Here is a 144,179-nt window from a genome sequence, read left to right as displayed (position 1 = left end):
TCCCATCTCAGACAACATGTCAGGCAGTGGAGGTCTGAAAATGGTGGTGACCATCACATCCATCCTGGTGGTTGCTGTGCTGGTTTTTATCATGCTATTGGTGCTAAAGAGGAGAAGGAGGGAACAGAGGCTCAAGAGACTCCGAGGTATGCATCAAGTTAAACAGTTTTCTTCTTTTACTTTCTACGAGCTTGTTCTTGTTATATGAGCCAATAAATCAGACTATACGTGCACAGGTCTTTATTAGGTACACAAGGTGTTACTGGGTTGGAATGACATTTGCATTCAGAGCCACCTTAAATCTTTATGTCAATGATTTATTAAGGTGATGAAAACGTTCCTCAGAGGTTGATAAAAGACTTGACTGGACTGAGATTTGGCAACTGGAGTTGGTTGGAGGACTCGTGGTTCTAGAAACCAGTCAGAGATGAGCTTTGAGATATGGTGCATTATCCTGTTGGAAGTAGACATCAGAAGATAGGTCCACCCATAAAGGGATGGACATGGCTAGCACCAATACTCAGGTAAGATGTGGTGTTAAAACCAGGCTCAGGTGGTATTTCTGGCACATTTATAATTTGGTTAGCTCTACAAGGGGCAGGTGGGGCAGCCCCCCCCCGGCAATCAGGGGCTTCCATTAGGTAGGTGTGACAGTGACATAACTTCAGGCGGCTAATCAGTGCACATGTAGGTGGGTGTGGTTGGCTCAGGATGAAAACAGAGAAGTAGGGCCAAAAAAGCTTTGGGCTCCGCATGCAAATGACCCTACCAAGGCCAGTCAGCCCTGACCGTAGTTTAAATGCTGCTTAAATGGCAGATGGTGAGTAATAATGACCATTACATCATTACACCGCCAAGCTGGACCGTGGCAGGATGGATCCATGCTGTCATCTTGGTGACAGCAGATTCTGACCAGACAATCTGAATGTTGCAGCTGAAATCCAGACTCATCAGACCAGGAAAGATGTCCAGTTCTGGTGGTCCTGTTGGAGTTGTAGCCTCAGTTTCCTGTTCATAGCTGACAGGAGAGACACCTGGTGTGGTCTTCTGCTGCTGGAGTCCATCTGCCTCAAGGTTCAGAGAGGCTGCTCTGCAGACCTTAGTACACCACAGCTAGATGACTAAATGTTTTGAGCTGCTACCATGTGACTGACTGAGCAGGTGTACCTGAAGTGGCTGTGAGTGTATGTCTGCATGATTATTTAGTGTCATATTGTTATATCTTCCTGCCGGAGTGTTTCTCCACCAGCTAACCTGAGTAAAGTTATGCAAAAGGGAGGTTTTTTTATTATTATTAAGAAAACGTGTCTGTGTGTTTTGCAATGCTCCAGTGCATTCAGAGTACTTTTAAAGAAGATTTATTAGTGCTTATTGCGAGGGCTTTTCCTTAGTAACACAGGACAGAATTGTAATAGTATTAACCACCGCTTTGCTGACTTCACAGATGCCAAAAGCCTGGCAGAAATGCTGATGAGGTATGTATTTTAAATTTTAATTTGTGCACACTCCTTTACGTTTGCATAAATGGTGTTGTGGGCTACAGCTCCAGCACCTTTCAGTAAAACTCAAATGTTCTTTTTACCTTCCGAGTAAAGTCACACAGCTGAGCAGTAAAGTACCCCCCCCCCTCTCTCTCTCCCTCTCTCTCCCTCTCTCTCTCTCTCTCCCCCTCTCTCTCTCTCTCTGCAGTAAGAACACACGGACACCGGACACAGTGAACAAGCAGCAGCAGACACTGAGAATGCACATCGACATCCCCAGAGCTCAGCTCCTCATCGAGGAGCGGGACACCATGGAAACAATCGGTACGACGTTCAGAGTGAGGATTAGGGGTCACCACTGCTGTACGCGCACAGTCTTACCTGCTCTTTTGTCTTTTAGATGACAGGTCCACTGTGCTGTTGACAGACAATGACTTTGGGGAGACAAACAAGCAGAAGTCTTCCACAGTGACCCACACAGTCCACTACCAGTCTCTGTCCCAGGCCACTGGGCCTCTGGTGGACGTGTCCGATGCCAGGCCTGGAACCAGTGAGTCCCACCACCGTCAGTGCCCAACATTTATTTCCTTTATTACTAACAGTGATGCTGTTGTGAGTCCTGTGTTGGTAATAATAACACAACTGTCTTGTGGTCTTGGTTTGTGTGGTTGTGCAGCTGTGAGTCTTACAGAGGTTGAGAGCAACCGTCCTGTTGTAGGTAGCTCTTTGTAAGTCTGCACAAATTAATTTGTTAGATTGATGAGCTAAAGGCTAGTCCAGGTGAGCAGATTACCGTTGCCTTAAAAAATACATTTTAATTTCAAACACCATTTTGGTCCAAACCCATCCCTGCTTTTTTAAAGTGTGATCGGTCAAAGAGCTATCTCCAACAGGTAGGATGTGAACTGTTTATACCTCAAGAATTCATGTGCAAAAAACTGATAACTCAGCTTTTATACATTTTCTTTTTAATATTTACTTACAAGCTGATATCAAAGTGTGCCGATTTTGATTTGAAAAATAATTTTTTTACTTTTTAATCTAAAGAAACCCACTTTAAAACGGTCTTGTTTAAGGAAACCCTCACACAGGGAAAAACAACTACTTTCATCTGAACGGGAACTGCCTTTCCTTTGTGTTTGAAGTGAACCTGACCTGGTCCTGTGACGGTGAGCCAGCTCTCGCAGCAGCCACAAGGTTTCTGGTGTTTAAGCTCCACTGAAGCCAAACTGATGTGGAGCAGTGATCTCTCCACCTCTTCATGGCTCATTCTCATCCAATGACCAGTTCTGAGTGGGCGCTCGGGCCTGACTGCATGCACACCCACAGCTAGGGATGTCCTCAAACCATTTTTCTGGGGAGGCTCATTCCTATTGATTATTTTAATAATCTGCAAATTAATATTAGAAAAATATATTTCTTCATGAATAGAATGGTAAATAGTAAATTACTTGTATTTGTATTGCGCCTTCTTAGGGTTCTACAACCCCCAAGGCGCTTCACAAAACAGTCAGTCATTCACCCATTCACACACACACACACACACACACACACACACACACACACACACACACACACACACACACACACACACACACACACACACACACACACACACACACACACACACACACACACACACACACACACAGGTGATGATGAGCTACGATGTAAATACATAAACATGTAGCCACAGCTGCCCTGGGGCGCACTGACAGGGGCGAGGCATGCCAAACACGGGCACCACCGGTCCCTCCGACCACCACCAAGCAGGCAAGGTGGGTAAAGTGTCTTGCCCAAGGACACAACAGTAGCATTATCTTGTCAGAGCCAGGATCGAACCTGCAACCTTCCAACTGGACAAACGGCTCTACCTCCTGAGCTACTGCTGTCCCACTAGAACCACACCTAAATAGACCAACATGAAATAAAACATAACAGTCACAGAACAATATCAGATATCTGTACAGATACACACAAGCGTACACTGACCCTGCCTTCACAGTTCAACACACACGTCCCATGACTGGTTCATGAAACCAGACCAGCGTGATGTGAACTCTGATGACTCAGGCCTTTCGTCTCTTTGTGACCGACAACCTCCATCATTTCATCTCTCCATGATGGCAAGACAGTCGACTACAGTTTCCAGCATCATTCTTCTCTGCATGGTTCCAGTCTGGGACTTTCCTAAAGAGGATTTTTCATCATGTCCAGCAAAGAAAAGAGCACCAGCCGCCTGCCCGGAGCAGATGTAATACTAGTTCTGTAGATTTAGAGAAAACAGCCATAAACAAATTGTCTAACATAAAGTCTGGCTACAAACAATTTAAGGTGGAAATACAGTTTTCATGTAATGGTTTTGTTCGTTGATAAGAACCCACAGTGGTTGTGACACTGATAACGAGTCTCTCGCATCACCGTGAAGGAATTCTGTCCCACTTTTCTTTACTGGGTTGTTTTAATTCAGCAACATTGGAAAGTTTTCCAGCATGAACGGCATTTTTAAGGTCAAAGGTCAGACATCTTCCTAGGTTTTTCTGGTAGAGAGTTGCTGGTGGCCCTGGTCCTAAAGCAGCAAAGCAGTAATTCATTTTTTATTCAATTCAGTCCTTGAATACGGCTCAATTCATTAAACCAATTGGTAAAAGGTTTCATATATAAGGAATCCAACAGATAGCATCAAATCACTGACTTGTGTCAGAGTCTTTACAGCAATCCTCATACTATGCAAGCATGTAGCGACAGTGGAGAGGAAAACCCTCCTTTAACAGGAAGAAAGCTCCAGAGGATCCTGGCTCAGGATGAGCAGCCATCTTATCAACTCGACCATCACACCACCTGTTGGTATGAATGTTTGCCTGAAATGCAGATGTTTGTTTTGACTCCAGATGCAACTAGACACTTCAAAGGTCTGAGAATCAAGATATTTTTGGATCAGATGTTTTTACCTCAAAACTCGGATTCCCCTCAAATGTTTTACCCTCCTGTTTTCATTTTTGTTTTTGGAGATAACTGAATGACTAGAGTAATAAAATACTTTGAAGAGAAAATTAAACCGTTTTTTTCCCCGTTGATTCGTGCTAGATCCCACTGCCAGACGCACTGCCAAAGCTGGCCCTGCCGCAGCACGGAGCCGCTACGCCAGCCAGTGGACTCTGAACCGGCCTCACCCCACCAGTTCCTCACACACCCTGACCACCGACTGGAGACTCCCCACACCACGAGCCACCGGGTCTGTGGACAAAGAGAGTGACAGCTACAGCGTCAGCCCCTCACAGGACACAGGTAGGAAAAAGACAGGTGGGAAAGCAGAACAGCATTTTATAACTCTTTTAATAAATATCTATCACACCTTGTGATTATCAGATCGTGCACGGAGCAGCATGGTTTCAACAGAGAGCGCATCCTCCACCTACGAGGAACTGGCCAGAGCCTACGAGCACGCCAAGATGGAGGAGCAGCTCCGCCATGCCAAGTTCACCATTACCGAGTGCTTCATCTCCGACACCTCATCCGAACAGATGACAGCAGGGACCAACGACTACACCGACAGCATGACCTCCAGCACGCCATCTGAGTCGGGCATCTGCCGCTTTACTGCTTCCCCGCCCAAACCTCAGGATGTCAGCAGGGTCATGAACATGGCCGTGCCTAAAGCGCACAGACCAGGTGAGGAACGAGCGCTACAGCTGCACACGGATCACTAGTCAGTCCATTAAATGCCTTTTTCTTTCAAATGTGTAAAACATTCTAACTTAACTTTTTTTTTCTTGAAAAGCAGCACTGATTGAGTATTTTGTAACCTCAGAAGAAAGACCATTCCTTTTTTTATTTGTTAGTTAATAGCCTGTCTGTAAAAGCCCCTCGATTAGCTTTTGTCCGGCCTTTGTTTTAATTAAACTTCCTTCAGTTTCGTGTTCATCTGTGCTTCCCATTAGTCTTCAGAGTTTTGCAGCACACAGTGTGCTGGTGAGTGAGATGGAGGTGAGGATCCACACGCAGGTGAAGAAGGAGGCAGGCAGACAGGAACATTAAAACAGGGATTTTAATCGGGAACACGCTGACACAGAAACAATGAGCCAACACGAGACGCAGAACTGAAGGGGTTTAAATAGAAGAGGACTGGGAGCTTGGGTGATTGGAAAACGAGAGGCAGGTGGGAGCAATTAACAGAGACACATGGCTGAACCAAACAGGCAGACAGGACAGGGTGTGACACCGTGAGACCGAGTCTAATTAAACTCACACACAGTTAATTAGGAAGCTTTTTGTGGGAGAAACTTTGTTTTCCTGCAGCTTTTGTAACATTAATAAGGTAACTTCTCTCACCAGAATTCATAAAACCATAAATAAAGTTTGTCTTCAGCACACAAGAACAAAATTACAATATTCAGCTACAATTAATGTACAACTTAATTCATAGATTTTATTTCTGGACATGTGCTGCAATGTTGGAGATTCACCTTACACAACCTTTTGCTCGTCCAGGTAACAGCAGATCAGTTACAGGCAGCCATTGACCACACACAATGCACAGACGTCCAAACAGACAGACACGCTCCCCTCAGACACATGTAGACAGCTCGTCCACCGTCCCCGCTGCCCTGGTGTTACAATGTGTAACTGCTGGTAATTAGCCATGTTGGAGGTCTCCTTTAGGTCTGTGTGGACGGATCAAGCCTCTCAGTTTGACCAGACCAGAGTTGAAGACATCAGATCTCCTTCTTAAGTTTCAGACCTCATTATGTTATAAACTTTGGAGCTTAGGACAGCGGGCAGGGAGAGGGCAACTGAAGGCTATCTGTCCACCTGATCTGAGACTATTGTTGGTGAGCACAAAGCAGCACTTTGCTGGTGCGCAGGAGACCTTTCAGTGTAATAACACACTCTTAGTCCACCAGGTCAGAGTGTCGGTTACATCGGCTGCTGCCGATATCAAGCTGCAGTTGTAAATTCACTTTCCTGGTTAGTTTCTCACTAATGAATTCCTTTCGAGCATCGGACAGAAGCAGTGTAGCTTGGAAGTTAGTGAATCCCACAAAAATCAGTTCCATTTGAACATTTCTGACATCTTAAACACTGGTTGTAAAAGATTTTTTTTTTGTGTGCAGTGTTTGTAGATCTCCTTCAGGCATACTGACATCTCCACAATTAGCCAGAAACAACAAGGGACATTTTTGTTAGTTCATCATTTCAAACAGAGGCTAAAGAAACCCAAGTCCTAACTGATTCAGAACTCATGATTAAAGGTTTAAACATCCCTAAAACGAGGGAGAAACGAGGATTAGTTCTTATCAGATTGATAAGTATGTCTGAAAAGATGAATTTTGACATCTTTCACATCTTAGATTCATACTGACCTTTACATTGCTGTCAATCATTGATTTAATAATTGTAAATTAGGCCCTGTTTATGTGGTGTTTTTTTTATTTCTGACTGCGCGCATGGGATTTAAAAAAATCATAGATCTACAGTTTTAGTCCTAGTGTGTGTGCTCTGCGGTAACATGGCAAAAACTACACACAAGCCAATTATGCACAAACATTCCCCAGTCAGACGAGACACCTCACAAGTCCAAATGTGACTTTGCAGTAGACAAACATAGTGAAGGAGGAAAGTGCTGCTAGCTTCTGTCACCTCACTTTCTGATTGGCTACCTGTTACATGCAACAGGCAGCAGGCTTGTTTGTCCTCAAAAATCCAACATGTTTGATAGCTCTGATTTATGATCAAAGCTGTCCTGACATCTTTTTGAGCCAATTAGAGAAATCATGAAACACCACACATGGTAGGACTATCTGCTAAGATCCTTTTTAGAGCTGTTACGGTACTCGTTGGAAGGAGAAGATCAGGTGAAAATTTGTTAGGATTTTTATGTTGAATGAACCGCGCCCAGTGAAGTATTACCATGAATCCTCTAATATTGGCCTGTATTCAACTAACGGCCGGGTATCACATTTTGGCCGGTGTCGGAGTCGGCGGAGGTGAATAATGGCCGGTTTTTTATTGTGGCCGGGTGGAATGTGGTAACAAGCAAGTACCACAGGGGGGCGATTGTGTCATCCATCTCACTTTTGATTTGCCAGTGATAGACCGCGAGGGTAACTTTAACCGTGCGGAGACGAAGAGGAGGCGAAAATTTGATATCAAGTTCAAAGAGAACGTGCTGATTATGCTGCAGAACACTCTGGGGAGCAGTAGGGGTTGTATGAACTAGTCACTAGTTGACTTCACCGCTCTATAGTGACTTTTTATGCCTGTCATCGACTAGTCGCTGTCACGTGATAATGACCGGCAAGATGCAGTCCTCGGAAAAGACAGCAGCCTGCTGTCAGCAGGTGACAAGCTCCTGCGCGTCGGGAGGCAACACGCTGTGCCAGAGCGTCGGTACCAACACCCGCCGTAAAACGGACATTTAACCAAATTGTGATGTTTACCCTCTTGCAATTTAACCTTCCCCTCACCCCCATCCTAACCTTAACCAGCCTGCGCATGCAAAGCTCTGATTGTTGACGCGCTCCAGACATCTGCGTCCTGAGCACGGCCACAGTAACATTATCAAATCAGGTGTCGCCACCTCAAAAACTAATTTAACACGCGATCGTTCATGTCGGCTCATTTCCTTTTATGTTTGCTGTCTTTTATTCTTTTATTTGTGCCTGATGCGTTTCGCTGCAGTGGAGCGGGACGCATCACCTTGTCCTCTGGTGACGCACCTCACCGGTGCGACGGGGCGCAGCGCGCACCCCGCTGTTTTTGCGGTCGGTAGATCTTTTAGAACTGCAGTTCAAAGGTAACTCATAAGGTGAATATATATGAACCCAGGTAGCAGTTTTTCTTTAGGATTGAGAGGAGATGCAGGAAGATAATAAACAGACAGGACAGAAAAATAGTCAAATAAAAACAAGTTAGTTTTTGTACCTGGTGGTTGCAACAAACAGACACCATTGAAGGTAATCAGAAGTGAGGAACAGAAAATGAAATAATTATTTTAATGTTTAGAGCAGCAGGAACTCTGAGAGGCTGCAGGCGCATCAGTGAGTTTGCGGCCGCTGCACAGGGGGAGGGGGGAGATGGCTGAAGCAGAAACTACCGTTGTTAAAAGAAATGTGTTTAACTTTCAAAATGTGGGCGCAATTTTAATTGTCAAAAACTCCAGCGAACCATTAGTTCATTTTGCTCAAATAGAAATTGAGGCCTGCCTCTAATTCTGGCCCTCCTTCCAATAAAGGCCTGGAGCTTGATGAGCTTGAGTCAAATACAGGCCCGGGCCTGTATTAGAGGATTTACGGTATTTTAAAATTGTACCTTGAATGTGTTGAAGCAGAGTTCTCATGGTTAGCTCATATATACATATTTAAATTTTTTGTTTGTTTTGTTTGCTTTTTCAAATACCAAACGAACATCATAGAACAACAATGTCTTATATAGAGGTTTGTGCACACCGCTACAATACCTAAGCTGTTTTAAGACAGCAGTGGTCTTTGTTCCTCCAAACAAAGTGATATCTAGAACAGGTAAGATATTAGGTGTTCTTAACCTTTCTACATAAACCCTGCATTCAAAAATAAAAGTTTTTTTTGTTTTAGTTAGAGTCGTGTTGCTTTTAGCCAATCAGAGGAGAGATGTCCAAATATTAAGAAATACAACTCTAAACTCTGCCATGTTCTGCCCCTCTCTCCTGTGGCTAAATTCTACTTCCTGAAACAAGAGCGCCAGAGCATGATCCCCACAGAGCTTTACTCACAAGAGAAGGATCCTTGCAAATGTATTAAAAAAACTTGAAACTATTAACTTTTCATTCATTCTTCTGCAAGGACCAGTTCTCCTTCATGTTTGTGCTTTTGTGAAAAAATAGCAACCAAATATTTCTGTTATTTGGTGACCAGTTGTACAGTTTTACTTGAAAGAAAAGTGGCAACATTTTTTATACATCACTCAGCTGCTTGTCTTTTGAAACTTGAGTAAAATTTGGAAGAGGTTTTACTCTTAAAGACTCCCTGAATCTTTGGTTTGAGGTGAAGTTTTGACACTTTGGACAAAATTTCTATTTGTTGCCTATTATAAATATATATATATGTAATGAAATAGATTACAGTTATTTAATGGGCCATAAGGCATGGGATTCCATAGGAAATATGAAATCCACCTTACGGATCGTGGGTTATTTAAACCAGAAGATTGGATCTTTTTAATGCAGGGATTCGATAACCGCTTTGCATTAACTCAGAGACAACAGAAGAGAGAGAGTCAAGTTTAAAAGTTAAGAATTTTATTGCTAACAAGTTAAACTAGACTGACTTCAAAACTAAATGTATGGTGTCACTAAAATGGATGAGACGGTGGATGGATGACGTGTGATGTTAAATCAGAACCAACAAATCTGAAGAAGCGATTGTTCTGACGGGAACTGAAGGTGTTGTTTTCACATTAAGCTTTGGTTAGCTTCAGAAACACGAGACACCATCATGTCGGTCTACCTACCCTTCATGGAAGTCCCTTGTAGATCAGGAATATCAAGGTCCAATGGACCCTCTCTGGAACCGAGCCGGTAGGAAAAGCTGCGGTTCCAATCAGATCCATCTTTGAGTTACTTCCAGGTAGTTGTTAGCGTCTGGTGAGACCCAAGCCCTGTGTCTGGATGGTTCAGCTTTTATTCTGAAGGGAACTGTTGCCGCTGGTTGATATAGCGACGAATTTTTCAGCTTGTCGTTGGTTCTTTCGGTTAAAGAGTTTAGATCAGTATTGGCCCCATTGTCACTTTCTCTGGAACGCTTTGAACAGGCGTTAGAGATGACGTGGCATAGTTTTATACTTCGGATGTTATGGTTTATTGTCGAATGAAAAATGACCAAACACCATCAAAACCACGCCTCCGTCAGATCTGTAAGATTCTGATTGGATCAGTGAAAGTAATGTGTTATGTCCTTTTAACGCTACGTGAAATGAGTCCTGTTGGAACACTTAAAGTCATATTACTTATTATATTCTATAGGATCATAATAAAGTAATTAATATTTTGATTTCACAGATCAGTCACATCTTATTTTTTGACTAACACTTTGATGGATTAGCTTTATTAAAATATAGTTCTTTGATTAATTAAAAGCAGAGAGTTCATTCTTCGTTCTTCTGTTGAGCTGAAAATAAGCAGGTTAGAAGGAATGCATGAGACCTTGAGACTATATCTCTCATGCAGACTGGTCTTGAGCTAAGAAGGGGGGAAAAAAACGTCATTACGTTCCGTTACATATAAATATTTATTCTATTACATAAAAACATTTATACAATTTTCAATAAAAAAAGAGAAAATCCAAATATTAAATGAATCAAATCCTACTAAAACTATTGAAACTATAAATAAAATATCTAAAAAAATAAATTTAAATTTAAACCTTCATTTAATCGTACATTTGTTTTAAAATTTCCTATGAAGTTTGATGAGTTGAAGCTGAACGATCAATATTTTTACTGATATAATGAACATAAATAAAATAAAAACTCACTTTCTTTGGCAGCTCCACAGAGGAGTGTTTCTCACTTCTGCTTCAGTTTATGGAAAATGCACCAAAGAAACTGATTAAACGGTGTCAAAGTAAATGTCAGAGTTACACTCATGCCAACAGAAAACCCAGTTGGGTCTGTTCTGATTCAGTCCTGTAGCTATGGGGTAATGTGAAAATTATTGGGTTTGTTTTTGGGTGAAAAAGATACATGAACATATGAAGACGAATCAGAACCAAAAACTCATCCGCAATGTTTATTTATTGCTGTGAAAAAGTAGATTTACTGATTTGGAGCATTTCAATCAGCCTCATTTAATTATGTGTAATCTACCACCTGGTTCTCCTCTGTGTGTTGCCGCCCAGGAGGAGAGCTAGTCCATTTGCCACCCTACCTCCGAATGGACTTCCTGTTGAACCGCGGAGTGCCTCTGCCAGCCCGAGGAGGGGCGGTCAGCAGCAGTAGTGGCAGCAGCAGCAGTGGAGGTGGAGGAGGTGGTGGAGCTGCAGGAACAAGCGGAGGAGCTGCTGGTGCTACAGGGGAAACGAGAGGAGGCGGAGGAGCTATGGGCCAGGCCTGCCTTGAACCCCAGAGAAGCCGCACCCTTAAGAGGCCACCTCCAATGGAGCCCACCCCCATGGAAGTGCCCTCTCCCAGGGAGGTGCAGCAGTGGCAGCCAGGAACTTCCTCCACCCTCCCTCACAGAGAGGTCCGAGAGAGGGGGGAGGCCAGGGGGGAGGTCCGTGGAGAGGTCCCTTCCTCAGGAGATTTAGCTCAAGCACAGGCTGCCAAGCTCAGCACCTCCCAGGAGTCTCTGCTGGACTCCAGAGGACACCTGAAACAGAGCAACAACCCTTATGCCAAGTCGTACACTCTGGTATAACACTGGGACACACAGGACAGCGTCAGACATCAGGACTGCTGCAGAGACAACGTAGGAGGAAGGACAAGAGACAGACCACCGATACGGGATGGACAGTTTGCCACAACAGAAACTGTTGTACATAAAGTCAATTCTGACATGCATCTGATATGGATGCTTCTATTTGAGTCTGTCTGTCTTTCTTTTACTCTTTTCTTTCTGTCCTCTCTCTCTCTCTCTCTCTCTCTCTCTCTCTCTCTCTCTCTCTCTCTCTCTCTTTCTCTTTCTCTCTCTCTCTCTTTCTCTCTCTCTCTCTCTCTCTCTCTCTCTCTCTCTCTCTCTCTCTCTCCACTGTTGCATTCACACGTTTCTTTCTCTCACATCTCGTTCCTCATCTGAAGAGTTTTCTCTCACAGTTTTTATTTTCTACTTGAGTATTATTTTATGCTAAAGTGACAAAATAGGAGGATTGCCAAAATGATTTATTTAAAATTTGAAAAAGAGAAAAAAGTCATATTGAATTTATATCGAGGACAATTATAGTCATAATTATTATTATCATCATCATTATTATTATTGTAAAAAAACAGAAAATATCTAAAAGATAATAAGGGAAGAGGATGACTCTGCAGGAGCAGATTGCTTTCCTGATTTAATTTCTTTTTTAATGTGTAATGAAATCTGTGATTTGGAAATCAAGGAAGTTTCCACTCTTTGAGGAGCCAATAGAGAGAAGAAGAAGAGAGATGCCAGACACAGCCGCCAATGCAGACCAAGCGTAATGTCTTTCAAACTTCCTGACAACTGCATGGCGACTGAACAAATGACAATTAACAGGAATGGCTGGAAATCCAAAAGATAAAAAGAGAATTTTTGTCACAATAAGAAAGTATACAGTGTGAATATATATAAAGAGATCACTTTTATTTGTCAATATTATGGGGAAAATGATTTGGTTAATAAAGTCCTTAGTCATGTTTGCACACATCTGAGTTTGATTCGTGATGTTCCAGATGGTTTACAAAGGATATTTTAGCTTGGCCCGTAGCCCTCCGCGCCTACCTCACCTTTGTTTACGTTCTCGGCGCCGTCTGCATGAACTTCTGCCCGGCCGGGAGGGGGGCAGCCTCCAGTGTTCTGTAGATCTCTGGGATGAGTCGGAGATCGGCGATAAAACTGTTGGAGTTATAAGTCCAGATGTCCAGAATCTCTTGTCTGCTGTAGGTCAGCAATGCACAGCAATTCTGGATGAATAATCCGGTTAAAAGTAGATAAAAAACAGCTAAATAGCAGATTCTGGAGAGACACTGAGCCTCGCGTTGTTCATGCGCCGCCATCTTGGTCTGAGCTTGTTGACTCCCACGTTAAAAATGTCAACTACACAGCAGGAATAAAATGTTTACAGCCTGGTTCAAAAAAACATTTTGGGCTTAATAAGTCTAATTATCAGTCATGATAGCTGAGGGGGTGTGGATTTTCTTTGTAACTCTTCCATTTAGGTGTAATTAAATGCTTGAAATTATGAATTATTAGATTTGATTGATAGGTGGCATGAGCTTCAGAGCTAGCACTAGTGGTTAGCTCTGGGAAAGCCCTCAGCCTGGGCCTCATGTTAATATATGTTCAGCTATTTCAACTCTGAACTTTAGCTGTGTCCTCTGTGTGTTTGTGTTTGGATCGTGGAATTATTTGGACCAAAAGGGCAAGCTGTGATCAAGAGATCATCCATGAAGTCTCTGTTTTCTTTTTATCAGTAAGTAAAATTATATGTATGTACTTTGTTTCGCTGGTTGAATGGAGAAAATGCTGTGCATTTAACATAACACTTGTAGCGATTAATATAGGTTTGACATTTCAAATGTGGTGTGGATTCAGCTTGTTTAGTTGTTTATAATCTTGTATTAGTTAATCGGGGCACCACCAAGTTTTTGTTAGTGTTAACTTGGAACACTTGAATTGATATTCAGATTTGTTCAATGTAATCAGTCTCAAATTTAACACCACAAATCAATCTAAAGAATGAATTCTTGCCAGAATGCGCTGACTATTCTCGAGATCGAGAAAAACTTTGTGTGAAATAGTTGTTGTCCTTCTTGAGTTAGTGAGAGACATGAGATAGCCGTTAGTGAATCATGTTAATTGGTTATTTCATTCAGTCACAAAGTCATGCTATTGTAACGCAGGGTAACCAGCTCATTCTCTGTGAATGTTATGACAGTTATTTTGGTTTCTTTTACCAATTCGATCTGCGTGGTATCCTGTTTAAGGTTTATTGAAGTCTGCTTATAACCTTTTAGCTGATTTAAGCTAGCTGTTTGTTTACTTCATCTAGTCTCCTTTTATTCTTTTTCCTGATTAGCTGTTTCATCGAACCTAGTGAGAGCTGATTGGGTGGTGGAGCTCGTTGTGCAGGGTTTGCTGGTTGAAGTGGGCAGCAAACCAGGCATCCTCGGATGTAATTCTGTACATCTCCGCTCATTCCTGGCCAATATGCAACTTGTCGTAATGCAATGAATGTTGCTTCCTCACCCTTGTGCCCTGTATACGGAAGATCATGGGCATGTACAAGCATCATCCCCCCCGTTGGTCCGAGGCACAATGGAAGTAGGTAAAGGGGATGCATCAGAAACATGCACCAAGATACCGTTGCTCATCTTCAAGAAAGAATGTTTCTTGAAAAGCGCATTAAGTCCTGGTATTCTCACACCCAAAGCGTCAATATGTGACACGCGTGACCAAGTGTCAATATATGACGATTCGGGATGCCCCATCACGTCAGGAGACGACGGTCAGGGACACACTGATGACGCACCATCCCAGAGCGTCGGTATCCGATGCCGGTGGTGAGACGGACATTAGAACGACTTGTGAACAATTTAACCTTCCCCTCACCCCAATCCTAACCTTAAGGTCAGTGACCTTAAGGTTAGGATTGGGGTGAGGGGAAGGTTAAATAGTTGAATCATGTCCGTGTGACCGCGGGCGTCAAACACTGACGCCAGCGGATCCACGTGTCCCTGCGTGTCCCTGATCATCATCTCCTAACGAGCTGGGGCATTCCGAATCATCATATATTGACGCTTGGTCACACGCATCATTTTTGATGCTTTGGGTGTGAGAATGTGTTGGTCCTTAAGCTCATCGTCTGATGGGGCAGCGTGATTAGGGCTGGATAGGTAGCCAGTCATTCTGCTAATGGCTGGATCCATGGACTATAGGTCTATTAGATCCTTGTCTGACAGACAGGGCTCCACTGAAACAGTGTCAGCTGTTTGCTGTGGAGGATCTAAGTCTTGGGTAGAGACTCGTGCCCGAGTTACCACCAGAAAGTTTTTAATGGCAGCTTGCACGGTATAATGTTGATTGACAGCAACCTGTCCTGCCTCTATCCCAAGTGACAACATGAGATCAGTCACCTGAGTTTTGTGGATTGTCACCCCATTCTTCACATGAGACAGACAACACTGTTCAGGTGTTGATGGTTCCAAACTACAGAGGTAGTTTTCCTTTTGGTTGAGCAAGGTCGAAACAGGTTCAATGCTCTCAGCGGGTTCAGGTGAGTCCTCACTCTGAATTGCTGAATCTGATTGGTTGGTGATTTCAACCGTCAAGGTGGTTATCACACCCTTGTGACATTCAGGATTCTGGTGTGGAAGGAGTGGAAGAGGTCTGTGTACCTGTGCCCATAATGTCAGGTGTTTAAAGTCCACTAAAGGCTCAGACGGGTTCAATAGGTCTTTTCCTATCAGAAGAGGAATGGACTCCCAGGTTTGAGATCTAAATGGGATGAATCACCGTCATAGGACCTAAAGACAATTCGGTCAAAGATATTGAGGAGAAAATAGTGTCCTGGGAGAAGTATGATCTCACTTCCAAGGAACATGGTTGGAGCTTTAATTCCCTGCCAGCTCGGTGGGCTTCCAAGCACAAAGTATTAAATAGCAGGAAGGACATAATTGTAATATCCGAAGCGGTGTCCAATAACGCTTCATGCATTACCGCATTCTCGAGGTTTAAGGGCACGTAGAGTAGAGGTTGCTGAGAAACTTTGGAACAGGGGGCTCAACATGACTCATTACCTTCACGTTCTCAGATGCTCTGTGATCTGACTCCAGCTGCAACGCCAGGGTGGCGTTAGAGGTGTCTTCTTCTGAGGGATGCGTAACAGGAGGTGGAGATACTGAGACTGAGATGCTTCTGAAAGCCCAACATGTTCACTCTCTTAATTTTCGAATGGGCACTCTCTGCGGGTTAGCAAACATTCCCAAATGATGGCTAGTGGTTGGATGAAGATTCTGGAGAAAGAGGGCTTTAAAATTGGAGTCTTCCTCCATGTCCTGGTCATTTCTTGATCCAAAGAAAGCATCCAAGAGTCGGTAATAGTATTCTTGGGGATGTTCATTCTTAGCCTGTTTGATGTTTAGAGCTAAGGATAATCCCACTTGTGAGACAAAACCAGAGAACTCCCTTACAATCTCCTATAGAGAGAGCACGGCTGCTAAGCTGCTGATGGTTTTAACAGCTGATTTGTCTCCAGTACAGTCAGCATTTTGCTCTTTTTTCTGATTGGTTATTTTTGAGCTGCCTAGTCCTGCCCCTCATGTGCCTCTCTGCCTGTGAGTTACCAGACTCTTTCTCTGTGCAAAATTAAACAGAACGAGTCTGGCAGGCCAGGCTAGAGATTTAGCCCATTTAACAAAAGCTACAGCAACACTACACCGAACAAGAAGATGACTCTGTCTTCACAAGGAGCATAAAGGAGCACATTTGGAAAGATCTTTCCAAATTATACCAGACTGAATATTTATTAATAATAAGCCACACAGAAAGCTATGGGTGAGGTTTGTCCAATATTTCTACAGTCACTGGTAGAGCTGGTGCTTCACGTCAAGAAGGTGGCAAATTCCTAGTGCATGAAGTTAGCATGGTCTCCCGTCATATGTGGGTTTTCTTCTACAGACCAAAAACATGCATGTTAGGTTAACTGGTACCTTCAAGTTGTCTCTAGGGAGGATTGAGTTTGTCCCTGTGATGATTCGAAGACCTGTCCAACTGGTCCATCGTCTGCCGCCTAATGGCTGCTCATGTTATGCCAGGATCACACACTGCGATTTTTGGCCATCTTTGCCAAATCCCTTGTCCTGAGTAGAATCATGACATAAAATGGTCAACATCAGGGGTATTTGCATATATGTACACCATGCTGTGAACATACAGTGTGACTGGCTCTGCGACAGCTTTCTGAGCCATCCCATGACCAAATCAGCCTCAAAAAGTCTTCAAGCACTGCTTGAAAACCTATGATTCTTGTCTGCAATCAACCAATGAAAACACACTTTTGGAAAGCCGCAGCAGGAAGACTCCGTCTTTCTGAGCTTTGGTTTCAATTCATGTTGTTAATAGCCCAAGTTAAACAGGAGTTATTCTAAAACAATTTAACTACCTTTTTTAGACCATCAGGTAAATTGTGAAAACTGTGATTCTGTGATCTGTGAGAGCTGAGAGGATATGAGCTTACGAACATAAAAAATAAAACACAAAAACATGAGATCCTTTAGTGGTTGGTGGAAATCTCACATATTCAATGGATAAAGATGGTTCAATAGCGTTTTGCTGCAGAGGGACAGAGGAAGCTCCGCAACAGTGGGTGTGAGCTGTCACACGGAGCAGAGCTGCGAAGCAGTGAGACAGAATTCATGGTAAAAGTTTAAATATAGAGCTCCGGGAGTTGACGTCACTTCTCCCAGCATGCAACAGTTCAAATTGAAACAGCGCCATCTTGGCAGGCAGAAGCCCGCAGCTGGGCTATTTGTTATTGTCAGAAAACTCAGTCAAACGGGAAATATGGTAGATTCCTGTTGTGCCCCAGGATACAGAACAGACGCGGACGACATAAGGAATGAGCCATCTACAGGATTCCCCAAGATCCGGAGCGCCGCAAATGTTGGATCATTGTAATAAAACGAGCTAGTGACCGGGCTAAAATGAAACTGTGGGATCCCGAGAGTAAAGATTTTCGCTTATGCAGCGACCACTTCATATCTTAAACCAACGTTTCCTCAACTGTGTATGGTATTTATTTTAAATGCTTTTATTACGATTCTTAGTGAGCTTCCTAAACTTATTTTGGCGTGGCTTTTTCTGTTTTATTACTCATAGCAACGAGTAGACGTCACGTAAAATGTTGCCTCGTGAGTTCTGCGTTACGTGTTTTATGATCACAGCAATTAACCGGCTAAGCTGTATTTAATTTTTAAGCAATGGTTGATCAATTGTCAGATCATACATAAAAAGCACTTTGGATTGCTATTATCTGTCTCACCGAGACAGATCTCAGACAGATCCTGAGACGCTCCTGCCTGACATTTCTATTTTAGTCACGGAAAACAATCAAACTAGTGATTTCTCTTGGCGTTCAGTTTATACATTTCAAACAGCACAGCACTCTATTTAAACTACTTACAAGTAAATCTATGTTATTTGTCCATCCATCCATTTTCATCCACTTATCCGGAGTCAGATTGCAGGGGCAGTAGCCTAAAGCTTGGTTTATGCTTGACGCATTCACTTTCCGCGCGGTGATGCGGCTCGCGGATGGAACGCGCTTCACAACTCGCAGCTTTTATGGTTCGTGCGGCTCGTCTCTGCGGTGAGCCAATATTCTCCCAAACTGAACGGGGCAGCATGGAGCTCTATGGCATGCATCCAAACCTACACCATAGTAGAAGTAGAAATTACTGTTTACAACACGGCATTTCAGCATTTTTAACAGCGTTCTCGTCTTTTCCGGCAGTGCGAGCTATTTCTTTCCAAGAATTATTAACAACATGTTGATCACGGTGATCTCTGAGAGCTGAATCATACAAATGTCTGTATTTACGAACCTCTGCCATACTAGTTCTTGCCGGTCCGCCATGTTTTTCCGCGTCCGTCCGTCCGCGTGGTTAGAAATTTTCCAAGGTGCGCGTTGCGGAAATTCTGGGCCGTGCGGAGGCGCGGTGGAGGGGCGTGGTTATTAAAATGACGCAAAATGACGCAACTTTTCCACGCGGAGCCGTGCAGACCACGCGGATGCGTCAAGCATAAACCAACCTTAAGTCGAGAGGCCCAGACTTCCCTCTCCCAAGCCACTTGGGCCAACTCTTCCGGGGGAATCCCAAGGCGTTCCCTGGCCAAGTCCGCTCCGACAGCTTCTGGCGTTTTTAAAAAGTATCCCAGGGGCACGGTAAGGGTCGGAGATGTTTAGTCTATTTAATTTCTGACTATATAAAACGATTTCTTCGGTTTTAAAGTGTGAAGTAAACTCCGACGGAGTAAAACCAAGCCAATCCCGTTCATTTTGTTTACCTTTGTTGCCTGCCAACATGGCGTCTACTCTCTGAGAGTCACGTGACGTCTGGAGCTCTGTAGGAAGCCTAAGTCTCCTCCCTTTCTGGTCAGCTCATGGGTCCCCAAAAGAACAAAAAATGAATGCAAGTCAACGGGGCTAAAAACGCCATTTTCTAATCTGCTTTGCCTTAGGCCCTGTATTGCACATATGTTGTACTGCAATTTAAATGAAAAGTAATGATGGGTGTTTCGATGCACTTTGAGATTTATCAGCTTGTAAAAGTTCGTAATGAGCATGACTACAAACTAGAAATCGGCACGTTGCATATGTGACGTCACCACATAATCTCCTTCAGGGGCGGCGTTAGGTCCGGCTACTTGGGCTGAAGCCCCGGATCTTTCATGATAAGCCCCGGATCTAAAACGCTGAAGTAACATGCAGTACCAAAGTCCAACAGAGAGGGCGCAGCTGGCAGTAGTTTGTATACAGCCTGCCTGAGCCTCCACCACTGAAGAAGAAGCCCTTCAGCAGCCGGCTTCTTCTACACTCTCTGCCTGAAACGCATGAGTGAAGATGGACATAAGGACGTTTTTTAGACCAAAAGTACAACGACAGAACCCCAGCTTTGATGAGACTGGTGTTGACTCAGGTTTGTGAGTCTTATTTGAAAATATTTGTTGTGCTGCTGGTTTGCCTAAAGTTAGCTGATTATCAGTTGTTGGAGAAAGAAAGGGAATATTTACTATCATCTCACACTAAACACTAACAGGAACAATACTCTGCCCTGAATATGCTTAATATGTAGCTTCAGATTAAAAATTATGTGGTACAAGACATATATATATATGATGTTGACTAGTGTGTGTCACGTGTGCGCGCGCGTGCGCGCATGTGTTAAGCCCCGGATCTTCTTCAGTCCTAAATCCGCCCCTGATCTCCTCTGCCCCTAATAGTGCTGCTACTTACCAAATGACCAGATTTATGGTGGTTCTTTCCTCCTGTGGGAAGTTTGCTGAACTTAAAGCCCTTTCCCCTCAGTTTTCTCCATGTCTGGTTTGATAACGTCACTTTCGTGAAGTGCATTTGTAGTCCTGGACTTATTTTCACACAAAACCTAAAATACTGTTTCCCCCGTTCGAAAATAAGCGCGTTCTTGGTATCTAAATGCGTCTTTAAAATTCACAGATATCATACGTGAAATACACGTCACAAAACAAGCGGAATTAGAAAATAGTGTTTTTAGCCCCATTGACTTGCATTCATTTTTTTGTTCTTCCGGGGACCCGTGGTCCGGAAGTAGATGGGTGTGACTTAGACTCCCTATTGCAGTGATGTGTGACAGATTGTTACGTCTCAGTAGTTTAGTGGGTTCTTGTGTATAAAGGAGGAGAAGAATGAATGACCAGCAAACAGCTGTTTGCTGGAAGACAGGAAATGGAGACCTGCAGCTGGAGTCTGACGCCAAAGTGAGGGTTTTAAAAACAAAGCTTCATCTTTGAAGCAGATGAGTTGGGTCATGAACTAACACTAAAAAGAAGTGTTTTTATTTTTTCAGGTTTGTTTTGGTTAGTGGTCTGCTTAGTGACGTATGCTTTGGGAGGTGCATTCATGACAAACATGTCCTTCTGGAGAGAGACGTCATGCAGTCTGCCACCTCTCTGGAATTCTCACAGTGTGACATGAACTATCCTGTGCGACCACCAAAAATCGCAGTGTGATCCGGACATGACACCTTCTCCCAGTGTTGATCCCATGGAAAAGCAGTTCAGAAAAAAAGTGAATGAGAACATTTGGATCCTATAATTGTGTAAATCTTGAAATAATAGGTCAACTTGTAAAAAAATTCCAAGATTCGTAGTAATTCCAAGATTATTTTTATTATTTTATGTTAACAAACAGACATATCTTTACTTTAGAAAGTAGTAAATTTGCAAAAAGGTCTAGTTTTTCATAACTAAATACCACTTTGTATTTCAATAATAGATTTTTTTATATATATATTTTTTTTATTCATTAACCTTAAAAAAATAAATTGTCTAGTTTTGATCTGACTGATGTTCAGGGAAATGGTGGGTGTGGCCAGCAGCAGCTTGTTAGATCCCTAAAACGTCTCATTCTGGAAGGTACTGAAACTGTGAAAAGGAAAAACCGTCCTCTCCCCAGCAGCCTCCACCAGCTCCACTCGGAACTTAGTGTGTTCTTTGGACAATGTGGAGATATGATCCCTCTAATGCAGGGGTGTCAAACTCAAACTCACACTGGGCCGAAATGAAACTCTGGGACGGAGTTGAGGGCCAAACTTAATATTTTTTGAAAAAGTGACGGCAAATTTGCACATTTTCTTTATCAACATATATGCAATTTTGAACCTTTAAATTTGGAAACAAACTTATTTCTGCATTAACACTGAATGTGGAATAACCAAATTACACACGAGCAAGTCAGTTTTAAATAAAAGGCATCAGTGGTATTCATTACTTGTGGTATAATCAGCATTTTTAAAATCTTTTAAAGCTTTTCTCACGGGCCAACAACAAAATAAAAATATCATTTTATCTTAAATGAAAATGCAACATCTCACCTGTTAACTTTCATGTTTTGGAGCAGAAAAAGAGCATAAAACCAACATATTTAAAGCTCAGTTTGCTCCACTGGTTTACTGTGATGCTCACCTGTTCCAGCCAGATACCTGCATCATGGGGTTGATCTGAGCTGAGGAGGAGACTCCTGTTGTTTTGTTCATCTTCATCATCATAATGACAACATTAGATGACAACAGGTGCTCACATAGGTTTGTGCTGATGAACATGTCTGAGCAGCTTGACCACGTTGTTGTGTGTCGGGGAGGAAACACGACAGCAGCCAGAGAGTCATGCTGGTTTGAGCGTGTCGCTGCTCGCTGGAGTTATATCAGCTCTGTCTGGACGTTATTTGGAAAACTTTCTCTTTCAGTCGTGAACACATTACTGAGCGGCTAGAATCTCCGTTTCTGGGCTTCAACGTCAGAAAACAGCTGAGTGAACTCGGCGCTGAGTGAGAGGAGTGTTTAGTTTGTCCGAGACAGCGGAGCTGCAGACACCAGCAGCAGGCGCTGGAAAAAACACAAAGGAGGGGGCGCGTCGGCTCCGCGCTGACGCCACAAAGCATCATGGGAGTTGAAGTCTTTGCGGTAAAATCGGCCAGCGGGCCAGTTTTAATATATTTTTGATATTTATCTCGCGGGCCACATAAAAATGCTCCGTGGGCCGGATCTGGCCCGCGGGCCTTGTGTCTGACATATGTGCTCTAATGTGTCTTCCTGGGTCAACCTGCGGGCTTCTTGCTAGCAGGACATGCTTCAAACTAGGGGTGGGAATTTAGTTTTTATCAACATCAGTGCCACTGTCGATTCTGTCTATCAATTCTATTCCTTATCAATTCCCGAGCAGTTCAATAGATGGCAAAAAATTCATTGCACACGGTCTCCTGCATTATAACTGTCAGTTTATTAATGATAAATAATCAGTCTGGTATAATTTGGAAAGATCTTTCCAAATGTTCTCCTTTATGCTCCGTGTGAAGACTGAGTCATCTTCTTGTTCGGTGTGGTGTTGCTGTAGCTTTTGCGAAACGGGCAAAATCTCACCACAGGACAGACTTTTGTCGCTGGAGTTGGAGTATGGAGGTGCGTACATAAGGCAAATGTCACCATCGAGATAGGCAGTGTTAGTTAATTTGTTACCTGCAGTATTAACAGAAAAAGATGTGCAAAGGTCACGGCCGATGCTGAGTTGAAATTCACTAGTCCGAAGTGGGTCAAAAAAGTGACATTAACTTTAAGTTATTGCGTGTTTTGTGCGCAACTGTGTTTGCATATTTGTAGTGTTCCTCCCTTTGATGAAATATCTACTTTTCAAGTATTGCTAGTTGTCCTGTTGTCATCCTGTTTCATAAAGTACAACCAAACTATTGAGCATTTGTGCCGCTTAGGTGCCATTTTTCCTGCTGAGTTAACACGAAAGCTAAGCAATGTAGCTTGCTTAAGTTACGCAACGTGTGTGGTGACGTCATTTGTGCTGACTGGAATTGATAAGGAAATCGTATGCAAAAATAGCAAACGATTCCTGAGATTTGAAACTGACCAAATGCCCAAACCAGCTCAGCTGGCTCATCTCAATGTGGAAGAGCAGAGGATATCCAAACTTCTCATCCAATCACTAAGCCTAGTGGCCAGGTCAAGACCCAAGGTGATCCAATCCCAGACCATACAGTATTAATCTAAAACATCACAGTCAGCAACAGTTAGACATGGTGGCATTAGTGTGGTGGTCTGGGACTGCTTTGATGCTTCAGGACCTAAAAGACCCATTGTTACTGATGGAGTCGCAAATTCTGCTCTCTACCAGAAAATAAGGAAAGAAAATGTGTGACCTTTGATCTTAAACAGGCTGGCTTATTTAATCTGGAAAATCCTCTTTTATCACAAAGTCAAAGTATTTTGCAGAAGAGTGGAACAAAAAGGATCAGAGTTATTGCTTTCAAGGGCACCATGACCAGTTGCAGGTCATTTTCATTTCACACTGACTCAGGTCGGTTGGGATGGATTTTTCTCCCCTCTGTAAATGAAATCATCACAAAAACTTGTAGCTTTGATCTTATTTATGTTCAGGGGCTGCAGTGAGCCAATTCTTAGATGTTCTTCAGTAATTAAGCGCTACATGTAGAATAGTAGGTAACACTTGGAGAATTGACCATTAGAGCCATAAAACAAATCTGATTCAATATTTTCTGCCCTATCCTGCCTTTCATCAACAGATGGCACTGTGCAGTCACCAAATTAAGTCGCTTCCTAAGTAGTGTTGACTTTGAAGAGGTGGAAAAAGGTGATTCAGCACCAAAATTGTTTGTGACAACCTGGATAGAAGCATCAAGAGGGGCCCGGCAGTCTATTCCTGCACGTGTCTGCCGTGCAGCAGCACACTGTCACCACACAATCAATTATTCATGCAGGGGTAACACACACACATAGCAAAATAAAACAGATTTCTTTTTGGGAAATGGGTCCACTGATGGTGCATAAAGTTCAAGGATAAAAACAAAAAGCATGTTTTATTCAGCTGTAGGTGAAGTGAGCATGCAATGAAACAAGTATTTTCTTCTGCATGTTCAGAAATGATCTGTCAGCTCTCTGATCCAGCTGAAACACTTCCTGCTCTTTCATAAATAATTCTAGGAGGACGGTGGCAGGAGAAAAACAACCTATCGGCTGAAATAATTGCTGTTTTTGTTTTAATCTATGGACTCCCCTCACTTGAGTGGGATGCTTTAATGAAGACAGATTGCCCACTTGGACTCTGACAATACTTTTTTGCCATTCACTTGCCCGCATTCATGAGGAGACGGGATCGGAGTGTTAATGTGTGACTGGCCTCTTGGCTGGGGACCATAATAACATCGCCCACTCCAACCAGACTCCTCAGAAGGAAGAACGGAAAAACTAAACATCTGCAGCAAACATTCCAAATCCCTGCATCTTTTAATAATACAGTAAAACTTCTGATGAGACAGATTTATTTTTAAAAGCTTTTTTTAAAAGGTTAACGTTAAACAATAATTTTCATTTTCTTTCAGCAGTTTTATTCATTTGGAGCCTAAATGGTTATAAGGACATGACAAAAAGAACATTTTATGTAGTTATTTAACATTATGTCTTTTAAATTAGTAAGCCTATAGCATACAGATGGACAGGTCTTATGGAAAATAAAATGAGCTAATATTATATTCAGGGTTAATACTGTCTGGGTTTATGTTGGGCAGCTCTAACATAAATACGTTATCTATTGGAAGCTTACAAAAGCTTTATTGTGAATGAGAGGGATTTGGAAATGTGCTTTTGGCTTTCTCGTTATCTGCTAAAGCTATCTTAAAACTTGTAGTAATGTTAAGTGTTATGTTTTAATCCTAGTGAATCTACAGGAAGTGCTGATTAGTTATGTCTTGTTTAGCTTTACGAATGCTGCCTGTTTTTGTCCACTAGATGTTTCCATCCAGTTGCCTTAAATACCGTAAATCCTCTAATATTAGCCTGTATTTAATTAACTGCCGGGTATCACATTTTGGCCGGTGCCGGAGTCGGCGGAGGTGAATAATGGCCGTTTTTTTATTGTGGCCGGGTGGAATGTGGTAACAAGCAAGTACGGGGGGGCAGTTGTGTCATCCGTCTTACTTTTGATTTGCCAGTGATAGACCGCGAGGGTAACTTTAACCGTGGGGAGACGAAGAGGAGGCGAAAATTTGATATCAAGTTCAAAGAGAACGTGCTGATTATGCTGCAGAACACTATGGGGAGCAGTAGCAGGGGTTGTATGAACTAGTCAGTAGTCAACTTCACCGCTCTATAGTGACTTTTTAGGCCTGTCATCGACTAGTCGCTGTCACGTGATAATGACCGGCAAGATGCAGTCCACGGAAAAGACAGCAGCCTGCTGTCAGCAGGTGACAAGCTCCTGCGCGTCGGGAGGCAACACGCTGTGCCAGAGTGTCGGTACTGACACCCGCAGTAAAACGGACATTTAACCAAATTGTGATGTTTACCCTCTTGCAATTTAACCTTCCCCTCACCCCCATCCTAACCTTAACCAGCTTGCACATGCAAAGCTCTGATTGTTGACGCGCTCCAGACATCTGCGTCCTGAGCACGGCCACAGTAACATTATCAAATCAGGTGTCGCCACCTCAAAAACTAATTTATCACGCGATCGTTCATGTCGGCTCATTTCCTTTTATGTTTTCTGTCTTTTATTCTTTTATTTGTGCCTGATGCGTTTCGCTGCTGTGGATCGGGGGCATCACCTGTTTTGTCCTCGGTGACGCACCTAACTGATGTGGCCGGTGAGCAGCGCGCACTCCGCTGTTTTTGTGGTCGGTAGATCTTTTAGAACTGCAGTTCAAAGGTAACTCATAAGGTGAATATATATATGAACCCAGATAGCAGTTTCTCTTTAGGATTGAGAGGAGATGAAGGAAGATAATAAACAGGCAGGACAGAAAAATAGCTAAATAAAAACAAGTTAGTTTTTGTACCTGGTGGTTGCAACAAACAGACACCATTGAAGGTAATCAGAAGTGAGGAACAGAAAATGAAATAATTATTTTAATGTTTAGAGCAGCAGGAACTCTGAGAGGCTGCAGGCGCATCAGTGAGTTTGCAGCCGCTGTGCAGGGGGAGGGGGGAGAGGGCTGAAGCAGAAACTACCGTTGTTAAAAGAAATGTGTTTAACTTGGATAATGTGGGCGCAATTTTAATTGTCAAAAACTCCAGCGAACCATTAGTTCATTTTGCTCAAATAGAAATTGAGGCCTGCCTCTAATTCTGGTCCTCCTTCCAATAAAGGCCTGGAGCTTGATGAGCTTGAGTCAAATACAGGCCCGGGCCTGTATTAGAGGATTTACGGTATTCATGCTGTGGTCACACGTGATCTGCGGTTGTGAGGCCGGTTGGATGTACTGCCAAATTCTCTAAAACACTTTTAGAGAGGGCTTAGGGTAGAGAAATGAACATTCATTCATTCATTCATTCATTCAACAGCTCTGGTAGACATTCCTGCAGTCAGCATGCCAACTGCACGCTCCCTCAAAGGTTGCAACATCAATGGCATTGTGCTGTTTGATCAAACTGCACATTTTAGGGTGTCCTTTTATTGTGGGCAGTCTAAGGCACACCTGTACATTATTCATGCTGTCTAATCAGCCCCTTGATATGCCACACCTGTGAGGTGTGATGGATTATCTTGGTAAAGGAAAAGTGCTCACTAACACACATGTAGACAGATTTCAGAACAGATATCATTTGACGGTCATGGGTGTCTTGTGCTTGTAGAAAAAATTTCAGATTTTTGAGTTCAGCTCGTGAAAAATTGGAGCAAAAACAATAATGGTGCTATGGCTTTTTGTTCAGTGTAGTTTGTTCTGATCAGAAAGTGTTCTTTAAGCATCACCGGGAATGAATAACCTCATGTTGTGATCTGATAGTGAGTTCTTGTCTAACCTGTCTGGATCTAAAACAACCTGCTGCGGTTCTGAAGCAACTAAAAGTTACTTCAAATGAACGATCTGTTCAGAGTTAAATGCAAAGACAACATTTCATACAAGATCATTTCCATCCCTTTTCAGATATTTGAATGAATTCCTGTGATTAATTGCTTCTTGTGTTTGTGTTGCTTATTTTTCTATATTATTATTATTATTATTATTACTATTATTATTATTATTATTATTATTATTATTATTATTATTATTGTTATTATTTATTATTATTATCATCATCATCATCATCATTATCATCATCTACATCATCACCATTCTTATGATTATGGTTGCGGTTGGTGGTGGTGGTGTTTGGATTACGAAGGACTGAATATTTCACTTGAGTCACTAATCTAATGTAGTTATTTACAACCAGCAAATATACTTTTTAGTTATAATTATGTGATGTTGGGTCTTCACAGCAGGAAAATAACCCCACCAAACCTAAATACTGAGTCTTTTTAGAGTGTTGTGTCATATTTCATCATCCAATCATGGTGGAGAGAAAAGGGAGGAAGGGTAGTCTACTTACTGAGTCTCATAGGATGAGATGCTAAAGCCTCATGTGCTAAAGGAAAAGTGAGTGGCTAGTGAGATGTAGGAAAAATGACAGGTCTCAAGCAAAAACAAAGGGCTTGATGAAAATGATCGCCACCATCATGAAAACAAGGACTTCCGCTGCCGCTGATTAAACTCTGCTGATCTCTTTCATTCAGGATGTCAGATTGGGAATATAAATCAATGCTTTCATAGTGTGTCGACTGTTTTACTACCAACTTTCCTCTATTAGTTCTGAACTTTCGGTTTTTCTCCTTTGTCTGTCTGTGATTGTGCATTTTTTTAAATAGAGGATGATAAAGGAGCAATTGGACCTTCTGCAGTGAATATCTATATATTCTTGGAAGCAAGATTGCATTCACGCTGTAATATTCTTCAGCATTATAAATTATTCAGCGATGTGGTGGATGTAGTCCTTTTAGGGCTTTGGTCCACTGTGATTCAAAGATACACATGTTTCCTGCAGCATATGGGGGTGGTGGGAAGGGTGATGTTCATTTGGGATGTGAGATGTGCAGCATCAGCAGCAGAGAGAGGCTCCAGGAGGCACCAGAGAAAGTAACTTCAGGGTCACCAGGAACAAACTTGATGAAGAACAAACATCTTGAACATCTTATCTACAAGTGGCAAAAAAAAAGATCTGGTTGTGTTTTGTTTAAGTCTAAACCTGAGGTCAAGTTCAGAGATGGAGGAACATGTGTAACGTTAGATGTGCTTTTCTTTGCAGGGCATGTGTGTGTGTGTGTGTGTGTGTGTGTGTGTGTGTGTGTGTGTGTGTGTGTGTGTGTGTGTGTGTGTGTGTGTGTGTGTGTGTGTGTGTGTGTGTGTGTGTGCTGTGGAGATAGAGGAGGACAGATGAAGCTAGGTGGGAGGCAGGAGGCTCCAGTCTGCTATAAAGGTTATTATAGGAGTTTTTTTATCCAAGGGTCATCAGATGCAGTAACTCATTCAAAAGGAAAATGTTAGTCAGATAAACGTAGGATTAGGCTGCAGGTCACACCAAAGAGACCTAGAACAGATTAAGGAAACTTGTTTGCACAAAAAACTGATAGACTGTGACAGTTTTAAGTTGGAGGTACTTTAAGCTGGCATTTTATCTCTGTTCTGACTAGCTGTTAGCTCCTCAGTCCTGGCTGTTACTTTGTGAACGGAGGCTATTCGAAGCTGTCTGGAACAATTACAGTTCATGTGTTTTCCTTCAAACATAATACAACAGAATTTTCTTCTGGATGTTTTCAGCTGCAACAAGGATAAAGTCCTATTAGTGAAGACAGAAGGAACAAAGTAAAAATAGACTGTTTCACAATCACAAGGTCAGTGGAGCAGCCGTGCTCCCAGAGCAGGGGGTTTCTGGGTCAGTGTTTAAATTTGAAGATGAGAAATTATGCATGGAGAGAGACACTGAGATGGCACAAAACCCACAAGTTAGCCTGCAGGAATCATACAGCTGTTATACGTAGACCCACCGTGGGGGTTTTAGTTCGATGTTTTAGTTTAATATGCAAAATGTGACAAATTTGATTTATTTTATCATTCTGAGGAGATTTTTTTTAACAAATCAGCTATCATGTTCTGGAGCTGCATCATTTAAAGAGACACTGTGCAACTTTTTCATACTTTAAATCATTTTCTTGAGCCAGGACATGCTAAAATGACCCTTTGCGAGGTTAATCAAAGGCCACCCAGCCCCCGTCGCCCCCTGTGGCCAGAATATTCCACTTGCAACTTCAGAGTGGCGGGTTGTTCTTGGGACTTGGGAGCTGACATACCTGGTGCTGCAGTCTGGCTCCAGCAAGTTTCTTGTGTTTCTTGAACACAGTTGATTTGTTTGATGGTTTCAGTTCTGGCAGAAGCGTCTCAGGAAACATACGGGAGGGGAAGGGAGAGTGTCCTGGACCACGTCTGCAGATTCGCTGCGACAACTTTAAGTTTTCGGTCAGCAGTTGGATAAGCCATAAAACATACGGATTTTTATCATTTAACACAAACACAGTTATGGAAATAAACCAGTTAAAAGTTGAGTTAATTATTCTTTTGTGTAAATTGTGAATTAGCAACTATGCATATGTTTTTACAAACTTACAGTCATAAAACACTTCTCACATGTTATACATCATGATGCTAATCAGCAATAACCAAATATTAGTTGATGCAAAATAAAGGAGCTTTTTGTTAGAAAAAATAAACCTGTCCCTCCATGTTTTTAATCCTGTCTACAGGATGAGAGTGGGCTGGATGGTGGCGTATTTCATGAAACCCAACGAGGCTGCTGTCAGTTCTCTGACAACAATACTGCAGAGAACAAGAGAAAAATGCTGCTCAGTCCAAAACCGCAGCAGCTTTTAAATCCACCTGACAGCTGACGTAAAAACAAACATACGAGACAAACTAAACTGGAATAGTGACTATAGACCTACAAGACAGACGGTGCATCAAATGAAATAATCTGATCTGATTTCAATAGAATCTTCGTTTCTGACCTCCTGTCAGCTTTCTCTGTGCACTAAAGGGAGGCACCATTCACTGAAGTTACACATTAAACTACATTCAGAAATTGTTTTGTTCACCTAAAACAGGATGAAAGCGCTTCACTTCATCTAAAAAGCTTTCGATCCAGAAATGCTGAAGCAGAGAAAGACAGGTGTAGCAGGTAGACGTGTTTCAGGTCTGACATCACTCAGGCAAACTTCAGCTTTTTAATCAGCTCGTGGAGATTTGGAAGAAATTGTTTTCTTTCTTACTTTGTTCACAAAGAGATTTGAATTTCTTTTTAATCTGTCAGCTCTGACGCTTCGGGCTGCTCGCTGCAGGAGCTGTTAGCAAAAAAAAAAAAAAAATACCATCTCTGAAAAGAAATCATTTCCAAACGAAAATGAGAGGTGATCCTGATGAAGAGGAGAACAAGGTGAAAAGTCTGAACTATACTGATTCCAGTTTAAGCATCAGTCAGTCGAACACACGCCAAGATGTTATTTTTGACAGTGAAATTCCTCATACCCCTCTTGCAGGCACACACTCGTTTTTTAGAACAAATGTGTGTTACTAATAGTAAGACAGGCTTCTAATGACCAATGCAATTTTAATGAAACAAACCAAGTAGAACATCCATCTCCATGTCTGCTGGGACCAGCAGACTGCAGCTCAGGGAGTACTCGTGTCTCCAATGTAAGATTCTGCAAGCATATTGTATCAGATGATTCAAACTTCACTATAAGCTACATGTATAAATGACTGTGTGAAAATATCTTGCAGATTTATTTCATCACACGTGGTTACAGAGACCATTGGGGTGAATGCAAAAAGCAGAATTCAAATGATGATTTCATCTATTAACGAGGGGAAAGCTTTCGCTCTAACTGACCATATGTGAAATAATTGAATAAATGTGATTAACTGCATTATTACTGGCCTGTCTAAAGTGAAGTAGCCTAAAAGGTCTTAAAAAGCAACATATCTTGACCCATTTTAAAGAAACTGAAGAACAACAACAAAAAGAAAATCCCTGCACAGCTGGCCTCACTTGTTTAAGAGTGGGGCCAGAAGAACAAAAAAGATCACGGGCTTCCTCCCAAAACCTCCCTGAACCATCTACAGGTGGTTCAGAATGCCTGACCAAGTCCCCCAAACACACACACATCACCCCGCTTCTCTTCCAGCTTCATTGGCTGCCAGTCAACTTCAGGGTTCATTTCAAGATCCTGGTTCTGGTCTATAGGGCCTTACATGGACAAGCACCATCTTACATTGGTGATCTTCTCCATCCCTACACCCCCAGCAGATCCCTGAGGTCCAGTAACCAGTATTTTTTAAGGAGGCGAGTGACTCAGAGCTCTAACATGTCATAACAGCAGGTGAGTGGTTGAGCCAGGTGGAGGTGCGGCCGACACTCAGCAGGAGTAACGGCACAGACAACATCACCTGCAGCTCTACAGCAATCAGCCGTGGTGGATTCTAAATCAATGTGCAGCAGCAGTTTTAACCTGAAGATGGAGATGGAATTACGGCTTTGGGCTAAAATATTATATTTGTAGTAAGTTGCACTAAACTGGCAAAATAATGATTACACGTGTCTACAACACCATTAGACACAAGAATGTAGGGGTTACTCGCACTTTAAAAAACTCTCCAATGTTATTGAACTGAAACAATTAAGAAGAGTGGGAGAATATTCCTTCACAGCGATGTGAGGAAATCAGTACCAGATGTTGCTTCTAAGAATGGTAGAAGTAGAAGTTACTTTTCCACACAATGCTAGGTTGGTTTACATGGATTTTCCCCTTAATAAATGAAACCAACAATACTTTCCCCATAAGCACACACTTTATTCTACATGTGATATTAGAGGTTTGTGACCCACCCAGTCTAAAACTATCAGTTTTTATAAACATGCAGATGATTCATTATGATCACTAGCTGCGTGAAATCGATCCCTGTAGCTGTTGGGTTCTAAAAGCTGATTTCTACTTTTCCTTCTGAACCACAAAAAATTAAGCTAAACTGATCTGATAGGGTTGCACAGCATAACTAAAATGTATCCACACGAAATCCTACAACTTCACCTCCAGATATTAAAGATTTGTTGTGCCATTTGGAGGAGAGATAATGGTCTCCACAGGCAGCACAGACGACATGCAGAGACTTTCACAGTTCCAGTCTCAATGCATGTGGAAATGGTGTAAGAGTCCATGTCCTTATCACTACTATGGACCCGGTACATCCACAGCTCATCCCTGCTGTAGTTCATCTGAGAACGCACAAAGAACGGTGCCTCTGCTGCCTTTGAAACCTGCACTTTGAAGATGTATTTCAGAACTGGACAGCTCCGTCGAGAGACAGGAGCATTGCAATCCATCTTCACTTTCTAAGTGAGGGCAATAAAAGTGAGACAAAGTGAGAACAGTGAGCGTTGGGAGACTCACTCTCTCATCCTGCCTGTGGCAATGCAACATCACAACATCTCCATATGTTAATGCCTTGATTTACATTCTGTTACAGGATGCACAAAAACACACAAAAAGCAGTTAGGCCTTTGGGAGCACTGGGGTTCTTCTCTGTGGAGTCGGTGAAAAGGAAAACAAGCAAAGCAGAATCTGCAGTGAGTGAGCTGCTGCTCGACCTTCAGTAAAAACTCAAAAGTCATGCTTGTGCAGGATTATGTGACAAAGTCAGATCTCTTAGTTTATTTGTAGATGCTTGTCTCTCAGGTATATTTTATCATTTTTGATGCAATTTGTAAAAAGTTTTAGTGGTAATTTAAGTTTTTGTTTTCTGCCCCCCTATAAACTGTCGGTCTGCAGATGAAAAACCACCTGAGTGCACTTGCCTCAGCACTTTAAAACTCTGCGGCTGACGAAGCTTATCTGCAGCATCCATTCCTCCTGGTGCAAAGGTTATCCCTGACCTTGGTGTAATTCAGTCCAGTGCATCGTTGCACCCAGCCAAAAACCTGAATGTAAGAAAATCCCTTTTCCTTCTTTATGAGTCTTCAATATTTAAATACTTTCCAGACAAAAAAAGACCTCCGAGAAGGAGGAGGGCCACAGTGGGATGCTTTTATTCAGGTAATGATATTCCTCAGTGTTCTTCGTCACTTTTCACCTTGTTTTGTCTAATTTACTGAATTTTCTAATTTAACTTAATTATAATAGCTTTTTTAATTATTCCAAGAGTTTTGAACAGAAGCTTATTAGAATTATCTGTTCTAATAAGGTGTCAGTAATGATATGTGTTTAAATAAATCCTTTCATACTTTTTCCAACAGGAAAACTAAATTACCTTCTGCATTTTCTAGCTATTTCTCAAATAGAGTAAATAATGGGAGAAACTGCTCTGTATATTATCAGAAAATTACTCTACTAAAGCAGGGAGTGCATTAAAATAATACTGATCACTTATTTAAACACACTTGTGGTTAAAATAAGACATTTTAGTTTACTCTGACTCTGAAATGATGGGAGGCTATTTGTATTATTAGTACCATTCTTTAGTAGAACCTCCATTCATTTGTTGTAAATATTTCTTTGGGAAAAAAGCTAAAATGCTCCTTTCCTGTAATCAAATTTCATATAAACCTTACTCATGACATTGAAACTACAAGGGGCCACTTAAGAATCGGCTCACATCCAAGACTCAGAGATGGTTTCCTCATCCTAACCAACAAGGTGCAATAAAACACAAGGACTGTACCATTAGGAAATAAAGGAAAGTCTACCAACAGACTGTACCACTGCACTGGGATACATTCATTTACAACCTAATTATCTAGATCATAAATAACAGCAGGGTCTTTTCACACCTGCTGTTTAGTTGGTTTGATCAAAGTTCTTGGTTGTTGTCACTCTTGGTGCAGATGTAAACAGAAAGTACAGCAGGATGCAGACCAATGCAACCTCAGTGACACCCTCTGGAGTAGGTGGTCCTGAGCGTGTTGCCCCGCCCCCAGTGTTGTCACATGTATTGTACAGACACATTTTGTTCTTGCAGTTTTCTTCTGTGTGAAAAGAAACTGAACCACACATGCAACCAGCAACTAGTTAACAAAGCCCTAACTGATAAGGCTCAACGGCTAAGCAAAAACCTGGAGAGTAACACCAAAACAAACAGGCATCCCTCTAGCAGCTGGTTCCAGTAGGGAGCCAGACTCCTCTGACAGTGGCGGAGCTTGATATGTGCAACATGTGCGGCCGAACAGGGCGGCAGTCTGCAGGGGGCGGCATTTAATTTCCTTTTTTTTTTTTTTTTTTCCTAAAAAAAATTTTTTTTAGCATCAACCAATACATAAACAAAACATAGAAATCGCATGTTCTTAATAATAATAGTGATGATAATAATATTTCTGTAATAAAAGCACAACAAAGTGTAACCCATATCAACTACTCCCTGTCACATGACCCACGTCAGCTGATGTGAGGTCCCTCTCCTGATTGGCTCCTTCCAAGTCGCGGCAACCATGAAAGCTGATCCTGCCGTGGCTGTAAGCTTGTTGCTTGTAGAACGGTGTTGGAAAACAAAGCGTTTTTTTCCCCTCAGTTCATTTATACTCTCATTTTCCCTCAGCGGTAAGTGTTCTTAACATCTACCAATAACACCCTTTTACTTGTCAGTGACCAGTCGATCGTTTTCGCTATAAAAAATGACCTTGTTAGGTGGAGTTCCCGCCGCGAGCAGGGGCGGATTTAGGACTGAAGAAGATCCAGGGCTTAACACACGCGCGCGCACACTCACACGCACGCGCACGCGTGCGCACGTGACACGCACTAGTCAACATCATATATATTTGTCTTGTACCACATAATTTTTAATCTGAAGCTACATATTAAGCATATTCAGGGCAGAGTATTGTTCCTGTTAGTGTTTAGTGTGAGATGATAGTAAATATTCCCTTTCTTTCTCCAGCAACTTTACCTGATAGTAAGCTAACTTTAGGCAAACCAGCAGCACAACAAATATTTTCAAATAAGACTCACAAACCTGAGTCAGCACCAGTCTCATCAAAGCTGGGGTTCTGTCGTTGTACTTTTGGTCTAAAAAACGTCCTCATGTCCATCTTCACTCATGCGTTTCAGGCAGAGAGTGTAGAAGAAGCCGGCTGCTGAAGGGCTTCTTCTTCAGTGGTGGAGGCTCAGGCAAGCTGTATACAAACTACTGCCAGCTGCGCCCTCTCTGTTGGACTTTGGTACTGCATGTTACTTCCGCGATTTAGATCCGGGGCTTCAGCCCAAGTAGCCGGGCCTAACGCCACCCCTGGCCGCGAGCAGAACTCCGGTTCAAAAACGCTGTTTTTGAAACACTTTTATTTACTTAAGCACTTTAATGGGCTTAGCTTGAAACCAAGAGCAATCGAATGATTATTGTTATGTGTTGCCTTGAATTCGGCTATGCTGTCTGTCAGACAGTTGTTTTCCTTTATTGTTGTTTTTGTATTTGTTTGTAGCAAACGCTACTGGAATGCATAGATTGCGCTACGTAGCCAAGATGATTAATAATTGACCTGTTGTACATTCGTGATATGTTTACCGGTAAACTGAATAGAACTTGATGTGCTAATGAACATTTCTCTGGCCTACATGGCCGGTTTTTTCCCCATGTTGAACTGATCTTCTTCATATTGAAGTGGCGAGCTGGTAGGACCATTCTTTCTTTTTGGAATCGGGAAATGAGCTATTATTTACCCCATGAAAAACGGAGCGGCAGCGGGCCGCTGGAGGTGCCCTGCTAGTATGATCCCGTTTAAACTGTAAACTACCATAAAATAAAAACTATAATAGCTAGAGCAGTCTTTTTTTAGCTGAAAGTTGAGACTCTCGCCTTTCAGCACATCTGTACTGTACAAGTCGATGATGCCATCATGTTGCGTTAAGTGTGTCTATTTCAGTAGAACTTTGACAAGTGGTGAGAAGGTGGCCAGGAGCTGGATGTTGTATTCAGTTAGCAAACGTTGTTATAGATACACTCCACGCAATCTGAAACAAAGTTTTAGGTGTAATGTTTTTTCGTGTGTGTGTGTGGGTGGGGGGGGGGGTCACAGGGGGATCTCGCACAGGGCGCCATTTAGGCCAGCTCCGCCTCTGTCCTCTGATTCCGGTCGGCTCATGGGTCCCCAGAACAATGAAAACATGAATGCAGGTCAACAGGGCTAAAAGAGCTATTTTCTATTTGCTTTGCCTTGTATCGCACATATGTACTTATATTTAAATGAAAAGTAATGAACTATGTTTTGACCACGCCAGTCACGTACTTTGAGGTTTATCAGCTTGTAAAAGTTTGTAATTTGCACAAATCAGATTGGTACGTCGCATATATGACATCACTACATAATCTCCTCTCCCCTAGCATAGCTGCTACTTACCACATGGCCAGATTTATGGTGGTTCTTTCCTCCTGAGGGAAGGATTTGAAGTTCAGCCATTTTCCCTGTTTTTCTCCGTGTCTTGTTCAAAGATGTGCGTTTGCAGTCCTGGACTTATTTTCACACAAAACCTAAAATAACTCTTTGCCCCGTTCGAAAATACATGTTTGCTTGGTATCAAAATGTGTCTTTGAGATTCACGGACATCCTATGTGAAATCCATGGTACAAGTGGAATTAGAAAATAGCATTTTAGCCCCGTTGACTTCGATTCTTTTTTTTTTGTGCTTCCGGGGACTCGCAATCCCGAAGTAAATGGATGTGACTTAGGCTCCCTATAAGGTTTGAAGCTCCGCCTTCGCCATTTAAATCAATTTGATCTTTTTCTATAAAAATAAAGTTCCTCATAGGACCATAGGTGATCTACGTTCCAACTCTAACCTATGGTCAAGAGCTTTGGGTAGTGACCAAAAGAACAAGACCGCGGAAACAAGCAGCTGAAATGAGTTTTCTTCGCAGGGCGGCTGGGCCCTCCCTTATCCGTGAGCGGCTCGGAGTAGTCCCGCTGCTCCTCCACATCTGATTAGGAAGCCTCCTGGATGCCTCCCTGGTGAGGTTTTCTGGGCATGTCCAACCGGGAGGAGGCCTAAAGTGAGACCCAGGACATTCTCCCGGAAGAGTTAGCCCAAGTGGCTGGGGAGAGGGATGTCTGGGCCTCTTGAATTGGGCTGCTGCCCCCGCAACCCAACTCCGGATAAGCGGAATAAAATGGATGGAATAAAGTTGCTCCTAAAATAACTTTCAGTTATTGGTTGATGCTGATGCACATATAGCTTACCTTGCAGCTGTTTGTTGAAAATTCATTTTTCTAATATTTTTTGTTGTAATTAGTTATTTGATGCTTTGAAACACTCAGCTAGAGAACAGCTATGCTAACTTGTTTTTGCTTCCAAGTTTAAATGCATTAAATGTGACAAAATTGTTTTTTACTGATAAAAAAAGATGCACCAATGACCCCTTTAACATTCAAAGTTTTAAATATAGCTACTTCCCTTGGTTGAATAAAGGTCTGTTATTTAAACATAAAAATACAGTAGATGTTAGATGTTGTTTTTTCTCCTGTTTTCTTATGCGGACTAATGAGTGAGACCCCATTATGCGCCTGGGCCTACACTTTAGAATGATGAAAGCTCTGCTCCCTCCTCTGATCCACTTTAAAAGCATGAAGACTTGTTTATGCTGACTGCTCATGGCTGAAAGTTTGGTCAGCTAATCATTTACACAGAGCTGAACTAGTGTGGAGCAGCAGCTGGTCAGCCAAGATGATAATCAGAGGCTGAGGCGCCATCAGTTTGCTTCCTTTTTGTTACAAAACACACACTCACGCACGCGCTTCTATTTAAGGCTGGGTAGAGACAGAAATAGTATTTTCAAACGACTCTCTACTCAGCAGGGAAATAAACAGCAAACTGAAAAGGTCTCTGCTGCTGGTATGTAAAGCTGAGAGGAGCTCAGTGAGAATGAGTCACATTTTGTTCGGCTGCACAGAGGTCATCAAGCTGCATGGGAGTACCAATCGTTTCTATTTCTGGTTTTGTTATAAAAGTGTAGTAAGTGCTGCTGCATGCATACTGCATCACCATGCAGCTTCAGCTCTTTGACAGGTTGCAGTAGATTTCTGCACAGCAAACAGTTTCCACAGTTTTTTTTCATCAATTTATTCAATGTACATTAATACAGTTTTTTCATAGCATCATGCAGGTAAGAAAAATGCTTCTATGTGAATGAAAAGTTCAAGGCTAAGTTTCCTGAAAAACACCTTTAAGGTCAGCTCTCCCTCCGTTTACTCAGAAAACAGCCTTTGTGGGAACCGTCCTGGTACAGGAGAGGATGGTGGGACTGTAAGGACAAGTACAAAAACGCATTCTAACACAAAAACCTGCTGGAACTCAGCATCTATGGAACACATTTAGCAGAACTTTATCACCTCTTCAGGATTTTGTTGATACAGCCGTCAAAATGATGAATATTAGTAACAATAACAGGATAATGAGAATTCACAGACATATATGAGTAACAGGCTAATTCATTTCCCTTTTGCCCTCCCAACCCCCTTCATAAGCCCCAGACCTTCAACAGGTATGAATTTGTTTACATGCAAATGTCACACCAGCTCCACCGAGCTTTCGCCTCGGCCCACCATCACAGCACGAGGCGACAGAGCGGAATGACGCTCACTAGGACTTCTCGTCACGCTTCTTCTTCTGGAACCTCCTGAACTGGGACTGGATGATGGCCGCCGCCTTTTCGGTCTCTGGGGCGTCCATGTCGATGTCAAAGTCTTCTGGGACGTCCGTCTTGGACTCATCTGGGGACAAAAAGTAAGGAGGAATTGCATGGTTAGGTGGTTGAAGCACTTCTATAAAAAGTGCATAAGAAAAAAGCAACCCAAAAAGATTTTGTTACTATTTCTTTATATGAAAAATGTTTTCATTCAAATTCTGTTCGAGTTGCCACTAGATCAACACCTTCACATGAGCTACAACCTGGAAAAGAAGGAGATGCAACACAAATAAGAGCATAACATGTCCTCTGGTGTCATAAGGCCCATAAAAAGTGCTTATAGAGAAAGTGTGTTGTGTTTTTTCTTAGGTCAAAGTGTAAAACACAAACTGATTTCCAGTTTTTAATCTCCTCTTGAGCTCAGCCTTATCTGACAAAGATGCGATTGTAATCCTTGCAAAAACTGATCCTACTGGTTTTAGAGCGCATTGGGAAAGATGAGCCTGATTTTCTTTGGGTCAGTGATGTAACACACAGTTTCTCTCCAACCTTTATGTAATAAACGACTGGATCATCACTCATTCAAATGTTGACTTAGCTGGTATACAGTTTAGGATTTCACTGTCATTCAATACAGACACATCATGTGAGGCTATGAAAGGTTTTGCGAACTTTAGATGACTGAACAAACTCAAACATTTCTAATGCTCCGTATATCAGATTAGCTCACACATCATGTTCAGTAATCACACACTGTTAGGCCGAGTTACAAACCCATCGTGTTTTTGTCTACGTAGGCTGGAAAACACATTAATGAGATAAAACCAGATATGGATTTACACAGGAGCATTCTGTGTTGGTAAAACAGTAAAGCGCTGTAAAAAGATGTTTTCAAATGATTACATTCATTAAGAGCAAACATCTATCAAAACATCAGTTACAGAAACTGAGAGGAAAAGAGCTAAAAATGTTAACATCACATTTCATTGTTATAAACAGAAAAAGTTATTAGACTGATACTGAACTGTTTTGGTAGTTATTTGCAGCTCAGATGCTTGCTGCTGAGAAACAAACATGTCATATTACCACGAGCCATTAAAGCTAATATTTACTCAGGATTATTCCACTGTGACTCTGTCAGCGACACCTTTAAGAAACTGCCATCAAACACTTCCAATCCTGCAAAAAACAGAACATGAATTAAACATTTGGTTCCAATTTTGATTAGGGATGCACTAATCAGGTATTTTGCTGCCGATCACCGATACCGATATCAAAGAATGCTGATCACCGATACTGATCACCGATACCAATCACGTGGATTGGCCAGAAATTTTCTACAACATTATGAGTGCTACAAACTACATAATCTGGGAATAAAGGAAATGTAACCTAACCTAAAATGGTCTGTATTAGGGTTGTCACGGTGTGAAAATTTAACCTCACGGTTATTGTGACCAAAATTACCACGGTTTTTGGTATTATCGCGGTATTTTTTTTAAACGTGCTACATTTTCACACAATTAAATGTATGTCAGGAAATATTGTCCTCAGTTTGTGTCTAAATTTTGCCTAAAATGTGTTATTTTGTAATTATGTTGTTTATTTGTTTACATGTTTTCCCTTTAGTCTTTAAAATACCAATATTTGCCCATAACTTCTTATTTCATGTCTGTTTGATGTCATCATTTTAAAAATATTAGATCAGATGATACTCAGTACTCAAGTAGCCTTCTAATCAGATACTTTTTTTTTACCCTTATTTGAGTAATAAACCCTATATCAGGAAAATATTGTCCTCGGTTTGTGTCCTTCCAGTGAGCTTTGCAGATGTGGGAAAATGTCATCAGGCAGTAATCATTGTTACATTCATAATTATTCTCGGAGAGAGACCAACTCTTATCTGCCCCTGGGAGCCCCGTAGTGCATAGCGTCATTTCAACATGGGGGTGTCCATGATGCGGTTTATATGCAGGTAGCGGCGCTGCGGCTGCTTTATATAGCGACTCGTTGCATTCTCCCTCAACCCAAATCCTCGGATCACGCATTTTAGCTAAAACGCTAACGTTAACTTGCCTTGACTGTAGAGTTGTGGGTGATGGTCACACAGATGTGTCATGAGATTTGAAGCAATCCTGTCTTTCACAGACACTTTTTCTGCACGTGCTGCAACCAGGATAGCCGTCTTCTATTTATAAAATGTCCCTCGGCATTCTTCAAATTTCCAAAAGATGCCCGTACTTCCGACTTTGTCTTCTTTGAGGGATAAAAAATGTCCTGAACACTGCCGTCTCGTCCTTTGGCCATTATTTCAGCTTTAGCTTCAAGAAAGTTTTGGTTGTAAACAAAGCGCGCATGTGCCGCCGGCAACTTCAGCAGATGATACGGTGGCTGGTAAGGGTCAACGCGCCAACACCGCAGCCACGGTAAACCCACCGAGATAATAATAGTTTTTTTTAAAAACAAGACGTTATTATTATTGTCAACTTTTTTTTACCGGGGTTTACCGCTACACCGGTTACCGTGACAACCCTACCTGATCGGTCTGCTTTGATCTATTTTGAAAACTCCTCCTTGAACCGTCACCGTCACCTTAGCGTGGTGGAGGAGTTTGAGTGCCCTAATGATCCTAGGAGCTATGTTGTCTGGGGCACTTAGTGCCCCTGGTAGGGTCTCCCATGACAAATTGGTCTTAGGTGAAGGGTGAGACAAAGAACGGTTCGAAGGATCTTTCATGGCGGTGAAAACGAAGAGTCGGAGTACCCGGCCCGGAGGGTTACCGGGGTCCCACCCTGGAGCCAGGCCTGGGGTTGGGGCCCGTGAGCGAGCGCCTGGTGGCCGGGCTTTCGCCCATGGGGCCCGGCCGGGCCCAGCCCGAACCGGATACATGGGCTCGTCCAACTGTGGACCCACCACCTGCAGGAGGAACATGAAGGGTCCGGTGCAATGTGAATCGGGTGGCAGACCAAGGCGGGAGCCTTGGCGGTCCAATCCCCGGACAAGAAAACTAGTTTTTGGGACATGGAACGTCACCTAGCTGGCGGGGAAGGAGCCGGAGCTTGTGGCAGAGGTTGAGCGGTACCGGCTAGATATAGTCGGACTCACCTCGACACATTGCATTGGCTCTGGAACCCGAGACCTGGAGAGGGGTTGGACACTCTACTTTGCTGGAGTTGCTCCGGGTGAGAGGCGGAGGGCTGGGGTTGGCTTTTTGTTAGCCCCGAGACTCTCTGCCTGTGTGTTGGGGTTTACCCCGGGGGACAAGAGGGTAGCTTCCTTGCGCCTTCGGGTCGGGGAACGGGTCCTGACTGTTGTTTGTGCTTATGGGCCAAATATCAGTTCAGAGTACCCACCCTTTTTGGAGTCCCTGGGACGAGTGCTAGATAGTGCTCCATCAGGGGACTCCATTGTCCTGCTGGGGGACTTCAATGCTCACGTGGGCAATGACAGCTTGACCTGGAGGGGTGTGATTGGGAGGAACGGCCCACCTGATCAGAACTCGAGCGGTGTTTTGTTATTGGACTTCTGTGCAAGCCGCAGTTTGGCCATAACGAACACCATGTTCGAACATAAGGATGCCCACCGGTACACTTGGTACCAGGGCAGCCTAGGTCACAGGTCGATGATAGATTTTGTAGTCGTATCATCTGACCTGCGGCCGTATGTTTTGGACACCCGAGTGAAGAGAGGGGCGGAGCTGTCAACTGATCACCACCTGGTGGTGAGTTGGATCAGATGGCAAGGGAACATGCCGCGTAGACCTGGCAGACCCAAACGCATAGTGAGGGTCTGCTGGGAACGCCTGGCAGAAGAACCTGTCAAGACGGTCTTCAACTCCCACCTCCGGCAGAGCTTTGACCACGTCCCGAGAGCAGTGGGGGACATTGAGTCCGAGTGGGCCTTGTTCCACTCTGCGATTGTCGAGGCGGCTGTTGCTAGCTGTGGTCGTAAGGTGGCCGGTGCCAGTCGTGGTGGCAACCCCCGTACCCGCTGGTGGACACCAGAGGTTCGGGGAGCCGTCAGGCTGAAGAAGGAGGCCTACAGGGCGTGGCTGGTCTGTGGGTCTCCGGAGGCAGCAGACAGGTACCGGATAGCCAAGCGGGGTGCAGCAGTGGCAGTTGCCGAGGCAAAATCTCGGGCGTGGGAGGAGTTTGGTGAGGCCATGGAGAAAGACTATCGATCGGCTCCAAAGAGGTTCTGGCAAACTGTCCGGCGCCTCAGGAGAGGAAGGCAGCAACTCGCTCACACTGTTTACAGTGGGGATGGGGAGCTGCTGACGTCAACTGAGGCTATAGTCGGACGGTGGAAGGAATACTTTGAGGAGCTCCTCAATCCCACCAATGCGCATTCCGAGGAGGAACCAGAGCTGGGAGGCCTGGGGATGGACTGTCCGATCTCGGGGGCAGAAGTTGCTGAGGTAGTCAAACAACTACACAGCGGCGGAGCCCCGGGGGCGGATGAGGTTCGTCCTGGGTATCTCAAGGCTATGGATGTTGTAGGGCTGTCATGGTTGACACGTCTCTACAACATTGCGTGGTCATCGGGGGCAGTTCCTAGGGAGTGGCAGACCGGGGTGGTGGTCCCCATCTTTAAGAAGGGTGACCTGAGGGTGTGTTCCAACTATAGGGGGATCACACTCCTCAGCCTCCCTGGAAAGGTCTACGCCAAGGTACTGGAGAGGAGGGTCCGATCGATAGTTGAATCTCAGATAGAGGAGGAGCAATGTGGTTTTCGTCCTGGCCGTGGAACTGTGGACCAGCTCTATATCCTTGCAAGGGTGATGGAGGGGGCATGGGAGTTTGCCCAACCAATCCACATGTGCTTTGTGGATTTGGAGAAGGCTTATGACCGTGTCCCCAGGGGCACCCTGTGGGGGACGCTCCAGGAGTATGGGGTGGGTGGCTTTCTGTTAAGGGCCATTCAGTCCCTTTACCAGAGGAGCGTGAGTTTGGTCCGCATAGCCGGTAGTAAGTCGGACCTGTTCCCAGTGAGGGTTGGACTCCGCCAGGGCTGCCCTTTGTCACCGGTTCTGTTCATCACTTTTATGGACAGAATTTCTAGACGCAGCCGTGGTGTGGAGTGTGTCGAGTTTGGTGGCAGGAGAATCTCGTCTCTGCTTTTTGCGGATGATGTGGTCCTCCTAGCTTCATCCAGCTCTGACCTTCAGCTCTTGCTGGGTAGGTTCGCGGCCGAATGTGAAGCGGCTGGGATGAGGATCAGCACCTCCAAATCTGAGACCATGGTTCTCGACCGGAAAAGGGTGGCTTGCCACCTCCGGGTCGGGGGAGAGGTCCTACCTCAAGTGGAGGAGTTTAAGTATCTCGGGATCTTGTTCACGAGTGAGGGTAGGAGGGATCGGGAGATCGACAGGCGGATTGGTTCGGCGTCTGCAGTGATGCGGACGCTGAGCCGATCTGTCGTGGGGAAGAGGGAGCTGAGCCAGAAAGCCAGGCTCTCGATTTACCGGTCGATCTACGTCCCAATCCTCACCTATGGTCATGAGCTTTGGGTAATGACCGAAAGAACGAGATCGCGGATACAAGTGGCCGAAATGAGTTTCCTCCGTAGGGTGGCCGGGCTCAGCCTTAGAGATAGGGTGAGGAGCTCGGACATTCGGGAGGGACTCGGAGTAGAACCGCTGCTCCTCCGGATCGAAAGGAGCCAGTTGAGGTGGTTTGGGCATCTGGTCAGGATGCCACCTGGACGCCTCCCCGGGGAGGTGTTTCGGGCATGTCCTGCCGGCAGAAGGCCCCCGGGTCGACCCAGGACACGTTGGAGAAGTTACATCTCCAATCTGGTCCGGGAACGCCTTGGGGTCCTGCCGGAGGAGCTGGTGGACAAGGCCGGGGAGAGGACGGCCTGGAGCTCCCTAGTTGGGATGCTGCCCCCGCGACCCGGACCCGGATAAGCGGAGGAAGACGACGACGACGACGACGACAATTTTGTAAAAAAAAATTTAAAAGGTAAAGAATACCTACATATAAATATGCATATACTATGTGTATACTCCTGGGTTGAAACTTCTTGTTTCCCATGAGTGTCTATTAAAGGGTAAATGACTCTTGATGCTGGTCAGAGGCATGTGTTTAGAAATGAACCATTAACAGTTAAACAATATTGAAGTTATGTGATCATCGTGCCTTAAAGTGTTGGGCAAATCCAATTTGATGAAGGTAAATAGCTGATATCCACTCTGCGTTTGGAATAATCGACACCGAGCTGTTTAAAAACAAGATGTTTCTGTGTATTACTATCCTAACTCTAACATATCAAAATCCCACATTTTACCCAAAAATATGGTAACCACTTTGAAAAGTATCCGTTTGTTGTTTGGATTTATAGTTTACCGTATCACAGCCACCACTCTATGCAACCCTGCACAGGAGAGAGCTGTACTTTATATTGTAGTCACCATTATTCAGAGAAAGAACAGCCTACCCAGCTTGCTTTTTCATGCATACATAACATTTTTATAAGAAGCTTAATGCCTAATTTAAAAGAAAACTATTTTGAGGAAAAATTATTCCATATATTAAGAAAGCATGTTTCTGTATAGCATTGATGACACACTTACTGTTATTTATGTCAGCAGCTTTTGCTGCACACACTTATATGATCGCTACAAACTATTTAAGTTGATTCATTCATTCAGACATTCATCTAAAGGCCGCCATCTTGCTGAGAACTTCAGTTCAGAGAAAGATTTTTATCTTCCTTTACAGGACTGGAAGCAGAGGCTGAATGTGACAGTGATGAATGGTTCTCAGTTCACGAATCTGTCTTCTCAACACACACACAAACACACACACACACACACACACACACACACACGGTGGATTATCAAGCCTATTACTTGTGGCAGCACTTTCAGTGTCCCTGTCTTCTACAAATGGGTGTGTGATATCAGCTGGGAGGATGGATCGTCTTCACTGAGCTCTCAGTGAGTAAAAGAAGGAATTCTTCTGTGTAATTTATGCTGAAATAAAAACTCTAGAGTATGTTGTTGTTTTGTTTGTAACTTATGAGATAGGATCCATAAAAGACACACTAAAGTCCATCCATGGTTGAGTGTCTTTTAAAGATGTCACTCTTACAGCCAGTGAAAGCTGGTGTGTCTTTTTGGTTTTATTGTTCAAATCAGTTGAAGAAGAAAAATAAGAAAAACCCAGACACTGTGATGAGAACAAAAATTTTAATGGGAAAAAAATTATGTTCGTTCAGCTGATTTATTTTTTACTTTGCTGCAATCTTTTATTTTTTTTCTGCAGATGAAAAGTCAGTACTCTGTGTATTTGTGTTTTCATGTGTGGCCGTGCACATGTGTGTGTGTGTGTTTGTGTGTGAAGGAACATCTCCACAACATACTTTTATGTTTTAGGATTGTCCATGAAGGCAGACAACCAGCTACTAAAGTAAAAAGGCAAGAAAGAAAGGAGAACCACGTAAAATGGCTTCTCAAACCACCACAACCATGACAAACATCCATCCAAACTCTGACTGTAACATAGTCTGTGGATCAAGAATCAGTAGCCAATTGAAGTGACCAGAACCACCAAGAGGACATTGTCTAATGATGATGAGTCATCATTAAACCTGAAACTAATGATGTGTTAATCCAGTGAGAGAATCACCCCAGAATGAGCTCTTTCATCTGTAATGTGTCTACTCACAAGACGAACAAACTACTCATCAGACTCTCATTACTGAGATGTCAAAGGAAAATTCATTGCCTTTCATTAAAAAGAGAAGAGATTGATGCTACATAACTACAGTAGGGTTGTCACGGTATGAAAATTTAACCTCACGGTTATTGTGACCAAAATTATCACGGTTTTCGGTATTATCGCGGTATTTTTTAAACGGTGTTGCATATGTTCAGAAAGCAATGATAGTCCTGTTCTACACAAACTGAAATAGTTTTGAAAAGGTTTAACAGTGTTTATTAAACCTAAAATAACACAAAGCCTTAGCAAAAGTGCAACTTTTCACAAGTAAAGGAACAAATAGCTTCTTTTTCTGGAACGTGTTACAGTAGTCAGTGCAGGTTTAAATTATACAAATCCAAACATTCAAAACATAAACAATATGTAAACAAATCAAAGAAACACCACTTGTTTTCTCATATACTTGTTTTCTTCATTATCAAAATGAAAATCTAAAACTCCAGTCCACACTTGACTTGACCACTGTACAAGTCAACCTTAAAAAATATGTATTTAAAATAAATAGCCACTTTAAACAAATTACTAAAATAACTACTACACTATGTAATCAAATCCAAATGTTCAAGTATAAATGGCATTGAATAAGTAAACAAATCAATGACAAGGAACTAATTGTATATTTCTCTTCATCATCAACAAATAAGATGCTTCATCCAGCAACAGGGTGTCCGTGACACGGTTTAAATGCTGGCAGAGGACGCTGCGGCTGCAGTATATAGTGACTCGTTGCATTCTCCGTCAACCAAAAGTCCTCGTGTCATGCATTTAAGCTAAAATGCTAATGTTATCTTACCTTGCACTGGCTGTAGAGACGTGGGTGATGGTCACTCAGATGTGCCATTAGATTCTAAGTGTTGCTGCCTTTTGCAGACACTTGTTTCCTGCACGTTCTGCAAACGGGATAGCAGTCTTCTATTAACTGTCCCTCAGCATTTTTCAGAAATCCAAAATATGCCCATACTTCCGAGTTAGTCTTCTTTGAGGGCTGATGGATGTCCTGGGCGCTGCCATCTCCTCCTTCGGCCATTATTTCAGCTTCAAAGTTTTGGTGCCGTTGCAAACTAAAAAGTGCGTGTGCGCGCCGCGGGAACTTCAGCTGAAGCGACGGTGGCTGGTAAGGGTCACCGCGCTGAAACCGCGGCCCCGGTAAACCCACCGAGATAATTTAGTTTTTTAAAAACTGGACGGTTATTTTTATTGTCAACTTTTTTACCGGGGTTTACCGCTATACCGGTTACCGTGACAACCCTAAACTACAGTCTAGAACTTTACCACAAGTAAACATCTGACCTAGCTCTGCAGACAAGTGTACAGCAATCAATGTGAAAATATCAACGCAAACAAGACATTTAAAACAACATCCTCCCCTCCCAACATGCAGAACATAAAGAGGATCAAAAGACTGAAGATCTAAAGCAAAAATAAGTATAAACAAACATAAAACACCAAGCGATGCTTCCTTTTTTATTCTCCCAGGTCTAAAAGCTCTGTCAGGTATTTAAAGCTAAGAAAAGAATGGAAACATTCTTTATGCTGACTAATCTACTTTTAACATGTGTCTATGCATGCAGAGCAATGCTAATTACAAATGATGAGTACACCTTTCAGTTATGTTATTATTTCACTCAACTAATTAAAATGAGCAATAGAAGTATAGATCTTGATTAGGGATGCTCCGATCTGGATCCGGAATCACGTGGAAACTATGGGTTGAACGGGATATTCGTTTCAGACGAGTATCCGGTACGGATAAAGCATTTTTGACGAATACGAGCATGAAACGAGTCAAACTCGTAAATATCTGTAATCGTGCTGAAGGAAAATCCTCATTGGGTAACTGACTGACTTCACGCTCTGTGATTGGCCAGTCAAATAGAGCGCCCGCCCCTCCCTACACACAAAACTCTGCAGCCGGGCGCTCACAGCTAAGTCCGCGTCCGGTCCATCCACGCACACACAGACAGTAACGCACCTCTCTGTGCTTGCTTCACTGTTCACGTTTCTTCAGTACTCCCTATGTTTTCTTCTTTTTGAAGTTATTTAAAATTACTTTTTTCGTAACGTACGCATTTGACAAGACAGAGCTGAAAATGGCTCATACTGCGTCAGTCACTGCCTCCGCTCCGGTCGGGTTTTTTTCCTCTCTCTCTCTCCTCTTCCTCAGGATCCACTTTCTCTTTCCTATTCACTCTCTCTCTTTACATTTTTTAATCACAATTGTCTATTTTTTGCTCATTTTAAATATATTTTAATCATTTTCTAAATTCTTTTTTCTATTTTACATGTTTTGTTTTTGTGAAGCGCCCCGTGATTTTTATCTTGAGAGGTGCTATAGAAAAGATCATTTCTTCTCTCTCTCTCTCTTAATTCATGCACTTAAATATTAATGTTCTGATTTTATTGAAAAACTTGTTCTGTAATAATTCCTTTACTATTGTGATCAAAAACATTTAATCTCAACTCTGAGGCTGCTCTGTAAATAGTTTTCAAATAAACAATACACATAGCAACTTCTGATCAGACTTAAAATAACGTATTGATGTAAACCACACCCACTTCCGGTTAAACTACACCCACTTCCGGGTTAGGCCACGCCCACTCCGAGTACAGATACAGATAATTTAGATGGTTGAACAGATACAGATAGTGGTGTACTCGCTCATCCCAAGTGGAAACTATCGGACTTAACCTTATAAAATAAAAAGCATGACTTTTTAAATTCATCCTGTGATAGAGATGTTTTAATGGAATAACAATGGTTTAGTTTTTACTTCAACAAGTTTTCCTGCATCAATATTCCTTGTTTCTTCAATGAAAACAACACCATAATGTCACATAATTTAAGGCAGGTGGGAATTCAGACACTATACCATAACACGTAGCTGTTAGCTAGCAGGCTAATGCAAATCTCACATGTCATCTAAGAAGACTGAAAATGTCTGCTTTTTGGACATATTTTAAACCAGACAGTGAAGGTGCCGATCATGGCACCACGTGGTTGCCCCATCGTGCTAGAGTGCATCCCTCAATGCAGCCGCATAATGAGGACGTAAACAATTAGAAATGCGACAAGGTAACTTTTACATACTTTTACATATCTTCTTAATATAAACACATTTAAACAATAGATGTGTTTTGGCAGATAAACTAAGGAAATGGCATAAATACAGAAAAAATAAAGACATACACGTATAACAAAAAATAAACTTAAGGGATACTTGGATGTGGTTTCCTTTTTTTTTTAATACTTTGCTGAAGTATCCTCTCTCAAGAACAAATTACCCAGACTCGAATCAGGAGTAAAGAATTGTGACTCGAACATCTCTAATCTTGATACATCCTAGGGCTGGGCGATATATCGATATTTTTAAAATATCGGTATAATTTTTAAACAAGATATAAGATGACTTTATATCTTTATATCGATATAACTGGTCAAACTGCTATGCTAGCTATTAGCCGCAATGCTAGCGACATGTTGCTCCATCTCTAAGCGGTTATTACGTGTATTCTCACAAGTTTGCTCTATCTGAGCCTCTGGGTGAATGTGCTGCTCTAAACTTTGCATTTAGCGTCCTGGTTTTTAATTATTTGGGGGCGTTCAACGCCAACGGAGTTCTGTTTATCCATTCTGCTTGTGCGGAGAGACGAGCCAAACCCCTCCCTCCCCTGTGTAATGAGGAAACATCTACGGATATTCAGAGTGGCCAAATTACCTCAAACGTATTGTAACAGTTTAATAGTAAACTAGAGGGTTAACGTTTTATTTTGAAGGCGAGCTCAACGGGTGAGAAAGGTTGTTCCGGTTCCGTTTTTTTCCGCTCTGGTTAGCTATGCTGGTAAATACTCCGTTACGAGCGATTCTGTTGAAAAAGTTAAGAGTTTGTAAGGCATGGGTTATGGCGACAGAAGCCCGAAAATAATCCCCATAAAAGAGCAACCAGAGACTCTGAGTCATTACAGTATAATCGCTGATATGAGTCAGTACGGTTAGATTCCAGCCAGGTTTGCCCTGATTACTAATAACTCCACTGTGCGTGACCCACGTGATCTTCAGTAGATGCAATTACATCATCATAAATTTAGCTTTACATGATATATTTTATTTCTCTGGACAATAACTATACGATATGGGCCACCTCTAGATGAAATTTAAATAATTGTACATTAATTATAAATATATAAATAAAAAGTGCCTGTGGGACATTTGATACACCTCTAGCTCCCAACAGTGTGTGTGTTAACAGACAGCTGTACCAGTGTTTCTAAAGCTCAAACTGGTAGAGAATAGGCACTAAGGTTAAAGTTTGACAAGAATCAATACATTTTTATGCATTTTATCTACTGATTTATGTATGTAATTTCTCAAGACAGCTTGAAGTGAGTTAACTTGTAAATATTTTACAGGAGGAAAAATATCGATATATATCGTATATCGGAATTCAGCAAAAAAGATATCGAGATATAAGTTTTCGTCCATATCGCCCAGCCCTAATACATCCAGTTATTTACTACAAGTTGTGCACAAAAACTGTTTATTTTACTTTAAACCTTTATAATTTATTCTACAAAAAAGCCTTCTGGTGATGGATTGCTGTTGGAAAGTGGGAATGATCTGCAGAAATAAGACAGAACAGAAAACAGGAATGTTAAAATGTGCATCAGTAGAATATGTGTGTGCATGTGTGTATTGCTGAAAACGGATGTGTAAAAGCAATAGAAATTTCACAAACCCCGAGGCCTTGAAAGACCACAGGGGCACCAAAGCATGAGAGAGACTACAACAATTGATGCACAAACATACACGAAGGGCTGGGCGAGAATCGATCCACAGCGTGAGTTTCATTTTTCACTGCAGGTCAGCTTTCACTTTGTTTTGGTGAGAAAGTATAAGTGTGACTACTTGGGTGCAGATAGTATATTTAAGAATATAAAGAAAATATGGAGAAATGTGTATTTTCAGTTCTTTTCAGCGTGTAAATGTCTCTCATGCAGCAGGAATTTACTGACAATATCCAACTAAAGAGAAACAATTTATTACCGCCGTGGTTTAGTACAGCAAAGCCAATTAAAAAGTGAAGGAAATGGGTCATTGTCAGTTTGGGAGCTTATTCAAAGATAATTAGTAAAAGGATGACTTTGATCTCGGAAGCGAGCCTGTTTCAAATGATAACTTTTTGAAATGAGTTGTGTTGCTGTTGATGCAGCACTTTCTATGCTGTGCAGCTTTTATTCTCTGATGTCTGAGATGCACAAGTAAGCACCAAAGGTTCATTTAAGTCATGACCTCACATCAGCGTTCAGTGATTTGTTTTTCTATGAATATGATGTAAAATCATTTTGATCTGTGTTTAAATGAAGACGAGAATCTTTTTGAAATACACATCAGAAAAAACAGACATACTGTATGTCCCAAATAAGCAACATCTGGTCTCCAGTCATGACAGCCTGACACTAAAGACCACTGAAAAAGTTTTTACTGACATTAAACACTAGGGATGTTCCAATCACGCTTTTTCCCTCCCGATTCAAGTCATTAGATTTTAAGAATCTGCCAAAACCGAGTCCCGATCCAATACTTAAGAAATACTTTAGATTTGTCCTTTAAGTTTTTAATCATTAATGTGTTTCTTTCTTTCTGTATTCATGTAATTTCTTTAGTTTATTTGTCATAAAACATCACTCGTTTAGGGAGAACATTAATAAGAAATATGTTAATATTGAGAATAAATGTAAAAGTAGCCATGTCGCTCATGTTTTAAATACCGTATTTTCACGACCATTGGGCACACCGTGTTATAGGGCGCAGCTTCAGTTACCGGTGTCTTTTTGGTATTTAGCTAATTGCTACATTTTTTGGTGCCTGAATTCCCAGACTACCTTAAATTGTGGGACTCATGGCGTTTGTGAAGCCAAGAATATTCATGTAGAGGAACTTGTTGAATTTAAAATCATGTGATCTGACCCGATTTCCAATCGTTATCGGATCAAAGCATCCCTATAAATACTTTACTGCTTTTTTTTGTGTACATTTCTTATTTATAGATACTTTTAGACTAGTGTGCAAAAGAAAAAGTGAAGTGAATGTTTTCTATGTTGTTCCTTCAAGGACTGCCAGGAAGGACTGCAGCAAAGTGGGAATAGTACAAGTCAATTCCATTTACCAGAAACACTTCTTCTGTATGTTTAGTAAGCTTTTAATCCTCCAGCTTGTTTCTGCTGATATCAGGTAAACAACCTTTCCTGTGTCACAAAGAATCACAGACTTGTCTGCTCCCAGTTCAGTGAGTGAAAACACCTTTTTGTAATTGTTTTTGAGCCTGAAAGAGCTTGTATCCTGACCTGCATTCAAGGTTTAAGTGTGGGTGAAAGTCAATAGCAGCGTTTCTCCCACCTCTCCCACTCTTCAGGTCTCTCAGGGAGATGGACCGGAGAAGCACTTTTTACAGGCTACAAATTAATTTTCAACGTCAAAAGACAAAGAAACACTGTGTGTGTGTGTGTGTGTGTGTGTGTGTGTGTGTTTACTGTAGGCTGTGTAACATCCATTTTCTATTTCTCATTTATTAAGTGAGAAGAGAAACAGACCTGAATTTTACAAATTGTAGAAAAATTGGTCTCCTGCATCCTGATGTCACATCTGCTTAAGATAATCTGGATCCAATTTATATTGTTTGCAAATATCAAAATTCCTATTGACTCACTTCTCTGAGTCTATTTATCAAAGGTGGGACCAATTCATTATTTCTTAAGTCTCAAGACTTTCCACAGCAAATGTATGCACTTTGGGTCATTAACAGGTACAAGATGTGCAAGGCTCATATTAGAGGTGCGGAATACTGAAAAGCAATTTTTTAAATCTTATTTGTTATTATAATCGGCCACTTTTGAGTTTTTCATGCAGGCTAAAGCTCCTTGAACCGTCACCTTATCGTGGTGGAGGAGTTTGAGTGCCCTAATGATCCTAGAAGCTATGTTGTCTGGGGCACTTTGTGCCCCTGGTAGGGTCTCCCATGACAAATTGGTCTTAGTTGAAGAGGGAGACAAAGAACGGTTCATAGGATCTTTCATGGATGAACTATCAAGGAGTCGGAGTACCCAGCCCGGAGGGTTACCGGGATCCCACCCTGGAGCCAGGCCTGGGGTTGGGGCCCGTGAGCAAGCGCCTGGTGGCCGGGCTTTCGCCCATGGGGTCCGGCCGGGCCCAGCCCAAACCGGATAAATGGGCTCATCCATCTGTGGACCCACCACCCGCAGGAGGAACATGAAGGGTCCGGTGCAGTGTGGATCGGGTGGCAGACCGAGGCGGGAGCCTTCGCCGTCCGATCCCCAGACAAGGAAACTGGTTTTGGGGACATGGAACGTCACCTCGCTGGCAGGGAAGGAGCAGGAGCTTGTGGCAGAGGTTGAGCGGTACCGGCTAGATATAGTAGGACTCACCTCGACACATAGCATTGGCTCTGGAACCCAAGTCCTTGAGAGGGGTTGGACACTCTCCTTTGCTGGAGTTGCTCCGGGTGAGAGGCGGAGGGCTGGAGTTGGCTTTTTGTTGGCCCCAAGACTCTCTGCCTGTGTGTTGGGGTTTACCCCAGGGGACGAGAGGGTAGCTTCTTTTGGGTAATTAAATGTTAGTGTAATTTGTACTTCTCCATAACCCTTGAACCTGAAATAAACACACATCACAACAGGGAATTTCATTGTACCCTGTGTCCCCAAAATAATGGAGAGTCGAAGCAGGGGAAACCCCCTCCGAGACTGACCCCACGTCACTCCCAAGAGTCCTCAGTTTCCCAGGGGTTTTATTGACCAACAGGACAGAGAAGGCGGGCCTTCTCAAATAACATAAAGGTACACCCATCTCCTAGGGTTACCATGGTTACCACATTCCAGAGATGCTCTGGCCTCAGGCATTACAAATTTCACAGAAGCATGTCAATCTCACACAAAGAAAGATTCACAGACCAACCAACATGAACATTTAATAAAAATACCTAACAGCTTCCCTGCGCCTTCGGGTCGGGGAACGGGTGTCAGACTCGAAGACTGGGTTCGGGAGTACGAGCTTTTATTACAGACTGCTGGTTGAAAGTGATGCTGGAAAGGCTAACGGTTGGATGAGGTCTGAGGAGGAAAGGTAGAGGTTTAGCTGTATTAGCTTCGGAATACTCTGATCATGGATCACAGTGGAACGATGACTGAGTGAAGAGCCGGTGTGGCGTCTTCCATATATAGACATGGATTGAGGCAGGTGCAACGTGGAGGGAATCCCCGCGAGGGGCATGCTGGGTAATGTGGTCCCAGACGGAAGCCGGTCATCTGGGAGAGCCCGGCCTGGGGGCTTGGACTTTGACAGGACCCCCCGGTCCAGGGACGGCTCCAGAAGTCCCCGGGCCACCTCGGTGGGCCCAGAAGTCCGAGATGAGGGCAGGGTCCAAGATGGAGCGGGCCGGCTCCCAGGAGCGTTCCTCGGGGCCGTAGTCCGCCCAATCTACGAGGTACTGCCAGCCCCGACCCCGGCGGCGAGCGTCCAGAATGCGCCGGACGGTGTAGATGGGCTCACCGTCGAGGAAGTGGGTCGGCGGAGGCGCTGGAGCCTGAGGCGGCAGGAGGGAGGATTCCACGTAAGGCTTGAGCCGGGAGGTGTGGAAGGTGGGATGGACGCGAAGGCTTGTAGGCAGCCGCAGCCGGCACGTGACCGGGTTGATGACCTTCTGCACGGGGTAGGGCCAGAGGAACCGGGGAGCGAGCTTCCTGGAACCGGCACGGACCCGGAGGCCTGCCGTGGACACCCAGACCTTGTCCCCTGGAGCATAGGAGGGACCTGGGCGGTGCCTGCGGAGGTGTTGGTGTGAGTAACGGGCGTTGGCCCGGGTAATGGAGGCCCGCGCCTTGATCCATGCATTCTTGGAGCGCCGCACCAGGGATTGAGCGGCCGGCACCGCAACTTCGGGTTCTTGGTGGGCAAAGACTGGGGGCTGGTAGCCGTAGCAGAACTTGAAAGGGGACATCTGAGTGGCCGAGGAGGTGTGGAGATTATGAGACAGTTCCGCCCAGAGGAGGTACTTAGGCCACTGCGAAGGCTGGGCTGAGACAAAGCAGCGGAGGTACCGGCCCAACTGTTGGTTCGCCCGCTCCGATTGACCGTTGGTCTGTGGGTGATAGCCCGAAGACAGACTGACAGAAGCTCCCACTAGATGGCAGAAGGCCTTCCAGAAACGGGCCGTGAACTGGGGGGCACGATCTGAGACCACGTCGACTGGGAACCCGTGGAGACGCACCACGTTCTCCAGAAACAGTTCAGCAGTGCTTCGGGCAGAGGGGAGGCCCGGGAGGGCGATGAAGTGAACAGCCTTGGAAAACTGGTCAGTGACCGTCAGGATGGTGTCGAGGTCGTTGACTGGCGGGAGACCTGTGACGAGGTCCAGCCCCACATGGGACCAGGGGCGGCTGGGCACCAGAAGAGGTCTGAGGGTGCCAACCGGAGCATGGGTGGATGCCTTAGAGCGGACATAGACGTCACAGGCGCTCGTAAATTCCTTAACGTCCCTCTCCATACGTGGCCACCAGAGAGCCCATTTCAGGAACTTGAGAGTCCGAGAGAAGCCCGCGTGACCAGACAGGCGTGATGAGTGGGCCCAGGCCAACGCCTCACTGCGACAGGCCTTGGGGACTTAGAGCCGACCGGCGGGGGACTCTGGCGGCGCTGGGTCATCCCGGAGGGCGTTTTGGATGGCCTCCTCCAACGGCCACCCAAGGTGGGCCACGAAACGATGCTCCGGGAGGATGGACGCCAGCTCAGACGTGGGCGCTGAATGTGTGAACTGGCAGGAGTGGGCGTCCGCCTTCTGGTTCTTTGTCCCGGGGCGATAGGCGAGATGGAACTCGTAGGGTTCGAAGAAGAGGGCCCAGCGAGCCTGGCGAGGATTTAGCTGCTTGGCGGACCGTATGTGGGTTAGGTTCTGGTGGTCAGTCCAGATGGTGAACGGCTTAGTGGTGCCCAGAAGTCAGATGGCAGGGGAAGGTGCCGCGTAGACCTGGCAGACCCAAACGCATAGTGAGGGTCTGCTGGGAACACCTGGCAGAAGAACCTGTCAAGACGGTCTTTAACGCCCACCTCCGGCAGAGCTTTGACTGCGTCCCGAGAGCAGTGGGGGACATTGATTCTGAGTGGGCCTTGTATCAGCGCTTTGTGATTTATATCTGTGAAAGGCGCTATATAAATAAACTTTTACTTTACTTACTTACTTTACTTACGAGCTTTTATTACAGACTGCTGGCTGAAACTGATGCTGGAAAGGCTGACGGTTGGATGAGGTCTGAGGAGGAAAGGTAGAGGTTTAGCTGTATTAGCTTCGGAATACTCTGATCATGGATCACAGTGGAACGATGACTGAGTGAAGAGCCGGTGTGGCGTCTTCCATATATAGACATGGATTGACGCAGGTGCAACGTGGAGGGAAACCCCGCGAGGGGCATGCTGGGTAATGTGGTTCCAGACGGAAGCCGGTCATCTGGGAGAGCCCGGCCTGGGGGCTTGGACTCTGACAACGGGTCCTGACTGTTGTTTGTGCTTATGGGCCAAATATCAGTTCAGAGTACCCACCCTTTTTGGAGTCCCTGGGACGAGTGTTAGATAGTGCTCCATCAGGGGACTCCATTGTCCTGCTGGGGGACTTCAATGCTCAAGTGGGCAATGACAGCATGACCGGGAGGGGTGTGATTGGGAGGAACGGCTCGCTTGATCTGAACTCGAGTGGTGTTTCGTTACTGGACTTCTGTGCAAGCCGCAGTTTGGCCATAACAAACACCATGTTCGAACATAAGGATGCCCATCGGTACACTTGGTACCAGGGCAGCCTAGGTCGCAGGTCGATGATAGACTTTGTAGTCGTATCATCTGACCTGCGGCCGTATGTTTTGGACACCTGAGTGAAGAGAGGAGCGGAGCTGTCAACTGATCACCACCTGGTGGTGAGTTGGATCAGATGGCAGGGGAAGGTGCCGCGTAGACCTGGCAGACCCAAACGCATAGTGAGGGTCTGCTGGGAATGCCTGGCAGAAGAACCTGTCAAGACTGTCTTTAACTCACACCTCCGTCAGAGCTTTGACTGCGTCCCGAGAGCAGTGGGGGACATTGATTCTGATTGTTCCACTCTGCGATTGCTGAGGCGACTGTTGCTAGCTGTGGTCGCAAGGTGGCCGGTGCCAGTTGTGGTGGCAACCCCCGTACCCGCTGGTGGACACCAGAGGTTCGGGGAGCCGTCAGGCTGAAGAAGGAGGCCTACAGGACATGGCTGGTCTGTGGGTCACCGAAGGCAGCAGACAGGTACCGGATAGCCAAGCGGGGTGCAGCAGTGGCAGTTGCCGAGGCAAAATCTCGGGCGTGGGAGGAGTTTGGTGAGGCCATGGAGAAAGACTATCGATCGGCTCCAAAGAGGTTCTGGCAAACTGTCCGGCGCCTCAGGAGAGGGAGGCATCAACTCGCTCACACTGTTTACAGTGGGGATGGGGAGCTGCTAACGTTGTGCTCCTATCCTGCGCCATCCGGATCAGGCAGTCCCTTTGTGGTCGAGGTCGACGCCTCGGATGTCGGCGCCGGCGCCATCCTGTCCCAAGGTGGCCCACATGACAGGCTACATCCCTGCGCCTACTTCTCCAGGAAGTTTTCCACCACCCAGCAGAAGTACGGCGTAGGGGATTGCGAACTGCTGTCCATAAAATGGGTGTTGGAGGAATGGAGGCAGTGGCTTCTGGGCACCACTCAGCTAACGTCAACTGGGGCTATAGTCGGACGGCGGAAGGAATACTTTGAGGAGCTCCTCAATCCTACCTACGCGCATTCCGAGGAGGAACCAGAGTCGGGAGACCTGGGGATGGACTGTCCAATCTTGGGGGCAGAAGTTGCTGATATAGTCAAACAACTACACAGCGGCGGAGCCCCGGGGGTGGATGAGATTCGTCCTGGGTATCTCAAGTCTATGGATGTTGTAGGGCTGTCAGGGTTGACACGTCTCTGCAACATTGCGTGGCCATCGGGGCAGTACCTGTGGAGTGGCAGACCGGGGTGGTGGTCCCCATCTTTAAAAAGGGTGACCTGAGGGTGTGTTCCAACTATAGGGGGATCACACTCCTCAGCCTCCCTGGATAGGTCTACTCCAAGGTACTGGAGAGTAGGATCTGATCGATAGTTGAATCTCAGATTGAGGAGGAGCAATGTGGTTTTCGTCCTGGCCGTGAAACTGTGGACCAGCTCTATACCCTTGCAAGGGTGATGGAGGGGGCATGGGTGTTTGCCCAACCGATCCACATGTTTTTTGTGGATTTGGAGAAGGCTTATGACCGTGTCCCCAGGGGCACCCTGTGGGGGACGCTCCAGGGGTATGGGGTGGGTGGCTTTCTGTTAAGGGCCATTCAGTCCCTTTACCAGAGGAGCGTGAGTTTGGTCCGCATAGCCGGTAGTAAGTCGGACCTGTTCCCGGTGAGGGTTGGACTCCGCCAGGGCTGCCCTTTGTCACTGGTTCTGTTCATTACCTTTATGGACAGAATTTCTAGGCGCAGCCGTGGTGTGGGGTGTGTCGAGTTTGGTGGCAGCAGAATCCCGTCTCTGCTCTTTGCGGATGATATGGTCCTCCTAGCTTCATCCAGCTCTGACCTTCAGCTCTTGCTGGTTAGGTTAACGGCCGAGTGTGAAGCGGCTGGTATGAGGATCAGCACCTCAAAATCTGAGACCATGGTTCTCGACTGGAAAAGGGTGGCTTGCCAACTCCGGGTCGGGAGAGAGGTCATACCTCAAGTGGAGGAGTTAAAGTATCTCGGGGTCTTGTTCACAAGTGAGGGTAGGAGGGATCGGGAGATCGACAGGCGGATTGGTTCGGCATCTGCAGTGATGCGGACGCTGAGCCGATCTGTCATGGTGAAGAGGGAATTGAGCCAGAAAGCCAGGCTCTTGATTTACCGGTCGAACTATGTCCCAATCCTCACCTATGGTCATGAGCTTTGGGTAATGACCGAAAGAACAAGATCGCGGATACAAGCAGCCGAAATGAGATTCCTCCGTAGGGTGGCCGAGCTCAGCCTTAAAGATAGGGTTATGAGCTCGGACATTCGGGAGGGACTCGGAGTAGAACCGCTGCTCCTCCGGATCGAAAGGAGTCAGTGGAGGTGGTTTGGGCATCTGTTCCTCCTGGACGCCTCCCTGGGCAGGGGGTTCGGGCATGTCCTGCCGGCAGGAGGTCCCCGGGTCGACCCAGGACACGTTGGAGAGGTTACATCTCCAATCTGGTCCAGGAAAACCTTGGGGTCCTGCCGGAGGAGCTGGTGGAGGTGGCCGGGGAGAGGACGGTCTGGAGCTCCCTAGTTGGGATGCTGCCCCCGCGACCCGGACAAGCGGAGGAAGACGACGATGACGGCTAAAGCTGAAAATAGTCTGCTAAACTTATCTCCTGCATTATGGTGAAACTCTGGGATTTGAAAGCTCTGACATATCTATGTCACACTGTCACTCAATATTCATGGACTCACAAATCTTGACTAATGACGGGGAAGGCTGTTGTTGGTTCAGTGTCCAGAAAACAGCAAAGAGCATCTCAACTAGTAGAATCTAACCATTGGCATTAGCAACTCCACTACACGGCAGAACATCAAACTTGTGTAAGATGTGGAGATAAAACATCCACGTTGCAAGTCAGTGGTAGAGTTGTGTTGCTGTTATCCGATCCAAAGTGAGATGTTCAAATTTCAGGAAATAATAGCTCATTTCCTTCAACTAATTTGGCATGGAATAGGAAGGATCGGATTGCAAATTTGTCTGTTCCAATTGTAGAACCGGTCTAGATAACTGACCGTGCAAATCATGGGACTATTTTGTTCTCCTACTCTTATAGGTCCAGACATTTCTGGAGCAGTCTGGTTAGGGTGGTGCAACAATACAGTTCACTGATTGGTTTAAAAGAAACACCTCACTAAATACATTCCTCAGTGTCATCTTGAGAGTCCACACTCAGGAGACGGATGGGTAAGGCATTAAAAATGGGATAAATACAAGGAAGTGCTACGACATGCTGGATGCTATAGCCACAGACCGAGGCAGGCCTCTGGATTCAGCGACCACACTCTGGAATCACGTGTGGAGCCTGTGGCAAGCGTTTTGATTTTGTCTTTAGCTTTGCAGACCATTTACTGCAGCACAAACCCAGCAATGGAAATACAGCTTAAGACTCCAAAACCTGCCGCCTGAAGCTCAGCTGTGATGTGTTTAATTTCTATTTCCTGGAAATGGTGCAGGTATATTTTTACCCCCCAAGAATGACTTACAGGGCATTCATTCCTATTAAGAGTCCACTGCAAATGTACTGATTAAATAAGTGATCAACACCTTTAAATATCACACAATTTACACCGAATGCATATAAAAACATATAGTCAACAGAACGAACTGTCTCCTATTCTTCATTGTTGGGACACCACTACTTTTTGTAGCTAAGTTTGCATGGGCACAAGTCATCGGAATAAATGCACAATCAGATCAAAAATTCTTCATGTAAACATATCAGTTGGAATATTCTGATTTGATAAGGCCTAATCTGAATGAAATTTCATTTCGATTGAGAGAGGAAAGTTAGCCCAATCGTCATTCCAATTGACGTCCATGTTCACACCCATTCAGATTGTTGGAGTAAAATAATGCCCACCACGCATGAGCGCAACTTCAGCGTGACGTCTTTCAGCTTTTGCAGAGACTTGGCTTGAAAAATGTAAGTCAACAAACAAAACTAGAGAATAAGAAAATAAAATGCGAGAGAAAAGACGTGCGGACAAGACGGTGTTTGTTTACATTTTTTTTTCTGAAAAAGGCAATGGGATACATGCTCAACCAATTTTATCTGATTGAATACTTGGTGAATGTATGGTCATGGCATGATCGAATCATCCAGTTAGTATCCATGTAAACAGAGATTTGGGATTCCTGATCAACCAAGATTTGAATCAGAAAGGGGAAATTTGGAGCATGTAAATGTATCTAGTGTATTTTGCATGGTTGTAATTACGTGAATTTTCTATCTGATGTTGCTTTGAGCTAACGGCAAAGTTGAGTGACTTACCAAAGGGGACCAGCACCAGTTTAAAGACTCATTTACAGTGTTGGGAACGTTACTTTAAAAAAGTAATTAGTTATAGTTACTGATTACTTTGTCAAAAAATTAACTCAGTTACTAACTGAGTTACAAGATTATAAAAGTAACTAATTACCAAGAAAAATAACTACTTAGTTACTTTTTTCATTAAAGCACGCAAGAATTACTACAATAGTGAAATATAAATGACTAATGACTGGAACATAATAAAATGTATGCCCAAATGTTTTTTTATAAACCTGAGTAATTTAAATAAATAAGTACTTAACAGGAGGAACTACTAACAGGAGCATTACACTTATCTAGACTATTAAAAGGTCACTGTGTGATATTTAACAAGACCCCAATCAGCTAAAATTTAAAATTGCAAATAGAAACACCTGTAAAGGTTCCCGGGCCTTTAAATGGTCTCGCAGTCTAGTTAAATTACAGAAATGAATGTAATTTTGCACAGAATTCTAATTTTTCAAGCTCCACATAATTGTGTGTTTTTAGTAGCATTTCTGTTGCTGGTAATCTAGTAATGGTTAAAAAAAAATAAAATCCTTTAAAATGACACTAGAAGAGGCACAAGCATGATGGAGGACTTACATTTACTAACTTGGGTCAGACCCAACCACAGAAGAGCTGAAGCTGGGTGGTAAACACACACAGGTAGTTCTAATAACACCTGAGCTCCATGACGTTTGAGACTGATGCATCAGTGTTACAGCAGGACTAAAGACATGATCAGAAAAAGGTTACAGCTGGATGATCTAGGAAGGTAGAAGATCAGGACGACTGAGCGGTGAACAGGTGAGCAGACCTTTGGGACGTCTCGCTGTCACGCTAAGAAGGGCACGGCTGCAGACCCGCAGATTTGCGGCTGCAGCAACGAATCTACGGGGGGGTCTGCAGCCGTAGATATTCATCACGTCTTCCTCGTTCTTCACGGGCCGTGATGCGCTTGGATGAAAACATCAACCTCTTTAGCTCCTGATCAGCTGATGACAGCTTTAACACACCGCACTGCTTAATGCACGCATTTCCATATCAGTAACAGAAACGATCGTTTTGTTAAAAGAAGACGTAATTAATTAGTTTGCTCGTTACAGAAAGAAAGATTTTCATTAACGTGGTTATTTTAAACGGCGTTATTCCCATCACTGCTCTGTTGGGTCTACAGCAGGCAGCGACTGAGACAGTGAGAACACTGAGGGTCTCCGCCCACCCGGCCAATCATCATCGTGTTTGTAAGTACGTTACCGACACCTCTCTCCCTGGCTGCAGCTGAAGTGTGGCGGTCAGAAAGCCTCACACTGTTGCTCAATGTTCAACAAGCACATAGTAACGCACAACCTTCTGTCCCCAGTAACGGTAACGGCGTTGCAACAGTGGGAAATGTAATTAATTAGATTATTCCGTTACCTAAAAAAGAACGCCGTTAGTAACGCCGTTATATTTAAACAGCGTAACTCCCAACACTGCTAATTTATACCTCTACATCTGCGTCAGGACCAGTGTTGGGACCGTTACTTTAAAAAAGTAATTATTTATAGTTACTGATTACTTTGTCAAGAAAGATTATAAAAGTAACTAATTACCAAGAAAAATAACTTCCTTACTTTTTTTCATTAAAGGGGCATTATGGAAGTTTGACAGCCAAAACATGTATAGAAATAATACATTTCTTCTTCATACATTCCCCTGCACTGTCCTGGTCCTGTAGAATGAGCCCTGGCATTTTTACTGCAATTGCCTATTTTTCTGTAAAATCACAGAAAAAGAGAGCTGCTCGGGTAGAGCAGGCTGCTTTATGCGCGTTCATGCTCGGGCATAGCCCTCTGAACCGTTCTTTGAATGTTGTTTCAACTGTCATTAACAATATAAATGTTACAGATACAAAGGATGTCACTGGCGCTTTAGCACGCCTAATAAAACATCGGACTTTCGTGCAGAAGACCTGGGTTTGATTCTGGATGTGAACAAAGTTTATTTAGAGTTTCTTTTTTACATTAATGGTATATTTTTTTACAGTAAGATGCCCAAAATTTTATTTGAGACTCGCCGAACGGCATTGAATTGACAGATAAAAAGGATGTGGGTTCAACTTTCATTTTGGAACAATTTTTCAAGCAAGGCAATGGAATGATCTGAGCATGAAGGACTGACCCATCTTAAACCTTTGTCGGCTGTGCTGAAGAGAAAGGTACAGAACCAAATTATTTAATTAATTAGCTGCGTGTTCTCCTGTCCTCTGTCCTCCGGGCCACACACACACACGGGACTGTCTCAGCTGTTATTTTCGTTAAGGAGTGTGCACGTACAGCATGCGCGCCTCATGCACGAGCCTACTATTGAAGCTGCTGTTACGCTTTTGGCCTGAGGGGCAATCGCGGGCATAAATATTCAAAACTCCGTAAAGTCCCTTTAAGTATCTTGGGGTCTTGTTCACGTGTGAGGGAAATTTGGAGCGTGAGATCAATAGGCAGATTGGTGCTGCGTCTGCAGTGATGCAGGCGTTGTTCCGATCTGTTGTGGTGAAGAGAGAGCTGAGTTGGAAGGCACAGCTCTCGAATTACCGGTCAAGCTACGTTCCTACCCGCACCCGTGGTCATGAGCCTTGGGTAGTGACTGAAAGAACGAGATTGCCGATGGGTGACTGGGCTCTCCCTTAGAGATAGGGTGAGAAGGTTGGTCATCTGGGAGGGGTTCAGAGTAGACCCGCTGCTCTTCTACATCGAGAGGAGCCTGGTCAGGATGCCTTTTGGAAGCATCCCTGGTGAGGTTTTCTGGGCATGTTCAACTGGGAGGAGACTTAAAGGAAGACCAAGGACACAGTGGAGGGACTGTGTCTCTCGGCTGGCCGGGGAACGCCTTGGGATTTCCCCGGTGGAGCTGGCCCTGGAAGCTGGGGAGAGGGAAGTCTGGGCTTCTCGGTTTAGGCTCCTGGCCCCTCAACCGACTCCGGAAAAGTGGCTGAAAGTGGATGGATGGATGGATCAGAACTAAGTTGTCACAGAACTAAGTTGGCTTGAGTAATTAAGTTTAACGAATGACATCACTGCTAACTATGACTTGCTACAGTTTGAGCCACCTCTGTTTATCCCTTGTAAATCACCAAAAGTAAAAAATAGATGTCTTTTTCTTTGGCGAACAAATACATCCTACTGTAGGCGTGCAGAGGGGTTGAGTGACAGCAGCTTTGTTCAGAAGAATAAATGACTATCCTTCAGCGGTAAGTATGACGAGGGCTTTAAATGTCTTTGAGTTTGCTCTTTGGTGGAGTGTAAAAATGCTGCTAATTACTGCTGCTGTTTGACTGAGGCAAAAAACATTTTAAATGAGCTGCCAGTAAATATTCTAACTGCACACAGTAGCAGCTTGGTCTTTAACAGCCTATGAGATGATGTTCAGGAGATGTGTCCAGTGTGGGAATGAAAACTCTTCTTGTTTCTTATATACTGTGCATATTTTAATTACTCATTTTGGGGTTTCTTAAATAAATAAAAAACATTTATGATTTTTATATTTTTATAAATAAATGTATAAAGTAAAGCCTCTCTCTTTTTTCTAGTAACAAAATAGCCCAATCTGCCTGTGTTCATCTGGGAGCGTGAAAATGTTGCTGAGTCAGGGCGACACATCAAATTACTGTCATGATTTAGAGGAGGGAGGATATTAGTTTTCTCGTTGCAGACTTTATTTGCTTTGCTGTGATAGGTTTAATGACAGAGGCTCAACAATAAAAATGATTTGTAACGCACTTGGCACATGGAACTGATCTTTATTTCCCAACGGACTGAACCGATGCAGGCAGTCTATCCCTGTTGAGGGATCTAATCATTACAGAGATGTGGTCACACAAGCTGATGGGTCATCTCAAGTTTGGTTTTTGTCTCTTTTTCCTGCTTGTGTATTTAGGCCCGAGCAGCGAAAGCGCTGCGAAGGCCTCTTGTTTTTGCTCTGTTTATTAGGCCCGAGCAGCGAAAGCGCTGCGAAGGCCTCTTGTTTTTGCTCTGTTTATTAGGCCCGAGCAGCAAAGCGCTGCGAAGGCCTCTTGTTTTTGCTCTGTTTATTATTAGGCCCGAGCAGCGAAAGCGCTGCGAAGGCCTCTTGTTTTTGCTCTGTTTATTATTATTTTTCTTTATTTATTATTCCGGTGCCGCTTTGAATGGCTTTTTGGGGACCTTAACATACCCCAAAACTCACAATATTTTGCACACTTGTCAAGCCTGGTGAAAAATTTAATATTTTAAAGGTCCCAAAAAAATCGCAAAGAAAATGGCTGAACAGCGCCCCCTACAAAAGGAAAAAAAACCCTCTCCATAAAGCTTAGTTTACCGTACAGTTTTGAAATTTGGTACACTTATAGTACTCAACAGTCCGCACAGAAAAGTCTCTTGCAAGCATGGTCAATATCAAACAGGAAGTTGGCCATTTTGGGTTGAAATGGCGATTTTTTGCCGTTTTTGCCGTTTTTAGGGTCCGTTTCTGATTGGATTGCTCGATCATTTTTTGCACAATCCTCTTAAAAATTGTATAAAATTGCTCAGAAGAGATGGGCGAACAAAATGAGACAATAAAATTGACTTTTCGTAAATGCTGAATGGGCGGGGCCAGGCCTCGAAGTTTGACTACTCGCCAAAAAAAATTAAATTGCTATAACTTCATAAATGAATGGAATAGAGTTACCAAACTTTCTGTGGTCATTCGTCATCCACTCACAAAGTAAATTGAATGGTCGGATGATGACATCACACAAGCCCCGCCCCCTCAGGACCAAAAAGATCAAGTTTTACTGTGAAAGGTCCCAAATTGCCCCATTTCACTTAATCACCACAAATTTGTAGCTGGTAACTCAAGACAAGTGGGGGTTGCTTGGCGTCACTTTATGGGAGTTTTCGGCAGAGGGCGGGGCTGTGGCGGCGCGGCGAATTCAGGCGTACCGCCGTGGCCTTACGTTTGCCTCCCATTTCGTCATTTCCAAAGATATCGTCACGAAACTTCTTGTGAGTGATCCTAGTCCGGCCCCCCAAAAGATCTGATGTGAACATCTGGTGGGCGTGGCCTATTTTCTGAAATAGCACCCCCTAGGATCATTAAAACTGTCAGCCCCAAGCCATGCTTTGACTGAGGATTACGAAATTTGGTACACTAATGTGGTGTCTCAGGACCTACAAAAAAGTCTCTTGGAGCCAAGTGCAAAGTCGCACAGGAAGTCGGCCATTTTGGTCCAAGTGCGCGATTTAGTGGTTTTCACACACGTTGTTTGGAGAGTGATACTCCGTCGCCCTTTTCACCAATCACTTTCAAACTTCTGCTATATAGTCTTAAGACATAGAGGAAAAAATTCAACCGTCGGATTTTAAATAAGTATAAAGGTGTGGGCGTGGCTAAGCCTCAAACTTTGACCTTTCGCCACGCCACTCTTTTTTTCACAGCTCCCTATTGGACTCCTTTTACCCAATCACCAGGAATCTCTGGTAAATAGCAGCAGGCAAGTTGAGGTCACTTGGTCTCCAGTACTGGAAGGTTTTGAAAAAAGGCGGGGCTTTGGGAGCATGGCGAAATTCGCCATCACGCCATGGAAATACGTTTGCCTCTCATTTCTTCATTTATCGTGATATCACCTCGACCATTGTTGTGAGTGATCCTAGTCTGACCCCCAATAGAAAAGGTCAGCTTAAGTTTGTGGGCGTGGCCTATTTTCTGTATTAGCGCCCCCTAGGACCATTAAAACTGTCAGCCCCAAGCCATGCTTTGACTGAGGATTACAAAATTTGGTACACTAATGTGGTGTCTCAGGACCTACAAAAAAGTCTCTTGGAGCCAAGTGCAAAGTCGCACAGGAAGTCGGCCATTTTGGTCCAAGTGCGCGATTTAGTGGTTTTCACACACATTGTTTGGAGAGTGATGCTCCGTCGCCCTTTTCACCAATCGCCTTCGAGCTTCTGCTATATACTCTTAAGACATAGAGGAAAAAATTCAACCGTCGGATTTTAAATAAGTATAAAGGTGTGGGCGTGGCTAAGCCTCAAACTTTGACCTTTCGCCACGCCACTCTTTTTTTCACAGCTCCCTATTGGACTCCTTTTACCCAATCACCTGGAATCTCTGGTAAATAGCAGCTGACAAGTTGAGGTCACTTGGTCTACAGTACTGGCAGGTTTTGAAAAAAGGTGGGGCTTTGGGAGCATGGCGAAATTCTCCATCACGCCATGGCAATACGTTTGCCTCTCATTTCTTCAATTATCGTGACATCGCCACAAAATGTCTGGTGAGTGATCCTAGTCTGACCCCCAATAGAAATGGGCATCTGAGATTTGTGGGCGTGGCCTATATTCTGAAATAGCGCCCCCTAGGACCATTAAAACTGTCAGCCCCAAGACAAGGTTTGACTGAGGATTACGAAAATTGGTACACTCATGTAGGGTCTCTGGACCTACAAAAAAGTATCTTGGAGCCAAGCGCAATTTCGCACAGGAGGTCGGCCATTTTGGTCCAAGTACTCGATTTAGTGGTTTTCGCACACGTTGTTTGGACATTGATGGCCCGTTGCCCTTTACACCGATCACCTTCAAACTTATGCTATGTACTTTTAAGTCAAAGGGGAAAAAATTCAACCGTCGGATTTTAAATAAGTATAAAGGTGTGGGCGTGGCTAAGCCTCAAACTTTGACCTTTCGCCATGACATTACTTGACTTAATAACTCCCATGTGCATGATCAGATCTAATTCAAACTTTGTCTGTGTGATCACTGACCACATCTCAAGACAACGACAATGTGGACAGCTGACATCACCTAAGCCCCGCCCCCTGACAACAGGAAGTCTATTGTTTTATGGTGAAATGCCCATATTTGTCCCCTCTAATTTAGTGAAAATGACACTCAGGTCATACAGTGTCTTCATGATGTTTTAAAGACCATTCAGATCTGATAGCTTTCCAGAAAGGGAGGGTCTTTGATGCCATGGTGAATGCTGGCGTGACGCCATGACCTTACATTTGACTGTAACTTCCACAAACGGCCTCCGATTTGCCCGAAACTGAATATGGCAATGAACAATCATGCCCTTTAGCCAATGAGGCACAAACGGTTGGTGAATGTTATATAATGTCACCAAAGCTGACCTCAATGGGACTTTTCTGTAGTTGGTCACAGCGCCACCTAGATAACGTTATCCTTCGAAAACTTTAAAAAACATGGTCAGAATAGCATTAAAGTTGGTCACTGTCATCACACCACCAGTGTGGTAAAGATAGAGGATTCCCTAGTGGTGAGACATAAAATATAATGGTGGGCTCAAAGGGGATGCTGAGTCAGGGTGAGTTGCGGACAAGGTGGCCGTTAGCAGTTTCTGGTGTTGGGGTGGTCGACGTTTTTGTTCTGCGGACGTGCCCTGGTGCCCCGGGCTGCCGGCCAGGAAGGAGCGGTGCGGAGCTGCGAGGGCCGAACGACGCTGCTTGCAGCTTTAATATCTTATTTATTATTCTTAGCCCGCTTTGAATGGCCTTTTGGGGACCTTATCATACCCCAAAACTCACAATATTTTGCAGACTTGTCAGGCCTGGTGAAAAATTTGATATTTTAAAGGTCCCAAAAAAATTGCAAAGAAAATGGCTGAACAGCGCCCCCTAGAAAGTGAAAAAAAAAAACCCTCTCCATAAAGCTTAGTTTATCGTACAGTTATGAAATTTGGTACACTTGTAGTACTCAACAGTCCACACAGAAAAGTCTCTTGCAAGCATGGTCAATATCAAACAGGAAGTCGGCCATTTTGGGTTGAAATGGCGATTTTTAGCCGTTTTTGCCGTTTTTAGGGTCCGTTTCTGATTGGATTGCTCGATCATTTTTTGCACGACCGTCTCAAAAGTGGTGGAAAATTGCTCAGAAGGGATGGGCGAACAAAATGAGACAAGGATTCTGAGTTTTCGTATATGTTGAAGGGGCGGGGCCAGGCCTCGAAGTTTGACTACTCGCCAAAAATATTTAAATTGCTATAACTTCATAACTGAATGGAATAGAGTTACCAAACTTTCTGTGGTCATTCGTCATCCACCCACAAAGTAAACTGATTGGTCGGATGATGACATCACACAAGCCCCGCCCCCTCAGGAACAAAAAGATCAAGTTTTACTGTGAAAGGTCCCAAATTGCCCCACTTCACTTACTCACCACAAATTTGTAGCTGGTAACTCAAGACAAGTGGGGGTTGCTTGGCGTCACTTTATGGGAGTTTTCGGTAGAGGGCGGGGCTGTGGCGGCACGGCAAAGTCAGGCGTACCGCCGTGGCCTTACGTTTGCCTCCCATTTAGTCATTTCTAAAGATATCGTCACGAAACTTCGTGTGAGTGATCCTAGTCCGGCCCCCCAAAAGATCTGATGTGAACATCCGGTGGGCGTGGCCTATTTTCTGAAATAGTGCCCCCTAGGACCATTAAAACTGTCAGCCCCAAGCTATGCTTTGACTGAGGATTACGAAATTTGGTACACTAATGTGGTGTCTCAGGACCTACAAAAAAGTCTCTTGGACCCAAGTGCAAAGTCGCACAGGAAGTCGGCCATTTTGGTCCAAGTATGCGATTTAGTGGTTTTCGCACACGTCTTTGGAGAGTGATTCTCCGTCGCCCTTTTCACCAATCTCCTTCAAACTTCTGCTATATACTCGTAAGACATAGGGGAAAAAATTCAACCGTCGGATTTTTCAAAAGTTGAAAGGTGTGGGCGTGGCTAAGCCTCAAACTTTGACCTGTCGCCACGCCACTCTTTTTTTCACAGCTCCCTACTGGACTCCTTTTACCCAATCAGAAGGAATCTCTGGCAAATAGCAGTAGACAACGTGAGGTCACTTGGTATCCAGTACTGGCAGGTTTCAAAAAAAGGCGGGGCTTTGGGAGCATGGCGAAAATTGCCATCACGCCATGGAAATACGTTTGCCTCTCATTTCTTCAGTTATCGTGATATTGCTACTAAACTTCTGGTGAGTGATCCTAATCTGATCCCCAAGAGAAATAGACAGCTGAAATTTGTGGGCGTGGCCTATATTCTTCAATAGCGCCCCCTAGAGCCATTAAAACTGTCAGCCCCAAGCTATGCTTTGACTGAGGAATACGAAATTTGGTACACTAATGTGGTGTCTCAGGACCTACAAAAAAGTCTCTTGGAGCCAAGCGCAAAGTCGCACAGGAAGTCGGCCATTTTGGTCCAAGTACTCGATTTAGTGGTTTTCGCACACGTTGTTTGGACAGTGATGCTCCATCGTCCTTTTCATCAATCTCCTTCAAACTTCTGCTATATACTCTTAACACATAGAGGAAAAAATTCAACCGTCGGATTTTTCAAAAGTTGAAAGGTGTGGGCGTGGCTAAGCCTCAAACTTTAACCTGTCGCCATTACATTACTTGACTTAATAACTCCCATGTGCATGATAAGATCTATATCAAATGTTGTCTGTGTGATCACTGACCACATCTCAAGACAACGACAATGTGGACAGCTGACGTCACCTAAGCCCCGCCCCCTGACAACAGGAAGTCTATTGTTTTATGGTGAAATGCCCCTATTTGTCCCCTCTAATTTAGTGAACATGACACTAAGGTCATACACTGTCTTCATGATGTTGTAATGACCATTCAGATCTGATAGCTTTCCAGAAAGGGAGGGGCTTTGATGCCATGGTGAATGCTGGCGTGACGCCATGACCTTACATTTGACTGTAACTTCCACAAACGGCCTCCGATTTGCCCGTAACTGAACATGGCAATGAACAATCATGCCCTTTAGCCAATGAGGCACAAACGGTTGGTGAATGTTATATAATGTCACCAAAGCTGACCTCAATGGGACTTTTCTGTAGTTGGTCACAGCGCCCCCTACATGACGTTATCCTTCGATAACTTTAAAAAACATGGTCAGAATAGCATTAAAGTTGGTCACTGTCATCACACCACCAGTGTGGTAAAGATAGAGGATTCCCTAGTGGTGAGACAAAATATAATGGTGGGCTCAAAGGGGATGCTGAGTCAGGGTGAGGTGCGGACGAGGTGGCCGTTAGCAGTTTCTGGTGTCGGGGCGGTCGACGTTTCTGTTTCGCAGATGTAGCCTGGTGCCCCGGGCTGCCGGCCAGGCCGGAGCGGCGCGGAGCTGCGAGGGCCGAACGACGCTGCTTGCAGCTTTAATTTATTTTATTTTTTTTACTCCAATGAATCTAGGAGTTTAAGTCAAGAGCAGATTTCAGCTTTGCCAAGTGATTTACAGGAACATTAATAGACTTCATGGCATATTGAGCAAACACTGATTCGGTCACTCATTTTCTATAGCACTTAATCCTCAGCATGGTTGCTGTGAACTACAGCCTTCAGTGGGTACGGGAAGCATTCAGGCCCCTGTCAAATTTTCACTCTTTGTTATATTGCAGTCATTTGCTAAAAATCAATTAAATTCATTTTGTCCCTCATCTACACACAGCACCCCATACTGACAAAAAAACAGAATTTGAAATGTATGCAGCGTTATTAAAAAGAAAAAAACTGAAATATCACATGGTCCTAAGTATTCAGAATCTTTGCTGCCACACACTCAGGTGTTCCATTTCTTCTGATCATCCTTGAAATGGTCCTACACCTTCATTGGAGTCCAGCTGTGTTTGGTTATACTGATTGGACTTGATTATTTAAGCCACCCATAAGACCTTACAGCTCACAATGCATGTCAGATCCAGAGTGGGTTCCGACTGGGGCATTCCACAATGGACGCTGTGGCGCCTCTGAATCTGGAAGTCAGGCGGGCGTTGGAGAAGCTTCCCATTGTCCCCAACCAAGACTATGTTTATGGTGTTTGGTTTTAAGAGGAGGGTCCCCAGGGCGGGATTGCGGTTGGGTGGGGGTGGGGACTGGAACTAAGATGATAGACTGACCTGAAAGGTGCATGTGCAGGGCTTAGTGGCCAGGTGTGGTTGCATGCTGAATGTTATGAGGTGTCTGGCCGGGTCGGACTAGGGAGTGGACAGGACCATGTTGCTGTTGGTTTACAAAGGCGCGATCCGGTCAGCCTTGGATTATAGGTGTTTTCTGTATGGTTTGGCTGCGCCTATGACCCTAAAGCAGCTGGATGTGTTACGGGCGGCGACTTTGAGGGTGTGCACTGGGGCGTTTCTGTCGACCGCGGTGGCAGCCCTCCTTGTTGAGGTGGGAGACATGCCTTTGGAGTTATGGCGGGTCAAGCTCGGGCTCCAGTACCTGCTGACGATCAAGGGCTTTTGGGAGCGTGCCCCTGCGAAGGCTCTGTTGGGCCGTCATTGGGAGTTCGAGGGGTCAGGCCGGAGGGATGGGGGTTGATTCCCTGATCGGCTGGAGGGGCAGGCAGAGGAGTTGGGCTTCCTCGAGTGGCCTGTGAACTCCCAATTTTTATGGACTGAAGTTCCGCCCTGGTTTTGCTTGAGCCTGAATTGGATTTTTTTTTCTTGGGTCAGGGTCAAGGTGCTGGGAGGGCTGGGGATTTAATGTATTTTTTGGGGGATGGTTTGGGGTTCTTATTTGTAGTTGTTTACGGATGGTTGAAGGACCAGGAGATAGGCAGAGTGGGGGTAGGGTTGGTGATTCAATGTCTGGGTTTCAGCTGTGGTCGCCAGTTGCGGGATGGCTGTTTAGCGTTCACAACTGAGTTGGTGGCGATTATTTGTGCTCTGCATTGGGTGGGGGGAACATACGCCACCTCAATCTGTTATTTGTTCTGACTCAGCTGTGGCGCCGGCGAGATGGCGCTCCAGGTCTCTGCCTGACCTACGGGCTTTGACTTTGGGGTGGAAGTTAACGAAGGGCCAGATGTTGTGGCTAAGGGCGTGCTCGGGAGGTGGGATATGGAATTGGAGTGGAGTTGGGGCCTCCAAAGTATCACTTCGCAATTGGGCGGGTGGCCATGGAGATGTGGCAAGCTTCCTGGGATGTGGGGAACACTGGGTGGGCCTATTATGTGTTGCAAAGCCGGGTGAGCAGTTATGGGTCAGATCACTTTTGTGGGAGGCATGACTCAGTGGTCATGACCCGACTACGGCTGGGACATAGCTGCCAGGGGGAGGGGTTGTTATTGGTAGGTAGGCACCCAGATAGCAGATTTGAGTGTGGAGAACTTGAGGTAGTGGGGCACGTTCTACTGTGGTGCTGCTGATATGTGGTGGAGTGGCAGGCCTTATTTTTTTTTGGGGTACTGTGGGGGTGACTGTTGTGAGGAAGTGGTGCAGGGTGGGGGTGCAGCTGTGTTTTCTGCGGGCAATTGGGGTCTATCATAGGCTGCGAGGCAAGGCACAGATCTGGCCAAGGTTACAAAAAATTTCTGCTGCACTTAAGGTTACCAAGAGCACAGCGGCCTCCATAATCCTTAAATGGAAGATGTACGGGATGACCAGAACCCTTCATAGAGCAGGCTGTCTGGCCAAATTGAGCTACCAGGGGAGAAAAGCCTTGGTGAGAAAGTTGTTGTCGTCATCGTCTTCCTCCGCTTATACGGGCCCGGGTTGCGGGGGGCAGCATCCCAACTAGGGAGCTCCAGGCTGTCCTCACCCCGGCCACCTCCACCAGCTCCTCTGGCAGGACCCCAAGGCGTTCCCGGACCAGATTGGAGATGTAACCTCTCCAACGTGTCCTGGGGCGACCCGGGGCCTCCTGCCGGCAGGACATGCCCAAAACACCTCCCCAGGGAGGCGTCCAGGAGGCATCCTGACCAGATGCCCAAACCACCTCAACTGACTCCTTTCGATCCAGAGGAGCAGCGGTTCTACTCCGAGTCCCTCCCGAATGTCCGAGCTATCTCTAAGGCTGAGCCCGGCCACCCTGCGGAGGAAACTCATTTCGGCCGCTTGTATCCGCGATCTCGTTCTTTCGGTCGTTGCCCAAAGCTCATGACCATAGGTGAGGATTGGGACGTAGATCGACCTGTAAATCGAGAGTCTGGCTTTCTGGCTCAGCTCCCTCTTCACCACGACAGATCAGCTCAGCGTCCACATCACAGCAGATGCTGAACCAATCTGCCTGTCGATCTCCCGATCCCTCCTACCCTCACTCGTGAACAAGACCCCGAGATACTTTAACTCCTCCACTTGAGGTAGAACCTCTCTCCCGACCCGGAGTTGGCAAGAAGAGTGAGAGTAGCTTGGTGAGAGAGGTAAAGAAAAATCAAAAGATCACTGTGGCTGAGCTCCAGAGATGCAGTCAGGAGATGGGAGAAAGTTGTAGAAAGTCAACCATCACTTAAGCCTTCCACCAGTCAGGAGGTTAAAGCAGAGTGGCCCACAAAATGAAAATTCATGGAATAGAAGAGAGAAGCCTCTCCTCAGTTCAAGACACATGAAAGCTCCCATGGAGTTTGATAAAAGACACCTGAAGAACCCTGAGATGGTGAGAAATAAGATTCTCTGGTCTGATGAGACCAAGATAGAACTTTTTGGCCCTAATTCTAAGCGGTATATGTGGAGAAAACCAGGCACTGCTCATCACTCGTCCAGTACAATCCCCACAGTGATGCATGGCGATGGCAGCATCATGCTGTAAGGGTGTTTTTCAGTTGCAGGGACAGAACGACTGGTGGCAATCAAGGAACGATGAATGCATCCAAGAACGTAGATATCCAGATTAGAACCTTCTCCACAGTGCTCAGGACCTCAGACTGGGCTGAATGTTTACCTTCCAACATGACAAAGACCCTAAGCACACAGCTAAAATAACAAAGGAATGGCTTCACAGCAACTCTGTGACTGTTCTTGAATGGTCCAGCCAGAGACCTGATTTAAACCCAATTGAGCATTTCTGGCAAGACCTAAAAATGGCTTTCTACCAACGTTCACCATCCAGCCTGACAGAACTCGAGAGGCTCAGCAAGGAGGAATGACAGGTCTTGGGACCACATAGGTCAATGCGCGTTTGCGAACTATGGACCTCGTACATCACCGCGTGCTCCATAAACTGAACTGTATGGCCGGCGGTGAGATGTCTTTGTGTCCCCTCATGGAGATAACCGCCCACTGACCTTCCTCCTTCTACACTACTACCTCTCGCATGGACGACATCATCATTGCGTACCACCTGCGTGAGTGGCTTCTTCTCGTTATGCGCGTTGGGGACTATCCCGTTTCCTATCCTCTTTGTGCCTGACCAGGATCAAAGACCAAAGGCGCCAGGATCCAAGACAAAGACCAAAGACAAAGGCGTCCAAGGAGACCAACGTCCTAAGGGACAAACCCACCTGTGCTTCCGACAATCAAGTCGACCGACAACCGTCCACCTACGTTCATGAGGGACAAACCCATCTGTGCTTCCGACGATCGAGCTTTGGGCGCGATCCCCGAAACCAAAAGGGGGAATGTTGAGGGTCTGACCTCATGAGGAAATTACTATGCAGTGATTTTCTCCAAAATGACTGTGCTTAAATTGCTCTGAAAAGCAAATAATCACATCAGCGCCAAGAAACTTCATTTCCCATGATGCTTTGCACACGGAAGCATTGGGATGATGCCACCGCCTAATACCAGAAACACGTTCTGCGCATGTGCGGGACCTCAGGGAGTTTTCCCGCGAACTCAGACTATAAATCATCAACGAAACAAAGGAACTTCGTTCTTTTGCCCAGGATACCTGGCGGTAAGGACACGCTCGTCGTACGCTCCGACTAAATTGAGCACGCGGGAAGTCTAAGTGCTCCAGTAGAGCTCCCGGAACCGCTGGAATCTAAGCTACAAGCCCATCAGGTCTGTTAAACCGCTCGCTGCCTTAGCTGCTGAAGGGAAGACCACAGAACCGGGTTGGAAAAATCAGCAACTCCGTCAAACTCACGGACAACGCCGGAAACAACGGAGAAAGCATCAACCGACGGACGACGCCGAAAACTGCGGAGAAACACGGAGAACCGTCAAATCAAACAGCGGGGGACGCCTTGCTGTTCTGGTGATCAGAAACTCAATTCATCTCTTTCTCTCCTTCTTCCTTCTCCCGTTTCCTTTATAGTGTAGAATAAGCAATAAAACCGTGCTATTGCTTCAAATTACCAGACGAGTTCCTCTTTCGTTCCCAAATACGCCCGTCGGGTCATTTTGACAGAATAAACTGCTTATTTATCATTGTTTGAATATCTTTAAATGTTTTCTACTATGGCCAAGTGTTGAAACTAAAAGATATTAATTTGTGATTAATCTTTTGTGTTGTTTCATGATCCTTTGAAATGTTTTGAGTGATTTAAGGTTAAGTTACTACTGATTCTAAGTGCTTTGGAAGTTAAAGTGCAAGTTGTCACCCACACTTTAGCCAGACAAAGGGGTCAGCCATTTTGTATTCAAGACTCCATTTTGAATCCATACACACGCACACACACACCACTCCTTTGTGAGAACGGAGGACCCCATTCAAACATCTTCCATCACACACAAACACATACATCTTCAATTATATCACATGGTTATTATTCATTTATTTCATTGTTTATTCATTTAACAAATTGTTTAATTAAATGTTATAAAATTCAGATTTTTGTCTCCAGTAGCTTTGTTGTGTCGAAGAGAAGTCTCTGCTCCAAGGATTCTACGAACTTCAAGAAAGACTGATAAGAGTTTTGGATTCAATTTTTCCCCGTTTGAAGGGAATGGTGCCCCGTATATACTTAATTGTATCTTAACTAATTAATAACTCAGTAAATATTCCCATATTTACAGAATTTATTGAAGAATCCAAAAGTAAGTTGAAGCTTACTAATTGTTCGCTCCTAATAACCCCAACACAGGGCATCCCCAAATCCAGCTGTAAGAAACTTGTTGCATTTTTACCAAGAAGACTATTACTGTATTAGATCAAAAAGGTGGGTCTGAATACTTATAACCATATGATATTTGCGATGATTTTGGAGACTCTGAAACACATTTTTAAAATAATTTGCTGTGTGTGCCTTCATAATTTTGTACTTCGCTGTTGCGGGACACACACACACACACACACACACAGCTTTCTTCCCATAGCAGCTCTGTCTGCTCGCCACGGTGAGAGCTCCGATGCAGAGGACACACACACACAGACGCGCACACACACACGCGCACACACACACACACACACACACACACACACACACACACACACACAGAGAGAGAGAGAGAGAGAGAGAGAGAGAGAGAGAGAGAGAGAGAGAGAGAGAGAGAGATCACTCTCTTCTCTCGTTCCCACTGAGCGGCAGCTCCATGCTACAGACATCCAGCATGAAAATGAATCACGCATGCCGGAACCCCCCGCTGGCTCATTCAACTTGCCAATTGGAGGCGGTAGACATAATTTCAGCCAGCCAATCATTCACCTCGGTCCCAGTCTGACTGCTGGGAAGGAGGTCTCAAAAAATATATGTAAAGCCTCTTTAATAAGACAGACCATTGTGTCATTACAGAGTGATGAATCAGAATTTGTGGGTCTCGTAAATGAAGCAAGGAGCAAAGGGGAAAGGTGATAAAACTCGATTCTGATGCGCTTGGCCTCTTAGTAATATTGCAGCATGCAGGGGCGCCGTAAAGCGGTGAAAGATTAGGAAGATTCTAAGGGCCCACAGCTGTCAGGGGCCCAAAAAAGTTTCAAAGTTGAATAAAAAATAAAGTTTAAAAATCACAAGTACTTTACTTTGCAGTATTTTTTCTCATTTAAGACATTAAACAAACAATCTTTTAGTCTTTATGAAATGTATATTTATTCAGAGGTCCCTACTTTATTTTGACTAATTAATTTGAACTCCCCCCAACGGCATAAAATGGTACAGTCCACCTGGCCGAGGGGCGCGTAGCAGGCGAGACCAGCTCACAGCAGTCAGACAGCAGAGTGCGCCAAGGCTGCAGTAAATATGTCTGCAAAAACAAAGTCTGGGTCACAGAAAAGGAAAGAAAGGAGAAAGAGGACAGGCAGAAGAGAGGGCATCAGTATGTCACACAGTTTTTCTCAAAGAAAGGTGGGTTTAGTTAGTGAGTGGTTAAATTCAACCTGTTTGCTAGCTTTGATATCCACAATGAGAGGAACTATGCTTCATCTAATTATGGTAAATGGGTTGTCGTCCTTGTCCCTACCAGAATCAGCAGCTGATGATATTTCAGCAGGTGTCGCCTCACAACCCAATGAACCTCAAGAAGGTGAGCAATGTAGCATGTTAGCTAGCAGCCTCTTTTAAGGGGGTCTGTGGGAATCACTTAAGGCTCTCTTCTCTATCAGTACTATTACAAAGGAATATAAAAAGGCTATTTTTGGTGATAAACACATTGTTTTTCCACATAATGATAATTATACATATCAATCAGTAAAAATGTATAGATTGTTTTGGATGCTGGGCAGGTTGAAGCATTGTTATTTAGTCCGTCACTAAGTATGTCTCTCAGGAGCATTAATAATTATATCACTGTAAATAATAAATCTTTCTGTGTACAATCAAGGCTGAATATATTTTTAGCTATTTTTTTGTTGTTGAGAAAAATGGGTGTCTGGAGACTTATATACGTATTCATGCAAAGTTGTCCAACTTTAAAATTTTATGTAACCCTAACTGACTCCGGTTTGAACTGTGTGCTTATTCATTTTGTGTCTATGATGAAGCCATGGAGACTTAATAAAGAAGTCACCTTGTCAGCAGTGAATCCTTAGTTTTTGTCAGTCATACAGAAATACTTGATTTCAAGAGGAAAGAAGGCTGAAAATGTAGTTATGTAAAGCTTTGACACAATATGGAAATTTAATTAGATATCCAAATTTGAATTTTATCATCAAATAAAATTTTAGAATAAATAAACACATTTTAAGGGAGTAAAAGGGAAAATGAGATTAATAACTTTCAGCTTGTGCATTTCCTGCTTTTTCCAGCAGTGATATTGCTAATTCTGTTGAAGGAAATTCACTGTTTAATGAGAGACAGTTGGTGAAAATGATATGTAAATAAGTAAGAATGCATGTAGACCTACATAATTAAGCAAAACAAACTCTAATATAAAGTATATACCGTATTTTCACGACCATAGGGCGCACCATGTTATAAGGCGCAGCTTCACTTACGGGTGTCTTTTTGGTATTTAACACACACAAAAGGTGCACCGGGTTATAGGGCGCGGGCGGGGGCATGGTGGTAAAACATCTGTGCGGGCTCGAGACTCGGAACATAGTGCAAACCAGACATTGTGAAAATTATAAACAGCCAAAAGCATGCTTCACTTTACTGGTCTAGTCCTGGTTCAGACCTGGTTTAGAGCGCACGTGCACTTCCTCATTGCGTGCGCTAAGGGCTCGTGCTCTTCTAATGGGCCCGACACACAGGAGGCAACTTCGCCTCTCCTCCATTCATTTTCAATGAGAGATGCGCGACAAAGCGATAATCGCGGGTCTCCCTCCTACTAAAGCCGGGCGTACACCGGGAGTGCTGCAGGAGGACACACAGGGATTTATGGGGTTGGATGAGGAAAATGAAATAAAGAAAGTAAATGTGTTTTGTGATCAGTTTAATTTGACATGAACACGACAAGCACGCTTTCTTGACAATCTTTGTGAGTAAAATACATGTAGAAATAAAAACGAACAGCGTGCGTTATTAGGGAAATAGCGGGCGAGCAGTGTTGATGCATGATTGCGCATGCGCCGTGAGCGGTTCTGGTACTTTTTGGGTCGCAGCTGCTCGCAGCGCTGCTTCAAGCGCTGATGCGCTGTGTTGAAGTTCAGAATGTATTTACCGGTAGTTGGTGGATTTAACCACATTAACTTTCCACATGAACAAAATCATATGTGTGTTATTAATAGGCCTAAGAAAATAGTGTGATTTGAATTGTGTTTTATTAACCCTCTGGGGTCCATGGACGCATATCCACGTCTTTTGAACAGGTCTGATTTGGGACGCTGTAGCAGCAAGACTCCGCCTCCCTGAGTTTCTGTTTCAATTCAGCTTTAAAAAGGAGATTATAAACTACACCCCAGATTTTACATTTTGTTAATAGGCTACGTAAAAGCGGAGTTGTGGGCTCGACACACGAGAGGCGATAAACGACCGCGATAAGCGAAAATTGTCGCTGTCGCTTTTATTACCTAACACATGGGAGGTGATCCACGGCAGCACGCATGTCTCATTGAAAATGAATGGAGAGGTGATGTCGCCTCCCGTGTATCGAGCCCATTATACTAAACAAAAAAAATGACCTATTTTTAGACAATCTGACAACTTGTCATAACAGCAGTTTAGTAATGCGTGAGGGAATGTGCTTGTGAAGATTAAAAAAAAAAAAACACAAAAACATGAGATCCTTTTGCTGTTGGTGGAAGTCTCACATATTCAATTGATAAAAAGTATCATGTAGCTGAGAGAGGAAGGCTGCACGAGTAACGAGATGTGCGCAAAAAGGAGCCGCTTCGCGGGGAAAGGAGTGGCGCGAACGGAGTAACAACAAACAATTTAGACAGATATTGACAGTAAACTTCATATTTTGGAGCGATCTGGACAGATATATTGTCTCTGCAGTTTGGTAGGCTTTTATTAGGCTTATATAAAGGATGATGAGAAGGATAAATGTCCACCAGGCAGTTCAGATAGTACGGCTGTTTCTTGAACTGGAAGCAGAGGAAGTGGACGCAGACTCACAGCTGGAGTCTGAAGCAAACAGCGAGGATGTTGAAGACGATGTGGCAAATCCACAGGTCTGTCTTCGCTCACGTCCACGCCACGCCCCTTGTCTTCTACTACGTTTGCGTCTCACAACAACACTACAGGCGCACAGCACCATAGGGCGCGGCGTACATTTTAGAGAAAATTTAAGAATTTTAGGTGCGCCTTATGGTCGTGAAAATACGGTATTTTTTTTCTCCCTTCGAATCTGGGAGGGTGGAACCCCAGCTCCAGCTATTGACAAGCCCCCAGGGGGCCCAACTTGATATTTTTTCATGGGGCCCAAAATCTCTGGCAGCCCCCTGGCCGCATGAGCCCCTTGCCTCTGATGGCTAAATGCGTGTCAGCTCCGCTAATCCCTTTGGAGCGACTGTGGGAGCCCCCCCCCCCCCCCCCCCCCCACAAAAGAGGGTGGTCGCGTTAGTGACATATACTGCGCGCCGAGTGCCGGCCGGAAGGGATATAAACACAAACATGGCCTCTCACTAGTATCTTTCAACCACCTACAACATGGCAAACTGGACGGACGCGGAGACCATGAAGCTTCTGGCTGTGCGAGCAGATGAGCAGATTAGTGGCCTTTTTACGGAGACGGTGAGAGACAGCCAGCTGTTCGACAGAGTGGTGAAAACACTGGCTGAGCGGGGTGTCAAGCGGGACAAAAAGCAGGTCACATCAAAGCTAAAGGTCCTGAAAAAGAAATTTCATCAATCTGACGTGTCTTCCGTCTGACGCTGAATGCGCAACCCTGCACGTCATATGCGGGGGGGCCGCCCAGCGACCTCCCTTTATCCCATCTTGGTTTGAGAGGTGCCTGAAGGCAGTTTATTCTAGCTTCAGCTTTGCTACTATAAATGCCAAAATCCTCCCCAGGAAACCGTGGCAAATCCCATTTAGCAAACGTGATGGTCCTGTAAAAACAGCTTAAGTGTTAACCCATCTCCATGTCCCCTCACTTCAGTCATTTTCTTTACTCTTTCATCCCTAAATCCACTAAAATCTATTTGTATTTTTTCATCAGCGATCCTAAAGTATTTCTAAAGAATACATGTCTTTCTGCTTTACCTTTTCCTCCAGAGGTCTTGCTGTTGTCAGCAGCTGCTCCAGTTCCTTGTCTCTGCAAAGGAAAAATAAAAGAATCACGTTAAAATGTGCATGATGTCTTCAAATTTAAGACTTGTTATGTCATGGCCCTGTGCCTTATAGTAATAAAGTATTAGCTTCATCTTTGTGATTCATCTGACATCTACTGGAGAGGTCTAAAACCAGGATCTGTAATGAAACCACCCCGTCTGAGAAAAGGAACGCCTGCAGGATTCTTTTGACAAAATTTCCAAAGCCTAAAAGCAAACTACAGTATGATCTGGAGTGGCAAGTCCTTTGAGGTGTTGTTCTTTGCCAGGACTTGGCTCAGTGATACGGGAATTTGTTGAACAAAAGTGCCGGTACTCCCCTCCTATAAATATTTGGGGGGGGGGGCATTGCAAATGACTGTATCATTGGGGTGATTTAGATTTACAACTTAGTAGGCACAGATTAAATGGGCAGAATCTTTTAACAATGGAAGAAGCCTTTTGCAAACGCAAACGTAAACGCTTCGGGCCAACGACTGTGTAATTACCTCGGACATGGGCTGGGCGCCTTTATTTTTAATTGAATTCATAAAAAAAATGGAAACACTTAAACGCAGCAGTAGAGCCCTGCGCAGGACTGTTTTCTTCATCCCGCTCCTGCCCGCTCCCGCTGAATTTCTGACAATTACCGCCTGCAACTGCAACGTGTGTGTTATACTCCCGCCCGCACCTGCAGCGTGCATGTCTACTAGAGCCCTGCATGGGCCTAAAATCTGAGCCCGTGTCCGGCCCGGCCCGAGGGGGTGGAGCCCCAGCCTGACCCGGCCCGAAAAGGTTTTCAGGATTCTCTGGCCCAGCCTGAGCCTGACTTTTTTTTTAACCAACTAAATGAAAACAAAGTGTGTCAATCCTGACCAATGTGTTAAAAGACGTGCAGGATACAATCAATTTGTTTTTCCCTCGTTTACTGTCACGGAGATAACGGCGCACTGGCTCTGGTGTTAATCAATTTAAATTTTATCTCTTTCCAACAATTTTCACAAGAAAACAAAACAGTCAAAAGCAGGGCTTGTGTTGACCGGATAGTTCCCGTATTTGACTGTTTATTTTGACGGAGAAAGAATAGAAAGTATTACCCCGACGCATGCAGACGAACTGACACTTTATTTGTTACGCATATCGCAGATGTAGCTAAATCACCCAAGAAAAGATTCCCATCTGAACATCTGAGCTGCTCAGCGCAGCTCGCTGTCAGCGCATATGTGTTTTCCAAACCCTGTTGCTCAGAGAGACTTGTCACTTAGAAAATGTTCCCTGATTATGAAACTTTGGCTGAATAGCGCTTGTTGCTGTCTCCAATGTGACAACACATCCAGGAACCTGTCTGAGGAGAAGCCCAGAATATCACATCCTCTTCAGCTCAGCCAGCGCACATGATAACGCATAAGCGTGACCCGTCAACCCGGTCTCACAGTAAGACTGGGTTGGACCTGTTCAGGTTTACGCAGACAATCTTTACATAGAATTGACTTACAGATATAAAATTAATTCAGTAAAATATAAAGCATTTTATTTAAATATCCATTCATTATTTTACAAGCACAGAGAGCCGCATCAGATGGATGGAAGAGCCGCGGGTTGTGACATTTCTCCAGGACCAGAGAGGACGCAAACTCAATACATCTCTTTTATTGTGAGGTAATAATTTCTCCGAGTTTTGCGGTTGCGGGCGGGAGTGTAACACACATGTTGCAGTTGCAGGCGGTAATTGTCAGAAATTCAGCGGGAGCGGGCAGGAGCGGGATGAAGAAAACAGTCCCACGCAGGGCACTACTGCTGCGTTTGTGTTTCATTTTTTTTTATGAATTCGATTAAAAATAAAGGCACCCGGCCCGGCCCGTGTCCGAGGTAATTGCACAGTCGTTGGCCCGAAGTCGGGCCGGGCCGACCCGAGGGCCTAGGGCTTCAGTGCAGGGCTCTAATGTCTACTCCTGCCCGCAACCGCAAAACTCAGAGAAATTATTACCTCACAGTAAAAGAGATGTATTGAGTTTGCGTCCTCTCTGGTCCTGGAGAAAACATGTCATTTTATAGGCTATACCAGGGGTTGGCAACCCGCGGCACTTCCATCCATCTGATGCGGCTCTCTGTGCTTGTAAAATAATGAATGGATATTTAGATAAAATGCTTTATATTTTACTGAATTAATTTTATATCTGTAAGTCAATTCTATGTAAAGATTGTCTGCGTAAACCTGAACAGGCCCAACCCAGTCTTACTGTGAGACCGGGTTGACGGGTCACGCTTGTGCGTAATCAAAGGCGCTTTCTGAGCTGAAGAGGATATGAGATTCTGGGCTTATCCTCAGACAGGCTCATGGATTCGTCGCCACATTGGAGACAGGAACAAGCGCTATTCAGCCAAAGTTTCATAATCAGGGAACATTTTCTAAGTGACAAGTCTCTCTGAGAGACAGGGTTTGGAAAACACTCGCTTCAGTGGGACGAACCTTCCCGCATGCCCTCTGATTCCGCGACGCACTCCAAGCCAATCTCCACAACTTCAGCTCGCTGTGCACATACGCGCTGACAGCGAGCTGCGCTGAGCAATGTCCAGCTCAGATGTTCAGATGGGAATCTTTTCTTGGGTGATTTAGTAGGGATGAGCCGGATACTCGTTTCAGACGAGTATTCGGTACGGATAAAGCATTTTTGACGAATACGAGCATGAAACGCGTAAACCTCCTAAATATCTGCAATCGTGCTGAAGGAAAATCCTCAATGGGTAACTGACTGTCATCACGCTCTGTGACTGGCCAGTCACATAGAGCGCCAGCCCATCCCTACACACAAAACTCTCTAACCGGCCAGGAGCGCAGTCCGTCCGGCTCATCCACGCACACACACACAGACAGTAACGGATATCGCTGTGATTGCTTCACTGTTGCTCACGTTTCTTCAGTTTTCCCTAGGTTTTCTTCAGCTCGCCTCTTTTTGGGTTGAATATTTAAAGTTACTTTGTTCGTAACTTACATGGTGCATTTGACAAGACAGAGCTGACGTGCTGCATCAGTCACTCACTACCTCCGCTCCGGTCAGGTTTTTTTTTTTTTAACTCTATCTCTCTCCCTCTCACCCTCTCTATCTCTCTCAGACACACACACCTTAACCAACATTGTTTTGTTTAACTTTGTGTGAGGCAAAATGCCAAGAACGTTAAGAAAATAATCAGTTTAATCAAATTAAAATAAAAAATATACATAAAGTTGTGTCTGGTTCTAGCATTTCATATTTCCTAGTTCCTATTGCATGAGTTCAGATGTATTAACCCATGCACTTAAATATTAATGTTCTGATTTTATTGAAACACTTGTTCTGTAATAGTTTCTTTACTATTATGATCAAAAATATTTAATCTCAATTCTGAGGCTGCTCTCTAAATAGTTTTCAAATAAACAATACACATAGCAACTTCTGATCAATCCATATCAATTTCAGACTTAAAATAATATATTGATGTAAACCACGCCCACTTCCGGGTTATGCCACGCCCATTCCGAGTACAGATACAGATACAGGTAATTTAGTTGGTTGAACAGATACAAATACAGATACAGATAGTGGTGTACTCGCTCATCCCTATGATTTAGCTACATCTGCGATGTGCGTAATGAATAAAATGTCAGTTCGTCTGCATGCGTCGGGGTAATTCTTTCTATTCTTTCTCCGTCAAAATAAATGGTGTAATGTAATGTTGTGATTAGAAGTGTATATTTATATACTGTAATTAAATAATTTAATTACCTGTTTCTGTATATTTATACAATCTAAATAATCAATCAGAAGTGGTCGTTTTTATCATCAGGGAGTTTACTTCAACACTTTGTATTGACTGAGAGACAAGAAAGAGAGAAAGTTGGGATCGTTTAAGAATCTTTAATTTCTATAATTATAAATTCTTACAATCTACCAGGACTATCTCAATGATGGATGCATATGGATGTAGATGGTTCGGTTTGGTGTGTGTGTGTGTGTTTTGTTCAGAATCTCTAGGCTGAGTAGCGAATCTGGTTGTTTTGACTAGGCTACCACGAGGCTTCAGAAGCTGATGACATGAGCCGCCATTTGCCGTATTTACGTACCCAGGAAGAGCCTCCCGTGTTAGATCAGGAATTGCCAGGTCTCGGACCTTCAGCGATACTGGAGCTGGTTGAAACAGCGGTCACAGCACACAACGCCCGTCTGAAGGGTCGACTCAGGTAGCATCGGCAGGTGTCAACAAGTTCACTCTTATTTTGAAGGACCGTCGTCTCATTGGTATAAACGATGGAAAATCTCAAGCTTGACAGATTTCAGCTCAAAGTAGGAAGTCCAGCTGGCCAGTCTGAACTTCTTAATGATGACGATGGAAATCCTTAGGAACTCGGATGTCCTGGAGCTGAGTTTAATACGTAACTGCTGAAAGTCGAACGTAACGTGGAACTGACTTAAAATGGCGTTGCCTTTTTTTATATCTCCCAGTTGTTTGAGAATCTTAGTAAACCGGATTGGACTACTTTCATAAACAAACCAGATTCTGCCCTACCACAGACGAAAGTTCTGATTGGTTGAAAACAATGTGTCATGCGTTTCCATGGCAATGCATATCAGTGTGTCTGGGGCAGCCCTGTTTATTCATTTAAACACATAACTCATGACATCTTTATTTCACAGATCATTCACCTGATTATTAATGATCAACAAATGCTTTGATTAGCTTATCACAAATAAAGTACTTTGATTAATCCATGAAAAGCGTTCTTCTTCTGTTCTTCTGTCTCTTCTCCTGGAATGTAAACATACTGAACCAAGCGTCCGACCTTGGCGATGGTACTGTGTGAAGGGGCAGCTGTTAAGGGCAGACCATTATACTTCCTAACGCTACAATGGTCAAATACGGGAACTATACGGTCCACACAACACAAGCCCTGCTTTTAACTGTTTTTCCATGACTGTAAATGAGGGCAAAACAAATTGATCGGATCCTGCACGTCTTTTAACACATTGGTCAGGATTGAGGCACTTTGTTTTCATTTAGTTTTTAACCCTTTAATGCCAATGCGTCACCAGGATCACTGGTGACGCATTGGCGCATGTGATTTCAAATAACTCCTCGCTACTTAAACTATAAAATTCTTTAAAAATACATAAAGGAGCTAATGTGTGGTGCTTAAAGGGGTAATGAAATCAAGGCCGTTTCATATTCTATTCTCCTCTGTAATTAGGCAGTGATCGAGGTCGCTTTTCTAAGAGAGACCTGATCAGAGAAACTCCTCCAAATGCCTGACTTGCCTTGCTTTGGTTTTTGTGTCATGAAGACCTTGTTTCAGCTTCTTTTCAACATCAGTTGCCAACTCCATAATACTCATCCCGATCCCTGCGCTGTGCGTAACGAATAAAATGTCAGTTTGTCTGCATGCATCGGGGTAATACTTTCTATTCTTTCTCCGTCAAAATAAACGGTCAAATACGGGAACTATCCGGTCAACACAAGCCCTGCTTTTGACTGTTTTGTTTTTTGTGAAAATTGTTGGAAAGAGATCAAATTTTACTTGATTAACACCAGAGCCAGTGCCTGCACGTCTTTTAACACATTGGTCAGGATTGACGCACTTTGTTTTCATTTAGTTAGTTAAAAAAAAGTCTGGCTGGGGCTCGGGTCGGGCCAGAGAATCCTGAAAACCTTTTCGGGCCGGGTGGAGCTTGGGCTCCACTCCCTCGGGCCGGGCCAGACACCGGCTCAGATTTTAGGCCCGTGCAAGGCTCTACTGGGCATCATTTATGTCATTTAAAATGTTTTGATGAATGTTTCTAGAGATTAACGGAAAAACTACACACTGTCTCTTTAACTTCAGGCCTAGGCTGAGGCCTTCTCTGAAGCTAGCTGCTAGCGCTAACTCTGGCACTCAAGCTACCTGTCAATCAAACGTAATTATTCATCATTTCAAGCATTTAATTACACTTAAATGGATTAGTAACAAAACATCACCCCCCCCCCCCCTCAAAGTTGTCATGACTGTAAACTAGATCTAAAATGAACCAGGCTGTAAACATGCCTATTTTTTGCTATGAAAGCTGCATTTTTAACATGAGAGTCAATGAGAATTTGCTCACTTCTGGAACTGTGATTTTTGTCACTTCCATGTTGGCTTCACAAATTAAAAAAATTACTCACCACTGAGCTTATCACATCGGTCATGTGATATTGATTATACTCATTAAAATCCATTCTGCATCATAAGGTGTAAAATGAGCCACAGGTGTAAAAAACACACACAAGAATACACAATAGGGCTGCACAATATATCAAAAAATTATTGTCATCGGGATAACAGGACGTGCGATAGGCCCATCGCAAAACATGTCAAAAACGGTGATAAATGTTTGATTTAAACATTTCCATCCGTGTCATACATCAACTTTTCGTAAACCAGCTCTGTTTTTTACGTAGAAGTATTATTTGACCAATCAAATGTAGCCCTTCCGATGTGCGGCCAATCAGATGGGTCCGTTTATGTAATACGCCCGCCCCCTACGTAGACCCTTAGGATGGAAAGCAACACCTGAACCGAGTTTGCGGCGCCGTTCCCTTGTTTGCTATTCTGGCTCAGAGCAATGAACGCACTTCGTGCTGAGGTTTCTGGAATCAGCGCTGCTTTCAAACGTGAACGTGAGACCGCTCGGTGTCTGTAATCATTTTTACCGGGCTGACTCCGACATGTGCCGGTGAACCAACCCACCTTCATGTCGCTAGTGTTCCACCGGGTAGTGATGTTAGCCCCAGGCTCCGGTTAGCTTCCAGCTAAAAGGCTACAGCACTCTCCTCCTGTCACGGTCAGGATGGAGGAGGTGGAAACCAAAATGCAGAACCCAGAACGACTCGAGGCAGGAGAAGACTTCAGAAGAAAATCTTTTATTTTAAAGGAGGTTGTGCCAAAGTCCAAAAGGCACTAAAAAACGAACCAAACTTAATCTTACCAAAAACAAACAGAAACTCATTCGTAAGCACAGACTAAAAAGACACGAGGAGGACAGAAACACGCTGACGAATGCAATGAACCAACAAACACAGACTGACAAGACAAGGCGTTTAACCCCCAGAGACCCTACGGTTGTAATATTACAACATCAGATTTGAGTCTACAAAAATAAACCTTCCCCATTTTTTTTCTTTTTAAAACCACATTTACATTGCTAATAGGTCCTATTGTTCAGTTCTGCAACACTATTGGCTGTTAAAATGTGTAAATAGGCCCATTTATCTGGCCTCCTAGAACAACATGTGAAAGGTTAAAAAAAGATTTTGCAGTTGTTTTCTAAATTTGGGTTTCTGGGGGTTAAACAGAGGAAGGTAATCAGGGAAACAGGTGACCTCTGGAGATTTCTGGTGACGGTGGCGACATCGTTGTGTGGAGGTGGATTGGCTGGTAGGTGGAAGGGGTTCGGGCTGAGGTTGCAGAGCAGGGACCTCTTGGACAGGCGGCACAGCTCTGGCCTCAGACGACTGCTTGTGATGATTGCGGCGTCGGGTGGGAGACCTCTAATCCACCAGGGGAGAGGAGGACGCTTCATGCATGACTCCAGGTCCTGAGCGCAGACCATGAAGTGAATCGACAAATCCCTCGGAGACCTGACCCACCAGGAGACCGGAGGTGGCGTCAGGAGGAACTGTATTTCGCCAGCAACGCTGACCTGGAGAAGCTGTCGGGAGAGGTTTCCCACAACCAGGACCAAAGCCCGGAGGACACACTGCCAGCCGGGTGCCGAAGAATCGGGACTTGTCCTGGAGCTCTGCCCCGCTGAACCAATCCACCGGTCCCGGACCCTCAGGTTGGTTTGTTGGTGAACCTGGTGGTTCCGCTGGGTCCTTGTGTGGTGGTCGGTCCATTAGAGGAGCTGAAACGGAGCCAACTGGTTCAGGGGAGAAGGAGATGAATCCGGTTCTGAGAGTTTGGACAGGAGCAGGAGCGGACCGATGTTTCGGAGCAAAAGGAGGGGAGATGGAGAAGGAAGGGGCAGGAACGACTGGTGGAGGAGGGTCACGGCCAAAGGTTTGTAGTAGCTCCCTAGCAAATGTCCAGAATGGCACAGATCGAAATGGACGATCGTCGAAATAGTCCTTAGCCCAACGTAGGGCGCTACCACCCAAACTGAACAACATGAGGGATAGCTTATCAAAATCCGAGGAAGCCGAGTCCAGACGAGCGCATGCTTCGATGAAGACACGGCATTCATCTGGGTCGCCACAGTACCAGTAGAGGTTTGATGGTAGTGTCAAGGGTTCTGCTGGATTCCATGTTGGTTGGTTCATTCTGTCACGGTCAGGATGGAGGCGGTGGAAACCAAAATGCAGAACCCAGAACGACTCGAGGCAGGAGAAGACTTCAGAAGAAAATCTTTTATTTTAAAGGAGGATGTGCCAAAGTCCAAAAGGCACTAAAAAACAAACCAAACTTGATCTTACCAAAAACAAACAGAAACTAATTCGTAAGCACGGACTAGGAAGACACGAGGAGGACAGGAACACGCTGACGAATGCAATGAACCAACAAACACAGACTGACAAGACAAGGCTTTTAAACACAGAGGGAGGTAATCAGGGGAACAGGTGACAGGTGTGAGGAGTGTGAGCTGAGAAGAAACTGGTGGAATCAATTAACTAAATGGGAGGGATAAGAGCTTGGCAGGAGGGCAGATAAACATTAACCTATAAAACATGGATCTAACTAAACCTAAAAGACAGAGGGCAAATATAAACCACTAAAAACAATAGGGTTCCCTGCCCTTTGGGCTTGGAACCCTAATAACCAGATGGGTGAGGAGAACTAATCTAAAGACAACTAGGAGAACCAGGAAGTGACTAGGAGGACACAAGAGGAGTGCCTGGAGTGGGAACAGGAGGGAGCTGGGGAACAAAGGGACACAGAACATGACACCTCCCAGTCCCACTCTGCTAAAGAGGGCCTGGAAAAGTTCCCCAACGTATCAAAAGTCATGTTTCATTTATGAGCTTTTATAACCTTGTTAATCAGGATAGTTGATTTGCTGCTGCACCTAAACTTTCAGTCAGAAGCTCTGCTAGCCGGTTATCTTAGTTCAATTTGTTAGCTTGTTATCAGAATCATAGTTGCAATTTAATCATCTGAGCTGCTTTTTAAGATCTAGGTAAACCTGTTCAATTTGGGGTTAAAAACAAACGTTTTCTCATATTTTCCATGTAGTTTTTTGCCAGTTCCTCTTCTGAAAGGTAGACAATTGTTTTTCTATTTGCCTCAAAAAGTCTTAATTTTCTCCTAGTTTGGCCCAGCACAGTTCACGTTCCAATTGCAGCAACAACCTTATAACATAACCACATAAGTGGAGAAAATGTTCAGTAGCAATGAGAGAATTTGCTGTTGCATTTAAGTGATGTTAACTATTATTTAACATTTAAACTTATATTCAGACATTTTTATTTATTCAGAAACCCTGGTAAGGGATGTTTTTCTGTATTTGGAGCATCAGAAGATGTTTTATGGTGGTGGTGATGTTTTAAAGTCACTGAGAAACTGCATGCATGCAGTTTGTTGTTTTGCTGCTAATACAGTAGCAGGTGCAGCTGCATATTTTTTCAATAAAAAATGTTATGTTCTAATGGAATTCATGCATTAGTTTTTGTTTGCTTTGAACCCAGAGCAGACATCACACGCGAGATGACATCAACACTGCATACTTTAGTATTTGTTAATTTATCGCAAGTAATATCGATATCGCAATATTAAGCACTGTTATCGAATATTGCAGGTTTTCCTATCATGCAGCCCTAATACAAATAACTAAACATGTCTGTACAGCATGATGGGCATAGTTAGGTGTGTGAGTGTGCGAGTGTGCATGTGTGTGTGTGCACATTTAACCCGAACAAATAACTTTGCAGACGTGGTGCTGCATAATGGTGGACAGCCACTCTTACTAGATATAACACAATAATTATATTCTTATATTCCAAAGCAGGAACATTTATCTAAATGTCAGCCTCCACTGTGCCAGAGCCATTTATTTGCCTCCAGTACATTACCTATGTGCTCCACACACCCTCGCTTTCACCTTCTGTTTAATAAACTGCAAATGGGAACTGGATCTCTGGAGAAATAACAACACAGGCTGGCTGTGGTAATGCATGCCGCGTCCATTTCTTTAAGTGTGAGATGTGATTTTGACAATGTGCATTAAAATCTAGGCACAAGAGAGCTGGAAAGTTTCTTCTCATAAAGAAATTTCCACCGTCTGACTCAGAATTTATGGTGTGACTTCCTCTCCAGTGAACAATAGCAGTAATAAAAATTATGCAAGAAAATGCTTTATTTTTAATGTTTATATATTTAACATTCACACAGCCTGAGGCATTTTGGTCATGGAAAAAATAAATGGTGAGTTTTCTGACTACAGTAACTATCCTTGGGAGAAGATTATTCAACTTCAGTGTTTCCCTTGCATTTGTGTTTCAGTCATTTTTATACAGAGTTAAAAATACTTCATTAAGTTTACTAAGCATGGGTGTAGAACATTTTTAATAGGGCCAGCCCAGTAATGATCTTGGACCAAAATAAAGGGGGCAGAAGGAGATGTTTTTCCAGACACCAAGAAAAATTAAATGCCAAATCCCCCCCTGCAAAGTGTGTCACTGAGAGTTTAAAACAATAATTATTATTTTGCAAATATTGGTGTATTCACCTTTAATACTAGTTATTACAATACAGCAGTTGCTGGATTGGTGCAGTTCAAAGTGGAGTGCATCAAATAAAACAATATTAACATAAAGGTGAGACTAGGGCTGCAACAAACGATTATTTGGATAATCGATGAATCGGATGGGCTCTCGACACGATTAATCGATTAATCGGATTACATAGGGACATTTTTAAAAACTGCTAGGGAAATGTTATTTTTCTCCTTCCTTCACTTTATTAAACACATTATTAGAAAACAGTTCAATAGCAGAAAAACAACATGCCATCACCTAAATTGTCTTATAAGGTGTATAGACAGAGACCCTAAGCTACACCTATCTGTGACCTAAAATGCTTGGTCCAAGTTAAACAGCTTAAAGAGCAAGTCAACCCCTACCAGAGTCTAATTCCACTCCCACTTCATGTTTGAAAAATGCAACACATGCTGTTGCCTGAGACAGAGAGGGCGGAGCCGCTAACAAATACACACACACCCAGGCTCACGACAGCATTGTGACATCATAATGTACCAGTTTACATCATAGCATACTTCTTAGCCAATAGCGGTGTCAGATTTAAATTAAAATACAGTGCAGAGTTTTTACCTGACAACGTTACAACACTGCCAGTTTTAGGCAGAATATTTAAATTTGAACTAAGATGCACTGAAGTGCCAAATTATTGACGACACGTGTCTGCAGCACGATTACACTTGTTTATTTAGTTTATCAGCAAAAAAAAGTTTATTTGGGGGTGACTTGCTCTTTAAGGGGAATTCTCATCTGTTTTGTTTGATCTCATCTGTAGACATTTATTATAACTGGGGATGTCAAACAACTAATTTTTAAATGTAATTAAACATAGGCTGTGAATTAATCAAAATTAATCACTATTTCCAAAAATGACTGAAAAGATACCAAATAAAACAAAAGTAAATGAATGCCATCCTCCTTGCGATGATGCGTGGGCAACTGCCATAAAGTCACATCAAGAAATGCTGCTGATCATTCCAATGATCCCAAATAGACTCACATTAGGCCACATGAAAGCAACTGAACCCAAAAATATATTAACCAGTATATAACTGCACTCTCACACAACACGCCTGCAGCAACAGTTAGGACTCCTCCCTCCCTTTTAAAAGCGTTTTCGCTTCTGAGGACATTGTGGTTGTAAAGCCACATGCTAGTAGTCTGGCCCCGGTGTGAACAACCAGTTTCTGCAGGAATGTGACGGCGGAACTGGTTCGTGGCAGCGCGAGTCCCCCCCCCCCCCCCCCCCCCCCGCCTATCTAATGGCCTCTCGCTTACGATTTTATAGACTTTTTTTTTTACGAGCTTAGGGCATGTCTAGCCTGTGTAATAATCCGGGGCTTGGGTGAATCACTTTTGAAAAGTTTTTAACTTACCCGGACACCGAGCTCTCTCCTTCCTCGCTGATGATTCTGACATGCTTGCGTTTAAGACGCTGCATCATCACCGTAGTACTCCCATGCCATGCTAAGTCTGACCTACAAACGTTGCATGTCTTCGCCTGATTTAACTGAAAATGCTCCCAAACTTTAGAAGTTTTTACTTTTTTGGGGTCTCGCTGCTTCTGCCATGTTCCTCTTACAAACACCTGCCGGCTCTCCACCGGTCTGCACGCAACGGCGGGCGGAAGGGGAGGGGGCTTTTGGAAGAGTTGTGCAACACAACGAATCGATGACGCAATTCGTTGCCAACGCTTTTAGTAATCGATTTTCATCGAATTTATCGATTCGTTGTTGCAGCCCTAGGTGAGACCATCGACATATATACTGGACAATTCATTTCCATAGGCTCCAATAACACGTTTTTGTGCCAAAATGGGAGGTGGCCACCACCGCCATTTTGACCGTGTCACAGGTTCCGTCAAGCCCAGACAATTCCACAAAAGGGAAGAGAGGTGGAGCTGAGGGTGAGGCTGTAAGGCTGGGATCAAATGACGACACCCGGTCGAACTAGCTACAAGCTAACCCAAAGCTAACACAGAAGTGGGAGCTAAGCTAACGGAGGTAGCAACCTAGCTACAACCGGAGTTAACTGTGCACTTCACCAGAGCTTCTGAGTCAGAGATACGCTGGGCTGACCGCTGGGTAAAACCGGGTGGAACACAGAGGTCTCCCGAAAGCTGCTGAAAGCCGGCAGCCCGCACAGCAGACAGAAGCCGCGATCAGACAGAGATGCGCCGAGCCCCCGGAAGGGGAGAACCACAAGCCGGCCGGCAGCCCGCGCAGCACGCAGAAGCCGCGATCAGACAGCGATGTGCCGAGCTGCGGGGAGGGGAGAACCACAAGCCGGCCGGCAGCCCGCGCAGCAGACAGAAGCCGCGATCAGACAGAGATGCGCCGAGCTGGGGGGAGGGGAGAACAACAAGCCGGCCGGCAGCCTGCGCAGCAGACAGAAGCCGCGATCAGACAGAGATGCGCTGAGCTGCGGGGAGGGGAGAAACAGGTGGAAAACATCGGTCTCACAAGAGCTCCACAAGCCGATAGTCGGAACCCAGCTCCACCAACATGTTATATTTCAACCCATTTTCTAAAGTGCAGCATTGTGTTCAATGCACTGGGTTTTACCCTATTACATTTAAATTTCATGGTTAAACAGTACATGTTAAAATCTAAGCTCAGCTCGGCAGTGACCAAAAATACATAAATATAATTTTACTTACCGAAAAAAATGAAGTGGAGACTCCTTGGACGCTCTATTAGTGCAATTAATGCCACAGCAAGTCATTTTGTCCAACAACTGCACAAAAAATATCCAAAAAAGAATACACAAACACAGAGACTCAAAATCCCGGAGCAGTTTCCAAGCCAGACCGAGGCTCTACTGAGGCCTTTCCACGGAGCGAGCTTTGTGGTCACGTGGGTCTGATGCTCATTAATTATACAGAATTTTAGGCTTTTAATACACTTAAACAGAAGAGTGAGAAAAAATTCACCCCCCTCAGAGTTGTCATGAGTGTAAACTAGATCATTTAAACCAAAAACATGTTTTGGTACCAGGCTGTAAACATGTTTATTTCTGCTGTGAAATTGGTATTTTTAACATGGGAGTCAATTAGGGCTGAGCCATATCATACCTTTCACGGTAATACCGGTACAATGGTGGGCAATGATAAGAAAATGAAATACCGCGATAGGATAGAATGGGTAAAACGCGCTTGCGCAGTGCCTTTGTTTTCATACGCTCATACGCACATGGCGGAAAAAGCATGGCGACGACGGAGAAGGGCGAAAGCGGCTCGCTGAATGAAACAGAATTTGTTTTTAAAAAAGGTGCTACTTCAGTGGTGTGGAACTGGTTCGGTTTCCGCCCGTCAGATACCCAACAAAGCACAATATTTTGTAGAACATGCAAGCGGGCCGTCGTGGCGAAGGGAGGAAACACCACAAACTTATTTCATCATTTGAAGCAGAAGCACTTTTTGGAGTACAACAAAGCTGTTAAAGCACGCGAAGATGCGTCCCCTTCAACAAGTGCGGTGGTAAGACCAAAGAAGCTGGCTCAACAAACAATCAGCACAGCTATAAATAGCTGCACCCCGTATGACAAAAGTAGCAAACGCTGGGGAGAACTAACTAATGCAGTAACGCATTGTTTAGCCAGGGATATGATTCCAATTCAGAGTGTGGAAAAGGAAGGTTTCACAAAGATGCTTAAAACGTTTGATTCACGCTACAAGCTGCCCACAAAGAAATACTTCTCTAAAGTCGCTTTGCCTGCTTTATATGAAGAGGTTCGTACTGAGGTGTCAAACGCATTATCGTCTGTGGAGTTTTTTGCGTCCACCACGGACATGTGGTCAAGCCGAACATCAGACCCCTACATGAGCCTCACAATACACTAAGTGGACAAAGACTGGAAGCTAAACAACAAGTGCCTTGAAACAAGTTTTTTCCCCGAGGACCATACCGGGGAAAATATAGCCAAAGGCCTAAAAGAGTTCCTCAGCTCATGATCTTCAGGAGGAAAAACAGGTGTGTGTGACGACAGACAGCGGGGCCAATGTTGTGAAGGCGGTCACACTCAACACCTGGACCAGACTTTCATGCTTCGGACATCGCCTGCACATTGCCATAGGTAACTTGCTTAGAATGTCAGATTAAGCATTTCTTGCATTAGTTTAAATGATAGTAATGTTTATATTATTAATCTTTAGATGTCTTTAAAAATGAACAGGAAGGCTGGATGTGTGCATTTATGCTGTAAGACCTTTTAAGTTTTGCCCTGCCCTAGTGTGTGTGTGTGTGTGTGCACGCGCGCGCGTGTGTGTGTGTTATACATAAAACTTAAATGTCACACATTCCACACTGCATTAATATTGGTGTTGAGCAATTAACCGTTTTCCTTTAAATTTGTCTTTTTTAGAAAGAAGTGTGAAGGACCAAAGGATTGATCGAGCAGTTGGAGTGGGAAAGAAGATTGTTGGTGCCTTTGGTCACAGCTGGAAGCGCCAGCGTGCTCTGCAGGCTGCCCAAAAAGAACTGGGCCCACCAGAACACAAACTCATAACTGAATGTTGCACTCGTTGGGGCTCAAAGCAGAGAATGATCCAGCAACTGCTGGAACAAGAAAAGGCTATAACACAGGTTTTAGCCGCTGATAAAACCACCAGGCACCTCATGTTGACATGGCAAGACATTCAGGTGCTTGACTCAGTCAGCGCTGCATTGAGTCCACTTCTAGAGTTTACAGATGCTTTTTCTTCTGAAGAGTATGTGACCATTTCATGTGTTAAGCCTGTTCTGCAGATGTTTAACAACGACCTGTTAAAAGTAAAAGAGAGTGACACACCGCTGACCAAAGACATCAAAACAGCAATACTCGACTACATGATCAAAAGCTACAAAGACAGCGTCACAGAGAGGCTTATTAACATGGCTTCTCTACTTGATCCACGTTTTCGCACTGGATATTTCAGTGAGAGTGAGAGCGAAGCCATCAAAGTTCAGGTCATGAGTGAACTAGAGCATCTTGTGTCACACCAGGGTAGCACAGCCACAGGTGTTTCAGAAACACTTCCCACATCTGCTGGAGACCAAACACGTCAGGGAGCTGCTAAAAAGCCAAAAAAGAGTCTCTTTAGCTTTTTGAAGGGACCTGTTGGTGGCAAGACAGATGTAACTGCAGAAAGGTTGCTATCTGAACTGAGCAGTTATGTGAATAGTCCACCAGCAGACAGTGAGTGTGATCCTCTTTTGTGGTGGAAGGTTCACACGGTACTTTCCCAACATCAGCAGATTAGCTAGGAAGTACCTCTGCACTCCAGCAACTAGCTCTGCATCTGAAAGGTCGTTCAGTACAGGTGGAAACGTTGTAACTTGTCTACGATCCTCCCTTAAGCCCACATCTGTGAACATGGTGTTCCTGACAAAAAAATCTTAAAACCTGAAAAGGGCACTTTATCCATGTTGTATTTTTATGTTTTTTTTTTACTCAAGAGTTTGAGTTTTATGTTGCAAAGCAACACTTTAAGTTATGAGATATTACCAATGGTTATGCTCAGGAGGATATTCAGCCCATTTGCACACAAAACATTTTAATGTAGTTTTGATGCACGTAAAAACTGCTGCTTAAGTGAAAATATATTGGTGGGTTCTTTGCACTAATAAAGTTGTTAATTTGTAAAGTACTTTGTCTCTCATCAGTCATATCGTCATTATATCGTTATCGCAAATTTTCATATATATATATCGTGATAAATATTTTTGGCCATATTGCCCTGCCCTAGAGTTAATGAGGATTTGCTCGCTTCTGACACCAGCCCCCAGCGGATGAGAGTGGAACTGCAATTTTTGGTACTTCCGGGTTGGGCTCAATTTTTGAGCCGCATTGTGGGGGTGAGGCGTGTCATATTGAATATTCTGTTTGACAAGGTTTCAAGTGACTCAAGATTGTGGTTTGCTGCTAAAAATATGAAAGAAAAAAAAATATATAAACAACTAATTTATAAAAGGATCAACAATATGTATTGAATTGGTGGTGTCTACATTCTTCTTTCCCATTTATGGAACCAAATTTGATTTATATTTCATTAACATTTTAGGATTGTGTTACTATCACTCATCCAAGTCTAAACATATCTAAATATATCCACATATGATCAGCAGAATTTAATTATTTCAATATCATGTTCAGTAAGCTACTGGAAATACTAATAGCATTTATTTCTACTGGTAACAATTTAATGGTGGCATATATATTGTATTGTATTGTTATTAGAAGACTTGAGTCTACTCTCAGTAGCAACAACCAGACTCCAAGTAACTGCTGTACCCTTTGGTCCCCCAGCTCCCTCCAGGTGTCCCCTCAAGTTCTGTGTCCTTGTAGTCCCCAGCCCTTTTTGTCACCAGCTCCCTCCAGGTTTTCCTCATGTTCTCTTACTCTCCTATAGGTTTATGATTTCAGTTCTTTCCGTTCCCTTCCCCACTTCAGATCATTCATTTACTTATTAGTTTCACCTGTGCCCAATTCCCCACGTACCTGCTCCTCATCTCCTATCACCCAGCCCTGTGTATATAACCCTGTCTGTGTCTCCAGTGTTGGTTGGTTTGTGTTCTTGTGTCAGCATTGCTTTGTCCTCTACAGACATATAGTTCCTGGCTCATGAGTGAACTTTTGTTTTTGTCTCTTGAACTTTAGATTTTTGGCTTAAGAGTCCTGCAGTTTTGGTTTTCCTAATAAAAGGATTTATGTATGTATTATATTGGCTTTTCAAAACAGTATATGGACACAATACTAGGGCTGAAACGATTCCTCGAGTACCTCGAATAATTCGAATTAGAGCTGCAACAAACGATTATTTGGATAATCGATTAATCGGATGGGGTCTCGACACGATTAATCGGATTACATGGGGAAAATTTTAAAAACTGCTAGGGAAACGTTATTTCTCTCCTTCCTTCACTTTATTTAACACAACATTATTAGAAAACAGTTCAATAGCAGAAAAACAACATGCCATCACCTAAATTGTCTTATAAGGTGTATAGACAGAGACCCTAAGCTACATCTATCTGTGACCTAAAATGCTTGGTCCAAGTTAAACAGCTTAAGGGCAATTCTCATCTGTTTTGTTTGATCTCATCTGTTGACATTTATTTTAAATGTAATTAAACATAGGCCGTGAATTAATCAAAATTGATCACTATTTCCAAAAATGACTGAAAAAATACCAAATAAAACAAAAGTAAATGAATGCCATCCTCCTTGCGATGATGCCCTGGGCAACTGCCATAAAGTCACATCAAGAAATGCTGCTGATCATTCCAATGATCCCAAATAGACTCACATTAGGCCACATGAAAGCAACTGAACCCAAAAATATATTAACCAGTATATAACTGCACTCTCACACAACACGCCTGCAGCAACAGTTAGGACTCCTCCCTCCCTTTTAAAAGCGTTTTTGCTTCTGAGGACATTGTGGTTGTAAAACCACATGCTAGTCTGGCCCCGGTGTGATCAACCAGTTTCTGCGGGAATGTGACGGCGGAACCAGGGCCAGATTAACACTTTGTTGTACCCTGGGCAACAATATTCAAGGGCTCCATCATCACGACCCAAGGATCACCATAATGTGGTCACATACAGAATATTTTACTGTAATATGCAGTAAATATACTCAATACTTGAATGCCTGACAACACGTAACCCGCCCAGAGTAACCTTTGACCCACCTCGTGTGGACTGACCAATGAGGAAAGGGTCTTAACTTGAGGCCCTCTCTTCATTGGTCATTCTGCATGAGACTGACTCTCAACTGACGTTCAGTCGTAGGCAGCGAAGCGTCTCTGTGCAGCGCAAAAGCCCGGGTGGACAGTTTGTTTAATGTAGGGTGACCATATTTCCATTTCCAAACAAGAGGACAGGGATCTGTGCCTATGACGTCACACTATGGCAACGCCACACAAACCATGTTGGGACCCATTTTTTGTAAGAACTAAATTAATATCAGATTCTGCCAATTAAAGGGCTCTAAAACAATTCATATGTAAATATTTTGCATATTTAATGCAAAATCTAATTTTTCTGCTTTAGTGCTGCAACAAGGTTTTATTAATAATAAATTATAATACCTTTTGTTTTACTACAGCATAGGTAAGCTTCCTGTGCACAGATTATTAAGGATGCTTGTTTCAGCTGTGAGATTAGACGATAGGATCAATGAAAAAATAAGTTGTCACACACTCCATGGAAACTTTCAGAGAATCCACAAATAGTGGCTTTCAAATGGTTTTGTTACCTTTTGCAAGTTTATAAAAGAAGCAGATGAGACAGCATGTCTGATAATTTAGTTTTTCATCTGATAATATTACAACATGTCAGTAATGTCTGAGGGGCTTTTATAAACACCATATAACTAACACTACTGGAGAGGGCATGAATTACACAGAGGCTTCTGGGGAGCCCAGTTATTGGGGGGGTGGGGGGTGGGGGGCATTTTGCCTTGGCCCCCAAAATGTCTTGAAACGGCCCTGGGTGTGTGACTGAGTTTTGAAGGTGATCTGAATTGTATCAGATGTATAAATATTACATGTGTATAACTTATTGTTTTTTACTGGTAAAAACGTGTAGTGGAGATAAATCTACCTACATTTTACTTTTCAACACTTTGTTTTGTTTTCTTGTTTTTATTGAACTATTTTCCTGTCCTGTCTGTCTCTCATCTTCCTGCATCTCCTCTTAATTCTCCAGAAAAACTGCTGCCTGGATTCTTACCTTTTCACCTCATCAGTTACTTTTGAGCAGATCAAAGGGATCTCCTGACCATAAAGCGGAGAGCGCGTTTTCGATGCTGCGTGAGGTGAAATCACCGCAGCACAGGTGATGAGCTCCGCAGTAGCGCGCTTCAGGCACAAATAAGACAGAAAATAGAGAACATGTGCGGACATGAACGATCGTGTGCTAATTATAGTTTTTTGGTTGCGCCACTTTGAGAATGGACCGTGCGCTGGAAGCAGCTGCCTGGATCGCTGTGCAACAATGCGGAACCGGTTCGCAGCAGCGCAAGTCTGCCGGCTCTCCCTCGCGCTGATCTGCCACTACCGGCTCTCCCTCACGCTGATCTGCGGCTCTCCCTCGCGCTGATCTGCCGGCTCTCCCTTGCGCTGATCTTCCGGCTCTCCCTCGCGCTGATCTGCGGCTCTCCCTCCCGCTGATCTGCGGCTCTCCCTCCCGCTGATCTGCGGCTCTCCCTCGCGCTGATCTGACTTGCTCTGGTCTGCGCGCAACGGCGGGCGGGAAGGGGGGGGGGGGGGGGGTCGCTTTTGGAAGAGTTGTGCGACACAACGAATCGATGACGCAATTCGTTGCCAACGCTTTTAGTAATCGATTTTCATCGACTTTATCAATTCGTTGTTGCAGCCCTAATTCGAATACAAAAAATCCTCGAGTCAAATTCTCTGCCTCGAGGCTTTGTTTAATTCATGTTTAATTAATTCATGGCTTTGCAATCACCAGGGGTCATGTTTCACCCGGACCAAAATAAGTGACGCACATACACACTGTACTGAATGCACACGTGAGTAGCGAATGTAACTTAACTTTCTCTTAAGCCATGGCAGACAATGTGGACCCCGGTGGAGTGCGAAAAAGACACAAAATGCCAAAGGTGTGGGACCTTTTTTCACGTCGTAAGGCAGAAAACATACTCCAGTTTAAATACTGTAAAATGGATTTAGCCTACCACAACACCACATCCTCGATGCTGCAACCTGACCAGGAAACATCCACACGTAAATGTCACTTCTGCAAGCGGACTCGGAGCCTCTACAAGATAATGCATTTCAGCCTGTATTTCTATATATTCTGCAGGCACTGTGCGACTTAAAATGTGCTAAAAATAGCAGTTTTTACAACACGTCAGACTTTTTACTGTGTTATCGTTGACATAAATATAGGTTGTTATTGATGTCTGTTGTCCCTCGGGGTTGCAGCAGGAGGACACAGGTATTTATGAAAGTGGCAGAGGAAAACGAAAGGAAGTAAATAAATGTTGTGTGATCAGTATAATTTGACATAACCACGGCAAACATGCTTTCGACAATCCTTGTTAGTGTGAGAAAAAAAAGTGTTGAAATTAAAACGGACGTGTGTTAATAGGGAAACAGCTGGCGAGCCATGTTTGCTCATGCACCGTGAACGGTTCTGGTTCTGTTTGGGCCGCAGCCGCTCGCATTTGTTTACTGTGAAGTAAAGTTGAAGTGCTGAAGTTTTGAAAACTAAATTTGAATAAAACTTGAAGAATAACTGGCAATTGCCTGCTCATTTCAAGAGGTCTTTCATATTTTATAACATGCTTTTTGATATAAGGGTTTACAAAACGCAAAAGAGTAATTTATTAGAGTACTCGATTAATCGATAAAAGATTCGATAGAGTACTCAATTACAAAAATATTCAATAGCTGCAGCCCTACACAATACATTAGAGGGAAGTTCCTAAAGAAAATGTTCAATTTTAGCATCAATACAGCTAAAATTCTTGGAGCATCAAATATCCTCTTGTTTGCTGCTTCTCCAGCTCATGGTAATTAATTCAGAATAAGCTTTCTCTGCTCTTAAGTCTGTGTTTGATGCCACCTCGGTGGTCATTTGTCTTCACAGTCACAATCTAATTATCAGGTGTGGAGAAGGAGTGTAAACACTCTGTCACTGACACAAAAACATTATTTATGTACAAGGATTTTACAAATGATGGAAACCCTTCCCTGTGAAAACTCCAAATGGTATCTGCTCCTCAAAAGCAGCTGAAAATTCACTTGTTCAAGCTGGCGTTTGTGTGACCTTCATCACCACCCTTTCCTTATTCAGCTTTTATTTCACCATTGCCAGGATCCACTGACTTCCCTCTTTCCTATTCATTTTCTCTCTCCCTTTTCTTACACTTTTTAAATCACAATTTTAAGTTTTTCTCATATTAAAAATATTTTTAAAAAATTTAATCTTTTTTATATTTGATTTTTTGTTTGTGAAGCGCCTCATGATTTTTATCTTGAGAAGCTCTATATAATAGTTTTCTTTCTTTCTTTCTCCTAACAAAAGTTTTCCACTTTAATTTTCCATCTGAATCCTATCCATCTGACAATATGAAAAGGCTGGAGAGGACCTTCGCAATCAACGACTTGACTTGAGCTTAGCTGCGATTGTGCTGTAAAAAGTATATCTAACTGGAATTATTACAGAAATGACAATGTCACCCAATCATCAGCAAGTTTATTACCAGCTGGCAGATGACTTTTAGGCTCGATTACATACAGGCAGCCTGGGAGCTAGGGTGTGTGTGTGTGTGTGTGTGTGGGGGGGGGGGGGGGGGGGGTTACCCCTCAGTAGTGAGGAGGAAGATGAAGACAGCTGGAACACGATCAATACACCTCTCTGCAGGCAAACTGTGGCACACTGAAGATGGATAACCAGAAACAACTCTTTGATTTATTCTGGTATTTGGATTAAAAAAACTGGGACAGGAAGGGAGAGTTTGGCAAGAGATGTGTGTGTGTGGGCATGTTTGCTGCCTCGTGCATGAGTCTGTTTAGAGAGCCAATTGTGTGTGCATCTTTGGAAAGTAAAAAATTAGAAACTAAAGGGGCAAACTGCATAAATGACAAGATTAGAGATGTGTATTTTATGTGTGAAGATGGAACACACAGATATATAGAACTGGTGGGGGAAAAAATCAACAAGATACTTTGCTAACTTTAAAACACCCAAAACCAGTAAATCCAAGCTTAGCAGTCTGTGTTTGTGATGTGTTGTTTATTCTACCAATCATTAAGGCCATTAACTGGTTAAGCTGTTTTCCTAATCACCAGCTTAATGAGCCCAATTCTTTACAAAATGACAGCTCCACTCTTCATGTGTTGCCAGGTTTTAATTGTTTAATTTACCACATTATGAAAATCTTGAACTTCCTTTACAGCCTGATTTGGGTCCCTGTTTTTGGGCGACTGTTATTTAACAAAGCTGCAGCTGATGAGCACTATATGTCATTTCAACAATGCCACTATAAATGAGTGTTCTGTCATGAATATGTCTAGCTTAACCAAAATTTGGAGCAACCTGAAATGAGCAAAGCACAAATTTACCAATGCTAATGTTGAATTTTCTGAGACATCCCTGTTTTCCTTCTGCCTTAGTGATGCTAAAGACACTCCGTGCATTTGAATATTTTCTCTATTATAATTTAAATCAGCTGTTGGCATAAGGGCAGTGGTGGTTCTGGTTGTAAAATCTATCCCTGGCATGCAGTTTAATTCTGTCATTTATTCAAATCATTTAGCAAAACTGACATTGTAGAGACAGTAAACCTTTGAGGTGAAGCCTTACCAAAAACTTAAAACTTTAAATGACAGTACAAAATATGATAAAATGTACAATAAATCACAACTTTTAACATGTTCCCTGCTCAGTCTATCGCTGTTGTTGTGTCCTTAGGCAAGACACCTAACAGCCCAAAGCTAGAAATCCAACTCTTTCTCATTGAGAACAGTATCCTCTGATTTGGGTTTGGAAGTTCACATTTTCATCCCATCTGATCTAAAAGTGAAAATATAGTTTGGTGTGACTAGCCATTGGATCAACTCTTCTGTGTGAGCCTCTTCCTAAATCTCTTTACTGAGGTTGTTGATGTTGCTGCATGAACCCCCACACCTACTGTGAAATACAGACAAATGATGGATGTTTATTATTTTGTTTATTCATATCAAGCCTTTGCTGTGTTTTTTTTTTCTTTTCGTTTCACTCTCAATAAGGAAGCGGTGGGAACAAGGAACAACAATGGAAAAAAGGAAATGATTTCATTTAGGTAACATGAATATGTCTACCTCCTGGGGGATTTAGCTTCAGTTTCTTTCATCACAACCTTTTCACAGTTATTCCCATCCTTGTTCAAAGGTTTCCTATTTGGTCGTGTCAGAAGGGTTTTGCATGCTTTAATATCTGAGGAGTCAAGAAGGCATCGTGTTATGTGTCTCCTTTTCTGAGCTCCTTTCTGCATTATTAATCCAATGCTTTCAATGAATTTCAAACTGGGAGCTGCACTTTGAAGCTGTGGACATGCATGTAGAGAGAGAGTATGAAGAATGCTCGTTAGCTCAGAGCTCAGCACACTCGTTCCTTCTGAGAGGAACCATCTAATTTGAGTCGGCTTTTTGATGCATTTCTGAATTTTAGAACAGTCAGGAGCTGAAGAGTGTGAGATGTGTGCAGATGATGTTTACCTGTCACATTTATAAGAACAATGTTTTGATGTTAGTCAGAAATAAAAACGTTAGACAACATCACATCGCTGACCAGTTTTTAACAAACTATATGACATATAAGTTACAATTTTCTTTCTTCCTAAACTCAAATCCCAGTTGATAGATAGTGACAGTGTCTCTCCAGCAGACTCAGTTGAACATAAAAATCACTACATCAGCAGTCTGCCATCAAACTCAATTACATTCATGCTGCTTTTGGAGCAATAATGCTGATGGAAAAATGTAGCTCTTGCAACAAATTTTAATACAAAAACTAAATTACTCTTTGATTTTGTGTAATGAAGGCATGCACATGGACAACAACATGTCATCAGCCATTAAGTATTAAAAAGAAGATACTGGATATCTGTAAAATCCAACATTATGCATGCATGTTACAACCCCTGCTAATTGAAGAAAACAAAGAACTCATCCTCTTGGGAGGCTGCTGTGCCAGTGCAACCAGCTGACTGGTTGCTTCAGATGTTTCTGCTGACGCCTTTCCGCTTTATTATTGGTGTGGCTGTGAGCAGCCTGCAACTGTATGAGTGGGGGCACCTGTGCAGCATAAAAGGCTTGGTGCAATTTGGAAAGACTCAGGAGGATCAGGAGTTGAGAGATCAGAGGGAGCACTTTTGGGAGCTATTGCCTGTGTGGCCTTTTTGGTGAGGCCTTTTAGAGGCTGGGTTTTAATAAAAAAAATACTCTTAAACATTAACCTTATGTCCAGACCTCCTTTTGTTGCAGTCCCACGAGCCAGGTTGTAACAATGCATAGCTTCCATTTACAGTACCGATGCTTCCAGTGACCCAGACTTCCATGTAATCTTATAAAGTGGCCTTGATCAATAGTTCTTCTGGCTTTGTGAAGGTTATTCAATATTTTCTGTTGGGCTTTGTTTGTTTTTATACCCATCTTCAATCCTTTTACCTAGAGATGCACCAATACCAATATCGATATCGGCCCGATACCATCAGTGTTTCCCCTACATAGGCTCAGGTGTGCGCTGCACCACGGCTGAAATTCTAGCGCCACGGCTATGAAGTCATATCGCTGCTGTCCATCCTTATCTTCTGTCTCCAAGTTACTCAATCTACATTAAATGTGTGGTTCCAGGGTTTGCCCCAGCGCTTTATAAGCCTGGCGGCCCACCGGGCTTTGCTTGCCCACCCGCCAGGCTAAGCGTCATGCCCCGCCCCCCTCTCCGACCATACCGTGTCCACTGACACGAATGGCGCAGCGAAACTCTCCATCAGCTGATACTGGTGATAAACAGCAGCGGTACATGTGTAAGCCCCCCCCCCCCATCCCCGCTCTCACGGAGGAGCGCTGCGGGACGGAGCCCCAACCCCACCTCCCACCCGACGGCTGAAGCCGCCGGGCTTAACTCATTTTTCTGGGGGAAACCCTGGGTTCTATGTTTATAAAATTAAAATTAGAGGTATTTGGATGCTTTTACGAAAGCATACAAAATGTGAGGATTGTTTTCAAGAAAAGTCTCCTAATTAAAATAAAATAATTTCAAATTATAGAGTTTAATGGGATTTATTTATTAGTACTCATATCAGAAAGTATTAGTACTCATATCAGAAAGTACTCTAAAGTAAGTTTGAAAATATCTGGTAAATGGCCTGTATTTGTATAGCGCCTTCTTAGGATTTTACAACCCCCCAAAGCACTACACAACACAATCAGTCATGCACCCATTCACACACACACATTCACACGCTGGTGGGGATGAGATTCAATGTAGCTACAGCTGCCCTGGGGCGAACTGACCGAGGCGAGGCTGCCGAGCACAGTCGCCACCAGTCCCTCTGACCACCACCAGCAGGCAAGGCAGGTTAAGTGTCTTGCCCAAGGACACAACAGCAGCATTCTCTGGTCGAAGCCGGGATCGAACTTGCGACCTTCCGATTACTGGACAACCCGCTCTCCCTCCTGAGCTGCTGCTGCTGGTATTGATGCATCCCTGCTTTTACTTGACTATTACAGAAAACCTTGCCGTGTGTGCTTAAAACATGCAGAAGTAGAGAAGTAGGAGGCAAAAGAAAGTGCCATCAAGTGAGCTTGCACAGATTTCTAGCATGTTTGATATTTTGCTCGTGCCTTGTGAGTGCATTGCACTGTTGAAGCTGCACAGCAAGTGGCTGCAACCCAAAAAGCACCAGAACCACTCGCAGCGCATGCGCAAACATGCGTCAACACAGCTCGCCAGCTATTTCCCAAATAACACACCTTGTTCATTTTTATTTCTACACTTTTTGTTATGCACAAAATGACAAGGATTGTCAAGAAAGCATGTTTGCTGTGTTCATGTCAAATTAAACTGATCACAAAACATTAATTTACTGTCTTTTTGTCATTTTCCTCCTGCAATCTCCACAAATCCCTGTGTCCTCCTCCTACAGCACTCCCAAGGGACAACAGACATCAATAACAACACATTAAAAAGTCCGACAGGTTGTGTAAAAACTGCAATTTTTAGCATATTTTATGTACGATGTGCTGTTACCAGACATACAGTGTGAGCAGTAGGCAGAGGTGGAAAGTAACGAATTACATTTACTCACTTTACTGTAATTGAGTAGCTTTTTTGTATATTTATACTTTTGAAGTCGTTTTTAAAAGCTGTACTTTTACTTTTACTCGAGTAAGTTTTTAAAAAAAGAATTGTAATTCGCTACATTTTCAATCATATCCGTTACTGAGTAAAAACAAATTATAGGCTTAATAGATTAAAAAATTGCGTGTAGCAGCGTCGGAACAGAAAGACACCTGCATGAACGCCGCGTCTAAACTGTGGGGGTGTGGGTGTACACTTCTGCTCCAAAACATCAGTTCAGTCCTTGTAATTCACTCAAGGTTCACCTCCTCTCTCCCTCCTCTCCTGTGGGTTGGAACCCGCACCTTTGTGCACCGGTGTGACGTCATCACAATTCCACTCGGTTCGGTAGCCAGACTCGGTTCCGTGTTTGAAATGTGTTTCCCTACAGCTCTGCACGGCTGCGGCAAAATAACGTTTAGCGCTCATAACAAGTGGATTCGCTTTGCTCATAAAACAGAAGACCTGCAGGCTGCAGGTCTCTGTGAGTTAAAACATCCTGATACTGTTCAGGTGTAAACATTGTGCTCCATCCCTGTGTTTGAACTCAGAAGATGCTTTTTGATGCCACAGATATGTGATGATTTAGCTTGTTTATTTTACTCCAGAATAAGAGATTGAAGTATTACTAAAGCAGTTCAGTGTAGTTAAATTAGTCATGGTGTGTGTGTGTGTGTGTGTGTGTGTGTGTGTGTGTGTGTGTGTGTGTGTGTGTGTGTGTGTGTGTGTATGTGTGTCTGTGTGTGTGTTACATATAGGACTGCATGAGACAGCATGGTTTCATCAAATCCATGCATCTTATTTCTTGGTGGAAGTAACGGCTCAGGAAAAGAAAAATAACACATTTCATAAATAATGACGTCTCTGCAGTGTTTATGATAATTTATCTTATATTGTACCTATCTTTGGTCTGGGAGGTGTAACTTATCATGATACAAGCCTTTTAAAACATGTTAAAGTGTTACAAAATGAGATAAATGCATGAATTTAAAGTTCATGTTTGGAGACCAACCTTCACAGTTTGGAGGCTCACGCTGGTGAGGAGACACCATTAGTTAATTTAGGCAAAATTTAGGCTCCTACTTAAGGTGGATGGAGGACACAATTCAACGCCGGAAATACTACTAGAGATTCAGCTAACACTTTATAGAATAAGCATCATGGGACTTGTAATACATTTTTTTATGGACTCCAGCTCGTTGTGGAATCAGAGGTAATGAAGGAGTGGATAAGTTGGCTAAGGAAGCAACAATAAATGCATCCGTACAGTTAGATATTCACTATTGTCAAAGAGAGATCAAGAGCATAATAAGGCAAGAAATGAAGAAGAAGTGGCTAAAACAATGGGAGGAGGAAAGGAGGGGAAGATGGTTGTATGAAATTCAAAGAAGAGTAGGAGAAATGAGAAACACTGGAAGGAATAGGAGAGAGGAGGTGATCATTGCTAGGCTAAGGTTTGGACATACTGGGTTAAATAATACATTATTCATGATAGGGAAACATCATACAGGGAAATGTGATTATTGTGGAGAAGACAAAACAATAGATCATGTTATATTACATTGTCAGAAATATCAGGCGGAAAGGAGGACAATGGTTCACACTCTTAGTCGGATGAGAGTGAAACTGGATCTTGTTGATTTATTGAGACAAAATTCTAGGAGTGACTGTTTTCAGATTTTATTTCGGTTTTTGAGAGAGATAAGGGTGTTTGGGTGACTTTGAGTTTTTTTTTCCCCCCTGTTTGGTTTTGTTTTGAGTACGCTGTTCCAGACCACACTCCACACTAGTTGGTGGCGGTAATGCACCATTCGTTGTTTGCCAACCGCCAATAAAACACCAAAGGAAGAAGAAGAAGAAGAAGAAGAATTCAACGCCGGAAGATTGCCTCAGCTTGGTAGTACCCAGCCTTCCGAGTTATTTCTCTAGGTTCTTTGGGATTCATGTTACTTGTGTGTTTTTGCTCTAGGTATTTTTAGATTTGGGGATTTTTGCTAACCGCCAGGAGCTTACTCTGGATTTATTCCTCCTTCAGGATTCCTGTGTTTTTTCTCTGGTCGCAAGCTTTTGGATTCTTGCCTCAGGACTCCAGGATTTGGATACTCAGACCTCTGGACTATTTGACCGATCTCCATAACTCTCCTCTCACATCTCAACTCAGTGCCCCCATCCACCAGGACGCCCTGCCTACCTCCACCTGTGCTCCCTCTCCTGCACTCCCCCGGCTTTCAACCTGCTCCCTCCTCCAGCCAGCAACTCACGTCCCACTGTAAGTTCTGCTGAACTATTCTATCCTGAAATGAACTTCAGAAACTAAGACTTTGCTGACCAGTGTTCTCCCTCCTCCAGACGCTGAGCTCTCGTAGCAGCACCAGCCACAGACAAATCTGTGCATCCTCAGTTTCCTTTTCTACAAATAAAATGATTTAATTTTTACCCCGTTCTGGTCTGTGTTGTGTTCTGCATGTCTTGGGTTAGACGCCTTCCCACAAACATAACAGTAAGTAAATTGTGTTTATATAGCACTTATCACAGATATAGAATCACAAAGATCTAAACAAAATAAAACAGTCATAACATCATAAATAGATTAACATCATAAAATCAAAATGCTCTCTAACAGAATTACATTAACATCAGAAAAAATAAAGTCATAAAATTATAAATTTTCGTAAATGGATGAAAGATTAAAAATTTGAGTTAAAAATAAGAAAATAAAGGGTTTAGTTAAAAGCAGTAAGTGTCCAGACTGTCAGTGCAGCGTAAGGATAAAGAAAGATCATTCCAATGTCAGGGTGCAACAGTCTGGAAGGAGCGATCACCTCGACTTTTGTATCTGGTCTTTGGAACTTCTAGAAGGTTCTGGTGTGTGGACCTGAGGGCTCGGGTTGAAGCATAAGGCTTTAACAGTTCAGTAATATAGCGAGGAGCTTGACCATGTAGAGCATTGAAAGTTATAATCAGGATTCTAAAATTAACTCTAAAGTTAACAGGTAACCAGTGCAGAGACACTAGAATAGGAGAGAATTTGGTGGTTTGATTCTCAGCATCTCCGTGTATCCTTGTTTTTCTTTTCACCAAAGTGTAGAAGTGGTCTCATTTGTTTCTTTACCATCACCAGCCTTTTGAACTTCAGAGGGTGCGTGTTAGCATTTTTTCATTGTTTTGAACCACTGGATGGATTTTACTGAATCTCAAAGTAACTACTGGAAGTACATAAACAATTGAGTTAAAACTTGATATGCTAATAGCAGATGTTCATTCATAATGTAAACTATGAGCACTAACAGACCAGGGGAGACCTTGACATATGAAGCAGAGGGGGATTTGGATTTCTAAAGAAATGCTAGGCACTTGACTGAAATTTGTTCTGGGGGAAAAAAAGAGTCTTATTTAAAGCAGCAGGTAGTTAAACAGCAACACATTTACAGCTATAAGCTTTGAACATGATGACAATTCTCCATGGTGCCATTAGTACTTTTGTTTCTCTCCACCAATACTTTAAGTCTTGCCTTCCTGGCATTGATTATCATGTTGTATTTACAAGGTGGGTTGAGGAGGAAATAAAATGCCCTGACATCTGTTGGTTTATGGTGAGGATGCCCAGATCAGCACAGAAGTGATGAGGACTGATCACCCTGCTGAGTGCAGTGCAGAGCAGAGGAACCATTTCAGCTGAGAATCAGTGGAGCAGCGCCAAGCGTAATAGCAGCAACTCAATGAGTGAGATTACAGAGGGGGGTATGGGACTATCCTCAACTCTTTAAATGAACCAGCACATGCTCACACCAGTGAACAAATCAGCTCCCTGTACGTGCGCACACAGAGACACACACACACTCAGTGTAAGAAGTAGAAACGAGCAGATGAGAAGCCAGCCAAGCTGAAAAAACTATAATTGCGCACAGAGAGAAATATGTTGGGCCTCTCATTAAGCGTTAACATGCTCAGATGTATACATGATCAGCAAGTAGTTTCCAGATAGACACACATACACGCGCACGACCACTGCTGCCTCCAAGCGCCACAATGACTGCATCAGATTTAGTTCTTTTAGGTTTTAAACTAGGATCTAGCAGAAGTAAAACAGAAACGTTCACACACACACACACACACACACACACACACACACACACACACACACACACACACACACACACACACCTCACAATCAGAATACCATAGCAGTACACCCAGTGTGTGTTTACAGTAAGCTCATCTGCACATCAGAGATATGTAAATGTGTGTTCTTTGAGGAATCTTCCAAAATATCTTTCTCTGCATTTGTCTGGGTTAAAATTCCTTTGGGGTCTAGTGATGGAAACTCATTAAACTGCCATATTTGGGATGTCAACAATAATAAGTGTTTAACCCCAAAAAAACTAAATCAGGGTCAAATTTGATGTTTATTAGATTGAAATAAAATTAATCCATGCAGACATGATGCCTTGATTTGTTTATCCCACATTATCCACTGCTGTAATCCTGCAGCTCAAATCAAGAGTTTGGAGCGTAACGGAGAAAATAAACCTTCATTTTGGCATCTGCTTATAAGCTGTTATGAGAGCTGTAGGAAATGACTGATACTACGTATGACAGATACACAGTCATAAGACAGCCTGTCATAAGCACTGACAACCGATCAGAGGCAGCTGAATCTGCCTAACAACTGACTCTACACCTTCCTGACTAAAGGGGAAGGCAAGGTAAAGTGGGAAAAGCCCACAGAACCTATCTGAATACATTTAGATGGTTACTAATGCAGCTGCTGTGTGAAACACCAATATGCATCAACTCCTATAAATGCCATTAGGCCTATAAAAAGTGTAAAGGTACCCATAGTAACTGCACATTTGTGTATTTCATCCTTAACCGCAATGATATTTAAGTTTGGGTTGCAGCTATCGAATATTTTAGCATTCGAGTATTTTATGGAATCTTCCATCGATTCATCGAGTATTCTATTTGATGATGTTTCAAGTGAAACAAGATTATGGTCTGCTGCTAAATATATGAAAATAAAAAAATAAAACTATAAAAGGCTCAATAATATATTTTAAATTTGTGTTGTCACCAAAAGTAACCACTGGAAGTACATAAACAATTGAGCTTCCCCCAGGGCTTTATAAGCCTGACCACCAGGCTTTGCTTGGCCACCCGCCAGGGTAAGCATCATGCCTCGCCCCCCTCCCCGACCCTACCGTGTCCGCTGATATGAACGGCTCAACAAAACTAGAGCCCTCCATCAGCAGATACTGGTGAGAAACTGGGTGAAAGAAGACAAAGTGCCTGTGTCTTGCACATGAAGTAAATCAAAACAAGGTGTGGGCGCAAAGATCTACCAGCTCACAATGTAAAAGTGGGTGACAGCACCACACTCTATAAGTTTAACATCCAAGGTTGTACGTTCCAAAACTCATAAAACCTAAACTGCAGTTTCGTCCAAACTTTAAAAGATCTCTAAACGTTGGATTGGGCATGTAGAGTTCAACTTCCTGTAACTCCTTCAAACTGTGAATGCTATTTCTAACATGGTGTCTGACAGATGTCTGAAGAGGGGAAGGGGGGGGGGGGGGAATACAGTTGTGAATGTGGAATTAAGAATCATATTTTGGCATGAGTTTTTGCTTTTTCTTCAAGCTGCTAGAAGAGAAGTAAACTAAAATTGTGGAAGAAATGGGAGAACCACTCATGAGAAGATATTTCTGAGCTCTCTTTGGTTGATTAAAGACCAAGACTGATGGTGGATTGAATCTTACAAAATGATCATTTGTAATAAATCTCTCACAGGTGCAAAGCTAAACCTGAGCACAGCCTCACCACACTAACACTGAGGGATGCATGTGGGAGTGATGCCTTGTTTCCATGACAGTGGTGTGTTCATATCATCCATTTTAAGGTTACATTCAGTGAATGCTGCACTGCAGAAGGCCTGCACACTGTTTCCATTTTGATCGTCTAACATCACTTTCCTCCTGCCTCTTCAGCTGCTCACAAATTGGCCCTATCCTGACCGTGCAGGCAGTGTGTGTGTGTGTGTGTGTGTGTGTGTGTGTGTGTGTGTGTGTGTGTGTGTGTTGTAATCTCTTTATTAAAAGTGTGTGTATGCAGAGTTGTGCGTTACAGACCACTCATCTGTATGAGCTCCTCTGGCAGTTACATAAACCATACTGTCATAATTCAAATTCAAAGATACTTTATTAATCCCAGAGGATTTTTTCTTTTTTTTTTGGTTGGACGACCAGTGCACATAGAGTGGAAACACAAGGGAAAGTGGGTGGCTTCTAACTTGTGCAGTGTAGCACCGTGGTCGGTAATTACAATGAAAGTGTTTCCTGAGGAGCCTTTGTCTGAAAACACAGACAGAAGTTTGACCACAGTAATTAGAACATAGAGAAAAGCCTTTGTGAGCTGAAGAACAGCATGCATTAAGGTTGAAGTGTATCTAAGCTGCCAGTCCAAAAGAGAGAACCTGGCATTTATGCTAAAATCTGCCTCTGGCGCTGAAAAATGGCAGCAAGTTATTAGTATGGTTTCTCTCAGGAGGCTATTTGACTTACACTTATTTTTGAATTTTATTTTTTGGTCCAACTCAGTTCTAGAAAACATGTACTGGATGTTTTTATAAGAACCAATGCACAGTAATTAAAATAAAGACTCTTTGTTATTTACACTAAACAGCAGCTAACAAAAAATGGATAGTTAAAATATTTAAAATATTTATGTTATTGTAAAAGCCAAAAATGGTAAATATAAACTAATTTATGGGGTGTACTTTGTAGTCAGGATGTCAGGCTGATCAGACTGGATGAAGGAGACGAACAAGGTGAGACGTTTAACAGTTTTATTATTTCTCTGTGAGGAAGAAACGATGACTGAGATGAGAAGCCGGTCACGGCGTCTTCCATATATAGCCTTGCTTGGCTGTGACGTGGAGGGAATCCCCGCGAGGAGCACGCTGGGAGCTCCCCACGAGGAGCATGTCGGGAGTTGTGGTCCGAAGGTCAGCCGGGAGATACCTGAGTCCTGACAGGACCCCCCGGTCCAGGGACGGCTCCAGAAGTCCAAGCGCGACCCCGGCGGACCCAGAAGTCAGAGATCAGGGAAGGGTCCAGGATGGACCGAGCCGGCTCCCAGGAGCGTTCCTCGGGGCCATAGTCCTTCCAGTCCACCAGGTACTGCCAGCCCCGACCCCTGCGGCGAGCGTCCAGGATGCGCCGGACGGTGTAGATAGGCTCACCGTCGAGGAAGCGGGCAGGAGGCGGCGCCGGAGCCGGAGAAGGGAGGACTCCACGTAGGGCTTGAGCCGGGAGGTATGGAAGGTGGGATGGATGCGGAGAGTAGCCGGCAGCCGCAACCGGTACGTGACCGGGTTGATGACCCTTTGGATGGGGTATGGGCCGAGGAACCGAGGGGCGAGTTTCTTGGATCCGGCACGGACCCGAAGGTCAGCCGTGGACACCCAGACCTTGTCCCCAGGAGCATAGGAGGGACCAGGACGGTGTCGACGGAGATGCTGGTGAGCATAGCTGGTGTTAGCTCTGGTTATGGAGGCTCGTGCTTTGATACAGGCGCTCTTGCAGCGTCTCACCATGGCTTCCGCTGCCGGAACGGCGACCTCGGGTTCTTGGTGGGCAAAGACCGGGGGCTGGAAGCCATAGCAGACCTCGAAAGGGGACAGCCGAGTGGCAGATGAGGTGTGAAGATTGTGGGACAGCTCCGCCCAGAGGAGGTATTTAGGCCACTGCGAGGGTTGAGCCGAGACAAAACAACGAAGGTACCGACCCAGCTGTTGGTTAGCCCGCTCTGTCTGGCCATTGGTCTGCGGGTGGTAGCCTGAAGATAGACTGACCGATGCTTCCATCAGCCGACAGAAAGCTTTCCAGAACCGGGCCGTGAACTGGGGCCCCCGATCCGAGACCACGTCGACTGGGAACCCGTGGAGGCGCACCACGTTCTCCAGGAACAGTTCCGCTGTGCGTTGGGCTGAGGGGAGACCCGGAAGGAAAAGCGGTCCGTAACCGTCATGACAGTGTTGAGGTTATTGACCGGCGGGAGACCCGTGACGAAGTCCAGCCCCACGTGGGACCAGGGGCGGCTGGGCACCGGAAGAGGTCGGAGGGCACCAGCCGAGGCCTGGTTGGGGTTCTTGGAGCGGGCACAGATGTCACAGGCGCTGGTGTATTCTTTCACATCCCTCGCCATGCCTGGCCACCAGAGGGCTCGCTGGAGGAATTTAAGAGTTCTGGAGAAACCAGCGTGGCCAGACAGGCGTGATGAGTGGGCCCAGGACGCCTCGCTGCGACAGGCCGTGGGGACATAGAGGCGACCCGCGGGGGTCTCTGGAGGCGCGGGGTCGTCCCGGAGGGCGTTCTGGATAGCTTCCTCCAACGGCCACCTCAGTTGGCCCAGGAAGCGGTGTTCCGGGAGGATTGGCGCTGGCTCGGACGAGGGCGTGGAGTGGGTGAATTGGCGGGAGAGGGCGTCCGCCTTCTGGTTCTTGGCTCCCGGGCGGTAGGCGAGATGGAAGTCGTAGGGTTCAAAGAAGAGGGCCCAGCGAGCCTGGCGAGGGTTAAGCTGCTTGGCAGATTTAATGTGGGTCAGGTTCTGATGGTCAGTCCAGATCGTGAAAGGCCGAGTGGTGCCCAGAAGCCACTGCCTCCATTCCTCCAATGCCCATTTTATGGCCAGTAACTCACGGTCGCCCACACCGTACTTCTGCTGGGTGGTGGAAAACTTCCTGGAGAAGTAGGCGCAGGGATGGAGCCTGTCGTCGGGCCCGCCTTGAGACAGGATGGCGCCGGCGCCGACGTCAGAGGCGTCGACCTCGACCACAAAGGGAACTGCAGGATCTGGATAGCGGAGGATCGGGGCTGAGGTAAAGCGGGTGACCAGGTGGCGGAAGGCCCGAATGGCGTCGGGAGTTAGACGAAACAGCTGGCCAGGGGAGCCTGGTCGAGTGAGAGAGGTGAGAGGGGCTACGAGGGTGCTATAGTTCTTTATAAAACGGCGGTAAAAGTTGCAGAAACCCAGAAAACTCTGCAGTTGTTTCAGGCTGGTTGGCAAGGGCCAGTCCTTCACCGCCTGGATTTTCTGAGGGTCCATGGTTATCCCTTCGTCCGAGATCATGTAGCCCAGGAAGGATATGGACTGCTGATGGAAGGAGCATTTCTCGGGTTTACAGTACAGGTTGTGGTCCAGGAGCCGGGTCAGGACGGCGCGAACATGATGGATGTGTTCGGCCTCGGATTTGGAGTAGATCAGTATATCGTCCAGATAGGCGAACACCCACCGTCCCAGCATGTCGCGGAGGACATCATTAATGAGACGTTGGAAGACAGCAGGGCTATTGCATAGTCCGAAGGGCATAACCAGGTACTCCCAGTGGCCGGTGGGTGTTATGAACGCGGTCTTCCACTCATCCCCGGCCTTTATACGGACCAGATTGTAGGCGCTCCGGAGATCCAGTTTCGTAAAGATCCGTGCCTGGGAGATGGCATCCAGAGCGGTAGTGAGGAGCGGCAGAGGATGGCGATCCTTGACCGTGATCTTGTTCAGACCCCGATAGTCTATGCAGGGGCGAAGATCGCCTTCCTTTTTCTTCACGAAGAAGAAGCCAGCGGCACCCGGAGAGGAGGAGGGTCGGATGAACCCCTGCTGGAGGGCCTGGGCGATGTATTCTTCCATCGCTTTGGTCTCGGGAGGCGCGAGAGAGAAAAGGCGCCCGCGGGGAGGACTGGTTCCGGGTAGCAGCTTGATCTCCATATCATATGGCCGGTGAGGTGGCGCGCCACTTGTCGAACACCGCGGCCAGGTCCCGATAGGGCAGCGGCAGGTGGGGCGGTGTGGAGCCGGGGCCCCCGTCCGGAAGACCCGCCGAGGATGGAGGAGGAACGAGGTGGGTCTGGCACGAGGTCCCCCAGCCCAGCAGGCGGTTCTGGGACCAGGAAATATGAGGGTCGTGGAGACGGAGCCAGGGGAACCCCAGGATTAGAGGAGAAGAGGGAGCAGAAATGACCAGGAAATGGAGGGTCTCCTGGTGGCCTTGGGTGATCATACGGAGTGACTGGGTTCGGTCTCGGACTGGGTAGGGTTGGAGAGGCCTACCGTCCACCGAGGTCACTGGTATAACTCTCTCCAGGGGCTGTAGGGGGATCCGTAGGCGTTTTGCCAGATCTAGGTCCATGAAATTGTCCGCGGCCCCCGAGTCCACCAATGCATTTACGTGGAGTGAGGCCTCACCATGGAGGAGGGTGACAGGAATAAGGAGACGGTTAGTAGCGACAGGGGTAGAAGAAGACCCAGACTGAGCGACCCCAATACTCAGTGGGGCCCATGGCGGAGATGGTGCGAAACTCCGACGCATAAGCGCACACCGAGCGTTCTCGCTGGCGGAGTTTGAGAAGGCGTGTCTCTGCTCCCACTTCGCTGCTGGGGGGAACAAAGGTCTTCCGGAGAGCGGACACAAACGCAGCATAGTCGTTGCAGGCAGGGGATTTGGAATTGTAAAGCGCAGCAGCCCACTCCGCGGCGCGTCCGGAGAGCAGGGAGGTGAGATGCGCCACTCGGGAGCGCGCAGATGGGTAGCGTCCAGGTTGGTACTCGAACTGCATGTCCAGCGTGGCGAGCAGACCATCGGGGCTCCCCGTCTCCCCGTTCCACCTCTCCGGCAGGCTGAAGTGGGGCTCCTCCCTAGGAGCAGAGCGGGTTGGCTGCTGGAGTGCAGCGATCTGTTGCTGCTGATCGTTTGCCTGTTGTTGGAGAGCCGTGAGAGCTGTGTATAGACGCAGGGTGTGGTCGGACAAGGAGTTCACCTTGGTGTTGAGCTGATCTACCATGGAACGCAGCTGCACGTTCTCGTGGCGGAGACGATCGATCTCCGTCGAATCTACTCTGATCTCAGTCATCCTGTCAGGCTGATCAGACTGGATGAAGGAGACGAACAAGGTGAGACGTTTAACAGTTTTATTATTTCTCTGTGAGGAAGAAACGATGACTGAGATGAGAAGCCGGTCACGGCGTCTTCCATATATAGCCTTGCTTGGCTGTGACGTGGAGGGAATCCCCGCGAGGAGCACGCTGGGAGCTCCCCACGAGGGGCATGTCGGGAGTTGTGGTCCGAAGGTCAGCCGGGAGATACCTGAGTCCTGACACAGGACACTGCCTCTTTAAAGGTAGTGGTCAGACTCAGCATTAAATTTGTAGAAATACTGTATAACTACACTTTACCATCTATATAAATATGAACTGGGTTCAGTTTTTCATTTTGTTAAGGAATTTAGTCATACATCATTACAGAAAATCAAATTTCTCTCCTTTAGGTAGTGAAGAACTGTGTTTTGCATACGTCACTCACATACGTCATACTAGGTAGCTGCTGCTGCTAGCATGGTAAATCACTGTATTTTGTTTACTATCGTGTTCCTAATTAACCACGTATGTTATGCAACATTTGTAATATACAATGGATTAACTAGAAAGCTAAGTCAATACAAAAGTATAAAAACCGTCACAAATTTCTACAAAAATATAGCAAAAGTCTCAACGCTTTATTAGGTCCCTCATAAAAGTTTCATGTACGTTATATTAAAGAAATCCAGTCTCTGTCTATTATACTAAGAAACTGTTGCCAAGTTTGTGGACTGTATGTCTGCAAGGTTAGAGACCTTTAACCCTGATCCATCTAATATTGATCATTACTCACAACACTTTGATTTACTTTGTAATCAGGTCCTGGACGTGGTTGCCCCTCTCAAGCTTTGCAAGTCTAGGCCTAGGAGGGAGCCTTGGCTCTCTGATGTCACACGGGCTTGTAGGCGGTCATGTAGATCCTCTGAGAGAAAGTGGAAAAAGGATGGCCTACAGGTCTCGCGTGAGTTGTTCAGAGCATCTCTGGTTGCTTATCAGGATGCTGTGAGGGCTGCTAGAACTGCTTATTTTGCAGACATCATTGAAACAAACTCCAAGAATCCCAAGATACAAAACAGTTCGGAGATGTACTTTCTCGAACGTGTCCTGGATCGACCAGAGGGCCTCCTGCCGGCAGGACATGCCTGAAACACCTCCCAAGGGAGACATCCTAACAAGATGCCCAAACTACCTCAACTGACTCCTCTCAATATTGAGGAGCAGCGGCTCTACTCCGAGTCTCTCCTGAATGTCCGAGCTCCTCGTCCTATCCCTAAGGCTGAGCCCAGCCACTCTGCGGAGAAAACTAATTTGGGTCGGTTGAATCTGCGATCTTGTTCTTTCGGTCATTACCCAAAGCTCATGACCATAGGTGAGGACTAGGCGGTAAATCGACTGGTACTTCGAGAGCCTTGCTTTCCGGCTTAGCTCCTTCTTAACCACAACAGACCGGTTCAGCTTCCGCATCACTGCAGACACTGCCCCAATCCGCCTGTCTACCTTCCGCTCCCTCCTTCCTTCACTCGTGAACAAGACCCCAAGATACTTGAACTCCTCTACTTGAGGCAGGACCTCTCTTCCGACCAGGAGTTGGCAAGCTGCCCTTTTCCGGTCGAGAGCCATGGTCTCGATGGTCTGTTTGTGTTTCTGAAAAAAATAAATAAAAACTATATATGAAATATGAAATAATTGTAGCCCTTTACTCTGAGAAAGCCTTTTAATTTGAAACTGAAGAGCTTCTTTAACAAACTGTTGGCCACAGCAGGAACACGAATCATGTTTCAGCTCCAGCTGCTTCATCTGGCTCAGCAACAATCATTTTCTTTGGGTTGAAGACTTAAAACCCAAAGAGGCTGACTTGTTTTTAGTTTTTGGCAGACAACTATTTTGTTATTTCCAATCAGAGTCAAGTGCCAGTCATCAGTGAGGAATAGTCCATGTGACCAAGTAAGTTGCCACCTCCAAACCAGGCGACCCAGATAGCACTGCTGTCTGCATTTGTGGGCCAGGCGGCTTGAGAGTAGCTTTCCAAAGAATTCAGAAGACCAGGGTGTTCAAATTAGGCCTCTAATTATGTCGAATGATGAATCTGTCCTGTGCTTGTCCGGTCCCATCAGAGCCTTCTGGACAGAAACATCCTTTCTTCCAGCAAGTGACTTCAGGTGGGAGTGATGTGAAGGCTCAGCTAACAATACTTACCTCAGATTATTGTTTAGTGAACAAAAAGCTGCATGCAGGAGCTTTGCTATAGTATATAAAACTAAAAATTTGGCCAATTTATGAAATGGCACTGTTATCTTCGTCGCCAAGTTTATTTTAGGACTTGGCCATTTGCTCTGTCCAGGAGTTCCCACTCACACCCAATTGACATTAACAATTTAAAAACAGCAAAAGTAGGCCACAGACAGCTCACGCAGAGTGAGCCCAAGGACAAATTGACCTTTTACAGCCACACGAATGGTCCATCCGTGTAAAGGCTTTTTGTAATATTATTATTAGTGGTATTAGTAGTAGTTGTAGTAGTGGTAGTAATAACATCCGTTACAATCTTCTGGTCACTCTGATCTTGATTTAGACCGAACTCGGTAAATAATCCCTTAAGGATCTACTGGACACTTGGGACGCTGTTTAAGCTGAAGCTATTTAAAATATGCTAAATATATTTGATCACTGCAAATGAATTAAACCATGCTACCCAAACTAGGGATGTTCCTATCTCGTTTTTCTGCTCCTGATCTGAGTCATTTGATTTTGAGTATATGCTGATACCAAGTCTTGATCCGACACTTCAGCTAAGCATTAAAATAAGAAGAAAAAAGGGAAAACACATCTGTTTCCTTTATTTATTTATTTTTTATTCAAGTATTTCTTTCTTTCTGTATTTTTGTAATTAGTTTATCTGCCAAAACACAACCACGTTTCCTAACTTTTATCTGCATAACACCTGTAGCTACAGCGGTCAGCTCAGGTGCTGCAGAATGAGAAACCACTATGTTTTGCTGTCCGTCAGCTATTTCTGTGTGTTTATTGTTTGTTGTTCCATTAGAAAATCTCTATCTCTGCCGGATGAATTTAAAATGTCGCATTTGTTTTATGAGGTTAATCTTTTGAAAATTACGTGATCGAGCCCAATTTCCGATCAGAGCACCCCTAGCCCAATAATAAACCACGATGTTCACAGCTATACTAGCTGACTAGCTGTTAGCTCATCAATCTAAATTGGGCTAATCTCTGTTTCAAAAGCTGAGATCATCTAAAGAACTATCTACTACAGATCAGATATAAACTATTAAATGCTCACAGAAAGCCAGTTCAGAAGAACTGAACTATTGTTTTTATTATAAACAATAAAGTGAAACATGTAGTTTGTAGCTGAAGCTAAATATAAAACAATGACTATGACTAAACTGACTGGGAACTAAATCCACTATTTAATAATAGTACCGGTAACCAAAATAATAAAGAAACTTAAATATATAAACACTTGTCTACATCACTGACCCCAAAGCCTCAAAGCTTTTTCTGTGACCTGCTTCCTTATTAAATTAGCTTGCAGACCCCTGCAGTCCCAGGAGCATTCCCCCTGGTCTCAGATCTGCAGTGCGATGCAGTAATGATTTTGTGGGAGGTAAATTTGCAGCTTGCAGCAGTAATGGCAAACTGTGGTACTTTACTAATTTAGCCCCTCCTTGCCTGTTTAACTCTGTAAGATGAATGAGTAAAATCCAGACATTAGCTGACACACGTGCTGCACCGCTGCTGCTGATGCAGCTGAAGTGTTGATTTAAGTGACCTGGGTGAGCACAAAGATGAATGCAGTCACTTCTCACAGTAAAAGTGCCAAGTTGCCCTTTCATATTAGAGTCGGCTGTATTATCTAGTAATGTTGCACAATGACTTAACTTTAAATGCATCACAAGTTTTCCAGCAAGTCAATCTTTCTTAACATCTGCTTGCATATAGTTTAGTCTAACAGCGACCAATCCATCAGACAGGATTAAACAATCTCTGTAAACAGTTTTAATCAAAATGTCTTAGTTTTGATTGAACTTTTTTCTGTTTCATACGAAGCATATGAAAGTGAAGCGCCTATCCACCCTGCATTCACAGCTGGTGAATTTAAGAGTGCTTACTAATCAGATGACAGCTACACACGCGCTGCAAAAATGGCTTTCATGCCAGACACTTAACCACCCAATGCGTAATAGCTTCAGAGAGCATTTGGCACCAGTCCAAATGATTTAAGATGTTGCTGGTAAGCAAATTGCCATTCATATTTTTTGTGACTGTTGATGAAGATTGTGTTGACTGATAAAGTGTTTTCTGATTACACTCACTGGGGAAAGTCAGTCAGCACACAGATAATACACAATTAGCTTATTAAGTGTTTATAAAACATTCTACGTTTAAATTATAATGTTTCTAAAGCTTTCAATTTGAAAATATCAATACAAGAAAAAGAAATAGACTTTTGACAATGACCGTTTTGTTCAGTGCCTTCACCTCAGTGTGTGAGGTTAAAAACTAATCTCTGACTAATAATCAGTGTAAGGAAATTTTGTCCAGCAACACTGAAAATGCAAATCTACACAATCCCCCAAAAGTCCTCTAATCCAGCAGAGCATGCTGTAAAGCTGCTTAATATGTGAGTGTGGGGACAGAGCGGTCTCTGCTGCCTTGTGATGTAGAGGAGAGGAGAGGCTTGTCATATATTTCTAGCTTCATTTACAGTCAGTATTAAAAACTTAAGGGAGCAGTGAAACTGCCCAGCTGATAGATGAAAGCGAGCAGGTAAATTAGGGAGCAATAGAATCAAAAGAGATTTCTCACACTAACCCAGAAAATTACTTTAAACTGGTGCCATCAACCTAAATTTAAAAATGTATTTTATTTGTCTGGAGGCATTAAATCGGTGGATTAATTATATTTCCTGTTACGGTTGTCAGATGCAGCATAGTTACCTCAGATTTAAAAAAAACAACTATATATTAATGAAGGACTGATGATTTGATCCAGAGCAGCAAAACGAAAGTTGATGTCATTGGGATTGCTTTGGGTTATTTCAGGTCAAGAACAAAAAGAAAATAAATACAGTTTCTGCTCGAAGCGGATTAAGCAGCTTTCTCAGTCACATATAGGACATATTAAAACTTATTATTCAGGACTGACTTAATACTGAGGGGGATTTCTCTCCACAATCATCACAACTCAAAGCCAGTATCACACTAGGATAGCAAAATGCATTTGTGAGGGAGTTCCTGATTTCTCTTCAAACATTTATGACTGAGTTGCAGGGCCTCGCTTTAATGGGGGCAGGAATTTTGAACACGATCAAAATATTCCGCACGGCAAGTTTCTTCAAAAAATAAAATTCTAATTATTCTGACACAAAAAGTGCAATAAAACAACCGTGGAAGGGATTGGTATCCAAACGGAGAATGGAGACAGAATGTAAACACTGTGACTAGAGTGCATAGACAGTTGTTGTACAAAATAAATTAATTGTAATTCACAAAGAAAATTTGAGAATTCTGTCACAATTTAGTTTTCCCAACCTGAAGGAAAGGGGCTTTTGGGTCCTTTTGTATTTTATTTAAGTGAAGCAAAAATATTTAAAGTACATTTTGGTTCAAAACGAAAGTTTATCACAATATTTGATTCGTTACTTGGTACAATTAAGTAAAAATAACTAAAAACAACATTAAACAACAAATATGAGTGTTGTGTCTACTGTCACCTACACCAAAGAACCAGTGTGACAGCAACAAAAATAAAGTGGTGTTTCTTTTTTTTCCTCATGAGCTGCTGAAACCAGACATGTCCTGCTGCTGTGAGGGGAAACCCTGGCTTTAAAACATTGTCATGAGTCAGTAATTGCATAAATGGAACCGCTGAATGACACTTTCAGCTCTAGAGCACACTTGGACATTGTTTTATGAAATATTTATTAAGTCTTTCATCCTGAGTGTTTTAGCTGAAAAGGCTTCACTTTAATCTGCATGATCTGCTTTCAAACGTTTCTTCGGTGTAAAGGTTTTTTTTTTTTACCAAACATTGGACCTGACAGATGATCTGATGCTATTCATGAGTTAAGATATAAGTTTATAGCCTGCAACTACAAGCACAAGGGCAGGAGGCAAGAAAAATAAAAATAAAAAGTTGTGTTAATAAGAAATGAGGAAACATACAGACAACAGAAGAGAAATCTGTTTCTAAAAACAGCCAACAGATGGATCAGCTGTCTGTCTGAGCCAAAATCTGTTGGTTCAGAGTCTGAATAGTTTGTACTCACCGTCCAAATACTACTTCATACTTTCCTACAGCCATCTGCACACTAGAGTATTTTTAATTCTTCTTCACATCTTTTTATAAGTTTATATTTTAAAAGAAAGAATGGGTTTTATGGCAGATATAGTTTGGAGTTTTGCACCAAAAGAAAATACACAAATGTTTGCATTAAAATTCTTCCAAATATTCAATACATGGCTTCTGAGTATCGATATGGTATTTATATTTAAAAAAAAGATACATTGTTCATTATACCCCTAAACTATTTCTTAATTATCCAACTGTTTTGTGAGAAAAACTAAATAATGCAAGTTCAAAGTGTTTTTGTCTATTGTGATTGTTTCCTTCCTTAAAGATCAAGTCACCCCCAAATCAACATTTTTTGATAATAAACTATATAAATTTGTTTTTATAGACATGTATAGACAAGTGTTGTCAATAATTTGGCACTTTAGTAGCCTGGCAAGCCAGACTATATATGTGAATGCTTTGGGTTATTTCAGGTCAAGAACAAAAAGCAAGAATTTTTGGTCTAGTTCACTAAGCTAGCACTTTAGTGCATCTTAGTTAAAATTTAAATATTCTGCCTAAAACTGTCAGTATTGCACCCTCTTCAGGTAAAAACTCTGCACTGCATTTGGATTTAAATCTTCCATCCAAGGGCGTAGGAACGAGTTTAATATTGGGGGGACACATTTGAGAAATCTAACAAATCTGTTGTAGGTCAATATATAGGTCAAACTCACTGAAAAAAATACATTTAATGATTATTTCTGATTCTAACGTGTCACTGAGTGTTTCATGCAGGCTGAACATGAACATAGTCTCCTACCGCTATCTCCTGCATTAGCTTCTGATAGAAAATCTGATAGCCTGTGAAACTCTAGGATTAGAAAAGCCTGACAGATGTGACTCAGGGTGTAAGGCAAAGAACCGTTCGGTCGGGAGGATGGACCTCGGTTCAGGAGGCCTTGGATCCTGGGTGTGTTGACGGGACAGGGCGTCCGCCTTGAGGTTCTTTGAGCCGGGGCGGTAGGCGATGTGAAAGTTATAAGGTTCGAAAAAGAGGGCCCACCGGGCCTGACGAGGGTTGAGTTGGCGAGCGGTCTGAATATGGATGAGGTTCTGATGATCAGTCCAGATTAGAAAAGGAGTGGGGGTACCCAGGAGCCACTGTCGTCACTCCTCCAGGGCCCACTTTATCGCCAACAATTCCCGGTCCCCGACCCCATAGTTCTGCTGGGTAGGAGAGAACTTCCGGGAAAAGAATGCGCAGGGATGGAGTTTGGAGTCCTGGCCACGTTGTGACAGTACGGCTCCCGCGCCCGTCTCAGAGGCGTCCACCTCCACAACGAAAGGCCGGGTTAGGTCCGGGTGGAGGAGGATGGGCTCGCTTACAAAGCGGCGGACCAGCTCATGGAAGGCAGCAACAGCCTCCGGGGAGAGGCGGAAAGGGCGAGGCTGATTGGTTGTTTTCGTCAGGGAAGTTAATGGTGACGCCAGGGCGCTGAAGTTGCGGATAAACCGGCGGTAGAAGTTGCAGAACCCCAGGAAACTCTGCAACTGCTTCAGGGTCTTGGGTAGTGGCCACTGCGCGACCGCCTGAACCTTCTGTGGGTCCATGCGCAGGCCCTGGGAGGAGATGATGAATCCCAGAAACGAGGTGGACTCCTGGTGAAAAGCACACTTCTCCAGTTTACAGAATAAGTCGTGCTCCAGGAGGCGTGACAGAACGGCTCGAACATGCTGGGTGTGTTCCTCGGCCGTGCGGGAGTAGATGAGGATGTCGTCCAAATAAACAAAAACCCAACGACCCAGCATGTCACGGAGGACATCAGTGATGAAACGCTGGAAAACGGCAGGGCTGTTGCAGAGGCCGAAGGGCATGACCAGGTACTCATAATGTCCAGTGGGTGTAATGAAAGCGGTTTTCCACTCCTCTCCTTCCTTTATGCGGATGAGGTTGTATGCACTGCGGAGGTCCAGCTTGGTAAACAGTGTGGCTTGGGCAGTGGCGTCCAGAGCCGTGCTCATTAAGGGAAGAGGATGGCGGTCCCTGATGGTGATTTTATTCAATCCACGATAGTCTATACAGGGCCGGAGGTCACCTTCCTTCTTCTTCACAAAGAAGAACCCTGCCGCCCCAGGAGACGTGGAATGTCGGATAAACCCCTTCTGGAGAGCCTCATTGATGTAAGCGTCCATCGCCTGGGTCTCTGCCGGGGAGAGCGAGAACAGCCGACCCCGAGGCGGGGTGGTTCCGGGCTGAAGCCTGATCTCCAGATCGTAGGGGCGATGAGGAGGCAGCTTGGTGGTAGGCTCTTTTGCAAAGACCCGAGCCAGATCGTGGTATTGGGGTGGAAGGAGTGTTAAATCCACGTCCTTGGGTGGTGTCTCCCTAGGCTGTGATCCTGGAAGGAGTGTTAAATCCACATCCTTGGGTGGTGTCTCCCTAGGCTGTGATCCTGGAGACGGATGATGAAGGCGACAGTTAACACCCCATGCCATGACTTTACTGGTGGACCAGGAGATGTGAGGGTCGTGGAGGCGGAACCAGGAATGACCCAGAATGAGAGGAGTCGTAGGGGCGTGAATGACCAAGAAATGAAGGGTCTCTACGTGTTCTCCGATGGTCATCCGGAGGTTCTGGGTTCGGTGCGTGATCGGATATGGCATGAGAGGGCGCCCGTCCACTGAGGTGACGGGAACGGGATGATCGAGGAGGGTGAGTGGAATCTTGAGCCGGTTGACCAACCCCTGATCGATAAAGCTTTCTGCAGCTCCGGTGTCGAGGAGGGCCACCAGGGGGACCGGTCCTTGGCTCAGCTGGAAGGAGACCGAGAGGGTGGTGTGATGAGGAGCTGCATGAGTGGAAACTCCGAGTGAGGCAGCTCCTACACCGACCCGGAGGGACCGTTTCCCGGGCGTATGGGGCATGTTGCACGGGGATGACCCAGAGCCCCACAATAGGCGCATCGTCCCTCCTGAAAACGGCGCGCCCGTTCCTCGGGGGGCAAATGACCCAGTTGCATGGGTTCCTCCATGGGTTGGTTCTCCTGACGGCGGGGGAAAGTTCGGGATTGTACGGGAACCGCCCTCACTCCTGGTCTGGTGAGGAGGCAGCGGTCCAGCTGGAGAGCCAGGTCCACCGCCTGGTCCAGGGTGGTTGGAGCCTCGTGACCAATCATGCCCTCACGGATGCGGGGTGACAATCCCTCCAAGTACACAGCCTTCACCGCGGCATCACCCCAGGTTAGACGGGCAGCGGTGGTCCGGAAGCGTGAGGTGAATTCGGCCACGGTCTGAGAGCCTTGTCGAAGCTGGAGCAGGCGTGTCTCATCTGCGACCTCGCTGCTGGGATGAACGAATGCCTTCTTCAGTTCTTTCACGAAGGCTTCATAGTCGTTGCAGACTGGGGACTTCTGATGGTACAGAGCAGCCGCCCATTCACCGGCTCGCCCAGTCAGCAGGGAGGTTAACAGAGCCACGCGAGAGCAGGAAGTCGGGTAGCGTGCCGGCTGACACTCAAAAGTCATTGACAGAACGGCCAACATGCTCTCCGGGGATCCTTTAATCCCATCCCATTTCTCTGGGAGACTTAGATACGGCTCCACCACGTTAGGAGTGGCAGATGACTGTCGTTGGAGGGCTGAGGAGAGTTGGACTACCAGTTCGGTGACGGAATCGAGTTTGGATGCGAGGCGATCAGTAACAGCACGCAGCTGATTGTTCTCCACACGGAGTTGGGCGTTGTCCGCCTCCTGGCGTTCTACTCGGCTGAGCAGCTGCGCTACCTCAGCTCGCAGCTGTGCGATCTCCGCTGGGTCTACTCGGGACTCAGTCATCCTGTCAGGTTCGGTGGGCTGAGCTGGAGTGGTTATGAGACCCAGGCGCGGAGAGAGTGGTGGATGGAGACTGATATGTGGCAGCGTGGGAAGTTCTCTTCCCGTATGGTTTGTAGAGTTAGTGTCTTAGGTCTTAGAATGGCTTGGCGTCTATCGTTAGATGATGACTGAGTGCCGGCTCCGCTGTGACAGGTCCTTAAATAGGCTCAGCGGGATGACGTCACCGGGAAGCGTCGGTGACAGGCATGCTGGGAACTGGAGTGCAGCGCCAGCCCGGCCCGCAGAGGAGGTTAAGAGGAGGAGTTCATGACACGTTTATGTTAGTAATTTTATTTATTAGGTGCATCTGACCTGTTCTATTTTTCTCTGAAATGAGATCAAATCAGTGCTTCTACGGGTTTTCTCCTCTCTGCACGAGAAAATTTTACTTTATTATAATGTTCACTGTAATGCATCTTGATGTTCTTAACAAATAAATTAAATCAAAGATATTGGTCAATAATGCCAAATATGTAAATTTGTGTTTCAGTCATTTTCTTACTGACTTAAAAATACTTCATTAAGTCTACTAAGCAGGGGTGTAGAACAATTTTAATAGGGCCAGCCCAGTAATGATCTTGGACCAAAATACAGAGGGCAGAAAGTCAAATAAAGGGGGGCAGAAGGAGATGTTTTTCCAGACGCCAAGAAAAATTAAATGCCCACCCCCCACCCACAAAATGTGTCACTGAGAGTTTAAAACAAAAATTATTTTTGTGCAAATATTGGTGTATTCACATTTAATAGTAGTTATAAAAATGCAGCAGTTGCTGGATTGGTGCAGATCAAAGTGGAGTGCATCAAATAAAACAATATTAACATAAAGGTGAGACGTGTCATATTCACCACGATAGACTGGTACAACACCTGCATCACTGCAGACGCAGCATCAATTCGCCTATCGATCTCGCGAAATGCAAAAAGCAAAAATCAGATCCTCAGGCTGCCAAAATGGTTCCTTTAAACACCTTTGCTCCATAAAAGTTATGAACAGAGTCAGTGACAAAAGGCAGCCTTGGCGGAGTCCAACTCTCACCTCTTGTATCGCCAAACATCCACAATTTCATTAGAAAAACAAAATTATTCATAAAAATCTAAAAATGTTTACTTTTACTTTTGAAGTGTTTGAATAAATATATTTTATCTAGTACAAACTGATTTAAATAAGAATTTCATTTACCTATCACAACTTTTAAAGCTATTCTTGAAGAGGCTTAAACTGAGAAAAAGTCGAACTAAGGAACCTTTTGTAGTTTGATTTGGCTCAAGAGCAGCGCCACAAACTGGAGGCAAAATCCTGAAATAAATCTGAACAGAAATGCCAGAACTTAAGTTTGGTGAAGGTCCAAAAATAAAAGATAAGAGCTCCATATAAGTGCCTGCAGCAGCACATTTCCACAACCATTGATAGACAGCCGAACGGGAGGTTTAGGATAGAGTTGAGGAAAATAATCAAATAATCAATGCACGGGATGCAGGCATAAATGGTTTTGCATCATAGAAGAGTACAATAATCGATTATAGAGGAATGTAGTTGTGTTATTTTAATGGCGGCACCAGCGCAGCATCCAAATTTGTCAGGGCGGTGTTCTCCAAATTTACCGGGTAGGAAACTTTGATCTGCCTTTTATGTGATACTGCAGGACTGAGCTCTAGAATTGTAACCTGAGACCAAACCCGAATCGAATCAGCCCGACCGGTTCTGCTGGATTTGGGCCGTAAATTATGTTAATTGAGCGGGTTGTCGTGCTGCGCGCTCCACTCGCTTGATCAGCGACTGAGACAGAGAGAGCTGGAGATTGTCTGATCACACAAGAGAGAGGATCGGAGGACACTCCTCCAAACATGCATTATAATTTTCATATTTCATTATTGTTTCTCCTGGAAGTGCTCAGTCAGACCAAGTGCTGTGATGTCGGGAGGTCCGGTCTCAGGGAGGGAGCGGGGTGAGTGATGGTGGCTGCAGCATAATCATCTGTCTCTTTTATTTAGGGACACGGAGAAGTTAAAAGGAGAGAGAAATAGAAGATAGAAGTTCTTGTTCCACTTTATTCTTTTGTTTCATGATGATAAACTGATGTTAAATTCAGCTTAAAAAGAAACTGGGAGGAAGCTTTGGCTCATTTTAAGTTACAGGAGATCTTGTCTCCTGTCTGCTCCTCCAGAGACAGCATGGACATGAGGGTTACATGGTTAGGGTCACACAGGACAGGTTAGTGCAGTCACACAGCAACAATGGTGGTTGGATTCTTCACTAATAATCCAGAGCTGTGGGACAAGGCCTGCCTCAAACATTTGTAGAAATGCAAAATAAAAATTAATCACATCCTGTTAATTAAGATTTAAACATTATTTCCACTTTGAGCATTAAGACTATTTGTGTCAGTTCAAGCATTTAAAATAAAAAAATCAATATTTCTATTAACTGACTGCTTTATTATTTAAAATGAATGAAATGTCTGTTTCTAGCTTTATTTTTCGTTCACTAATTTTTTTTACCATTTCTGCATGCATTTTGACATTTAGATATGTTTTGGACAAAAAACAGCAATTTCTTGCTGGTTATTGTCACTCTACACTCAGCCAGCAGGTGGCAGTATGTGACATAACACATTAGAGGCCAGTGTCATGGCTTATGTGCAAACATACCATCATTTCTTATAACTGTCCACTGTAGTGATCCCTACATGAAAGGATTTTTAATTTGTCTTTAAAAAAGTGCAAACTTTTGTTGAAAAAGAATTAAGATTTTAAATAAATGTTGCATCTAATTATCCATCCGATCACCCAACAAGCAGCAGATGCAGACCTGATCAAGCGTAATAATTATTTCTGAGATCATAACAAGTGAAGAAAGTCATTACACACTTTGTTTTTTCTCACATCAGTTTCTTGTTCTTAACTCATCCTTTCTATAACAAAAAAGGGAACTAAAAGTTAGATTAAGACAGATGAAATCAAAGTAGTTGTGAGAATTTTTTGAGCAGGTTTGTGTGTGTGTGTGTGTGTGTGTGTGTGTGTGTGTGTGTGTGTGTGTGTGTGTGTGTGTGTGTGCGTGTGTGTGCGTGTGTGTGTGTGTGTGTGTGTGTGTGTGAAAGCAAAGGGAGATGCAGAGACTAAAGGCTCGAGTCTGGGCGGTGATGGAGGGAGTACCGCAGTGCTGACCACTGCAGGACTCATCCATCCAGAACATGCTTTAGTTGGGTCAACTTTAGAGCCAGAATTACTTTGATTGAGACGAACTTCAGAAAAATCTATAAACTAAGCACAAATGGTACTCTGGGTCATCCCTGCTACTGTTCTCCTTACAATTACACCAGTTTTACTCAACAGAGCTGCTTCTTTTTATTCTATGTCAAAGAGAGTGAGGGGTGAGGGGTGTTGCGCTGCTGACAAGGAATTAAATTATTTCTAAAATGTTATAAAGATTAAAATATGCACATAATTAGTTAATCTTTTGTTCAGGCGAAATATGTTGGAATTCATTGCTGGTAGAGAGGTAAGTGATACCTGCAATGGATCTATTTGAGAAAGGGTCTGAATTAACTCAAGACTACAACTGGTGGAATAATTGTGGAATAATTGGACAAAAAAGGCTGTAGAACATATCCTTTGTGTCAATATGTTTCCTATTCTTGTGTCCTTATTAAATGAAGCTTCAAATGCAGATACTAAATGGTTTTAAACAAAATTAGAAAAGCAGACAAGCTATTTCCACTTTCAAGTTGCAGCCCAAATTTCCAATCTGGTGTTGCTTCTTTAGTGAAAGAAATGTGCAGCAGAAAAATGCATCCCATTAATATTTTGGGATCAGAAAAGGCACAATTAGAAAATGCATATTTTGATCAAATTGTGTGAAACTTTATTATTTAAATTTAATAAAAGTTTTCAAATTGTTAGATTTTTTAATACAACTAATATGAGGCACGGTGATTAGTTTAGTTACAAATGAGAAATTGAAACACTGGTATTGGAACAGGGCAGAGCAAATATTTTATTTAAACGTGCTATTTTTATCTTCTTTCACTTAATGATCTGAAGCATCCGTGCCTGTGGAAGCCAGCAGCAGCTGAAAAACCCCTGTGATGTTTGACCTCTACACCCTGCTGATTTACTCAGACAATCCTACATCATAACTGTCTCCATCCACATGCGCTACCAGCCACGTTGCACCACAAAATATGAAAATCCAAAAAGAAAAAGGCACTTGCATGCTTGTCAAAACAGTCATCATATTTCATCCCTTGTAATATTACAGTTTGCACCACTGTAGAGACTAATTACAGGCATCTATAGGAGATTGATGAACTCCAGTGTTCTTGTAAAGGATTAAAATGTGTTCAGTCCACGATGGTTGCTGCAGGTGTAATACTCAAATGTTACCAACAGGGGGAGTTTCGCGCCGGTGAGCCATTGTAGCGTGTGCAAAAGGCTAAAGGTTCGTCTGTGGCTAGTTTATTAGAAATTCCCATTTTCAAGTAATATTTCCCTCTTTATATTGGTTTAAATAAATATTATGTCTGCTCACAAATAAACATGTTTCCTTGAATTATTTCAATTTAGGCACAGTAGCACCTAGCATGAAGCTTAGCTAACTGGGTCCAACGGTAATTGCAAGTGACCGTTAGATACACTTCTGTACTTTCTGTAGTTATTCTCCAATCTTTTGAGTGGCTCTAATGTTAATTTAGTGTGATTAACGTTTGAACATTGTCTCTAAATGTAGGATAAAATATTACAGAATGTTCACTGCTTGTTCTGTATTGTGATATCAAGTGTGTAATTGTGTTATTAGCTGTGTGTGCAAAAAAGATTTTTTAAATTAACACATTAGCAGAGGAAAGTTTCTGTGGCTCATTAATTGGATATTTGCCTTTTCAAGGCTTATAAATGCCCTCCTGCTGTTCGTCTTAACAGTGAATCACATCCGTGCTGCAACAGCTGAAGTCTCATCAGATGAGGCAAACCCGTCATCATTAGAAGCTCAACTGGCCGTGAAAATTATCCTAGATCCTGTTTTACCCTCCTGCGCGCGAAGAGGTGAAACCCATCTTTACTTGGAGACCCATATAAACATTAAAAGCAGATTCCTACCTCGCTCATGGTGATAAGTCAGCGGGTTGTCTGTCTGTTTCTAGCGATAAGTTTCAGCCTCGGCGCTCTTCCTGAGAGTGGGCTCGGCGCGCGCAGCGGCGCTTTTATAAAGTGCGGGGCCGACTCCCCCGTCTCATGACGTCACAAATAAACCAATAGGAACGCCGTGGGCGCATGTGTCTCCCCAGTCACCACCTCACTCCTTCAAGCAGCCAAGCGTTGCTGTGTAAGCCCTTTTTATGACGATCAGCCGAAAGGGAGCGGCTCTCTGCCGCTGCTGATGAACGTACACGCGCCAATCGCCCTCATGTCATCATTTGAAACTGTACTATTGTTGTTCACCAGGCGCGTGCAGTCAAGCGCGTAGGTGTTTGTGAGCTTCATAACACAAACTGGAGCTGCAAAGATTTCCTCTTCCCTTTAAAAAAACCTTCATAACACTTTCTAAACCCATGTTTATAGGAAGACTGTGTTACATATAGTAGCCTAGTGTTTCTTCACATGCACAAGATTGTGTTTTTTTCTTATAAAGGTTCATTAATACCCTAATTAGATTTTCAGTGGTGCATTTCAAAACTAAAGCATTTTCTGCATCAGTGAGGTTGAGCTTTGAGTTCATGAATTTTTCCCTAAATGAACCGTTTCTTTGAAACAGTCCTGCCCCATCCTTTCCCTTTTACACACTTTTAATATCAGTCACCAGTGGCATCCATAAAATCAAAAGAACAAGTATTTTCAATAGAAGGCTCATAATTAAACTGAATCAGTAAAAAGTAAAAAATGATGAGTATGTATTTAACCAGATTTTTTTATGAAGGAAGAAATCCAACAAATGTTCTCACATCCATTTATTTCCTACACTGTAAAACCTGCCAAGTAAGTTCAACTCAAATCATTTGAGGAAACCGATTGCCTTGTGTCATTTAAGTTCAAGAACTTTAATTGTTAACATTTAGAAAATTAGCTAATTTGAGTAACTGTAATTAAATATACTGGACCATTTAGAAAATTAACTAATTTGAGTAACAGTAATTAAATATACTGAGTTATTATATGGGTCTCATCCCGGTCAGACATGCCTGGTAAACCTCACCAGGGAGGCATCCAGGAGGCATCCAGACCAGATGCCCGAGCCACCTCAACTAGCTCCTCTCAATGTGGAGAAGCAGCAAATCTACTCCGAGCCCCTCCCAGATGACGGAGCTTCTCACCCTATCTCTAAGGGTGAGGCCAGGCACTAGGGCTGAACGATTTTAGGAAAAGATTGAATTGTGATTTTTCTATCAGAAATTGCAATTTAAGTTCAATTCACGATTTTCTGCAAACTAAGGTACAACACTAGCCTGTCAAGCCATCCTGTAGATTAAGTGAAAAGATAGTCTAGATTCTAATCTAGTACAACAAATCATTCACATTTATATTGTAGGGTTAATTACTAGGATCAACACTGTTGCTATTCAGTTGGAGATTCTGAGAATGACCAAACAGATTAACCTATGAGGCTTAAATCATATATAAATATCCCAGATACTTATATAATCGATCTAAGTTCATAGCCCAACCTGTTTGGTTTATTTTTAATCCAAAGATTAATGTTTAGTTTAAGGTAATTAAATTTTATAGCAAAAGTTTACTTTTGAATCAGAAGCTAGGAATCTTTGCTTTTTCAATAACCAGAAATAATTATACCTTTCTGTTTTTCGTTTCAATAATGAGGCAAGTTTTAAAATATGAACTAGTCATTAGTCGACTTCACCGCTCTATAGTGACTTTTTTTTGCCTGTCATCGACTAGTCGCTGTCACGTGATAATGACCGGCAAGATGCAGTCCTCGGAAAAGACAGCAGCCTGCTGTCAGCAGGTGATAAGCTCCTGCGCGTCGGGAGGGAACGCGATGTGCCAGAGCGTCGGTACTGACACCCACCGTAAAACGGACATTTAACCAAATTGTGACGTTTACCCTCTTGCAATTTAACCTTCCCCTCGCCCCCATCCTAACCGTGATGTTATAATATTTACTATTTAATCATACAATAAAAACAGTTAAAGCTGTTAATATTTTCTCCCATAATTATTATTATTTTAAATTGTATGTGCTTGTGAAGCAACTTGTGATTTTTATTTAGAGAGGTGCTTTATAAAAACATGTTCTTGTTCTACTCTAAAAATGCAAGGGGGAAATCTGAAGGTAGAAACAGCTTTCAAATGCATTAAATAACAAATAATGCACACAGTTTTCCCTGCATCACCAAGGCAGTCTGGCTGCACGTTTTTACTCACTAAACTGCTATAAAGCCTAGCTTATGCTGCGGTCAGCTCCGTGAGAGAGATGCACAGGCATTGAAAGAGACACGCTGACACATTAGCCTGTTTGAATTAACGTGTTCCTTTAGAAAAATTCAAACCATTTTTAAAGGAGACATAACATGCTTTTAGGTTATTCCTTTTTACATCTAAGTCATTCAGTTGGGGTCTAAATACAGTGGAACTGCAGTTCTTTGGTCTGATTTCCTCATTATTGTTGCTCTACTGACCCCTTATCTACCCCTGTTCTGAGGAGAGTCCGAGAATGAGCCGTTTTTGGGTACTGTCTCTTTAAATCTGGAGAAGGAGCTGCAAACTCCACCCCCTTCCACAATGCAGACCAGAGCTGTAGAAAGAGAGAGGGTGTGTCCGTAGCAAGCATCCTTCCCGTGGCTTCGGACCATCAACATAAATATACTGTACATCTCCTTTCCATAGCCTCCAATATCAGATTTTTGAGGCCAAATGGGAGGTGGCCACCACCGCCATTTTGACCGTGTCACAGGTTCTGTCAAGCCCAGACAATTCCAAAAAAGGGAAGAGAGGAGGAGCTGAGGGTGAGGCTGTAAGGCTGGGATCAACTGACGATACCCGGTTGAACTAGCTACAAGCTAACCCTGGCTAACCCAAAGCTAACGCGGAGGTGGGAGCTAAGCTAACGGATGTAGCTACCTAGCTTCAACTGGAGCCAACTCTGTGGAACACCCATCGACCTGAAGCTCAACCGAAGTTTAGGTGGAGGTTTGTGGCGCTTTTTCGTGAAGAGTACCTTTCTGTGACTAAAAAAGTATTAAATAGGTAAGTTTATAATTGATTTCCAAAATGAAAATATATTTTGCTTTGAGCAATTTTTCAATATTTTTAACGTACCGTATTTTCCGGATTATAAGTTGCTCCGGAGTCACACCAGCCATAAAATGTATAACGAAGAAGAAAAAAAACATATATAAGTTGTATTTTGGGGGAACATTTTATTATTTTTCTTACAAAATCTGAGACCAAGCGTTTCACATTGCAAGACAAGTACCGGTAACAATAACAGAATAAACAACGTGGGCACAGCAGCGTGCCATGGTCTCCAGCAGAGGATGGCGGTGTTTGAAACCCTTCCAGCGGGACAGGGGAACTCATTCTTGGGTCGGAGTGGGCTCACAGCAGCGTGGTGTAGCCTACATATTTTGTTATATAAGTCGCTCCGGAGTATAATTAGCAGGATCGGCCAGACTATGAAAAAAAGTGCGATTTATAGTCCGGAAAATACGGTAGTTATTAGTATCTGAGATAAATTAGCAGGCTAAATACATTTCATATATTTCCAAAACGTAATACTTGTTTGTATCTTGTACAGCTAAGTAGCCTTTATTCTGGACTCAGTACAATTCACCAAAAGTAAAGAGACATTAAACAGATGAAGTAAGCACAAGATAACTTACTTGAAGAAACAGAATTATTATCATGAGAACCAGAACAAGAGAGCCTGATAACAGTCATGTGAAAATAACAGTTAAAAAGTATGTATGTGTAACAGAAATGAAAATATATTAGAATTAGTGTAACTCACTGTGATCCAAACAATAAATCAGCCATAGCTGATTAGCAATCATGAAATGAGGTCTGGGAGTTTTTAAGTTTCATTCTTTTATTACATTTTTTTCTGAGATCTGTTAAAAGGTCACCATGGCAGCCTGTGTGTCTTCAACATCAGCTACACAACGCAGCGTGTAAGTTCCAAATACTTGTCTTGACCACTTCATCACTTCATGTAGGGTTTTGTACTTTAAACAGCTAGGCCAAACCTGTTATTTTTTCCCCATAGCCATTTGGATCATTGGAGACAGCTACGTGAGGCGTGGTGCCCAGAGAGCTGCTGAGACCCTCAGAGACAACCTTGGCCTCCCTGACGTCCGTGTCTCCTGGTTCGGTTGGGGCGGACTGAGGTGGAAAGACCTTCTCCCCTTCTTTTTCCACTCCCTGCATGGAAGAGCAGCTCCTCATGTCCTCATCATCCACTGCAGTGGCAATGACATGGGGGTGGTCAGCAGTGTGAAGCTGGTCAACATGATGAAGGAGAACCTTCACCGGCTTCACCTTCTACACCCTCATATGACCATCATCATGTCTTCCATCACCCAAAGGTGTAGATGGAGGGCAGGTGTAAAACCAGCTAAAATTGAGAAGGCCAGGAGGTTCGTTAACAATGTAATGGCTACTTTTATTTCTAGTTTAAATGGTGCCATTGTGCATTCTCACATCAGACATGACAGTCCAGGGATATTTTTGTCAGACTGAGTTCATTTCACAAATAGGGGAAATTATATATTCTTAACTAATCTTGCCGATTGTCTTAAAGGCCAGCTCCAAAAGCAATGAAAGACTTCCAGGTGGGAGTCTCGCTGCTTTTGAATTTGGCCTTTAGGACAGATTTATTTTCAGGCAAACAGGATAAACATCCCTGACTGTTATAGCTAATGTGTTGATGTAATTTATCTGTAGCCATTACACTGTTGAACTGTTCTTCCTTCAAACCACAATGTTGCACTCACTCTGCAGCTCTCTGGGCCCAGTTTAACATTTTACCTTTTTTTTAATGTGTCGACACTTTGTGCCCTGTTGTTTTATAAAACGTAGTGTAAAAAATAAATGTTTTTGCTCAATTACTGGAATTTCTTTGGTTAAGACTACAAAATGAGGAATAATCATTTACAAGTTATTTGTACAACAGGCCCATGTTAAATCCCAACAGTTTCTTAGCAGCCAATAGAGATGTGTTCTTTAACTTTACTTGGTTTAAAAATCTTACTAAAATAAACAGAGTGCCGTATTGCAAAACCCATTCATACTTGTTATGTAAACATTAGCTTTGTAGATATTTGTGTGCAACAAAAACCAAACTTAAATAATTTGTCATTCTTTATTGAAAAACAACAAAATACAGGTATACAGAAAGTGTTGGAAAATGATAACGTGAAAGTATTGCTCTTTAAATGTAATACTACTTATTAAATAGAAAAACTAAAAATGTCCTGTACAGCAACATGACAGAAGAATGGTGGTCTGTCTGTCAGAATGTGCTGAACAGATTTGCTCTATCAAGAGGAGCCTTTTGTGTACGAGGTTCCCCTTGAGTAATATTGGTTTGGGTTATGTATCGCCACATCAGCATGTAAATGCTGAACCAATCTGGAATAAAGACTGCTGATAGAGGATAAACAAGTTAATAGGAGGAAAAATTAATTCTACTACGAAACCAACATGAAAACAGCAACCAGCAGCTGCACCTGTGAAGAAACATTTCTAAGAGTCATCAAGAAAACGTGGGATGAACAACTATAAACATGTAAACCATGAACCACAAACATCATGAACAACAAACATCAACAAGCATGTGTTCGTGCGTGTGCTGGGATGTGAAGTGTTAGACCGCCAAGGACCAGGTGCACTCTGGAATGGCCCCAAGCGCCAGAAAACCTTGCTACAGAGAACTCAGCAAGGCCACATCCAGAACCGGGCTGACACAGGTCATGGGCCACAGGACACAGGATTCACACAGCATTTCCACCTGAAACAGAATCATTCAAATTAGAATCAAATACAACAGTTCTTCAGTATGACATCAAATGGATTTTTAAAGAAGACAGTTGGACTTCTTTGGTTTCATGAATATAGGAGGGTTGATCTTAAGCCTGAGTCATGCTTCTCCTGCGTCAGTGCGGAGACACGCAACTCCATTATCCGTCCTTGCGTAGGGCCCCAGCAGGCACGCAAGTACGCACGGAGTCGAGCCCACTTTTTTAAACATCTGTTTAACGAGACGGACTGCGCAAGCTGATGATTGGTCAGGATGCCGTTGTCGTCTATGGCGCCACCATTGCGCACTCACAAACAGAGAGCCGAGGATAACTAGCAACAGACACGGAGAAACTTGAAGAACACCTCGCAAAAAAACTCTAAAAACATGAACGTTTTTATTCCCCGTGACTGGAGAAGTGAAACGATGCACAGCAAGCGTTTTATTTGTAGACGGAAATGACAGGAAACATGGGTTTAGAGGTGGCGAGCCCATGAAGAGGTAGAGGAGAATGAGACAAATTGGTCTGTTAAAAGTCTCTTATGTACAAAAAAACACAATATCATCACACTATTTTGGACAAATACATGACAGGATACCACAGAACAGCTCACCGCCCTCTGCTGTCCGGTCCGGGAATTGCTTTGCAACACTCCCCTGGAGACGAAGTATGAGAGCTAAACGTCTCTGTCCGTGCGTGCGTGTCTCTCCCTGTTGGAGCTGACAGAGAAGCATGAATCAGGCTTTATTGTAGCTGTCAATTGTTGCTTGATAAGCAGAAACTGTCACCTTCAAAACACCTCCTCTGCACAGGTATTTCTTTGTAATTAGGAACAGGAATAAAGTTAAAGAGGTCAGCAGGTTAAAGATCAGCTTAAATTAATTTCACCATTAGAAAAAAGGATGTTTTGTAGGCGTGAGATCACCAAAGATGATAGGGTCTTTTAAATCTTACTTTCAGATAAGCTGATGACGTTCAGCAGCTGAAACTGGGGGTGAACTGGCAGGAACTCCACCGCAGAGAGAAAATGAATACCTGCTAGGAAAAAAATAGAACAAACAAACCAAAAACCCCATACTGCTGGGATTCAACAATACAGCTTATCTGTGCAATAACATATCAAAATGATTTTAGTTTTAAGATAGTTTCTGTTTTTCTTCAATGTAACATCAAGCTATCAAGAAATTTGTCATCAAATATATTTCAGAAAACTGAGAAGGTTGCATATGCATTTTGCATGTTGTAACTTTTACTCTGAACGTTATCAAGTGTTCACTTACATAAATGTTAGAATATCACCTTAGGTCCCGTACATGCAGACTCTAAGGGATAGATAGTAACATATATGTAACAGTAAATGAAACAGTGCCTGACTGTTTAAAACTTCATTTACAACTTAGTGTAGCATCCTGTATGTTGGGGTCAAACTTCAAGGATAAAGAGCTTCGTCAGTGTATACTTAGGCCCCGTTCATGCAGGCTCTAAGTAACATTTGAAAGGATGTCCAATAAAAGGAAGGCTCTTCATGTGTTATGTTCTGTCTGCAAATATCAGAAAAATGTTCATGGTCACAACTTCTGACAAGCACAGAACAAAATGTACAGACAGACTAAAAGATATGACAAGGACAGCTTTTCTCTATCTCCATAAAAATGGATTAATTTTGTGAGCTTCTTGCGGACAGTTTTGCCTTCTTTTATGTGGTCCATCTCCTGCCGTGCTATATGATTTAATCTAATTTTGCAGTACCACGCTGAAGCCATCTTTACAAGAACATGGACATGATTACTTTCCGCACACATGTCAAACATGTGGCTGTGCAGCTGCGGGAAGAGATTTTTCTCTGAACAGTCAGTGACAACCTGGGCAACAATGGCTGCTGTAGTTCCTCTTCCATGTGGAGCCTTTCCTTTATTGGCTTTTAGAATCCGCTGGAAGAATCTTTCTGTTGCATGGCAAACTGCAGTGATGCCTTGTGATGGTTTCTGTAATCCACCTCTGTCCTTCAAAGCCAAGAGTGGATGCACCGATTCATCCGATGTCAATGCCTGTGAGCAAGGCATACATGTAGTCTTCTGCTTCAACTTTTTGACAATGAAACCAGTGATGTAAGAAATCACTGCTTCCTTGTACTCAGACAGGTTGTTGACATCTGGAAGATCACTGATGGAGTCATCGTCAAGTACAAGTGCTTCGACAGGCACCACATCCAACCATCGTGCAATGTTCACAGTTGCTGGTGTAGAGTCAAGGATGGCTGTGTTGTCACGAAGAAGACAGTTACCTGTTCCCTTTTTAACCTGGTGCCTTACAAGAAGAAGCTTGTATGCCCCTCTGAATTGCCTTACATTGGGGTTGTTGTTGTGACCACCACGTGTTCTGATTGCAGAGAAGAACAGCTCCAAGTGGTCCTGACTGAGTTTGTAAGTCAGAAGATATCGACAAAGAGCAGCTGGATGCTCTACAAGGTCTTGGTAGATGCCAATCACACTTCTAAAGCAGGCAATGAAACCATAGATGGGTGTCTTTTTCTGTGTGAAATGCACTTGCACCACTCTGTTGTCTTTCCCTATGATTTTGAGCCCTCTGAGGAGAGACTCTGTTTCTTTGAAAGTGACCATGACACGTTCTTTAGTTTTTGGTGTGATGGGTGCTTTGTGTCCTTTTCCAAGTGGATTGCGGCTATTTAGGACATCAAAAGCAGCATCTACTGTGCACAGGAAATCAACTGTGGCTGCACATGCACTGAACTGTGGGTACCTCAGTTGTTGCTCGCATTACTCAAGAGCAGCAGCCACGCTGCTGCTAAAGATTTGGGCCGCAAGATGAACTTTCATTTTTTGATTTTGCCACAGAATGTGAGCCATTTTGAGTTTGTTGCCAAGACGCAAGCCTTCCCTCTCCTGAAGCTTGTGCAACTCCTCAATGCACTGCCAACTTATTAGCTGGCCATCTTCCCTAACAATAACTGTAACTGTTGAAAATACATTGCGAAGAAGCTTCAGCATGTGACATGGATCCAAGAGAACAT

At 43.8% G+C, this 144,179-nt stretch overlaps 2 protein-coding genes across 8 annotated transcripts in view; one reads left to right on the top strand and one right to left on the bottom strand.

Moving 5' to 3' along the window:
• dscamb (Down syndrome cell adhesion molecule b) overlaps positions 1-12,835 on the top strand; it is a 184,735-nt gene extending 171,900 nt beyond the window's left edge. For 4 of the 7 annotated variants that reach the window (XM_015951843.3, XM_070543465.1, XM_070543463.1 and 1 more), the window contains 7 exons: positions 1-146; positions 1,445-1,475; positions 1,690-1,805; positions 1,882-2,046; positions 4,569-4,769; positions 4,851-5,153; positions 11,354-12,835. The exon at positions 1-146 is cut by the window's left edge and continues 31 nt beyond it. In XM_015951843.3, coding sequence (XP_015807329.3) covers positions 1-146; positions 1,445-1,475; positions 1,690-1,805; positions 1,882-2,046; positions 4,569-4,769; positions 4,851-5,153; positions 11,354-11,871 — 1,480 coding nt within the window. In that variant the 3' untranslated portion in view covers positions 11,872-12,835. The remainder of the gene's footprint in view (positions 147-1,444; positions 1,476-1,689; positions 1,806-1,881; positions 2,047-4,568; positions 4,770-4,850; positions 5,154-11,353) is intronic. The other 3 variants (XM_070543467.1, XM_070543466.1, XM_070543464.1) reach the window with 1 other exon arrangement.
• A 25,678-nt stretch (positions 12,836-38,513) lies between these two features.
• On the bottom strand, positions 38,514-135,415 carry pcp4b (Purkinje cell protein 4b). Its single transcript, XM_015951847.3, has 3 exons — positions 135,276-135,415; positions 82,478-82,529; positions 38,514-39,017 (listed from the first exon to the last, which is right to left on the bottom strand). The coding sequence occupies exons 1-3, from the start codon at positions 135,282-135,284 to the stop codon at positions 38,887-38,889; spliced, it is 192 nt and encodes a 63-aa protein (XP_015807333.1). The 5' UTR covers positions 135,285-135,415; the 3' UTR covers positions 38,514-38,886.
• Between the last annotated feature and the right edge of the window lie 8,764 nt (positions 135,416-144,179).

This window comes from Nothobranchius furzeri, chromosome 13, assembly GCF_043380555.1.
Source record: "Nothobranchius furzeri strain GRZ-AD chromosome 13, NfurGRZ-RIMD1, whole genome shotgun sequence".
Lineage (NCBI taxonomy): Eukaryota > Metazoa > Chordata > Actinopteri > Cyprinodontiformes > Nothobranchiidae > Nothobranchius > Nothobranchius furzeri.
Note: the sequence above shows the minus strand (reverse complement) of the source record. Positions and strands in the feature narration are given on the sequence as shown.

What these genes read in the sequence shown, in the direction of transcription:
- pcp4b (XM_015951847.3), bottom strand. An exon ending in CAAGACCTCTGGAGGAAAAG is followed by an intron (nt 39,018 to 82,477) that starts GTAAAGCAGAAA and finishes TTTTGTCCCCAG; the next exon opens with ATGAGTCCAAGACGGACGTC.